This window comes from Nannobrachium achirus (assembly GCF_963921795.1).
Source record: "Nannobrachium achirus genome assembly, chromosome: 20".
In the NCBI taxonomy this organism is placed as follows: Eukaryota; Metazoa; Chordata; class Actinopteri; order Myctophiformes; family Myctophidae; genus Nannobrachium; species Nannobrachium achirus.
In genome coordinates, this window is record NC_137827.1 from 16,050,900 (window position 1) to 16,195,078 (window position 144,179).

Below are 144,179 nucleotides of genomic sequence, written 5' to 3' on the forward strand. Positions count from 1 at the left end.
CCAGCCCTCTAGAAGCATCGATATCCCATTGATCCAGTGTCATGTGTCCATAAGATATGAGAAATGGCGTACAATGAAAGTCAAGCTGCAGGAGAGTCTTGTCGTTATGTGTGTGTGACCCTTGACCCTCTGTATGTGGTGTAAAACACACGTGGGTCCGTGGCCAGAGGCCACAGCTATTTGGGAACCCCCAGTGGTGGGAAAATTACTGGCGAGGCGTGATGATTATATTATTATGTTATATTGCTTAGTAGTGAATACATTTGCTAGTTTGAGTGTGAGCCCTGAGATCTTGGATCTAACACAATGTTGTTTTTGACAGCAAATTTTGATTTAGTTTTAGTCATAGTCTTTTGAATGAAATATAATTTAGTTTTAGTCTAATTTTAGTCGACTAAATATCATACGTTTTAGGCGACTAAATCTACAGTTGATTTAGTCAAGTAAAATGTATTTTGGCAGGCCTTGATGGCATCGTAATGACTGATTTTACACTTGGTCGTGTGCTGAAAATAGCAGATCTACAAGCTCAGAACGCGTCGCAGTGCGACACGTTGTGAGCTTGTAGATCGGCTATTTTCAGCACGCAACACCTGAGAGCAACCAAAGATAAAATGACTCTCTTCTCCACTAGTCCCTCCCTAACGTTTTAGTCTACTTTTTATTTTAAAATTGTCAATATATTTAGTCTTAGTTTTAATCATCACAGCTTAGTTTTTATTTAGTTTTCGTCAGTGAAAAAAACGCAGTCGACAAACATTTTTTGTCATAGTTTTAGTCGACAAAATCAACTCTGGTCTGAGTCCTGAGCACTTGGATCTAACGCCAGTTTCAGAACATGACCCTGAGACACAGCTGCATGAGGGAGGAGAGGTAGAGAGTGCATAGATGCCACTGCCAGTCAGCGGCCCCTTTGTTTAATTGCTGTGGAGATAATGTTCTTGGTGTTAACTAGCTCTATAGAGAAGAATGTATTATTGTTTTTGCTTATCCAATTACGAACTGAGAGTCACAGGAGGGCAGGTCGGTCTTGTCTCGTCTGTCTTTGGTGTAGGATGTATGTATTTGTGTGTGACTGTTACAGCACTTTAAATAAATGTGTCCTATTATCTTTTAACATCGTATCGGAGTCAAGGTTGCTGTTCTTTTTAGAGTTTCAATTCCGCTATAGACTCTTAGACTAGAGTCCATAAATTATGTAGGATTCTTTACGGCAGTACTCGCATGTTTTACTTAAGTAAAAGGATCAATACTGCAATGTAGACATATTCTGTTACAAGTATAAATACAAATACAATACAAAAATGAAAAACCTGAGTAAAAGTACAAAAGTATTGGTATCAAAATATACTTCAATTATGTCCCATTTCACAAGTTCAAAATGTATAAAACTCATTTGAAAATAGCATCGCAACGCATTGTGAACTTGTAGATCAGCTATTGTAGATCGGCCGAAATGAACACAGGGCTGAAGTGTGCAATGTATGTTTTGTAATAATCTACCAAGTAATTAGTAACTAAAGTTTTCAAATAAATAGTGGAGTAAAAGTACATTATTTGGATCCAAGATGCTGTGGAGTAGAAGTAAAAGTATTGGACATTGGAAACACTCAAGTAAAGGACAAATACCTCAAAATTGTACTTTAACAGTACTTATGTAAATGTACTTAGTTCCTTTACACCACTGGTCAACAGTCGAAATCAGTAGAATAATCTCCCTCTCCTCCACCCTTAACAAGATTAAAATCGTTCCAGTTAATCGCGTTGGCCACAGAGGTCTCCTCACGTGGTAGAACATATCTGGATCTATGGAGTCTCCCACAGTTAGTTGGGGGGCTTCCCAGGGGTGTCACAAAGGGGGGGGGGGGGGGGGGGGGGGGAGTGGGACTAAGTTACTAGGGCCCATGGTGGAGGGTCCTTCATTATTTTATACTTTAGCTATTGAAAAATAGCAGATATACAAGCTCACAGCGCGGCACCGAGTGCCGCGCTGCGAGCTTGTAGATCTGCTATTTTTGAAAAGTCGTGAAAATGTGTGCAAATCTTCGAATATTATGTATTTTTAACACATTTGTAACTCAAATTTAGCTTCTGGGGGGGTCCCTGGAACAAAATATTTTGAGATGGGGATCCGTGGCCAAATACATATCATTTTGGGGGTCCTTCACATGAAAAAGTTTGAGCACCACTGACAAAGAAACATAGTTTTTCAAAAAAACCTTAGAAGGATTTGAAATATTCAAAGATTTGCACAATTTTCAAAATGTTTCAAAAATAGCAGATCTACAAGCTCGCAGCTTGTATCGTGAGCTTGTATATCTGCTATTTTTCAATAGTTAAAGCACAAAATAATGCATAAATAATGCGTTCCCAGTCTAAATGGGTTAAACCCCCTCCCCCTATGAAGAACATGCATGGGGGGCCCGGCCCGCAGTGAATCCTTGTAACCAAGGCCCAGAATTTGGTACGACACCCCTGGGGCTTCCTTCACGCGAGGAGAAGGATGACCGCGCGGCTGAAAGGGAACATTTTCAGGGTGAGAGGAGGTGTCGTGGGGGTCCCTGGGAACCTGTCCCCCGCGCCCCCACTCCGCCCAGGACAGCAGGACAGGCGAGGACAGACAGCTTTTGTAGCCCGGGTGATCTGTGAGAGCGACGCCATGGCAACTCTGATTCTCTGTCCCATCCTTCTCATGGGTTTTATTTCACCGGTTAGACTGCTTTATTGCCTCTAGGACGAAGAACTAACCCTGGTGCCCCCTATTCTGGCCATGTCACCATTATGGTCAAAGTTTGAATGTTTCAAACATTTCAAAGAAATTCCCTCAAAATCGGATAAAAAAAAAATAGCAGATCTACAAGCTTGGCGTGACAAATATACTATGTTATTTCGTTTAAAACTTCCAAAACATTTGAAAACTTCTAGATTTGCTATTTTCAGAATTTTGAAATACTGTATATGGCTATATAAGTAGTTAAGAGGGGTGGGCGATAGAAAGAAACTAAACATTTGCTGCCGTCTTTGATCCATCTCGGCCAGCTATGTGACATTTCCCAGGCTGCAGAATTCCTGGTGACAAGCTTGTCCTTGTGTGGTCTTTTGACAAAGTGCTTGACCACGTTTCCCCTACAGGTCAGGGGTTACTCGCCTCCCCTGCATGGTTAAATAAAGAGCCCAATAGATTTATGGTGACTTTCTCCCATGACCCCTTCGTCCAGTGGTCAGCGTGCCCTGGCTGCACCGTTCCCACAAGCAGGTTCCCAAATGAACACCATCAGCCAAGCGGCGCTTCCTTTCTCCTACAGGCAGCGTGCACAGGAAATTTGCCACTGATTGCTCCAGTGGTTTGCGAGATTAGCCTCAGAGAGAGAGACACACACACACAGACTCACAGACAGACAGACAGACAGACAGACAGACAGACAGACAGACAGACAGACAGACAGACCGACCCATCTTTCCTGAGTTGCCCCCCAGCAGGCCAGGCTATAAAAGCATTAATACCAGGTTCATTGACATACTGGCATGTGGTGGACATTTTAGTCAATATTAAATTTTTGCCACGGACATACAAAATGAGTGGCCAATCATATTACCAGAAACTCATCAAGATCTAGCTCTTTTATGTGTTTGTGCTGAATGACCAGGTCTGTAACTCTGAGAGTGTTCAAATAGAACCAAATGGACCCGTAACACGAGTTAAAGGAGTCCTTACACATTTGAGAACCACTATTACTAGTTGGACTCCTAATGTGCCATGGTGTCGTCGTAAAAAAAGTGTCATACATATTCTGAAGAAAACCAGGAGACTTAGTAATTGGGTCCTATGATCAAAGTAAGAAACTTTTAGTGGTGTGTAAAAAAGAAAATCTAAAATTGGCGGTCAAGACCAAGTCTTTGCCACAGACACATTTGTCCGTGTACAGACATATTGATGACCCTGATTAATACTGATATACTTTGTATCTTCTCCAGCTTTCTGGAACCATATCTATTCCATTTTGGCAATGGTTCCTGACTCGCTTTGGAAAGAAGACAGCCGTATACATTGGCATCACGGTAAGCAGTGCACAGATGCATTGGCACAAAACCACATCTTTAGAAGGTTGTGACGTTTGGACAGCATTGAGTTTAGTCGTGTGTTCATGTACTGCTTTCTCTCTCTCTCTCCACAGTGGGCGGTTCCTTTCATGATCCTGATCGTCTCCATTGAGAGCCATCTCATCATCTCGTACATGGTCTCAGTAGCAGCTGGAGTGAGTGTAGCGGCAGCTTTCCTCCTTCCTTGGTAAGCATTGAGTTGTCCTCAGAAGTTCCTTCACACATAACAGATGCTAACACTCATGCTACATGTGTATAAATAGACGTAGGGATGAACTTTGGCCATGCCCTGTGACCTTCCCCAATTCATCTTTCAAGTTTGATCCAAATCATTCAAACTGTCTGACTGAGTTATCACTTGTAAAACAGAGTCAAACAAACAAATAAACAGACTGTGTTTGTTCAGAGTATTCACCCACTCCACTGGGAGTGGATGTACTCAGTTTATTAGTGTTACTTTATACTGTGTTTGCCCTGGCAGGTCAATGCTTCCAGATGTGGTAGACGACTTCAAGGTGAAGAACCCAGACATCCACGGCCATGAAGCCATCTTCTACTCTTTCTACGTCTTCTTCACCAAGTTTGCCTCTGGAGTGTCGCTGGGCGTCTCCACCCTCAGTCTAGAGTGAGTTGACGTCCATGTTTGTAGTCCTACAGCCTCCCCCCCCCCCCCCCCCCTTTTTCAAAAGAAAAAGGGATATCCATATATGGGCATAAACGGGATTGATGTCATCAACTTGATTCAATGATTCAACTAAATTCACAGATGGATGAATTGCAACTGTCAGATGTGCAAATCGGTGTTATTAGGAATGATGTCAATGGTTTGTTTTGTGTGACGTCAGACCAGAGTCGACCTGAATAAGATGTGACGCAGTTTCTAAACGTCACATTTAGTCTGAGTACGACCGTGAGGAAGCCTTTGCAAGCAGTGTGTACTGTGAGAGTCAGAGAGTCAGCCACAACCACCTCTACCGTCAAATGAGGAGCAGTGGACAGCTGCCCTCATCTTCCTGTCGGGCAATCACCAGCTGTGTAACCGGCCAGCAACAAGGAGACACAGACCAACCGAGATCTTGCGAGGACTTCAATGCAGCCAGGAAAAGTAAAGAAACATTTGATGACGTACACAGAAAAGAAAACCTCTTCTGTGATAAGAGTTTCATTGAGGTATCGACACAGCATGTCCACACCAAGGAAAAACCTTTCCAGTGTAAACACTGTGACCAGGGTTTCAGTAGGTTAGCTCTCCTGAAGAGACATCACCCTGTCCACACTGGAGAAAAAACCCTTCATCTGCAAACAATGTGACAAGAGTTTCAGTAGGTTAAACACTCTGATGACACACCAGCGTGTCCACAATGGAGAAAAACCCTTTGTGTGTAAACACTGTGACAAGGGTTTCAGTGTGAAAGGTAGCCTGAAGACACATCAGCGTGTCCACACTGGAGAAAACCCCTTCATCTGTAAACAGTGTGGCAAAGGTTTCAGTGATTTAGGGAATCTGAAGAGGCATCAGCGTGTCCACACTGGAGAAAACCCCTTCATCTGTAAACAATGTGACAAGAGTTTCAGTAGGTTAGACAATCTGAAGACACACCAGCGTGTCCACACTGGAGATAACCCCTTCATCTGTAAACAGTGTGGCAAAGGTTTCAGTGATTTAGGGAATCTGAAGAGGCATCAGCGTGTCCACACTGGAGAAAACCCCTTCATCTGTAAACACTGTGACAAGAGTTTCAGTAGGCTAGACACTCTGATGACACATCAGCGTGTCCACAATGGAGAAAAACCCTTTGTGTGTAAACAGTGTGACAAGGGTTTCAGTGTGTTAGCATCTCTGATGAGGCACCAGCGTGTTCACACTGGAGAAAAACCCTTTGTGTGTAAACATTGTGACAAGGGTTTCAGTGTGTCAGGTAACCTGAAGACACATCAGCGTGTCCACACTGGAGAAAAACCCTTCATCTGTAAACAGTGTGACAAGAGTTTCAGTAGGTTAGATCTCCTGAAGAAACATCAGTGTGTCCATACTGAAGAAAAGAAATAGCAGATCTACAAGCTTGTGAAAATTTGTGTGGAGTCTGGTGCAACGCACAGGTCCTGGACCTGGTGAGAGAAGGAGTGGACCTGGTGAGACATAGGATGGGCCAGGCCAGGAGTCAACCCATAGAGCCTATTATTATTAATAATAAATAAAAAGGATAAAATAAAATAAAAAGTCCATATATGGCCATTCCCAGAAACAGAATCCCTTTTATGCCCATATATGGAGATCTCTGATGCCATCAACCCCCGGCCCTAACAGGTCCAAGAGCCTGCTTGGCCTTATGTTTAATTAACATACATTCAAGTCAAGTCAAGTTTATTATGTCCCAAACTGGGCAATTCGTATTACAGCAAATGATAAAAGCTCTCAAACCACAGTGAAACATACACGGAACACATGGACAGTAAGTAGACGGCCACCTATGTTGTCTGGGCCTGGACTTCTCTTAGATTTACACCCTTTAAAGCACCTGATCACATTCTGCTCATCAAAGCATGATGATGCATGAACCTTGGACAACCCCTGCCTAAGTTCAGAGTGTTGCTCTTTGAAATCTTGCATGTCAAATCTGGTGTAGAACTCATTAAACTCCTCTGCTAACTGCAGATCTGAGTGATAGCCACTAAGCTGTATGTTAGTCCTACCCTGTTCTTTAAGTACAACAATAGTTTTCATACTGCTCCAGGCAGAGCCCAGGTTATTCATTGTGAGTTGATTTTCTATTTTGGCTTTGTATCTCATTTTTTTTTTCGGCGGTTTTACTGAAAATGTTTGCTTTGTACAACTGTACATCATGCAAGTACAGTAACGGCAGGGGAAGTAGCTAAGAACGTAGGCAAAGATCTGAGCTATCTGCGTGCGAAAGTTGGAGTCTGTAGACCCAACCATGAACCAACCGTGAGACCTCTTTCATGAGGTCTCACAGACCTTGGCTTCAATTAGTAGTCAGGATTTACGCCCTACCTTCCTGAAAAACATCAATATTAATTCCATATATATGGATATATATTAATAAAGGATTAAATAATTAAAATGTCCACATATGGGCATTCCCATATGATGCCCTGTTAGGGTACCCCCTTATGCCCATATATGTATATGTCATCAATGATGTCATCAATTTTAAGCCAATATCTGTGAATAGCAATATATGTCAATCTAACCTATAGACTATACATTCATCTAACCAATATGCCCATATCTCCATATACATGGATCTCCATATATGGGTATCAGGGACCTCCATATATGGGTAACTGATCCGATACATCTTTTATTTACAATAAATGCGAGAAACCTCTGAGTATGTGTGCAGCGTACGTATCTCGAGAACCGTTCGTCCCACTGGCTTCAAATTCGGCACGCATGTTTAGGGTTGGGTATCGTCAGCGATACTTTTAATGGTATCGATCGCATGACATCGATACTATCGGTTCAGGTAAAAACGAACGATACCTTGTTTCGATACTCTTGAACACACCCCTGGCCGGTCACATCTGTAACAGTTGGGCTACTGAAAGTTTAATGACTGCTTTAGTAGGCTACACTCATTAGCCTACTGTGAAAATAGCCGACAATAGCCTATAATGTTTATTATTAAGATTATTCTCCAACGTCTATACTAAAACGGCTGAATAACTGGCTTATTAACCTATTGTGGTGTGTAAAATAGCCCATAGAAAAAGGCAAATAATAATTATAATAATAATAATAATAAATAAAAAGTATCGAAAATGGTATCGAAAAAGGTATCGTATCGATTCCCAGGTATCAAAAAAAGTATTGTATCGATTCAAAGGTGAACGATACCCATCCCTACGCATGTTCCCCACCGCAGCGCGGAGTGCAGTGCCCGGCCTTGACCCGGCCTTTCCGGAACCGGCGCGAAAGGTTCGGAATCTCCATATGCGGACTTGCATGACAGTACATATTAATAAAGAATAAAATAAAAGTCCACACATATAAGTCTATATGGGTATTCCCCAGAATCCCTTTTATGCCCATATATAGAGATCCCTGATGTCATCAATATTAATCCCATATCTAACAGGACTTCATATGGGAATGCCCATATATGGAGGCCGCATCGGCCACATACCACACTAAATGTGGCTGGTTCTACAAACAGGGATCTCCATATATGGGCATTCCCATATGAAGTCAGATGGCCAAGACATGGCAATTAGGGCGAGGTCGCTTGTCGCCCATAGGCGTCTTACTGGTAGTTGTCTGTGTAGGATCACGGTTTGAGATTAGTGTAGCCTAACATTTGCATTCCTTCCAGCACAGTAGTCATGTGCTCAACAATAACATAATCCTTCAACTCATAATTGAGCCGGTCTGGCTGTAACCAACCCTCTCCTCACATTTTTCCACAGCTTTGCCGGCTACGTGACCCGGGGCTGTTCCCAGCCAAAGGCAGTGACGTTAACCCTGAAGATGCTGGTTTCTCCTGTACCCGTCGTTCTCATAGCCATTGGGTTGTTAATATTCAAGACCTATCCAATAGACGAGGAGAGGAGGCAATGCAACCGCAAGCTGCTGCTGGAGAGGCTGTGAGTGACAAACACACTCTATTACTGTATGCGTGTGAGGACGGAAATTCTATAAAAGCAATTTTTACCTTTTATTTTGGGCCATTTTTGATCTCTCAAGAACAGATTTCAAGCAGATTTCCTTTTTTTGGCGATGGGTTCCCAGATTGGGTCATTTTTAAACCGTAACCCTAGAAAGCCTGATTTATATGTAGTTGTGCGCTGATCTGCTTAGTTCTGTGGCAACCTACAAACTCACAATGCCAGGTATTGTGAGCTTGTAGATCGGCTATTCTCAGCGTGCGACACCAATGCACCAAAAATAGCATATTAGCTAGTGTTATTCAGACATATTAACCCCATATTAACCCTAACACCAACTGTAATCTTCCCTAGTAGCCATGAGCCTAACTCTAGAAAACGTTTTTAACCATAAAACATTTATTATTATTATGATTATTGTCTGCACAATTCTATTATATCTGTGGGGCCATTAGGCCCTAAAAAGTATAGTAACTAATTACACACACACACACACACACACACACACACACACACACACACACACACACACTAGGGATGGGATAAAATATCGATTAATTTATGAATCATTATCTATTCTGCATAACACAACACAATCAACACTTGCATTTCAGATTTGCAAACAAAAGAATGTAGGTCGCAGGAACTTTAGAATAGAATATGTTCTTTTTTTTCACACTTTTAGAGCAAATCCATGGTCATAATTGCGACAGATAGATACTTAGATAGATAGATACTAGATACTTTTTCTTTTTACTTTGTGGACTGAAGTGACATCCATGCGGGTATTGGCAGGGTAGTCCCCAATGCCCAAAATCATCTCCGTTACACAGATCACTTAGGCTGGCACTGCCAGACTGATCACGTGGGATCACTCACAAGTTCCTCCACTTGTGAGTGATCCCACGTGATCAGTCCGGCAATGCCAGGCTACAGATCACTCAGGAACCATGGAGAGAATAGATGATCAGTAAGTTGCATTCACAAACTTAAAGAATATTAGGCCTACCACAGCTAAATATTTTAAATAAGGTGCCTTTTTTAATTATTATTATTATGTTCTGTTGGGACAAGCCAAATTCTTTGTGTTTGACTGTTGGCTGCCCCCCCCTGTCTCCAAACAGGGCCATTGAAGCTGATGATTCAGAGTCAGACTCCACAGAGCTGGGGAGTGTGGTGTAAGCCAGCGAAGCAGGGGAGATGGAGTCAGCCAAAAGGCCACCGCCGCTGTCTGGTTGTGTTTGCACAAACTGGACAGAGGGAAGCGACCACCTGGGACGCTGGACGGGACTTGTTGTGTGTTTTGGAATTAGTTGGACTAACAGAGCAGGAGACCACAGACCACACTGTGGCTGCCCTGGATGCTCACCGGCTACCTGGAATGCAACAGGCCTGTTCCCATTGGAACGCACAGGTCCACAGGGCCCTCTAGTGGACAGTTAATGCCATTTCACCCTCTGTGACCATTATAGCCTTCATCTGTGATTTGTGGTAGCTTACTGTATTTGTGTTAGCCTGTTTACAAGGCTGTATCTGAGATTGGAATGGGTTGTTACACTTTCCATTTAGATGGTGCTCAGACAGAAATGTACCAGTATGAGTCTTTTCTTCTTTTTCTTTTGCCAGGAACTTATTCCATCTATGTTGGAGATGTATGAAGCAGTGCTAAATTGATGTTAATATATATTGTTTAAGTAATAACTAAGTACTGTAAGTAGTTATTTATTATCACAGTAAAGGCATTACAATGACTACTTAAATATTTCTGGTGGGAAAGATTATTTAGAAAAGCAGTCATGAACTTTATCATCATTAGTTAGACATATTTGGTCAATTTGATTACTGCCTTCTAAACAAGTATTGTTTACCTTTGTAGAGCTAATGACAGATTGCATTTTGATTTTTGTTTATGCTACTGGGAAGGGTTTCAGTCTTTTTTTTTTTTAAGAAATGTGCTTTAAATCCTTCAAAATCTGTCTATCAAGGTAAGCAACTACAGTATTTGTGAATAACGCTCTGCCTTGAAACAAAGATGCAAACGTCAAACTCCTTTCCGCTAAAAGCAAAAACATCCCCTTCCCAAGGGAAGAGAAAGGATTTATTTAACTATTTATTGTGATCTATTAATCCAAGGGATTATTGTAAAAAGATAAATGAATAGGTCACTCTATATGAATATGGGGTGTTGATTTGTATAGATGGAGATACTGTATGTATGTATGTATGTATGTATGTATGCATGTATGTATGTATGTATGTATGTATGTACGTACAGTATGTATCGTATGTATGTATGTCAGTGTGTCTGTGTGCACATGTAAATAATCTGCAAATGAGTAATTGACACGTCCTGGGGAAATCTTGTGACATCTTCAGTGATGATGACATATCGAAAATCTGAGATCATGTGATCTGAGTTGAAAGGGCTACAGGCGAAATGTGACAATCTGTGTGATTTGTATTTAAACACAAGTCTTGTCCTTTCACCATGAGCAGATCCCAGACACATTTTGTACAACATAATATATTATCTTTAAATGCCTTGATTTAAATCTCAGTGCAGTCAGCTTTCGCGCAATCTTTTTAAATTATTATGATTATACTTAGGCTATACAGCATGTAAATAGCTATTATGTGCATAATGCTCACAAACTCATTTTTCATTATTAGGGCATTTACTTAAGGGCCACTGGATGTGCACTTAAACATGCTTTTCTATTGTTATATATTGTATATAATAAATGTTTTTTCTAAAGTTTGTCTGTTGATGTGATAATGTTATGGTTATGCAAAATGATGAGATGGAAAAGTTGATACACTGTTTACTGTAATTTGTGAATAAAATCGGAAACAGTATTACGTCAGCCGAATTCACTTCTATATTCTCACTTCACGACTTCACCCGTTTTCAACCTACGTTCATATACTTGGTCCTCACTAAAGCTAATGATAAATTAAATTAATTAAAAGTCATATATGTGTCTCAAAGGAGGGCTGTGGAGACTTCAGAAATCCGCAAAAACAGTGACGATCATTAGGCAATAAGCAGGGTTTTTTCTTCCAAGAAGAACAATGGCTTATTAGGCTATAGCATGCTAACTTTCCAGGAATAGAAGCCTGCAGTTTAAATCACAGAGTTATAATATACATATATCGGTTCAAATTAGCTTGGATTCTCCATCAGTGATGTCACTGGTAGGGTTTCTGAACTGTCCACAGACCACAGCCCTCCTCTGAGACACAGACAGAGTAGACAAAAATGGTGCCAAATTAATGAGCATAATTAGTGAGGACCGCTTACATGAAGGTGATATGAAAATGGGTGAAGTTGTCCTTTAAATTAATTTACAGTCTAAATTCTGGTGTATGTGTAAAATATGTCCAGAACAACTGAAACTGGTGTGTGACAACATGTGGACTATAGGTCAGAACAGGCCTAAACAAGGCAATATGTATTGTTATGACTTGAGCAGGGAAGTCTCTGGGTCAGAGCCCTGGAACACATTTTGTTATGTGATATAATACTGACTATGATCAGGGACGTGCTGGCCATTGGGAAAAGCGGGACAACTCGGGAACGGCCGGTTCATTCCCGGCCGGTCCAGGCCGGCCATTAGGAAAAAAATATGTCAGCCTTTGTTCCTTTTTGGGGGCTGGGCGGCCAACAAAGTAAATCGTCACTGTCGGGCAGAAACCTCGTATCTCCAAGTTTCAAATTTGTAAATCTTTTCGCAAAGCAAAGCCCTGCTTCATCATACAATGCCGTCGCACAAAAATAGTGAAAACAGTTTAAATCATTTTAAAAATGATAAATACAGTACAAAACAAACGGTTTTGGACATACAAGGTTTCCACCCGACAACGACGAAATATAACTCATGTAATTGGCCCACTGGCTTGTCACTTTGTCACAAATATTTGAGTAGCAGCAGCGCTATAGAGAGATATCTCTCTCTATAGCACGCAATGAGGGCCTCTCCAACTCTTTTTCCCGGGCTGAATCAGGGGCCCAGCATGTCCCTGACTATGATGATACTAACATGATACTGACCACAATACTGACACAAGTACAATGTTGTACTTATTTTGTTTAATGTCTTTTATCATGTTTTTATATTTAGGCCTATTGTAGTGAATCTTTTATGCACACCAGAAAGATTAGCTGTCGCAAAGCCATGTGGAATGGATCCATTTAATAAACAATAAACTGGTTAAATGGACTATCTGGAACCAACATTTTGTCACAACCCAGGGGATATTCCCAAACCTTTCCATATAGGCTAAAAGGACACCCTCTGCCTGTGGGCACAGCCCCTGTTTTCTGAGCAATTAAAAAAAAAACGTTTGAGAATTGATGCAAGATTGAAAGGGGTTAAACAGGCACAAGATTTGAAATTCAATGTTTTATAGGCTATAGCCTACTACTACATTATTATTATTTTCCTGTTTCATTTGCTCCTACATTTCCTCTACTTTGGCGCCCTCTGGTGGATTTCTGAGCGACCCACAATGCATAATGACACATTGCGATCAAATCATAAACTCGTCTAGAAACAGACAAAAATGCATTGTAGGAGGCCTGATCTTATATAATAAAAAAAAAAAGAAAAAAAGAAAAGAAAAGAAAACACTTCAAAATGGGTAAAAAGGAAAGAAAGAAAAGCAGTAAACATGTGGTTAGATGCCTGCCAATAACTGCCAACCTTAATTATCTCCACCTGTGATCACTGGACCCGTGGACCGCCCTACTCGTGGATTCACTGACAGAAGAACATGAAAACAATGAGTCGTGTGTACATTTTGTGGAGTGTTTACTCGGCGGTGTTACTCAGCATAGTTAAACTTGAACCACAAATGTATGAATCTACCTTGCGTCCATTTCGAGGGCAAAAGATCTTCAAACTGGACACAGGCACCTTGTCCAAACCAAGAAGCTCCATGAAGTCCTCATCATCTCAGCACATCCAGGAGATCCAACAACTACAACTACCCACTAGTAGACAATCATGTATTTGTTTTATTTTATTTTATTTTATTTTTCTTCAGTAAAAGTGGCAATACCACAATATAAAATATATAAGTATTGGCATCAAGATGTACTTACAGTAGGCTAACAAAATTTAAAGGAATGAACAGCTATAGACTTTGGCTTATGTCTGTGTGGAGCACTTTGTACACTTGTTTTTGAAAGTGCTATACAAATAAATAGTTTCATTATTAGTAACATGGCTTACTACTGTATTGTTTGGCAGTATAAATCTAAATGTGCAAATGTGACAAGTGACTGATTGATTGAAAACTATTAGAAGTTTGCATAAGAAAGGTACAGTTTCATGACAAGGTCAACTAAAAGGATAAACCCCAAAAAGCCTATGGCTTGTTTAAATAGAGGTCCCTTTCAAATCTTTTTTATTAAAGAACAGTATCACATTGAGGCAGGTACATACATAAACAGTGATGACACCTCAAGTCCCATTCCCATCACAATAATCATTGGTACAAAATAGTACAAGATCTGAGGCCATCACGGTACGTATAAGTTCAGTATAAAAATAAGAAAAACCCTGCCAAAAAAGGATAATAAAAGAAAACATTTTCTCCCTTCATATTCCCAATTTAGTGTTAAGCCAATTCCCCCATTCCCATGCTCTACGCTAGACCCATCCCTGCTAATCCCCACAGAAGTCATTGGGAGGGTGAAGACAACAACGGGTCTCCTCCGATACCCGATAAATAGAGGTCCCTTTAAAGACTAAACTGACTAAAGCTGTCAAATTGTAGTGGACTAAATACTAAGTAAAGTAAAAGTACCTCAGCACTTGAGTAAATGTACTTACCACAGTTAATACTTTCTCCCACTGCATCAACTCTGTCCAGACGTCCAGTCAGACCTCCCAGACGTGTCGGTGAGCTGCTCTGCGTCTGGCTTGGTGCTGCGGGTCAGAACATCCTTCTACGGCCGTGGAGCAAGTAAGGAAGACCTGACGTTAGGAGCCACCTGCAGGAGTAATGGAGTCCTCGGGCCCTATGGTGACCTGCTCTTCACTTATCCTCTGATGGAGTGCGATGGACAACGCGAGGTGAGCTTTTCTGTGGATGTTGTTGTTCGTAACATTTTGATGTCAAGGACTCCCAAATTGATATACTGGATTTGGCCGTGAACCCCCATTTGAAGAGATTGTGACAGGGATCCCCATAAGAGAAGACAAAAATAGCAGATCTGCAAGCTCACAATGCATCACAATCAACCTGTACACTGTACAGCAGTTCTGCCTATTTTTGAATAGAGGGTATGCGCGTGGCGTGACATCATCGTCATACCTGGAAGTTATGCGGGAAGCCGGGAACACCTACTGAATGGCAAAAAAATACTTTCTGGCCTTGACAGCCCATACATCCAAACAGAAAAGTCTTATCTGATTGCATTAAAGACGTTAAACTCACTTTGCTACTCTATTTGCCACTCAATTTGCCATTCACTTTATTCATGCGCATACCCTCTATAGCAAATGTGGGCTGTAAGTGATATTTCTTAGTTAAAATAAGTGTTAAATAGCGCTATATTCCCATAGCAATCTTTGCTATTCAAGGCCTCTCCATCTCATTAGTAAACAAAACAGAGCTCATACAGGATTCAGGATTTGTGAAATTGGAAGTGCTGAAACAATTAAAGGAGCAGACACAATTAGAACAGGAACACAAGCTTGGTATAACATACATAACGTCGTTGTCGGGTGGAAACCTTGTATCTCCAAGTTTCAAATATGTACGTTCTTTCGCAAAGTAAAGCCCAGCTTCATCACACAAGGCTGTTGCACAAAAGTAGTGAAATCAGCAGATCTACAAGCACACAACGCGTCGCACCTTGTAGATCGGCTCTTTTCACTATGGTTTAAATCATTTTTAAAATGAAAATGCAAAACTAACGGTTTTGGACATACAAGGTTTTCACCCGACAACGACGATATGTTTACTAAAGATTTAGTGAGATGGCGAGACTCCTATTACTGAACGCTAGCAATGATTATGATCAGAATGTACAGTACTAGAGCTATAACTTTTCTTTAATCCTATAGATGCGTCCAGGTTATATCGTCTATAAATTCGTGCTCCACTACGTGCCCTCTCCTCACCTTGACGTTGACATTGAATGCCGCTTTCAAAGGTCAGACTGGTTTATTACTACAGATTTGTTTTTATTTTTATTTTTATATATTTTATTGAATTCCATTTTCCCCCACTGTCCAGGTATCATCATGTGTACCAACTGGCTGTGCGCCCCACCTGGCATGCCCCTACTCTGCGTAAAACTCTGAAGGGGCGTCTTAACGACTTCCACATCCAGTTAATGGACGGTAAATATCTCTGTAATACGGAGCATGAGTCAACTGTCCTGTTTTAATGGGGACATTCATAGTTGTATCAATATTTATTTCTGGTCAGATTCATGGACGTATCCAGCCAGCTCGCAGGTCTACTATCTTGGAGAGCCTGTTAATATCCAGGTGTCTGCTTCATATCTACCCTCTGGAGGAGTGTTGTACATCAGGAGGTGTCACGCTGCCCTGTCCACTGGTTCTACACCATCCCAAAAGTACACCATCATTGACAATGTTGGGTAAGTGGATCATGGGAGAGTGTTTTTTGCAGGTCTTTCAGTCCGAGAGTATCAAAAAGGCAACTGGGTTAAGGCAGCGGAAGCTTGTGATTTGCTGCGCGGAGCTGCCGAAAGTGGGGGGGACGGAGTTACACCTGAACCTAACCTTAACCATAACCTCAGTAAAACTAACGCTGGTGAATGCTAACCTGGTGAAATGCTAACCTGCCGAACCTGGTGAATGTAAACCTGGTCGGACCAACAGGAGGTCGTCTCTACTTTAACCAAGGTGCTTTTTTGATAACACTCGGACTGAAAACACTCTCCTAGTGGGTCATACTGATTGATTGATTGATTAATTGATTTATTGAATACTTTATTAGACACAGGGACCCCAAGGTCATGAAATTCCTGGAAATATTTCTTTAATTAGAAAGTAAAAATCCAGTCCTGGAAAAGGTTTGGAATATCAATGGTCCTGGAATTTATCAAGGGTCCTGGAAAATTATTTGGCTATGCATTGTTTTTGGCAATTGATTTTGTTAATAGATATTTTCATTACATTTCATTACACGAAATAATTATGTAACATAAGCTGTTTTCGCCGAACGTTTAATGTTTACCGGATGTGACAAAAAGAACAGAGCTCACAACGTGCTGCAGCCTAATCCTATGGAATCCAAAGGTTTTCCCACGAAAATTGGAATGGAATCATACCATTCTATATTATATGCGTAGTTTTTGCTACACTCCCTGTCTTTAGGCATTGCACATAAAAGTAAGCGACTCATTATTGCATTGTATGATAGTTACAGTATATAGGCCTGGAAATTGGAATAAATATTCTGGAAAGGCTTTGGAAAAGTCTTGAAAATTCATTGGTTAAAGCATGTGGGGACCCTGTAAAACAGCACGGTGGTACAGCAAGAGGCTAAAAGATAACTCACTATTGACTATCACTTTCTCATCAGCTAAGGTCAGTATCATGATGTCTTCCACAGCTGTCTGTTGGAGAGCCAGAGAGACCCAGCAGTTTCTCAGTTCTTCTCCCCCAGGACAAATGATACCCTACGATTCTCCATCAGCGCCTTCCAGTTTACATCTGATCCAGGCTCCCAGGTAAGCGTGGAGAACAGGTTACTGGTGGTGACATCACTGGTTGAACTTGGAAGCGCTGTAGGGATGAAACATTAGTAAGATCCCAAAGGCAAGTGGCAGACACTAGTGGTCCTAATAGATGTTACGGTTCACTGTTGATAAATAAGTTCTCACTTGTTCTATAAGGTATGGGAAAAGCTCTAAACTAGTTTTAAGTGTCTTGATACTGAAAAAGTCTTCCTGTTCAAATACAGTATCAATATAATCTCTTTTCTTTTTTTAGGTCATCATTCACTGCAAACTATTTGTGACGTCAGGGGACCCGAGTCCTGCACGCAAGTCCTGCACCTACAGAGATAATGGGTACTGAATCACACTGTACTGTATTCCTCCTATCTGACCTTAATCACGGACTGTGTGGTGTTCTTTAAATAAGCATTCTGTGCTTCTGACTTTGTTAGGTGGAGTGCTCTGACCGGTGACGACTCCATATGTGAATGCTGCGACTCAAAATGTGTAACCTCTAAAACCCGGAGGGCCATGATAGGTCTGTCATCACGTTTCATGGCGTTTTTAATAGATGCTATACACACACAAATAAATGGTATAATGTTATATAACACCTTTGTCGAATGTTGCTAGAACCCATTAGAGGTGTTTAAACGAAGCCGAAGAACCAGTAGAGAACCTCTAAAGAACCATAACAGTATCTTTTGTGTGTTATATACTGTACCACTGATTTGAATGAATGTTTGTTGTCAGAGTAATTAACAAAAGCATTTACATTCCCCAGCTAATGTGATTCCTTCTCCTTAGGCTCTGCCAGCAGTGGACCGTTGCTTGTCTCAGACCAGCCGGCTTCACAAGAAGACGGCGTCACACCGTCCAGTTCCTCTCTGGTCAGCAGCAGTGTGGAGGACAGGGAGCTGGGAGAAGACGTTCTGGACTTTGAGATGAAAACCACACGAATCCAGGAGCTGCAGGCGAGTCCTGAGGACCTGTGGGGAGACGCTGACGTCGCAAAGGACGACAGCGATGGAGATGAGCCGAGCTCCGCAGACTTGGAAGAGGAGGAACTTTTGGCAACACAGATTGGTGATGGTGGGGCTCCACTTGAGCCTGTGTTAGACACACTGGGATTCACATCTTGGCTGATGGAGGAGAGGGGTGTGATGAAGGAGAAGGGTGTGTTGGAGGAAAGGGATGTGATGGAGGAGGATGTGATGGATGAGGAGGAAGAGAGGGAGGATGAGGACAGGGATGTGGTGGAGGAGGAGAAGGATGTTATTGAGGAGGAGAGGGGTGTGATGGAGAAGCAGAGGGATGTGATGGATTTAGAGTTCTTTAGAGGAGATGATTCTGGGCACTCAGAGTTGGATGGTTCAGGGCACATTACTTTAGAGGAGTCTTCAGAGGGGAGAGATGAATTGGGATCACAGGGGAAAAGATCGGAGATGAGCGAGGCACGGGTAGAGCAAGAAGAGGCCTTTGGCGAAAGGCGAACAGCCCATCTACAAAACGAACGAGAGCGAGACCCTCATGGAGAAGGGATATGGGAAACGATGACTTCAGCGGCGAAAGGCGACTCACAGCTGTCGGAGAAACAAGGCCTGAATATGAAACAGCCACTGGGAAATCAAAGTGCAGACGATCAAATGGAATTGTACACAGCGGGAAGTGAAGAGGCACAGAGGACTGAATGGGAGGAGGAAGAGGATCGGGTCTCAAGTGAAGGTCTAGTAGAAACTGGAGTGTTGAATGGAAAGCAAATGACTTGGCTTTTCACCTGGAGTTAGCATTTGATTCAATAAAAACCATGAACTGTGTGAAACACTGAACTGCACCCAGTGGTCTCATCTACTTTTATATACACTGATTTGATAAATGGAGAGACGTGCTTAAAGAAACCAGGCAAGCATGTGAATATTTTGAATCAAACAGTACACACACAGCCACGTAATACATTTAAAAGAAAATATATACAGGTATATGCCTATATATTGTCCCTTCTGAGTGAACTGAAGGATGGTTGCATGTCCTTGTATTTTGTTCCTCTAAATACAGGGTTGCAAATCAATGCTTATGTTGTATTTGTCTTATGAACACTAGGACACTAGCTGTAGAATGCAATTATACTGCCAAAGGTCAAGGAAACATACTGTGGTTATACGTAAAGAAAGTTTCCAACGTATTCTACCTAAATCTGCAGAGCTTGTGATTTGTCACTACTTAGAATTTGACCAAACTGTCAGATTGAGATTCAAACACAGTCCTGTGATGACGGCCATCGCTGCTTGCTTAAAGGTGATACACCATGAAAATTCACTTTTCCTATTTTAAACTAGCACCTTCTATCCTCACAAAGTCCCATTTCAGACCGTTGTGTCTTTCTCTGGTTTTGGGAAGGTGGAGGTTAAAAGCATCCCACGGGTTCTCAAAACAGGCTGTCCAGATTTGCTGCCGTTTTTGAAGGAAAAAAAAAAAACACTTTTTTTCAAAAAGATTTTTTTTGGGGGGGGGGGGTTCAGGCCAAAGGTGGTACTGCAGCTGAAAATGCTCTAAGAGCCATTCAAAAATGAGAGGCTCTCTATTCAGGAGTGGTAATTTAGCCTCAAACCTTTTTGGGACATAAACAATATGACATAAATACTTTTTAAATGCATGGTGTATCATCTTTAAATCATTGGTAGAAAACAGTCTGTCCTGCAGTGATTTGATTTTGAAATCTAGTGCCATCCAAATTGTGGGACATCTCAATATGTGGGACAACGGATACAAATGCCACAAAGTGGGACACCTGGTCACCCTGCCGCTCTCCTCATACAATAACCAAAGCACATCTTGTGTTCCTGTCAAGAAAGACCTGGCGTAGCTCTCCTGGCTATGGAGAGATCATCCAAAGTTTAGTAGTGAAAAGTAACTAGGTACGTTTCCTCAAGTATACAAATGTTAGGTCATTTTAGTGGAGTATTTCCATTTGTTACTCTTAATACTCTACTACTTCTGGCTAATATTGTATTTTAACTTCACTACAATCATTTTACACCTTTTGTTAGTTGCTTTGCAGTTTTAAAAGTGATAGGTATTAAATGGGCCAATTCATGATTTGAATGCCTTTCCTGTTTGGTATAAGTAGCATGGAAATGATGGAAATACTTAATTTGTACTTTTGCCAATTGCTACTAAGTAAATACAATATCTGAATGTCTTCTGAAGTTGAAATGAGAACCTTGTGGTGTGATAAGAGAATGAACACAAACATCAGGAAATAATAGACATTTTTTGATGTGGAAACCCCAATAAAAGTGGACATTGGTTTGTCCCATATAAAGCCAGGGGTGTGGTGCTACTCCCCCACTAATAAAAGTGGGGGAGCTCATCCCACTTGTTTCCCACTACACAGGGCCCTATTATGATCCAGGTCTTATGCCTTAACTCAGGGATCAGCAACCCAAAATTTTGAAAGAGCCATATTGGACCAAAAAAAAACCCAAACAAATCTGTCTGGAGCCACAAAAAAATATAAAAGCCTTATCGTCGTTGTCGGGTGGAAACCTATGTCCAAAACTTCGTTTTGTATTTATCATTTAAAAAATGAACTAAACTAGTGAAAACAGTCGATCTACAAGCACAAAACGCCTTGCGGTGCTTATAGATCTGCTGTTTTCACTACTTTTGTGCGTCAGTCTTGTATGATGAAGCAGGGCTTTACTTTGCGAAAAAAAAATACATTTTGAAACTTGGAGATACAAGGTTTCTGCCCGAAAGTGACGATAAAGAAAACGTTAAAACCAAAAAAATGTCCATTTTCCTAATTCTTTTAAAAAGGTCCAGGGAGCCACTAGCGCCAGGGAGCCACTAGGGTGGCGCTAAAGAGCCGCATGTGACTTTAGAGACACGGGTTGCTGACCCCCGCCTTAACTTCTTTGCCTTTTTTTACTATTTTTTTTTTTTTTTTTTATATATTTCAAATAGCTGATCTGCAAGTTCACAATGTGCAGATGTAGATCAGCATTTGAAGTATTTAAAAATGTTTTTCAAAATAGTGGAAAAAAAGGTAAAGAAGATAAGGCATAAGACCTGGATCATAATAGGGCCCAAGTGTGGCTCAAGAGGTACATCTAGGGATTATAAACTAAAGGTTTAGAGTTCAAACCTTCTAATTAACCTTTTCACTGTATGTCTAAATTCTGAAATGTGGGTCAAGTAATACATTCCCAGTTAAATATTCCATGCCTGTGTGGCTCAAGAGATAAAAACTGGTTTAACAAACCAAAGGTCCTAAGTTCAAACCTCAACCAAAAACAATTTCAACCAGGTTTAGAGTTCAAACCTTCTAAATGACGTTTTCACTGTATGTCTAAATTATGAAATTTGGGTCAAGTAATACATTCCCAGTAGTATATTCCATGCCTGTGTGGCTCAAGAGATAAAAACTGGTTTAACAAACCAAAGGTCCTAGGTTCAAACCTCAACCAAAAACAATTACAACAAGGTTTAGAGTCCAAACCTTCTAAATAACCTTTTCACTGTATGTCTAAATTCTGAAATGTGGGTCAACTAATACATTCCCAGTTGTAAATTCCATGCCTGTGTGGCTCAAGAGATAAAAACTGGTTTAACAAACCAAAGGTCCTAGGTTCAAACCTCAAACAAAAACAACTACAACAAAAATACCAAATCAAAACCACTCAAAGTACAATGCAACTAAAAATATCCATCAAACAACAAAAATACCAAATCAAAACCACTCAAAGTACAATACTACTAAAAATATCCATCAAATCAAACATGTGAGTTGGGAGATATAAAACCAGCATAAATGAAGTACCTCAATATAATCAAAAACTAATGTGGAAAAATAAAAATAAATAATAATAGCGGCTCGCGAAAATAAAAAGTAAACTATTTGCTTAATATGTAAATCAATTAAGCTCCTCCCCCTGGAGGTGGACCCCCTCCAGACTCCTCCCTCTCCTACCGGAGCTAGGAGAGAGCTGGGCTGATTCCGGCCTCCTCACCCTTAAAAACACCAAAAGTGAAGATTCACCTTGAGTAAGATTCAAACCACCAACCTCTGGCTTGTGAGACCTCTCCTTTACTCTTAGGCCACCAGGCCTTTCACACTAATAGAAATTTGGAGGTTATATTTAAAGTTAAAAGGAGAGGTGATAGGTCAAAAGATGAAAATCCACAGCAAACACCTCTACCCCTGACAGAATGACTGAATACTTGTCTTTAGAAAGAAACCAATGCAAAGACATTTTTCATCATTGTGACAATTTTATTCTGTTCATAAATGTTTATTTTGTTCACTATACAATCATTTGATAACTTTTCAATCATTGAAATTAAACTGAAGTTCAAAAGCACAGAAGAATATCCCATTTGGGAGTAACAAAAATGTGCTGCAAAATCATGTGGTTTTGTTAAAATGATTTGACATTTAAGAGTGCAGAACACAATATCATTGACTCATTTACATAAACTTTTATGTATTGTATATATTGGTTGAGCTTCAATAGGAAGATTTTTAACCTTTTTTAAGCCCTATATACTTTGTCGTAAAATGAATAATGAAAATAGCAGATCTACAATCTCAGCGCATTTTGATGTGACGTGTTGTGAAATTGTGATTTGCTATTTTTCTTACAGAACATTGTAATGAAGACATAACATTATAACGGGCCGTTTGGCATAATGGAAAACAAAATATCCCTCAGAACGGAACATAACATGAAAAATAACTTACAGTAAATATTTTAACACATAAATGGGTGTAACACCACCTTTGAGCGTACATAACAGAATTCCATAGTGCACGTCCATAATGATTGGATATATTAAATATAGGTACTCCATTATATTACAGTCAAGCCCCATTTGTCCCATTTGATTAGATGTACTAATGTATTGCATTGAGCCAGAACTGTACCCTAGTGGTACAATCATGTCACTAGATGGCGGTATAACCCCATATCTTATGACGGAACTCTATGACCAGCAACAAGCGCCATGAAGCTAAAGCTTAGAAGACCCTCTGGCAAAGGAAATATATTTACTCTTATTTATTCATTCTTACTATATTATTTATTCATTCTTACTATAATACACAGAGTACTTGAGAAATTTGAGACCCACACCGTAAACCATCAAACTGAAAGGATAGGAGCTTTCTTTGAAACGCAGAGCTCTTCAAAATACCAGCGGTGAAACATGAACGTCTTCCTTCCAACTCGCCTTTAATCTCACACATGCACTTTTCAACCTGCACTGATTTCAGTCTTTATATCGAGCCAGTTCCAGTTCTTCCTCACCACGTTCTTCTTCAGTCTTTCTGATCATGTTGACGATACCTGTCCTTCAACACTCCCATTTGGCTTCTCAGCACAACCTGGAGTTGGAGAGACAACAATGAGATTAGTCCATCATGGGAATGGAACGACAAATACTGGTTCTCAACATGGGGTTCGGGGACCACAAGGGGTCCAATTGACTACGACTGTTACTGTGACTGGCTCAGACAAGTCCCTAGAGCAGTGGTTCTCAACCTGTGGGTCGGGACCCCCAGGGGGGTCCCCAAATTATTAAGATTATTAAGATGATTAACTGTGCAACGTTGTTTTCTCACCTCAACAGTAAACAAATCAACATAAAGTTTAAGTGTATAGAGGGCATCTGCACATTTCTGAAGTGACAATTTAAGGACTTTTTAATACCTCTAAAATGACAAATTAAACATTGGCCAAATTGTCAAATATTAGAGGCAGAAATTGTGAAAATAGCCGATCTACATGCTCACAACGCGGACCGTGTTATGCAAAATGTAATGCCTCAACTCAGTGCTCGTCAGGATAGGGGGTCCCCGTTCAAATATGATTAGTTTGGGGGTCACTACCTGAAAAGGTTGAGAACCACTGCCCTAGTCTATAGGCCTATCATAGTATATCTGAATATGTATTATCTTTTTATATTGTCATTCTATTCTATATATTTTTTAAATATATTTTTCGTTATGTGTAGCACAATCTGCGGGACAAGTCTCAACAACATTTCGCTGGTTGTACCTTGCATAAGTCAGTGACAAATAAAACTTGTCTTGTACTGTAACTCTGACAATTGTGTGTGTAAATGGGGGGGTCCCAGAGATAAACTATTTTACCTGTATATCAAATGGGGGTCCATTGTCTAATGCTTAGTAAACGGGGGGTAATTGAAATTCAAAAGGTTGAGAACCACTGTATTAAACTAAATTGACTTTTGTTTGACTTGCCTGTTTAAACTTTCAACACACCAGAGCATCATGCATGCAGGCTTAAGGTATGAGAGATGTGCCTAAAGGGATAGTTTGTGTTTTCGACACAAGGCGGTATGATAGTTACTCAACAGCACAAGATTTCAACACCAGCCGAGTTCAGACACACGCATTCACCCAGGCACGCTCATCGTGCGTGAGACTGTTTATCCAGAAATGTTTGAAATTGTAGAGTTTATACGTGTTTTGGAATTACAGAGCATACAACTAGATATATGACACTTGGATTATACTGTGACTGTTGTTTATAAATAGATAATTTTAATATAGGCCTATAAACATAGTTAACGGAGTTAAATGTAGGGTATGTGATATTTTCTGGTTAAAAATGTTTTATGTTAAAAGTTTAAAGCTCTAAATCGTGATAGTAATCATTGCTAGACTATTTGCTCAGTAACAGGGGTCTCCCGATTTCTCAAGCCAAATGTTTTTAGGTGGGTTGCCGATCTATCGTCTTCCATTTCATAGTATTCCAGTTCAGTTGTTTCTGCTCATCACTTCCGATTTCACTTGTTTAATCTGTATCCTGTGCGAGTTCTCTGTCTAGATCGGATACAATTAGTATCCCAATCTGAAAATGTGTTTATTATAGAGCTGGAGAAACAGGGAGACCCCTGTTGTTACTGAACACACACTGTATAGCAATGATTACTATCAGAATATAGAACTATTTAATGCTGATTTTAACAAAAAGAAATATCACTTACTCTATCTTTAAACTTGAGTCCCTATTAATTTTCTCAGTTTTTTTGATTCTTCATTGACTACGAAAGGCATGCAAGGAAAAAAATATTCCTTTAACTATCCACAAAAGAGTGACACTCATATTCCTCTCACATTCCTCACACATTCCTCACAAAGTGAGTGGAACACCTATGTATCACACCTCAAACATGAATTGATGCCATCAATGTGTGGCATAAGTGGCATCAATGTGTAGTGATGAACTGGTGTTCTTTAACAAACAAAAATAGTAAAAAGAATATTGCCAGTCTGTGAGGAGAAAGAGCATCAGTAACATTAAATAATAATGTTGTATGCTGTTGTGGACTGTTGAAATGTTTTGTTGTGTCAAAACACCTCTAAACCTCTGGAACAAGCGGTCATATCTTCAAACACGTGATTGAACAAATATCTAATACCACCTTTTGTCAAAAAATCCCAACTCATCCCTTAAATGATGTATTGTCTCTTACCCTCTATGCTCTCTAGTTGTGTGTCCTGTCCCGCAGTCTTCACTTGCTCCGTCTCCTCGTTGCTTTCTGTGTCTTTGGCTTTTGCTTTGGGTTTCTTTGCCACAGGCGGAGGCACCTTGTTGACACCAGTCTTATGCGAGTCTGCTTCCTTGGCTGCCTTCGATACAGAGGAAAGCTCAGCGGCTAGGTTCTTCTGGAAGTTAGCTTGGGCCTCTGGTGACGAGGTGGTCTCAATGACCACCTTCTTGGTGCTCTTGGAGAAGATGAAGCTGGCAGTGCTGGAGGGAGACTTGTGGATGTCTCGTGGTGATTTAGGGGACTGTAGGCTGAGATGGGAGGACGGGCCACCTTTGGTTCTAGCAGCTGTCCTCAGGCGAATAGCCTCCTGTAGGTTCATGGAGGGAGAGGTGGCCATAGCTGGAGGGGACTTGTTTGTAGGGGAGGCTACAGTGGACGTGCAGGTGGGAGGGACTTCAGTGGGCTGGGGTTTGGCAGCAGCTGGCTGTGAGGGGGCCGCAGTGTGTGGTAAAATGGACGGGGGAGAGGCCATGATGAGCGACCTCCTGATGGGCTTCTGAGGAGCCTCTCCACTAGCAGACGGGGTTGGAACCCTGGGCTGCTGGACCCGCATGGTGACCTCAGGCTGGGCCTGGGTCTGTGCTGTGGGAGGCTCAGGACTGCTGTTGACCGAGGGTGTGACAACAGGAGCGGGGGCTTCTTCTGGGGCAGGAGGAGAGATCTGGCTGTGGGGTTGTTGCTCTTGGCTCCGGTTCTCCGGCTGGTCTTCAACGTTGGCTGTGGGCTGTTCAGGTAGGGCTGGAGGCGAGGGAATGTCCACAGGTGTCTCTATGGCAGGTTGTAGCTCCACTTGTGGTGAGGTTGGCAGTAAAGGTGGTGGAGGGAGCTCCTGAGCAGGTGACGAAAGGCCAGCATCAACAGTAGGAGGTGGAGGTGCAGGCAGGGCCTCTGAGGCAGGTGGTGGTGGTGGAATGGTCTGGGGTGCAGAAAGAATACTCTCAGGTGGAGGGGAAACCGTGTCAGTTTGAGGAGGAATCATTTCGGGGGTCTGATTAACCTCCTGGACTAAAGGAAGTGGTTCTGACTCAGATGGAGCGGGGGCTTCTTCTGGGGCAGGAGGAGAGATCTGGCTATGGGGTTGTTGCTCTTGGCTCCGGTTCTCCGGCTGGTCTTCAACGTTGGCTGTGGGCTGTTCAGGTAGGGCTGGAGGCGAGGGAATGTCCACAGGTGTCTCTATGGCACGTTGTAGCTCCACTTGTGGTGAGGTTGGCAGTGAAGGTGGTGGAGGGAGCTCCTGAGCAGGTGACGAAAGGCCAGCATCAACAGTAGGAGGTGGAGGTGCAGGCAGGGCCTCTGAGGCAGGTGGTGGTGGTGGAATGGTCTGGGGTGCAGAAAGAATACTCTCAGGTGGAGGGGAAACCGTGTCAGTTTGAGGAGGAATCATTTCGGGGGTCTGATTAACCTCCTGGACTAAAGGAAGTGGTTCTGACTCAGATGGAGCGGGGGCTTCTTCTGGGGCAGGAGGAGAGATCTGGCTATGGGGTTGTTGCTCTTGGCTCCGGTTCTCCGGCTGGTCTTCAACGTTGGCTGTGGGCTGTTCAGGTAGGGCTGGAGGCGAGGGAATGTCCACAGGTGTCTCTATGGCAGGTTGTAGCTCCACTTGTGGTGAGGTTGGCAGTGAAGGTGGTGGAGGGAGCTCCTGAGCAGGTGACGAAAGGCCAGCATCAACAGTAGGAGGTGGAGGTGCAGGCAGGGCCTCTGAGGCAGGTGGTGGTGGTGGAATGGTCTGGGGTGCAGAAAGAATACTCTCAGGTGGAGGGGAAACCGTGTCAGTTTGAGGAGGAATCATTTCGGGGGCCTGATTAACCTCCTGGACTAAAGGAAGTGGTTCTGACTCAGATGGAGAGATTACACTCTCTGAGGGTGGCGGAGGTGGATACCTTTTGGGCAGAGAGAGTTTGCTCTTTGGGGGTGGTGGAGGTGGATTACCTTTGGATGGAGAGCGTTTGCTCTCTGGCGGTGGTGGGGTACTTCGCCCCAGAGAAGCTGGAGGAGTAACGATCTTTGCAGGAGGAGAGGAGGAGAGGTTCTGAACGGGGGGATCAGGAGCCGAATAAGGCGGCGGAGGAGGAATGCTCTGGGGAGGAGGAGGGATCCCCTGGGATGCAGGTGGCACCGGCTGGTCCTGCTCACTGGGCTTTATTGATGGAAACTCTGTGGATTCTGCTGACGTAAGGGGAGTGGTCTGCTCTACAGGCACTTCCAAGTCCACCACAGCTAGCCCCTCCTCAGTTAATAACGGTGGCGGTGGGAGGGGGAAATCCATCTCATCAAGAGTGTCAGTAGCTGGTGTGATCGGTGGGGGAGGTGGCGGCCAAGAAGAGGTAGGTTCTAATGTTGGGGCGAGGGCAGCATCGTGAGCGGTGGCAGGTACGGCTTGTTTTGTGGGGGGCAGGGGTGGATGGTGTTCTGGAGGGGGGGACGGAGATGGAGAGACCCGCGATAATGTTATGACAGCTAATGTATCCATTTTAGTCTTTACCCCCATAACAGCAGGTTGAGTCTGTGTTTCCGTTTTTCTCGCTTCCTGCATTGACATCCCATTTACTTTCTCATCTTTCTCTGTCACTTTTCCATTTCCTTTCATCTCCACCGTCTTTAGCACTCGATTCAGTCTTTCACTGAGCTCTTTTTGTACCTCTGTGTTCAACCGATCACTTCCTTGAACTTTCCTCGTCTCTGACACATTGGGTGTCCCATTACTCGATCCCGCCGGAACAATCCGACTCGACTCCGGTTTACTTTCTGCCGTTAAGTTCTTCACAGACGCCTCTCTGGACACAGAAGGAGACTGCCTCTGCTGTCTTCTATCCTTGGGGTTCTTCCTCACAATCTCGTGTGTGTTATTTGGGGCGGGAGGTCCCAGCAGCAATTCGAAGGTGCGTTTGTTGTGGGCCCACACCTCTGGGGGAGGTGGGGGAGGCGCATGGATCTTGGGTGGGGGCGGGATATTGAAGAGCTCTCTCAGGGCCTTGACTGACGGGCTGGCAGTGGCCGCATTGGACGAGGGGTCGGGCTGAGGTTGGGGAGCCTCGGGGGGATTCGCGTTCTCAGGGGCTTTTGGCTGTGCGAGAGGGGCCTTGACCACAGGGGCGGACGACGATCCCGGGAATAAACTCTGAAGCTTGGCCAGGATGCCTTTCTTGTGCTTTGGGGAGGAGCCGTGTGTCTGCTTGGAGGACTTGGTGGGCGTGCCGCCTTGGCTGGAGTAGCCACTGGAGGGAGAGAGAGTTTTCTCCAGCCCGTTCACCTGAGGAGACTGCTGCTTCTCGGGTGAGGAAGTGTCTTCACCCACCGGTTTCTCAGTCTTTACCGCCTCTGGTGTTTGAGGCTGTGTTTTGGGGGTACTGAAAGACACAGAGCCCGTGGAATCATCCAGAGAGCTGGTGTCTGCAGTGTACCCGGGGCTATCTGCGGCCCTGGAGGACATGGGAGAGGGTCCAGCCTCCTTCATGTCTCCAGCCTCGGTTACCTCACCTTCCCCAGCAGATGCAGCGCTACTCTGAGGGGAGGAATCTGTCACAATCACTCTGGCCTCCGCCAGATCCCGCGACCGTCGTTTCATCTTGTTGTGAAGGGAGTAGGATCGGCTCGGAGGCGGCGGGGCTCTCTTGGACTTCATCACGGAGAGGCTGCGTACGAAGGAGCCATCCTTTTTAACCTCCTCTACTTTGTTCTTGGGCTTACCGTTGGAGGTGGCTCTAGAGGCCTGGCTGACAGAGGACTTAAGACTCACTTTGTCCTCCTTGGGAGAGCCATCCTTGGACGAACCCTCTGCGTCTCCCTCCTGCGATCTCCCATGATGTTGGCGGGCAGTGCTGTTGCTGGAGATGGTGGAGGAGTCGGACACCAGCGTCTCCGAGGACCCCGAGTGGCTCCACCCGGAGCTGTCAGAAAGATTGGGGGGTCTGTAGCGCGACGCAGAGGACAGCGTGGACGCTCTGCCAGAAGAAGCTCTGGAGGACGCGCGGGAAGATGCCGGGCTGGCTAAAAGCAGGCTGCTTTTACTGACGGTGCGGAGGCTGCTGCGGCTTCGCCCGCGGCTGATCATCACCATGTCAATGGAGGGCGGCAGCACGGCGTTGGGGATAATCTTGGACATGTAGGTGGCCTGGGGAGACATGGACATGACAGGGCTGGGTGGATGCTGGAGGCTGTTGGCAGTGGTCATCCAGGGAACAGCCAGAGAATGAGGCCTCGCCGAGGCTGACGGCTGGGGGCCGAATCGTTGCAGCAAAGCCAGGTCGTCCCTGTGACCGGCATGAGCGGAGCTCAACTTCTGAGTTTGATCGTCGCCGGGTGGCTGCAGGACTTCTGCCATGTGGGGGTCGACGGTGGCTCCCTCTCCAGGCTCCATGGCCTGGGGAGACCCATCATTGGACATGCTCTCAACCGTTTCACCGTTTTGGAGTTGTTCCTCATCCAGCGCTGGAGTGATGGTCCAGCCTATTCTGTCCAACCCTGATGGAATACAGAAGAGCAAAGTAGGGCTTATTGAAGGCAACCGATCAATCTTCTCCTGGCAACGTTTTGTTCTTACCCCATCTCCCCGAGTATGAAATACAGGCAGAATGGCCGACGTGAATATGATCAACATTTAAAAGACATAGCAAATTGATCAAAAAGACTGCCAAAAAGTTATTTTAACCCATTAGACCTAAGGCCAATTCTAAAAAATGCCTTCTAAAGCCTGACCTAGGTTCTATTTCATCCCTCCTGACCGCCAGAGGCGGTGCTTTAAGCACTGAATAATTCCCTTCGCGCATGCGCAATCGAGTATTTATATCAACAACGTCACAACGTGACCCCGGGATGAACCGGAAGAGGTTATATCTTCCATCGGTTACCACGGGTTAAGTCCCTTTTTTCTTCTCGCGCGCGCGAGTTTGGATGTTCTGTATTGAGCTCCGAGTGAGCTACAATATGCGTCATTATACGATGCATTATTATGCAACCTACCTCATTATGGAAGTCGCTAGTAGTTCCGTGGCCGTATCGGTCGGAGTAGCGAATGTTCGCCCTCCAGGAGCTGCGACTTATCTCCTCTTTGAGTGGAGTTTATTTCACGTGGACGCGAAAGCGCCCGATCTCTTTCTCCGGTGACCAGGGTGCTTCCCTCTCCGGACAGAAGGTAGGTTACTGTTGTAATGTTAGCGGTAATGTCCGCACTAAGATGACGTTCAAATTACATTTGAGTTTGTATAAGAAAATAACCTGCTCTGTTGGTAAAGGCTGCGATCCACGCTGCCTCCCCCCAATATGAGGATCTCTGGTTTGTTGTGACGGACCGTTAGCGCTCCGTTATACCATTATCAAGGATACAAATTATTACTACTTATCCTTTTTTTGCTAAAACACGCTGTTTATAGCGTTGTTTTCCTGTTTCACTCCCTAGTTAACTCATTTGCTGCCATTTAACAATACCTTCGTACTCCAATCCTGCCAAACTGTCTCCATAGACTTCCATGTAATTAGTGCACGGATCATGCACACCCATGCCTAGATAATGCACCACGTGTGTCCACATTGCTCACAGCTTTCAAACAAAAGAATCCGAATGGAAATCCGTTCAGGCATTCATGAGATAGCAGCCACTATGTTTTACACTGTTGTGAGCTTGGAGGTCTGCTACCTGAGTTGTATGGGGGTTGTATGGGGGTTAAACAAGCAATTCACCGTTTGTCAGCCTTCTGATTGGTCCCTGAGACTCCCTGACTGGCCAACCAGAAAAAAACATTCACTTTTTGCTATCGGGGGTGGAGTTTGTGCAGTGGAGAATATTGAATGTGGCTTTCAACAACTGTCCGCAGTGCGCGACACGGAGATCGGCCGGTACGGTGATAGCGACGGCAAGCGTCAAGCGATCTCGCTCATCATAACGAATAAGCTTCAACAAACTAGTTGACATGGACCTTATCAATAGTCTAAGAGTCACGATTGGGTACATATAATTTAAATGGGCAGAATTACGAAAAGCCAGCCTATTATGTGAGGAGAAACATTCTCTCTGTCCTCTTCCTAGTACCCAAGATGCAATGCGCTTCTCTTTCTATCTCTGATCCAGAGGATTAAACTAATTAAAACATTTATTTTTCGGGGGAAAACTACTGTTTTGCTATGTAATTACTGTACCCTTTTCTTCCCTTTTTATTAATATCACGTAGATGTGGTTTTTTTGGTACTTTATATAGCTGTAATGAGGCTATGAAGAAAAAAAAATTCCCATCCACTGCCACTATAAAAGAATCTGCAAAGAGGATTCTGTCCCACTGGGATTAAACTAATTAAAACATTTATTTTCGGGTAAACCTCCTGTTTTGCAATGTAACTACTGTACCTTTGTCTTCCCTTTTTATTAATATCACCTAGATGTTTTTCCTTTGGTACTTTATATAGCTGTAATGAGGCTATGAAAACATAAAAGAATCCCATTCACTGCCACTATAAAAACAATCTGCCCAGGGTCATATGTCCCAGCATAGTAACAGGGCAGAATGGGGCGGGATTTGCAAAGTGGTGGATTTCGCGATCGCTATCATGCCTACTAACGTTTTTGGTGTCCAAAAAAAAAAAAAAAAAAAAATGATTTTTTTTTTTTTTTTTTTTCCAAAATGGCGGCCATTCTCGGGTTCCTCGGGCGTGGCAGGGAGGGACATCCCAAAATTCTCGGGTTCCTCGGGCTTGGCAGGGTATGAGTTAAAGCTAGCTCTGGCAGAGAGGTAGCGAGGTCTAAGTGAAGTAGCAGGTTTGCTAAGCAGCTAGCTGATTGTAATTTGGCAGCAGCTGTGTTTTGTCAATTTCTCTGCTTGGTGGGCAACTTTACGTGCTGGCCATGGCGAACGATAGCCCTTACTGCATGACGGTCTAATATAATTTTCGGCATACGTTGTATAATAGCTTATGATTATGACAGCGTTCACGCTGGTTGAAGCTTTCGTTAGGAGCTATTCTGTATATAGCCTAACCTGTTCTTGCCGTTAATCAGCTTGTTCAGGGCAGGCAGCGGTACGCGCGCCTTCCCTCAGTAAAAGGGTCTGTATTGATGATTGATTGATCGTAGCTACCGATAGTCTGTAGCGCAAACGCTTTATGAACAGAAAGCAGCTATTGTAGCCTTTCTGTCTTGTGTATTGGCCTCTGTTGGTACAGGCAACGGTATGCGCTGCTTCCCTCCAGCAAGCGTCCTCTATTAGTGGAGCTACAAGTAGCTCAAACTCAACACCATTGTATATAGCTTGGCTGGGGTAGGCAGCATAGCGCTCTCCCCTCCCAGCATGAATGTGTAGCTTGTTATACTACTTCTAGCGTGTTGGAAGTAGTGTTTTTTTGTTCGCTAATCGACTAGCTTTTACTGGTTATAAGTAAGTTTAATAGTATTAGTTCTTTTTTGGTGAGTGTCAATAAAGCAGTGGAAATGTGAGTACTTTGTCCTCCACTGACTTAAAGTTTCGGATGCGTAACTTTTTGGAATATTTAATTCCTACTTGTGTATACTAGACTTCAGGTCTATCATTCCTCTGAGGAACCCCAATGCTGAAGCACAAACCTTTGTTGAAGGTTTTAGTCTAACTTATAGGCCGGTTGTTTATAATGTTAGCCTCTGCTGGTGGTACAGGTGGAGTACAAACACGTTCTGTAGTCCAGCTGAGGGCAGTATTCCAGTTAACGGTGGCGTTCGCGCTCTGGTTATCTGAAGTTCTCTCAATCCTGCTGTAATTAAGCATCTACTGCTGCAGGTAGCGTACGCGCTCCCTCCACAGCATACAGGTTCTACTGTTCAGTTAAGAGGACACCCTCGAAAACGAGTTGATGCAACTCAATGGGGTTATCCTCCAGTGAAATTTCAAATGATTAAAAATGAAATAAAATTTTAGAATGCACTTTGATAAATCTCAAGCAGTGCAACAGTAAGCTTTTTGAAGCATTAAGAAACAAAGTGACGCATGGCTACATGTATAGTAGCAGACTTTGATTTACGGCTACTAAAATCTGGTTGTTTATAAGTGAACTCTGCTGGTGGTGCAGGTAGCGTTCGCGCTCCTTCCCCTGCCATATGGGTTCTACAGTCTGGTTAACAGACTCCTACGGTCTAGCTAACGCTGACGTTCCAGCTAACAGTGACGTTCGCGTTCTGGTAAGCGGAGTAGTTGTCTATCCTGCTTAAATTATGGCCTTTGCTGGTACAGGCAGCGTTACACGCTCCCTCCCCCCAGCATATGGTCAATATTGTCTAGCAACCAGCGGCGTCCGCGCTCTGGGCTAGCTGGGACTGGTGTGTGTTGGCCGGTGCAGAGAATCCGGTGCCACCACAATGGAGAGCTCCCACTTTTGCACCTTGTGTGAGGCTCCTCTCCAGCCGGTTGCCAGGCATGACCTCTGCCCTGCGTACCAGGAAGAAAGGTCTGACTTCAACCATGATGGATTGGCTATTTTCTGAGTTGGCTTACATGAGGGCCATTGTCCGCCAACCTGTTTACCTTCGGAGGATGTCGAAGTGCCTACTCCTCCAATGCCAAAGCTGACTCCAGAGGACGATGTGATCTTCCTGGCAGCTTGAGCTACACACTTCCATGAATATAAGGAAGATGCGTAGGCCTTAGGGCCGAGCTCCCACTCCTCAGCTCAGAGCCATTGGCTGAGACATAGTACAGCTCCAGGCGCATTATCATTCACATAACCCTGGAATGCCAGCGCCTAGCCAGGCCAAGCACACTCATCAGGCAGACGCCACCCTCCACTGCCTTTTCTGTTCCTCATGCCTGTACCCCTGTCAGCCATGAATGGTGCAATAAGTGCTCGCCTGGGTTGCAGGCCAGCTATCAAGCCTGTCATCACTTTCCGCGTTGTGTTCCCCGAGGGGGCACTGTGGCAGGAGGTTAAGTTAAGGTGTTTGGGCAACTCCCTATAACACCCTATTAATATAATAATAATAATGGATTGCATTTTTATAGCGCTTTTCAAAGCGCTTACAATGTTCCATTCATACATTGGGAGGTGAAGCGGCGAACAGTCAACGCCAGCGTCCTCACTTCCCACATTCACACACCAATGGTGGCAACTGACAAGCTAACACCATTGGAGGCTTGCCCTCTCAACATCTTGCAAGGGCAATGTGGATGCTGACCCCATCACCTTCAGTGACGTGTCACCGGAGGCATTGAGTTTATTTCCATTAACTCGGATTGATGATGCCCATTCTAGTTCAAACTCATCCCAGAGTGTGGTTTTTACAGTCAAACCTGACTGAGGCACCTATGAGAACTCTGTAGTCTCCTAGTGGAGCTGGAAGTAGGAGTTGATTCAGCAGTGACTGAAGTACTGAAGCGAACCATGCAGGCTAGGTAGACCAGGCTGCAGCTGAGGCTACTGAGCCAGCTGTCAGATACCTTTCCCATCTGCAGCTCGGATACTGGGCGGCTTACGCTTTAGACGTGTTGGTGGTTGCCACCTCAAACGCTGTATATAAGCGTCAGTTCCGACACCGGCCCCCCACATCTGGCCGGCTCAAAAGAAGACAGTCATTGACCTGGCAGAAATCCTAACAGGAGCTATCCGCCCTCCTGAACAGGGGTGCCATTGAGGCTGTAGACCCTCTGTCAGACAATGAGGTTCTAAGCTTGCCTGGTTTGGCCAGACTATAGTAATGCAGCTAACTAACTGCTGTATAGTATTGCATCCCCACCTCGTTTTTAATATGGGTGGATTGTTTAGCTGTGCTAGGCTAGTTCTAATCGATATACTTCCTTGAGTCTGGGGGGACCCGTCACCCAACAGGTGTATTTAGGTCATGCCATCTCATGTCGACCACAGCAGATGATCTGAAAACTGATACCCACAGTTCCCGTTGCCTGTCAACACTGGCAGTTTCTGTGCTATGCCTATGAAGGTCACCACTGGAAGCTGAGGATGCTTCCTTTCGATTTCTCCCTCTCCCCGAGGGTATTCACAAGGTGTCTGGCAGCGGCGCCTGTGCCACTGCAGTCTCAGGGCACGAGGGTCCCGTCATACCTGGGCAACTGGCTGATCTGCGTACCATCCCAGAATCAGGTGTCCAAGTTGCAGCACGTCACCCGTCCTGCACGGCCCATCTAGGGCTCAGTAAATAAGGGAAGGAGTTGCCTAGAACCATCTCTGACCATAACATTGATTTGTAACATCGATAACACACGTGGCGTTAGATGCCACTACTACAACAGCCTGCACCAGGTGGTGCACTTGGCTCTACAGTGCCTTCTGCCGTGCCTGAGAGGCAAGCACATTCTCATGCGGTCACGCAACACCTTGACAGTGTATCAGGTAAATCAGTTTTGGACCAGGTCTGCACGGCTGCTGCAGGCATCCATGGACCTCATAACTTGGGCAGCCCCTGCCCGATTAGCCTAAGGGCAATTTATCTACCGGGTGAGTGGAATCACCTCAAAAGCCCCAAGTAGGTTTCCGCCCAAAGGGCGCCTTCCTTTGAAATGTGCACATGTCCAGGGGCACTGCACATGCATTCTGCTGCTTCCTCTGACACGACCAGCGCCTAAGTTCTTCAGGAGGGTCACACCACTACTGGTGGCTCCCTTCTGGCCAGGGAGGACTGTTTCCTCTGTTGCACAGACTGTCGCAGGGCGCCATAGCACCCCTGCGAAAGGAGAGGTCTCATCTCTCGACTAGCGGGTTGGGTCTGGCATCTCATTCCTCAACGCCTCCTACTGAACCACAGCAGGGCAGCGGTGCTGAACCAGTCAGGCATACTATCCTGAATGCTAGAGGGCCAGGGCCATCCACCAGGTTACAGAAGGATAACAGATGGAAGCTGTTTCCAACTGGTGTATGGGTCAGAGTGAAGACCCAGTGTGTTGCTCTGTGCCTACTTTATTCTGGAGTCTCGGCAGGCCCTCCTAGACTGGGGCCGCTCTCCGTCTACTCTAAAAGCGTTCGTAGCAGCAAGTACGTGTTGACATGCTAGAATTGACAATGTCACAGCCATAGTGGGGAACAACGGTCAGTTGTCCCTTTCACTGTAGGCTGCTCTCAGGTCTCATCCTTCAAGAGCCTTGATGACTACATCATGGGATCTTCCCATGGTACTGGACACCCATTGCTGGTCTCCCTCGACACAGGCAGTCTAGGTCGGTGTCATGTAAGACGGCATTCGTCCTGCCCAATGCTGCCCATTACTCAGGCAAACGTGTCGGCAAGCTACAAGCCCTGCCTGTCAGTGATTCTTGTCTGGGGTAGATCTCAGACGGATGATAGGTCACTCTGTGGCCAAACACAGCGCTCCTCCCTAGAGGTGCCCTCATAGTTGCACCCCAACCAGCCTGTAAGGCTAGCCCAGCTTAACCTCCTCTAGGAGAGTGCGTGGATAAGCTGGAACTGTCGTGCCCAGTGTGGGCCTAGAGAGCCTATGTTGGCCCTGCCGCATGCTTTCGGCAGTCAGAACGGCTCTTCCTTGGTTATAATAGCCCAAAGGAGGCGTTCTCTCCAGACAGCGCTTGCCCCATTTCATTGTGGGCGCCATTCAGCCACACTCGGGAGGCGAGTGGTCGTCCCCTGCCAACTGGTATAAGGTGCCACTCTACTGGTAGTGTCCCCACATCAGGGGCTACTTTGAGAGCAGTACCCCTGGCAGATATCTGTGCCACTGCCTCAGATGAGTCATCGGCACATTCTCCAGGTTCTATTGGGTGATTGTTGCCACTCCCCATCTATTGGGGGTGGTTCTCTTCCCAGAATCCTCCGGTTCTACTCTTTGAGGTTTGTAATCAGGATTCCTCGTGACTTTGCTGGTATAAGTCATTCAGTGCTTAAAGCACCGCCTCTGGCGGTCAGGAGGGATGAAATAGAACGAAAGTTACGTATGTAACTACGGTTCTATGAATCCCGAATGACCGCCAGAGCACTCTGTCACTCGGAATCCTCGCGTTCTCGCGAGAAGATTCTGTAGGGACTTAACCCGTGGTAACCGATGGAAGATATAACCTCTTCCGGTTCATCCCGGGGTCACGTTGTGACGTTGTTGATATAAATACTCGATTGCGCATGCGCGAAGGGAATTATTCAGTGCTTAAAGCACCGCCTCTGGCGGTCATTCGGGATTCATAGAACCGTAGTTACATACGTAACTTTCGTTTTATTTTATATTTATTAATTGCTATATATCAGTGGTAATCAATCTTTTTTTGGGTGCAGTACCCCCTTATATTGAATACTGATTTCTGAAGCCGAGTACCCCCCTGACTACAGCATTTTGCTTAGAAGAATTTACATCAAAAGTCCAGTTCCTATGCGAATATGTTCAAAATAAAACAGCATAATGGCAAATAAACATCGCTTTCTATTCAATAACAGCTGTACCAATCAAGGTATTGATGTAATTTAGTTTAACAATTTACAAATGAGCAGGTTCACACACAGTCTGTCAATATTTTATCATTGACCATAACACTAAATACATATTCCCATGTTCTAGTTTTTTCTCATATACCCCCTGCACTACCCCAGTGTACCCCCATTTGAGAAAACAATGCTATATACTGCACATAGTAACAAAAAAGTAAACACAAAAAGGGGTACCGTCCTTAATGGGTAACCAACCTATATGGCAGAGTACAGTATGTCAATACATCTGCAGTGGTTAGAGGTGGTCTCCCTACTCTTCCATTGAGAAATGTAGACACTGTTGTCGGGTAGGGCACTTTACTGGTTGACAAGGTCAATAAAGTTAATTAAAGCAGACGGCACATCTAAATTGGACTGAACACAAGATGAACCACCATCTATATTGTAGTTGCAATTCCCGGCAGAGGAGGATAAAACTCAGGGATTGTAGCTTTCCAGGATGTGCAACATACCCAGTTCTTTCTGGACATGCTGTGGGATTCCCATCACGGTTTTCCTGTGTCTCCTCCGGTTTCTGGTCTTCTCTGGTTTCTTCCCAGAGCTCAGTGGCCTGAATGTTGATGCTAAGTGCACAAAGACACACAAATGTACAAATGTTCCCGTTAGACAACAGATTTGCAGAACATCCTTTAACTGTAATATCCCTTTTAACCACTTTCAAACTGGAGTCCCTATTTTGAGCATGCGTGTCATTATAGGTGAAGGTTTTGAAAGATTTAAAAATATTAAATCATCTAGAATGTTCAAAAAGCTTCAAAAATAAGCTTCAAAACAATTGTTACGATATACTCTAAATCAGACTCACAATTTCGTCCATTACCTACAAGTATATCAAATGTCCCTTGTCAGTGTGTAACCGATTCTAGGGACTTTGTGGGTTCCTTTAGGGGGGTCTAAATTGACCCATACAAGTCTGTAACTCTGACAGTGTACAAATGGAACCAAATGGACCCTAACAGGTCCATTGGTTCCATTTGTACACTGTCAGAGTTAAGGGGAGACCTTGTTGTTGACGTCTTCCCACCACCACCTACCTTGTCTGGTGAGTCCAGAGCGAGAGGATCTGGAGGAGACGTTGGACGGTGTGGAGACGGTGGAGGAAGCATCAGGTATGGTGCTGTCTGTCAGAAATCCTCTGTCGTCGCTCTGCTGCACCGACACAGTCGACTGTCAGAAATTAAATGGAGGTGTAAGTGATTTATTTGTATTTACTGAAGTAGTTTTGTGTGTGTGTGTCTGTGGATTTACTATTCTGATAGTAATCATTGCTATGGGGCTTTTAAGCCGTGACATCATTTTGTAGGCAGAGGAGAATCTGCCCCCAGAGCATTTTCTGTCCCTCGCTATTTTCAACAGATCCGAGACAAAAATAACGACTAAAGTATAATTCTAACACTTTCCTTTCAACAACAAAGAGAAGAAAAATGTGTAAATAGTAAAAATAGTAAAAAGATTCACGGAAACTGGGGGCAGAAATGCTCCTCTGCCTACAAAATGATGTCATACTTAACAGCCCCTATGCTCTTTAGTAAACCGAAAATGCATGTTCAGGTTGGGATACAAATTTGTATCCAATCAGTAGAGAGAACCCCACAAAGATGATTTATCGGCTTAAAAGTTGTGTCCAGCTCCAATTCTATTCGCTCATTTTCGTTTCATCATTTCCAATTGAACTTTTTTATCCTGTATGAGTTCTCTCTGCTCGGAGGATAGGATAACATTGGTATTCCTGACCTGAAAATGTGTTTTCACCATTTGAATATAAATCCTATTTTAACAAAAGAAGAATATCTCTTTAACAGCCATTAAATCTATGAAATATAATCTATGGCTGATAAATAGAGGTGTAAAATTACTGTGTAAATACAGTTACGGTATGTGTGTTACTTACAATGCTGCTTTCATCATCTCTGTAATCCACCCCATTATTACTTTCTGAAAAGGAGAAATGTAAGATAAAGGTAGGTTGGTTAGGTTACATACAGTAAAGTTACTCATTTCAGTCACTTAAATTGTTCAGCGCACATACTGTAGGTCAGAGCAGGTTCTCGTTGGTTTCTTATTCTGTGTAGTCCTATAATAAATGTGCATCGGCAGCTACGAGTGTGCGGCTTTACTCTTTTTTCATAGTGTTTGTCCCGTTGGCCGGCACCTCACAAGGACTGGTGTGCTGTGCACTTTTTTGCTATTAGAGCAGGTTCTCAAACATGTTTGGCTCAGGGCACCCCTGTAAATAATATTTTCATCCATGGCACCCCTGAATTACATTGTTAGTTTAGAGCATCTTATGTTTATGTCATATTACGGTACATTAATATTTCCCCCTAAAATACAGAATGAGGAAAACTAGAGAGAATATAATGACCATTATGACAGATTGAAAATAACTTTATACTTGACGTTTAACCACTTGGAACCCCAGTATCCCTATTCTCTGGGGGGGAACATTCGTCAAAAATAGAAAATCGAAAAGCTCACAACGTATATGTGAGCTTGTAGATCGTCTATTTTTGGCAAAGAGATTTGAGGTAGATTGAAAAAGAATGCACCAAGTACAGTATAGGTATAGGGGGTCTAAGTGGCTAAACTGAAGTGAGGGCATGGCATTGGCACCCACTTTGAGAACCCTGCTGTTGGTTTCTAGTTTAAGTCTCTAGTTTGAGTCCATAATGCGCCTTTGAATTGAAAAAATAAAATAAAAATAGAAATTGAGTCAGCATTCTCGGCCTTGAGCCGAGCCAAACGTCCCGGCACAGTGTTTTCTGTGCGTTCCATACAAACACTAAGAGATCATCCCACCACTGCCCAGATTCTCAAGAATCGTGAGCCAAAGGTTGTCGCTGTGGATTCAATTCAAAATGTATTTGTACAGTCAGTCCTTAATCACTGTTTAGTCTCAAAGAGCTTCACTGGACCCACACAAAGAATCCCAGCAACACCCCCTGTCCTTAGAGCCTGGATTTCACAATGGATGTGGTGTTCCTCATGTGGTTCTGTCAGCAATATCCCTCACTGACAATGTGCAAGTTTCACCAGTGACAGACATATCTAACCACTAGACAAATATAACATCCCAACTTCCCCAGAATATGTGGAGACCGAGGGCATACACCATAGCAACCATTACGGTTCGAATCGACTGCGGTGCATCCGGCTTGACCGAGTGTCTATCTATACCAGGGGTTTTCAAACTTTTTTTGACTCAGGGCACCCCTGTAAATAACTTTTTCATCCACGGCACCCCTGAATTACACTGTTGATTTTTAGAATCTTACATCATATTGGAGAAATATCCATTTCCATCAGAACTGACTGAAACGTTATACCTGACGTTTAACCACTTGAACCCCAGCATGCCTATTCTGGGGGGAAGGTTCACCAAAAATAGCCGATCTACAAGCTCACAACGCGTCACAACGTGATGCGTTGTTGTAAGATCTGTAGATCTGCTATTTTTGGTGAAGAGTGTTGTCGTAGATAGAAAAAAGGACTCATCAAGTACAGTGCATATCAGGTCTGTTTTACTAACATAGTGAAGTGATATTGATGTAGTGATATTGATGAATTCCAAATATTATTAAATTATCTCGCGGCACCCCTTCACTGGCATCACGGCACCCCAGGGTGCCCCGTCACCCACTTTGAAAAGCCCTGATCTATACGAACACAATTGGCCAATGTTCGGGCGAGGGAATCTGGGCTGGCGCCGGGCAGGGTGATGTTAGTCGCTGGGCTAGCAGCTGCTACAGCAGGGGTGGGCAACTTTGATGATAGCGAGGGCCACTAAATTTCCACCTTCACTCCAGAGGGCCACAATGCATATTTCTATGTCCTACTTTGTCATTCTAGTATCTTATACAAAATAAGCAAAAATAGCAGATCTACAAGCTCAAAACGCATCGCGCTGCGATGCGTTTTGAGCTTGTAGATCGGCTATTTTTGCATCTTTTGAATTGGAATCCTGGATTTTTTATTTAAATTTTTTGTATTGGAATCCTGAAATGTAACATTTTGATTTAATTTCAAACGCATTTAGTTATATACTCATGTTAACTTCATGAACCTAAATACAAATACATTTGACAAAAAAACTACTAATATAATAATATACTAATATACACTGATGGAATTAAAGCAGATCACGTTTGGAATTGTAACAGCTGAAATCAATAATATATTAGTATTCCGGTATTAACCTGCGGGCCGCATTAAGTCAAGGTGAGGGCCGCATGTGGCCCCCGGGCCGCCAGTTGCCCATGCATGTGCTACAGGGTAGGGCGGCACCTGTAAGCAGGGGGTGTTGAACAGGAGGCGTAGGACGGAGGCGCCATGTCCTCGTGGTGGGGGCTCAGGTGAGCCAGTAGGGTGTACAACAGCAGTGGCAAAAACCACAGTCATGTTGAGGGAGGGTTAATTGGCAAAACAACCAAATAGGGAGAAAAAAGTGGAATAAATAATTGGCTACTCTAAGGCCCCATTTACACTGGCAGCCAAATCCAGCCTGAATCAGATCTGTGTCACATCCAGATTGGAATCTGATTTGTTCCATGTGACCATTTAAACCAATCGGATTCCAATCTGGATGTGGCACAGATCGGATTCAGGCTTGATTTGGCTGCCAGTGTAAATGGTCTAAATTTAGGGGAGAGAAACTCATTAACATTACTGCCCTCAAACTAGATGCCAGTGCAGGACTACAAAGATGGATATACGTTTCTCACCTTCCTGTCGTTGGAGCTTCAGACCCTCCAGGGCCTCATTGTGAAGGTCCTCCACGTATTTGGTCCTGTTGCCTTCGATGAACACGTTCTCCTGGAACAAGGCGGGGACGGTGGTCTGGTATTCATCGTGCTCCTTTTGGACACCTACGGTACAGTAGCAGAAGAAAGAGGGGATGAGCCTGGATCAGCTCAGAGCTCCGAGGTCCCCTGAGAGGGGAAATAAGGAGCCATATGGACAGTTCAAAGTGCATTTAGGGCTGAACCAGACATCTTCCAGACACTGAACACGGCCAAAGCCTATAAGTGGAAACAGGTGACGGCAGAAGTGCAAATGAAATGACATCCAGCTCCATTCACGCAAGATTAACTACTTAAAACCCTACATACTGTACTTCTTGACTGGGGTCCCCCAGAGGTCTATACTTGGTCCTCTGCTTTTTCCCCCCTGCTTCTTTTTTAAAACTCTAATCCAAATCGATTTGACCGAATATAGCCGATCTACTGTACAAGCCCACAACGTGGTGAATGTGTTGTGCCTTATAATGAATGTATTGTGACTTATAGGTCTGCTATATTTGCCTATTTTCTCAGAATATCGAGCTATTATGACATGCTGAGAATAGGGACGCTAGGGTTCATGTGGCTAAACACCAATTACTGTACTGATTTCCTGTGGAGATTATCACCTAAGAAATCCCTTATCAACAACATATGCTCTACTATTAGTGTTTACTCTAAGCAGTCATAAAATGTGATTGTAAAAAAAGACATGAATACTTAATAGCTGTCATAATGTTACAAAGACAATGTGTCGTCAAACAGGCAACTGTCCAGATAACCTGGGGCAACATTTTACGAGGCTACAAGAGTTATAGGCACTATCAAAGAAAACTGGAATAACCTCTCAGGGTTATATTTTAGCTTTATATGCCTCGTTCATTTTAGTAGCTTTGCAGAGGAAATATCATGGTCATTTTTAGGAAACATAAAACAGCAATGGGAAAGAGAAGGGAATACGGTTAGGTACAATACAGTCTTTTGCTGTTGGCAATGTTTCCAAGTTAAAGCGCTCTTGTAAAATAATTTGTTGCTAGAAAGTTCAACAAAATAGCTAACGAAAGCCAAAGTGTAAGTATTTGTTCTCGTTTATTCTTCACTGCTATGTCACCACTTTAAACCTGGCATCCTTATTTAGACAGACAGACAAACAGACAGATATTAAATTCTACTGTATATCGTCACTGTCGGGCAGAAACCTTGTATCTCCAAGTTTCACATTTGTATGTCTTTTCGTAAAGTAAAGACCTGCTTCATCATACAAGACTGTCGCACAAGACTAGTGAAAATAGCAGATCAACAAGCACACAAAACCTCACGGTGCGAGGCGTTGTGTGCCTGTAGATTGGCTATTCTCACTATAGAGGGTATGCGCGTGACATCATCATCATACCCATTTTTAAAATGATAAATACAAAACGAATGGTTTTGGACATACTGTACAAGGTTTCCACCCGACAACAACGATATATTGTATATGATGTAATTACATTTCTTTCAAGCTCACAGCGTGTTGTGAGCACTCAAAATCTTGCAAAGTATAAAATAGGTCTTAAGTAGTAAAAGTTATTGACACCCCAAAGCCCTGTACAATGCATTTGATGCCCTCACATACCCAGGACAGGATCAGTAGGTTAATAACTTTATGTAATGGTGACAGCTGCTCTCCATTTAGACACCTGCTCTACTCTACTGTACAGACTTGTCATGTCAGCAGAACCACCAAGCCATGCTGCATGGGTTTTAATCTTGACAGCCATGAGATAACAGTGATCCCTGCTATAGTTATACCACTGTCTCCTGTGTAACGGCATTAGACGCGGTCAGTTAAACTGTCATTAGATGACTAATTGTGGAATATCGGTGGTTAAAAATAGAAGTTTCCCATGAGCCCAGAGTCTATTTATACTCAAGAAGATACTATGTTTAGTATAATTCAGACATGTGCCTCTCTAACTCCATCAAGATTCTAGAAATTCCTTCAAAATCAGTAGGTCCTCGCAGTTTTTTGTTCCAAGGAACTAAAAACACTTTCCAGATTTTTCTAAAATGTTCAAAAATAGCAGGTGTACAAGCCTGTTTTCCTGGTTTTAATGGGTATCATGATAGTGTTCACACTAGTCTGACCAACTGTCACAGCCTTACCATACACATTATCAATGGTTTCTATTGGCCATGATGACACTAGACACTAAAAGCCAGTTCAGCCAGTTCATCACTTTTTAGAAGTGGCCACTCTTGAAAGGCCAGGAGTTCAAATCTTGACAAGCACAAAAATAAAAGTGAATTTAAAGAAAACAAACGCATGTTATCATTTCTCACTCACCTTTCCTCTTGAAGACTATCGGAATGCAATATAAGAAGTTATTATTGTTATTATTAATATTAAAGTCGTTAGTCAGAAGCACCACCATGATGGTTACTTTTCCACAGCGCTGCTCTTGTCCAGAATGGAAAAGTGAAGGAGAAAAACCATGTACAGCCAGATGTCTGTCAACAGGGCTGGATTAAAGTCCCATCAGCAAGAAAAAACATCCTCAGAGAATCCAGATGGGATCAATTCTGTTGTTTTTGGTGGTCAAAACAGATACGAAGAGAGGTCTAACCAGCCCTAGAGTCTAGACAATGACAGCTCACCAGTCACTAACTAATCCTTTGCGGCCTAAATCCTGCCGTCTCTCTCTATAACCACCACACCCCCCACCACCACCCCCACCCCCGCAGATAGTTTATCCAGTAGTGTTGCTATCTGCTTGTGGCCACGCTGATCCAGGATTGGCTGACCAGTGGTTATGATGATAATGACCATGGATGTCATTATGACACCAAGATCACTCATGTCAATTCATTCAAAAGAGCAGATATCAGGGGGATTTAAGTAACAGCTTGAACACTAAAGCCCTATTTTATACTTTGGCTATTTGAAAATAGCCACGGTACAAGCTCACAACATGGGGGGGAGGAATTGTACAAAAACAACCATTTTTCACTTTGACAAATCAAATCAAAAAATTTGGGAAATTTTTGCCTCTAATGACATGCTCAACATACTGTAGGGATGCCAGAGTTAATGTGGTTAAGAGGGAGTTTCATAAGATTCGAGTTAGGCCCTAAAGGACGATTTCACCACTTTCCAACCCATATTCATATAATTGGTCCTCACTAATAAAATAGCACAATTTCTTTCTACTCGGCCGGTGTCTCTTAGGAGGGCTGTGGGCAGTTCAGAAACCTATCTACCAGTGAGTGACATCTTCATTAGGCAGATTTCTTCTTTTCAGTGTCTATTAGCTTCCCTACAGTATCAGTGATGTTAATGGTAGACAGCAGGTTTCTGAACTGCCCACAGTTTATGGAGATTGTTGGATTTGTTTTTACTTTATTTTGTATGTTTACATTGTGACTTTTTTTTTTTATTACATGTATGATGTTCGAAAGAAAGTTTAACATTAATAAGAATTCCGGTAAACACACCCTCACTGCTACTGTAGTGACTGTGGTTCTTCACTAAAAGACATTCTGTAGTAAGAACAAATCAGATCACTTCTTTTCAAGGAGCCAGGTTTCATCTGTGATTCTTTCTCCACAAGGGGGAGTAGGTGAATTGAAATGTATTACTTCAGCAGCCTACTCCTGACAAAAGAAAGAAAGCAACAGCTACACTGCACATGGAAACAATATTCTTACCGGTTTGTTATAGTGACATGATCAATTTAATCTAACTGTACAATTAGAATTAACAGAACATCAGAAAGGGTTCTTTTCTCAAAAGCTCAGACGATTCTCAATACAGCACAAACTCTGCTATGGTTTCAGCTTACTTTTTAAACACAAAGTATCTCCACTCTGAGGCTCATATCTGTGACTTCTTACACTTCAACAGAATGCGGACGTTTTCACTACTTCTGATTAGGAAACCTACAACTTATCTGGGGCAGAGCAGAGGGCGGGGGTGGATGGGGGGGAATCTCTCCCTGGAGTTGAGTACAGACATGGCATGCTGGAACGTACAACATCTGAACAAATGGAAAACATTCCCATATACTCATGTTGATCCGACTGAATGACTCAACAAAAGCAGTCTGTAAAGGAAAATGATTCACACGTGTCTTCACTTGGCCATTTTCAGTAACCGGCCAAAAACAGGGATGTGGATCCTTTTCGATTGCATAAAACAGAAAGGGGAAGCGACGTGAAGTTATGCGCCTCAAACATAAAGCCAAGATCAAAACGACATTGATCTCGTTAGCAGCAGCAGGACACTGGACATAAACTCATGCATGTGATTGGGGAGAGGCCTGCGGTCAGGGATACAGAGACAGTGTTTGTTAACGAGGGTCACATATTATCACTGGCTTTGTGAGCCCATTGTAATTATGTCCATATTAATCTGGCAGATATTAAAAGGCACCATCTGTCACGGAGGGCCCCAGGGGAAGATGATGGTATTAAAAAGGGCTACTGGTGACTGTGACAGAATGCCAACTGATGTTTACATCAGGGATTATGATTATCGGATCACACATTTTAACAGAAAGTACTTTTGCTGGGTAGACTACCAGCTTCCAGTCATCCAGTGAAGACAACAATTTAGAAAAAGTCAGATTAGAGGGGGTATTAAGATTACATTTCATCACTATGAATAATAAGGGATTTAAAGAACATTTGAATTTAACAAACATCTGTCTTGTTTTAATATAAATTGTATTCTCTGTTGGCAACCAATCCACACAGTTCCATGTTCTGGGACCGACATGATCAGGGATTACTAGGTTTGTAAACAATGACAACCCGACAAACGGGTGGCTTTAAAGACAGTTTGTTGTGTGTCACACCTTTTGTTCAACAAATTGTACCATTGTTACTCCTTTCCTGGCAATTACAAGACTACACAATATTATACTTGTAATGCTAGCATTGTTTTATATCATATAAAATAGATTGTTGCCATTGACACGTCTGTTGTTTTGGGGATATGTGTCACTGTACATTTGCGCAACATACATGAACACACATTTTCCATTATTAATGGCACTTCCTCCCTGCCATTAACATTGCTTACTCACTTCTGGATTTCAGGATAACAGCCTTCTATAAACCTGTACATCCTACCCTGAATTATTACTAAGGTAACCGTCTATTCAACAGAGGCATATAATCAGGAAAGGAGTAATAGCCACTTTTAACTGAGCCAGAATTGATCTATCAGAATCAAGCAGTCAGTACAAGAGGCACACTGACAGGTTATTCAGGTACTGTGTAGACTGACACGTGCATTTAGCACAGACGAACTCTGTAAACGTTCATGTTTTAACTAGATGGGTCTTTTGATGGGGCTTACACAGACGAGCATAACCTGTACCCTCACTCTGTGTGTGTGTGTGTGTGTGTGTGTGTGTGTGTGTGTGTGTGTGTGTGTGTGTGTGTGTGTGTGTGTGTGTGTCCCTCTCTCTTACACACACCCCACACTGTCCCTGCCCCAACTTGCCCTCTCTCTCTCATTTTGCTTGCCAAATAGACAGCAATGCACGGATGTTCTCTGCAGCTCAGAGGGTGCCGTGTGTCTGCCAGGTGTTTAAGCTTCATTGCACAGCGCAAACCCAATTCAGCGCACTGAATCAGTGGGAAAGGGCTGGAAGCTCTGAGAGGCACATGTCTAACATGCACATGCCGCTGTGAGAAGGCACTAAAAGGACATGCGGGTGAAATTCATGGTAACAGATATACCTGCAGATCACGGTCACTATACCCGTCAAGATAAAACCATGCATATGTATGTGTAGATTGAGCACCCTCCCCCCTGCCCTCAATATTCCCATAAATCAGAGGACCACAATGGAAATAAGTCCTAAGATCCTTAGCTCAGCATTTATCCGTTAGGTGATAAGAAAGCGGCCTGCTCACTCCTCATGCAATATGAAGGAATGCATGAGCTCAGTTTGGGGCCCTCCCCAGGTTGGCAGAGGGAGAGAGCAGTGCCCAGGATTACAGCTTATAGGCAATTGGCACTGGGTGAAAAATGGGTTACAAATTCAAGGGATAAAAATGTAGAGGGGAAAAAAAAGGATTTATCCGTCACTTTACAGATGAAAAAGGGTCCTGAGGTTGAAAACTCTCTGTTCTAATTCACTGTATGGTAGGTATTGCATTAATCGCTGGATAGGTTTTGCCATTAGCGACAGTTCAAAATCCCCCTCCAACCTGGGCAGGAGGAGAATTTAAAACATTCAGACCTGCTAGGGCCTGTACGGTGTAGGCGCTACTCCGCTATAGGCTCATAACCTGACAGGCAGTGGTGTAAAGTAACTAAGTACATTTATGTATTTAAGTACTGTACTTAAGTGCAATTTTGAGGTATTTGTATTTTACTTGAGTATTTCCAATTTCCAATACTTTTACGTCTACTCCACTACATCTCGTATCCAAATATTGCACTTTTACTCCATTACAATTCTAGTTACTTTACAGATATATATTATAGTCTTATAAAACTAAGATGAACCACTGTAGCCCTATTTTATACCTATAGGCTTGAAAATAGCCGATCGACAAGCTCACAACGCGTCGCAATTGCAGATCTGCATTAGTAGGGCAAGGGTGAGTTTTCAAGACGCACACAAGGTTACATTTTCCGCAAACTGTAGATATAAAGAGTTGCTATCAAAATAGTCTGATACTGAAGCTACTGTACGAGGCTGACCTAGGCCAAAGCATTTCATAACTTGAGACCTACTTTAAACTTTGCCGTACGATAGTGTCACGTGAACATAGCTCATCTGCAGGCTCACAACGCATTGCAATGGAACATGTTGTCATCTTGTAGATGAGCTATTGTTTCTCAAATGGGTGTACGTGTACCCCTAGGGGTACGCAGGGGTACTGCAGGGGATACGTGAGAATGAACTAGAAAATGGGAATATGAATTTAGTGTTATGGTCAATGATAAAACATTGACAGACTGTGTGAACCTGCTCATTTGTAAATTGTTAAACCAAATTACATCAATACCTATATATAGAAAGCAATGTTTATTTGCCATAATGCTGTTTTATTTTGAACATATTGGCATGGGAACTGGACTTTTGATGTACATTTTTCTAAGCAAATGCTGTAGTCAATGGGGTACTACACGGCTTCCGAAATCAGTATAAGTGGGTACTGCTGCCAAAAAAGTTTGAGAAACTGAGCTACTGTATATTCGAGCTTGTAGCTTGCCTTTCAACCCAGAGTCAAAACCAACAAAGGGTCAAACTCTTTTTTCTGCTATACCACCAAAATGTGGAAAGCCTTACCGAAGGCCATAAAGGAGTGTGGATCACTAGCATCCTTTAAAATTGCCCTGAAAAACCACTTACATGCAGCAGCCGTCCGCAACTGGTAAAAAAAAAAAACTAACCTAGCCCAACCCTACCCTCCCCTGCCCCTTCTTTGTATATACTTACTTACTTACTGTTTAGACTTTTTTTCTTTGTTCTCTCATTTTTCTTTTCTTTATATATCTACTGCATAGTACTGTGTTCTATTCGTCTGTCATTCAATGTTATATGAGATACTTAAATGGTTTCCTGTGGAAATAAGCTTAGTCTTTTCATGGATCTCCTTTTAGTAGACCTTGTACCAGTGAACTGTACCGTCATGAAACTGTACCTTTTCCTATGCAAACTTCTAATAAAGTCTTCAATCAATCAATCAATAGATTGGCTATTTTCGATGTTTTTCAAAGCTTTCGAAATTGGAATAAAGACTGAACGCAAAGGTTGAAAGAGGTTAATAAACACAGAGACAAGTGGCACCGCCCGCGGCAGGTCTGTCACAATCAACAGCTTACAGGAATTAAAGTGACACGACTTTGAGGCCCCACTTCCTCCGTAACCTCCTGCAGTCTATCGCCTCTGGGCCCTGGCTGGCACGTTGTGTTGGTATGATGAAGACTTGTGTCTCTGTTACATACACGTACATTACGTACAGCATGGCCTTATCAGAACAGAGGACACTGGTCCTTGAACAGGCCTGGAACGAACAACATGAATCTACTGCACACGTCAGCAGCAGCTGGCAGTGGAACCACATTTGCCTTCGACGTCACCAAATTGCCGGGTCACTGCAGTCACCCACACCACAACAACAACAACCCTCAATGACGATGGCACCGTTCATTTCCACGGCATGCCAACGATCCACATGCAGCATCAACCACTATTCAAACAAGCTCAGAATGTAAGCCTTGCCGAGCCTGAAGGCCATAAGGGCAGGGCATGTTGTAAGCCCTGATGCCCATAGGGGCAGGAGCCTATCTCCTGTTTCTGTAGCGTGAGGCAGCTTGATGTACAAGTACACCCCTGAACATGACGCTAGTATGTTGCAGGGACTTACCCACAATCCAACCCTTGATGCTGAGTGCCAAGCAGAGAGGCACTGGGTCCCATTTTTCGGTGCCATGGCATTGGTCCGACATCTCTGATTGTTCCTACATCCCATTAGTCTGAATCTGGTGATGTTAACCTGGTGAAAAATACTATGCCTAAACCTAAACCCAAACCCTAACCTCAGTAAAACTATGCCGGCTAAACCTAACCCATAACCAAAGTAGGACTAATGAGATGTAGGACTAATGAGACGTACGACTAATGGGCAGCCCCTCCATTCAGAGTCTTTGGTATGACCTGGCCAGGGATCGAACCCAACAGGAAGTCGTCCCAGTCTCAGGGTGGACACTAACCACAAGGCCACTGAGCTGGTTAGCTGCCATGGAACACATTGTGAGCTTGGACATAATTTCTTTTTTTAACCCTTTTTTTCCTCTCCATTTAGTTATTATTCCAATTGAACCATCCCTACACATTTCTGTGTTGCTAGTGAAGCCTCCACATCCTACTCCTCCCGTTCTATACCCTTATATGTGCCGCCCCAGCCTGAAGGATTCGCCGGTTCAGCGAAAAAGATGGTCCTCCCCGCCCGGCTTCACCTCCACGAACCAATTGTGTTCGGATGGACGCTTGGCCAAGCTGGATGCACTGCGGCGGATTTCAACTCCTAGACTCTGCGGTGGTGGACAAGTACTTTACCCCTGTAGAGCCAGAGTATTTTTGAATAAAAAAAACAATATTTTTGAAAACTATGGCCTATGACTAAAATAGGAATCCCAGGGTGAAAGTGGATAATCCAAAAGAAAAGCCTTCATCAGCCATTGCGCTGATTGATGACTCACAGAATTTCCCAGCATACAATCAGTTCCTTTGTAGACTTGCCACTGTGTGTTTGCAATCATTCTCCTACCATGACAACAGCCAGCTAAAAACCGCTGTAATGCATCAGTATACCCTGACAATAAAATGATCCGTTGTCTCATTAATTATCACGGCTGCCATGCCGACGGCCATCGCACATGCCTTGGTAACACCGAGACGCATTTTACAGCGTTTACAAAAGGTTAAGACTAGAGTGATGAAATCTACACCGACAGAGAACACAAGCAGGACTAGAGGGCACTTAAGTAAATACTGTAGCCTACCTCTTCCACCTTTTGACTGACCTTAATATGATCTCCGATATTAGGGTGTGGCGTCAGTCATTTGAACCTATAGCATCTTGTGAACGTGTTTATTAACTGTATTAACTGTATTCATGTCAGCCCTGATTGATACCATCATCGTGTGTGTGTGTGTGTGTGTGTGTGTGTGTGTGTGTGTGTGTGTGTGTCTGTGTGTCTGTGTGTTAGCACTAGCAGGGTTGTTTTTAAGGGTTGATGTTACTTTCAGGCATTTCACACATGCAGTGACAAAAAGGTTGCAACCTCTTTCCCCCAGAGAACAACCACTTTTGCGTCCTGCCCAGGGATGGGAATCGAGAGCAGTATCCTGCTCAGGAATGGGAATGGAGGTATCCTGCTCAGGGATGGGGTCCTGGATGGGGACCCAAATAAGGCCCTGGATGGGGGTACATTTAGGCTGAAAGTAAATTTACCCCCATTGATTCTCACACAAATGCATTTGGGTCCCCATCCAAGGCCTTGTATTTGGGTCCCCCATCCAGAATCAATGGGTAAATGTCCTATAATACATTTTTTGTCTTATGAATGCGACAAATACAACAAAATATTATTGAAATAAAGTCTCCATAGTGAGTAATCAACAGAAAAAAAAAATACATTTTGGAAGTTAACTACTCCTTTAAAGCAGCACAACGTGTCACTCGCCGACAAGAACGGCTCCATAAGCTAGGATCTGTTTGTGTCGGCAATCGAAACCGTCGTTTGCCAACAGGGTGCACCGTCAGGTATGCAAGGACTCAAGGAGGACACGGCAGAGATGGGACAGGCCTGTTTGATCGTCATGACAGCATGTACAGGAAAGTGAAACACTATCAGTCCAACTATGAAACCTGTTCGCCTGCACTGTTCGCCTTGGTTATTGTGTGATCATCATCCCAGTTGCAATCGAGCTTATCCATTCTCTGTCCGGCCCAGACACACAACACACACACACACACACACACACACACACACACACACACACACACACACACACACACACACACACACACACACACACACACACACACACACACACACACACACACACACACACACACACACACAGGTATTATGAAACAACGTCTCAAACTGGCAGGGTATGGCACGGCATGCTTCGCTGATAGCATAGACAGGAAATCCAGATGATAAAGTGGATTTAGGCCTTGAAAAGTCACAGTGCCTATAAAGAGTTCAGCTGGAGTTGGGCTGAAGCAACTCTCAGACCAAATATACACTTCTTGGACTTTGCCCAGTCTGGAACAACCGATGCATTGTTGTCACGGAGAGCTTTTTCAAACAAGTAGGCCAAAGACATTGACAAATGGAGGTCCAACCCTGGCGTGCAACCAGATGTACGCAGAATGTACACATAGTATTATGCAGTGGTGTAAAGTAACGTGGTGTAAGTAAGTACATTTACTTAAGTAATGTACTTAAGTAAAGTCTTTGGGGTATTTGTACTTTACTTGAGCATTACCAAATGACAAAACTTTTACTTCTACTCCACTACATCTCGAATCCAAGTAATGTACTTTTACTCCACTATACATTTATTTGATAACTTTAGTTACTAGTTACTTTGCGGATATAAATTATAATATTATAAAACATACATGGTGTACTTTCACTTTTGGTACTTAAAGAACAATTTGATGCCAACACTTTCTCTTTCACTTTCTTTTTTTACTCAAGTACATTTTGAATTCCGGGCTCTTACTTGTGACTGAATATTTCCATATTGCAGTTTTACCTCCACCACTGGCACTGATATTATGTGTGCGTTCTGCATATCACACACACGCGCGCACGCACGCATGCATGCATGCACATTGCACACACAAATCACCTCCCATCTCCACTTCCCTCTGAGACATAGCTTTATGGAGCTCAGGAATGTGAGGAATCTCAGAGGACCAGGTGCCAGGTTAGACAGTGTAGCACTTTATCCTTCTCTGCCCTTCAACTTTCTCTCTGTTCCTCCACCAGCGTTCTGGTGCCCTTCGGGTAACCCACGGTCCAAACAACCCATAGAACAGGGGTCTTCAACGTTTTCAGGCCAAGGACCCCTTAGCTGAGAGAGAGATGAAGCAGGGACCCCCACTATTGTATACAATTGTGTTGCAGATTAAACATTTTCATAGATTTCTGAGACAGCTTAGACTTGTTTGACAACAATATCATCAGTGTAGGTTGTTGGTTTAATGTGTATTTTTAGACATTAAACGACTTGAACCGTCAATACTTAGTCTGCTTTTCTTTTCACTCTACACCAAACCTCTTTGCCAAGAATAGCAGATCTACAAGCTCACAATGCCTCCTCGGCTATTCTTGACTAATGTTCCACACAGAATAGGGATACTAGGTTTCAAGTGGTTATTGTAGAGAAAATAAAGCTCTTATCACACAAAGATTTGGAAGACCCCCTGTAGTAACTCTGAGGACCCCCTGTTGACCCCCTGTTGATTGACCACTTTCAACCTGCCGGGCATGTCATTAGATTAGACAGACAATATTCCAAACGTATCCAAAGCTGTCAAACGTTATCAAAAACAACAAACAGCACATCTACGAGCTCAAAACTGTGTCATGATGCCACACGCTGTGAGCTCATAGATCTGCTATTTCCGCTGTTCGTCGTATAATAAAATAGGACAGGATATGAGATGACTCTAGGCAGCATGTAGTAATATCAACTACAGTACACCTAGAGCACTCCAGGGAAATGCAAACAGGTACACAAACAACAATGCGCGCGCGCGCACGCACACACACACACACACACACACACACACACACACACACACACACACACACACACACACACACACACACACACACACACACACACACACACACACACACACACACACACACACACACACACACACACACACACACACACACGTAGGGCCACTTGCTGTACACATTTTCACACTATTGGAAGTGAAATAGCATGCAAAGACACATGCACATACCAGGGCCGGCCCGGGGCGTAAGCCAACTACTGTACTTTATGTGCCTGCTTGAGGACCCTAACAGACATTACATTTGAAAAAAAAAAAAAAAAGAAGATTTAGCTTGGGACACACACACACACACACACACACACACACACACACACAGTATGTTGGTGTCATGGTGTTATCTAGGAGGACGTGTCTATGCAGTAACAGTGGACCGGTGTGCACTAAAATCCTCTGTGTCCATTTACCTCTGGAACACATGGACCAATTTGGGTCAATATTTACTCTCTCAAGAGGTTAAACGAACATCGAGGATTTTGGTTCAGAAAGGTTCAGTAGGTCAGGGTTCAATCTCGTCCAGAGACCTGCCAGTGGTCAGACTTTATGGTCCAAACTTTACCAAAACATACCACACAAGTAACATTGCTCTGCGATGATTTATCCATTTGTAACTCACGGGGTGTCATGGGGCAATACAAATGTAGCCAAATGGACCCGTGATTCCTCACTAGAGTCAAATTAACACTGAGGATATAATCCAGTGGTTCTCAACCTTTTCAGGCCGCAACCCCCAAAATAATCATATTTGAACTGGGGACCCCCCAACCTGCACAAGCACTTGGAATTGTAGGAGTTGGCATTACATTTAGTTTGACTCTATCTACTCCATTGTGAAAATAGCCGATCTACATTTTCACAACGCCTCGCAAGCATGTAGGTGTTGTGAACATGTAGATCGGCTATTTTCACAATTTCTGCCTCTAATATTTTGACCAATGTTTGACCAGAGGTATTAAAAAGTCCTTAAATTGTCACTTTGGAAATGCGCAGATACCCTGTATACACTTATACTGTATGTTCACATTTAACTAAACATCTGGGGACCCCCCAAAATAATTTGGGGACCCCTTTGGGGGTCCCGAACCACAGGTTGAGAACCATTGATATAACCGACCGTGTATCTTAACAGCGAGTCAAGATAAAGTACATCCATGGAAGGAACAGTTAACATTACACACTGTCATCACTTAACAGGACAACAAATACTTTAGCAGATAAGGTTCTCTGACAGACTCCTGTATGTGATAATAACAGGCCTCTTTGTTCAGTATGTGATTGAAGACCAAAGCAAAGCATTAGCAGCACATGAATAGACACTCACACGTGCTTGGACACACACACACACACACACACACACACACACACACACACACACACACACACACACACACACACACACACACACACACACACACACACACACACACACACACACACACACACAGTAACACAGCGGTTTGATCGTCCATGGGTATCTGTGTAATCTCATTGAGAAGGAGGAGCAGTGTGAGAAGAAGTTTGGGTCAAGAGAGGACAGGGTCGTCACAGGGGGGGGGGGGGGGGGGGGGGGACTGAATTACTAGGGCCCAAGGTGGAGGGGGGGCCTTAATTATTTTATACTTTAGCTATTGAAAAATAGCAGCTCACAGCGCGGCACTCGGTGCGACACCCCTGTCATTTTTGAAAAGTTGTGAAAATGTGTGCAAATCTTTGTATATACAGTATAGTATATAAGTATTTTTTAAGCGAATAACTTTTGCTTTTCTGGGGGGTCCCTGGAACTAAATATTTTGAGATCGGGTCCTTTTTGGGGATCCTTCACATGAAAAAGTTTGAGGACCACTGACATAGAAACATAGGTTTTTCAAAAAACCTTAGAAGGATTTGAAATATTCAAAGACTTGCACAAACGTTCACGATTTTTCAAAAGTATCGGATCTACAAGCTCGCAGCGCAGCACTCGGTGCCGCACTGTGAGCTTGTATATCTGTTATTTTTCAATAGTTAAAGCACCCAGGGCCCAAAGGTTGGTGCGACACCCCTGAGAGAGGAACAAAACCCGTTGTTCTTCCTTGCTGTAGCAGCGCTCCTCTGGCATGGCCTAACAGGCGCGCTGCCAAGCGCTCTCCCATACCAGGCATGCGGCGGGCAATAGTGGCCCCTTGGCATCGACGCAAATCCCTATCAGGATAAGCTTGTTTGCCTCCATGGGACTGGAGTGGAGGTATTCTCTGTTCTATCTGAGGTTTTATAGTGCGACGATTCGTAAGGATCAAAGCTAGTTCAGGGGGCGGTCCCAAGGGAGCGCGCGCGCGGAGGGGGGTGGGTCACTAGGTCCTGCCCCCCCCCTTACCCATAGTTCTTAGGGAAGTCAGATGGTGGGACTCAGTCTTGTTGCATAGCACTGCTGCTGCAGTACACACACAAGTGCCACACTTGTTGCTTGCAGGTAGCTGTGCTGCTGCCCACCGCTTGGACAGGGTGGCTAACTTGGCTGAGTATTTCTGGCTGTTTCTGCTATTTTACTATCGCTCAATTCATGTTCTTAGCTGCCAAACTAAGAAGCTGTGTTCTTGGCCAGGTGTATGGGAAGTTTGAGATTGTTATTCTGGTAATCGCTGAATTCTAAACTGCTGTTTCAAGGTTCAGATTTCTTGCTATCGTTGCTGGTGCCTAGCTGATTTCTGTACTTTCAGTTGTTTGTTGCTAAAGCTATTTCAAAGGTGCTACAGGCTTGCTAAAGTTGCAAAGGTAAACTCAGTATCATAGAAGTTGGCTGTGGCTACGGGCTAAATGCTAACTTATTTCGTGCCCTGGTGGGCCTTTACTGGGCTACCATGAGTTAAAGTAATCTCAGTCGTTGGGTTTGTCGATAACAATGTCAGTACTTTGCAACGGCGCGGGCCGTATCGGCTAGCGCGGAACAACAGGTTTAATGTACAGTCAGCTAGGAGCTAGCTGGTGGCTATTGCTAGCCGGCTATTTCGGTAAGGATGCTGTTAGCTGGTAAATCAGTAGCAGGTAATGAATCACGCTAGGAGGATTCAGTTTGTAGGTTGCAGGTGTCTGTAAACGGCAGCGTTCACCTAGCTCCTGAGCTAGCCGAGTCACGTCAAGCGGTGATTTACGGCATGACGTTCGGCAGCAAATACTAAGCGCTGCGTGTGGGAAATGTAGTTCTCTATCATGCCAAGCCTCGGCGTCGTGCTAGTAGCAAGCTTCGCCCGCAGCGTGCTTAATCTAGTTAGTATGGGGCCTATATTGCTTCTGCCTCGCCTCGGGTTATGTGTATGTTTTCCTCTTTTTGCACTGTCTGGCCGTCTTAACAGCTGCTGCTTATGAGGTGCTAGTTGCTATAACATAGCAGCTAAATGGTTCTGTCGCTTCTTGGACCACAGTAGGGCTGCTGCCAGTTACCGTGGCGTAGAAGCCCTCGCGGGATGAATTATTAAATACAGTAATCGCCTCTCTTTGAGAAGCCTATAAAGGATGTCTGTCTGCATGGGCTCCTGAGAGGAGGAAACCAGCAAGCTCATAGGTGCCACAGTTTACGTGCAAACAATGTTTTGCTTCCGCTAACGCAGGTCGTGCCTGTCTGTCCTGACGTCACCAGTTGAACTCGCTAGTGCATGCAGGGAATCGTAGTCTTCTCTAAATGCTCGGTAGCTCCAGCTAAATATTCTCTTCAGTTTCAGCATCCATCAGCTGCAGCTCATCAGCTTTCTTCGCACCGCAAGCTTTAAGTTAGGGTTTGATAAGTTCTAAGTTGTCAGTTGTTCTGCTTATTAAATGCTAAGTAAAATAGGCAAATTGTTGCCGCTGCCGCAGTTGGATACTGTCATTTCTCCGTGGTTTCGTCTGAGGCTAGCTCTACCCTAGCCCTGAATACAGGACTCTCATATACATGAGAGTCCTGGTGCCGCCTCAACATGAGGAGTAGTGGGCAATCGAGCCCTTAACGGTTTGAGCTAGGAACGTCAGATTTCAAAAATAAACTGCTTACCCAAGCCAACTTTGCTAACGATTTGACGCCGCACAACGTTCATTACACGCCGCTCCCCGGTTGTTGAATAAAACGCATTTTTGTCCGAAATTATTTTGCTTAACATAGGACGTCCGCCTCTAGTGGACAGTCGCGTCATCGCATCATCTCCGTTCACTACAATGATCAACCGGAGATGACGCGACTGTCCACAAGAGGCGGACGTCCTATGTTAAGCAAAATAATTTCGGACAAAAATGCTTTTTATTCAACAATCCGGTAGCGGCGTGTAATGAACGCTGTGCGGCGTCAAATTGTTATCAAAGTTGGCTTAGGTAAGCACTTTATTTTTGAAATCTGACGTTCCTAGCTCAAACCGTTAAGGGCTCGATTGCCCACTACTCCTCATGTTGAGGCGGCACCAGGACTCTCATGTATATGAGAGTCCTGTATTCAGGGCTAGCTCTACCCAAGCTGCTAATGCTGCGGTAATTGCTGCTCATAAATTAAAACTGATGCTACCGCTTGTAGGATGCTGACACCATGCTTATCTGGGCAGTGCATGCTCAGCTCCCACGCGTCTGTTACTAAACTAGAAATGTGCAATTTGGGAAATTGCGAGTGTGCTGCTACACCATCAAGCTATCGGTACTGCTGTATGTTAAAGCTGCTACCAGTGTATCAGAAGTAAAAGGGATGGTTATAGTATTGGGTCACATAGCACACTGTATTTCTAGTAGTGTTTCCTTAGCCGCCGCACTTGGCTTCAGTGCTGGTTACAGCTCACGCTTAAGCTGCTACATGTCCGTTTGTAACATCATGTTCATATCCAGGATTTCTCCTTATCCGTTGTGCTGCTATCTTGGAGGCAAAAATGGTCACATTATGGTGCTAGTGGCTCTTGTTGCCGCTGCTACAGTCAGATACCACAATGTCTCCTATAGTTTCAGCTATTGTTAGCTCCACTCAACCTGCGGCTGCGTGCTAGCATAACTGCTAATAATTACAGCTAAGGCTGATGCTTGTAAAAATGCTGCATCATGTTTTCTTTCAGCTCATGCTAAAACTAATACTTGTTGGTTGCTAACATCTGTTTATTATTTCAGCTCCAGGCCGGAGTGGCTGCAGGCCCACATGTTCCACTAATCGTGTTTTACCCTATAGCTTCTTGCTGCGGCTGCTACATGTCTAACTGCTAACACAATTTCTATCCTTTCAGCTCGTGCTGGAGATGCTGCATAGCTGCTACCAGAGCAGTATAATCAGAGAGTGGTGTCACCGCGGGGTCAGAAACAGCGCTGGTCACGTGGTTCATTGTCACGTTACACCTCATAGACTTCAATGCATTTTGTAAACTTCCGGTTGGCCGTTTGTCACTATACGCCAATAGATGTGTGCGTAGACGACCTGGCCCCACGAAGTGAACGGGAGTGACGCAACTCTCCATTCTAGGGCTCTGGCTGCTACTACAGCAGGTCGCCATAGCAGCATGGCGCTGCAGCTGCTGAGGTTTTCTGCTAACATATTTATCATTACAGCTCCAGGCCGGAGCTGCGGCATGCCCCCTGCCACGGCATCAGGTTAGCACTGCAGCTTCATGATAAAGCTGCTTCATGTTCCACTACATCGCGTTTTTCTTTATAGCTCGGGCCACGGCTGCTACATGTTGCTGCTAACATCATGTTTGTCCTTTCAGCTTCTTGCCGGAGCCGCTGCATAGCGGCTGCTACAGCATGCCATCATTGCAGCGTCGCGCTGCAGCGGCTGAGTGTTTTCTGCTAACATGTTTCTCTTTATAGTTTCGTCCACTACTGCATAATTCCATGAGACCAGTCAGGAGTCGGTTAGCACTGGAGAGGGCATTGCTACTACAGCTTCCGCTACTTCTGCCGCTACCATGAGCTGCCAGCCTGCCAGCCTGCCCGCCCGCCCTCCCGCCCGCCTGCCTGCCCGCCTGCACGCGCCATATTCAGCAGACGGAAGTGGCCTACCGCCAGCCCGCCGCCTGCCTTCCCGCCCGCCTGCCTTCCCACCTGCCTGTCGGCCCTCCCGTCCGGCTGCCCGCCCGCCCGCTACAGCATCAGTTAATGCTATTACTGCTGCTACCATGAGCATGAACCAGCGCTGCGTCGTGCTGGAAGCCTGTGGTGCCGGCACATCTTCCGGAGGCGCTGTCAGGCTGCGACCGTCGTCGCCACCGCCAGGTCGCAAGGGAACATGGGAAGCTGCAGTTCCAGCACCAGCGGTGGGAACTCATTCCTCGCGCCAGCTGCAGCTTTCCCAGATGCCCTGAGGAGCCTCACTCTAGCAGGTAAATAGCAACGCATTTGCTTGTTCGATTCTGTGAGCGTTCAGCCGCTCTCTAAGCTTGCTAATAATAGGCAACCATAGTTACATAGCAGCGACTTACTTGTACTGAATGTTGGGCTTTAGCCGCTCTCTAGGCTTGCATAGCTTGCCTTTAAAGGTCAAGACGGGTATCTCGTGGAGATTCTCATATGTGCAGCAGCAGACTCTGCAGCAGAGCGCTCCGTGGGCTGCGAAAATTTCTCTGTGATCTTAAAAGTCAGCGACCTTAGGCGTGGTTTCATTGTTATGGTCAGCTAAAGCTAAGATTGTAATTTCTGCGGCAAGCACATGCGGTCACCAAGGCCAGGCTTAAGATGCGACTAGCACATGGCCTCTGAAGATTGCAGCTCGCAGTTTAAGCAGGGAAGGTACACCAGTGTCAGTCGCAGAACTAACTCTCCCTTCTGTCCTTTCATGTCCATGCTGAACACCGGGCTGTCTGCCCGACGTCCTCGTCACACGACCCCCGGAGAGAGCTGCCAGATTTGCGGCCCGCCCCTCTTCACTCTGCATTCTCTCCGGATCGGAGCAGCCACACCACCAGCACTTCTGGTGCCCTCAGCTAACTCAAGATCCTGCACGCCAAGCTATCAAGCACACACAACACAGGACTGACCGAAGCGTAATGGTTCCAAGCTGGAGTTGGACGCGTTTCAGTTAACGCTTCTGCTGCTGATGCTAATAGTGCTGCAGGCACTATTGGCAGGGTTGTTCCATAGGGTTTCATTTTGCTGCTTCTGCTGCGTTACTCGGGGCACGCGCCCCTGATAGGTTGCGTGTTTTATTTGCTGCTTCTGTTGCGTTACTCGGGGCATGCGCCCCTGATAGGTTGCGGGCCACGCATTGCATTGCGTGGCCCGTTGCTGCGCGCTCCAATATTTCTATCATGCAAAAGCTAGGTGGTTGCTGGGGTGTTAGTTAGGTAGGATGTGAAGCTGTATGGCGCTGTAGTTATATGAATTAAAGGTTTCATCGCTGCTTCTGGTTCTGCTGTCTATATATATATACGTCCATGTTGCTGCTCCCGCTTTTCTCTAGGGTGTTTTAGTATGGCTTCAGTCAGATTGCAGTATATCGTTATAGTCAGCAGTACCACCTTCCTCACCGTTGGTTCGGTCTGCCAGCTGCTAACATTCTTAATTATTAAATTGCTTTAGCAGTACTTATAGCGTTTTTGGCAAGCTGCCAATATCATTGCTTAGTATTTTGCCTTAGTAATATTCGCTCTGCCAGATGCTAATATGCTTAATTTTTTTTTTTTTTGCGTTAGCAGGAAAGGCAGTTCATAGTTTGCCCCGCAGTAATGATAACTTAATCGCTAGAGTCACAGCAGAGCTGCCTTCCTCGCAGTTGGCTAGCACTGGCATGGGATTCTGAGATTTTGGCGTGCTTTGGGGGTTTGTAGTTTTGGGGGGTATCGGGCCAGGGCTCGCTGTAATTAAGTTATGCCCTCGATGCTCATGGTAACATGAGGATCGTGGGTTCAGCGAGCCATGGCCCGAGGCAGAACCCCATGCCAAACCATGCTAACTTAGGCTATAGATTCTATGCTGTCTTATAGTAGAGCTAAGGTAGGCTGCCAATACTATGCGCTTAGATATAGGCTTAGATTCTATGCTGTCTCTATAGTAGGGTGCTCAATATGCCATGCTGTGTGATGCTTGCTTTCTGCTTCATTCTGGTCAATAAAGTATATCTTAACCCAAGTGATCGTCTCCTGAAATAGTGCGACGATTCGTAAGGATCAAAGCTAGTTCAGGGGGCGGTCCCAAGGGAGCGCGCGCGCGGAGGGGGGTGGGTCACTAGGTCCTGCCCCCCCCCTTACCCATAGTTCTTAGGGAAGTCAGATGGTGGGACTCAGTCTTGTTGCATAGCACTGCCCCGCCACCACCCCAGCGCCACCTTCAGGTTCTGCCTTAGATCCCCCTCGGGGGGTATCGGGCCAGGGCTCGCTGTAATTAAGTTATGCCCTCGATGCTCATGGTAACATGAGGATCGTGGGTTCAGCGAGCCATGGCCCGAGGCAGAACCCCATGCCAAACCATGCTAACTTAGGCTATAGATTCTATGCTGTCTTATAGTAGAGCTAAGGTAGGCTGCCAATACTATGCGCTTAGATATAGGCTTAGATTCTATGCTGTCTCTATAGTAGGGTGCTCAATATGCCATGCTGTGTGATGCTTGCTTTCTGCTTCATTCTGGTCAATAAAGTATATCTTAACCCAAGTGATCGTCTCCTGAACTGCACTTATGGAGCGTGTAGACATTTTGACTGTTGATGCTCGGTACACGCTGTCCACACAGTAACTACCGTTTGCCCTTTTCACTGGTGAGAGATAGGACATTATTTATTTATGTTCGGTCCATCCGAGTGAGTCAGTTCGCTCCCTACTCCCAACTAGGCCTTCATGTTTATACAGTATATACTGTATGCGTTTTTTATTAGTGACATAATGCACATACCAGTACCTCTATTTCTATCTGTAGTGGCCTACACCAGTGGTTCTCAAACATGGCTTAGGACACCCCTGTAGTATAAATAAACGTTTTCATCCAATTACATTGTTACTTTACAGCACCTTACATTTATATGCCAAATATGGAAATCTTTCCAATTAAGATACAGTTTATGTCACTGGTCAAGGAAAACTTGAGAGAGTATCAGTTTCCATTTTAGTACAGATCGAACATAAAACATAAAACATAAAATCCCAGCATTCCTATTCTGGGGAGAACATTCACCAAAAATAGCTGATCTCGAAGCTCACAATGCGCTGTGAGCTTGTAGATCTGTTATTTTTGGTGAAGAGACGTGGTGTACTCTAGGCTGGAAAAGATTGCGCAAAGTACAGTTCAACTCAGGTCTGTTTTAGTATAAGTGGTTAAACTGAAGGGATATTGATATTAAATTCCTAATATTATCAAAGTATTCTGAGGCACTTTGAGAGAAACCCTGGCCTACACTTAGCTCTGGTCCATAGCGTTAGTGGAGTTCTCCCTAACGCTATGTTCCTCTACCTCCGCTCCGGCTTGGCAAAAACCGAAAAACCTGGTTTTCTGGTCCGAAAATAACAAAAACAGTTTTGCTACACACCAAACCAAGGTATCAGTGAGGAGCTGAAAGCTTACTCTACTTAGTGGACGCAGTGGGCCCCCCATCAAGTACAGAATAAATAGTAACACTTAGTAAAAATTGGATAAGGATATAATATAAAAGACAGCATAAAGATGACTTAACATCTGGCCTGGCCCTCTGTGATGGTCAGTCCTCTTGGGCTGATCAGGTGCATAGTGTAGGCTAGCTCTGGTCCATAGCATTAGTGGAGTTCTCCCGCTTAAAATACATTTCTAGGGCGAAATAAAAAATATTCCACCGAATGGAGACACTCTTCCTGGGTGAAGACTGTTTTTATGAAACAGCGCTTCCAACGTCGCAGAGCTGAATAACACCCGACGAGACTAATGCTATGTTAATGCAGTCCTCACACCTGCGCGGCAGTAGTGAGTTGGCACTGTTTCCCGTGGAATATTTTTCATTTCGCCCTAGAAATGTATTTTAAGCGGGAGAACTCCACTAATGCTATGGACCAGAGCTAGCCTACACTATGCAACTGATCAGCCCAAGAGGACTGACCACCACAGAGGGCCAGGCCAGATGTTAAGTCGTCTTTATACTGTCTTTTATTATATTATATCCTTATCCAATTTTTACTAGTGTTACTATTTATTCTGTACTTGTTCTCTACAAAAAGAGACACACCCTTACCTGTGTCTCTTTTTCATTCTTACTGTGGTGTTGCTATGACAACATAAATTCCATCAGCATCAATATAAAAGGTCTGTCTTATCTATCTATCTAGATTTATACAGCCTGATGTAGAGTTTAGTTCCTCTGGTTATCCGACGTAGTGTCTGGGTTCTGCAAGGTTCTCGTCGGGTGCCAACAGTCTGCTTGGCACACAACAAGCTCGTCGCTGAGGGCTCCGTGGTTGCGTTTACGCCTGGCACATAAATCACACTTAATAGCACCATGCTTCCTGCCCCGTGGTGATATCAATAACCCACGGGCCTGTTCAGCACTCCCAATGAGCTATTCATTGGAAGTAGGCCTGTCACAATTATTACATAATCGTCAAATCGCAATTATTTGACACAATCGCAATTATTTTGTCATAATCGTCAATCGTTTCCATGTTGAAAAATGTCCATATATTTTCTAACATTTGAAAAAATTGTGGAAATAGCAGATCTACAAGCTCACAATGCGTCGCGATGCGATACATTGTGAGCGAAGGGTCAAGTGTGCCCCTTGAAACTGCTTGAAAGCCAGTATTGCATTTATCATTTTAAAAATGATTTAAAGGATATTCAAAGCACACAACGCCTCGCGGTGCGAGGCGTTGTGTGCTTGTAGATCTGCTGTTTTCACTACTGTTGTGCGAAAGCCTTGTATTATGATGAAGCAGGGCTTTACTTTGCAAAGAAACATACAAATTTGAAACTTGGAGATACAAGGTTTCTTCCCGACAGAAACGATATTTACACCCCCGTATTATGTTCGTGTGCCCATGGATTCTTGGGACATGAAAAGTGTGCCCATGCAGAAAAAAGTTTGAGAAAAACTGCTATATTGTATCGAAAATCGAACGGGATGGAATCGTGACCTTAGAATTGAAAGTTGAATCGAATCGTGGATTAGGCATATGGTGACAGCCCTTCTACTCGTTGTTTTCAGATGGGTTTAGTCTCACTATTCTGCCTCAGCAGAAGAACAAAGCAACCAGAAATGTGCCGTGTACCGGCGTCACAGCGTGCACTGATTTGAGTCCGTTTGCCGTGTATGGAGATCAAGGAGGAGAAGGGGGCGGTGACCTCTACGCTGACCTTGCCAGGGGAGAAATGCCTTATCTGTCTTCACTGTTTACCTTGCCTAACAAACGTCTCAGCAGCACACTGTTCACATAACCAAAAGAGGCACCGTACCTCTCGTCTGTACATACAAGTGACTCTCTATTACAGTGTGTGTGTGTGTGTGTGTGTGTGTGTGTGTGTGTGTGTGTGTGTGTGTGTGTGTGATGTATGATAGCTGATGTCTGTGTGAGATGATGCATTTCTAACTATGCGTATCCATCAAGTATGACTCCACCCATTTAAACAACTTTTAACCTGCTGTCTTTAAAGGTGAAACCTTTCAAAACACGTGTGCTCTCATCAGTGAGTCCCCTGTTCCATTCTACGGACCATTTGCTGTATATGCCATTCCCTACTCTCGCTCCCCACTACTACTGTCAAAATAAAGGCTTAATTTGGTCAAAAATAATACAATAATAATTCATATTATTTTTTATCTTTTATGTTTTTATTTTTGTCCTTAGGGCGTCTTAATGGTATTTTTGTCTAAGAATTAAAACATTTTCAAGAATAGTGATGCTACAGCTTGTGAGCTTGTAGATCTGCCATTTTCACTATTTGTCGCACACAGCGAAGTACATAGGGCTTAGGTATGTGTACTGTATATATTACATACTGTATATATTCATTATTACTCATGAGACCGAGGAGGATGTTGTGAGTGTGTGAGTGTAAACGTAGATGGAGCCCAGTGGAATTCCCCCAAAACACATTCACATGTGAACAAACTGCTGTGGCTTTCTTCTCGGAGCAGCAACAGGGAGGAGTGTGTGGACTCTGATGCCGGTCAAACACTTAGCCAAGTCTACAGTACATCCTCCAATACGTTTGAATTAAAAAATGCATAACTTTAAGCCACGTTTACGCTGCAGGCTAGCATCCACACATGCCCCTGTACAAGAAGACTCCACAAGTCATGCACTCCCTGACAAAATCCCAGCCCTTACCAAAATTGTCCTGTTGTGTTCTCGCATGGGGCGAATCGACGGGTCACGCTTACATAATTAATGTACAGTCAGGCTCTGAATCAAAACAAATGTGCTTGTCTGGTCGCTCAGTGTGTGTGTGTGCGTGTGTGTGCGTGTGCGTGCGCGTGCGCGTGTGCGTGTGTTTTCAGATCAGTCCTGTATATGAGCCAAGGGTGTGATTTCACATGTTGTTGTGAGAATATGTAAGCACAGTTTGTGTTCACAGCTTAGGTACACACAAAAAGTTATGTTACAGAGCACCCTGAGAAAACAGGGAGCTTGGTATTGTTCGACTTTGCACGCACACAGACGCGCACACAAGTTACACAGTAGTGACAGTACACACACACACACACACACACACACACACACACACACACACACACACACACACACACACACACACACACACACACACATCTGCAAGCTCCAACAAGATCTGTCTGGCACAACTCATAGGGGAGAAGAAGAGAAAAAGTCATGTGAGTGTGTGGATTAGGTCCTGTACGTTCAAACATCTGTGTGGGTGATATGGTATGAGTTTAAGTATAGGGTTGTGCGCGCGTTTGTGTATTTGCATAACCCCCCCGGCCCCCTCCAGCACATGTGTGGTGCCCACTGCCCTTCCCATGTGGATGGTAGTCTAGTCTCATCCTATGTGTGTAACCTGAACTGAAGACCAGCGCTGGTAGCAGTTAGGGATGGGACGATAGTCGTTATTATGGTTTATCGTGATGAAAAAACACTCACGATAATCGTATCGTGGAGATTTTAATTTATTGTGAAATCGTCTTCTGTCATGCACTGGGATCAATTCACCTTTTGGTGTTCCAGCATACAATAAGGTCAGACTAAAAAGGTCCTTTGTCCATCAGTCGACTCTAAGGCTTAATCAGGAGTTTGGCCAGGGGTGGGCTAGGTGGTGGACATTGCTCTTGTTTGTATTATTCTTATGTATGTAATAGTGTTTTTGTTCCTTTGTGTCAATTGTTTGTACTGTATATATGTTGACGCATACATGGCTGCTGTGTCGCAAGACAAATTTCAGTGTGAACTGACAATAAAGTACTATATCATATCATATCATATCATATCATTTTATTTGCCAAGCTGCATATCCGGTACGATTTTTAAACTCTCTATTGGTAAAACAGACCTGGAAATAACATACTTGATACTGTCTTTTTTTCACTCTCTATCAAATGTCTTTGCCAAAAAATAGCTGATCTACAAGCTCACAAAGATCTGCTATTTTTTTGCAAATGTTCTGCCCCAGGGTAATAGATGTTGGGGATATTTTGATTATCGCGATAATATTGTAAATCCAGGGTTCCCACACATTTTTACCAATTAATTTCCAAAACTTTTCCAAAACATTTACAGAATGTCGCTCCTATGCGCAATGCCCAAAGACAGGTAGTGTATGCCAGTGGTTCTTAACCTTTTCAGGCTGTGACCCCTGAAATAATCATATTTTAACTGGGGACCCGGCACCCTGACGAGCACTAAGAGTTGAGGAATTTTGTATAACACGTTTCTATTGTGAAAATAGCAGATCTACATGCTCACAGCATGTAGATTTTCACAATTCACGGCTATTTTCACAATTTCTGCCTCTAATATTTGACAATTTGGCCAATGTTTAATTTGTCATTTCAGAGGTATTAACAAAATCAATAACCAAAGACGATGCATAGCTATTTTTTCCAGGACCTTCCAGGGCCCTTGAGCAATTCCAAAACTTGTCCAGTACTGGAAAAATATTTTTCTAATTTCAAAATATTTCCAGGAATTTCATGACCGTGGGAACCCTGTAAATCGCAATTTCTTTGGTCACAATAATCGTGACATGACATGTTCATGTGGTCCCATCCCTACTGAAGACCAGCTCAGTGCTGGTAGCAGTTATTAGGATCACAGACAGAACCAGGGCAGACGGAGGGAGATTTCCTCATAGCAAACAATGGCTGCTGAAGGTCAGGGGTCAGCCTGTGAGTCAAAATCTGTTCAAACAGTCCTCCAGTGAACAAACTTACATTCATGCCTGGTAGCCAAGAGGCAGGATATTCACCGTGGTTTCAGCAGTGTACCGTGACTGGATTTGTGTTAGAAACGTTTCTTTAACCATTTATTACTCTGCTGCGCCCCTATTTTGGGCATGGTATTTCTAGCTGTAAGCTAAAATAGCAGATTTACAAGCTCACGTCGCAACGTGTAGATCATCTATCGTCTAGGTCAGTGTTTCTCAAATGGGGGTACGTGTACCTGTAGGGATATGTGGGGGTGCTGCAGGGGGTACAGGGGAAAATGGGAATGTGTATTTTACTGTTATGGGTAATGACAAAACATTGACAGTCTTTGTGTGAACCTTCTAATCTGAATTTGTAAAACTAAATTGCATCAATAACTTGACTAGTACAACTGTTATTGAATTGAGAAAGCAATGTTTATTTGCCATTATGCCGTTTTATTTTTGACATATTGGCATTGGAACTGGACTTTTGATGAGTTTTTGATAAGCAAAATGCTGTATTCAGGTGAAGGGGTACTTGGTTTCAGAAATCAGTATAAGGGGGTACGGCAACCAAGATATTGAACGTATAAAATGAGGATTAAGTGGTCAAATAAAATGTCAAAGATCCAGTGTAATGGTATGTAAACAACATCGGAAAAACAAGTTGTTTTAAAAGTTTGTATCTTCTCTATGACTTAAACCAAGTTATTGTTAGGCAATAAGTCAGCTGAATCAAGCCGTATAACTTGCAACATACAGTAACCATCAGGTAATGCACAAGCCTTTCTGGTGAAATCATCCATGTTGAAATAGGCTGCACCTACTGTAAGTGACATCATTTTCTTCTGTTTATACACAGGGAACAGTTGACATCCAGGAGTACATTACTTTCCATGATAGTTGGAAGTTTGTGTATATACAGTATTATAACGAGGCCCTCTCTTACAGCTGCAATCCATAACTTATTTGAATTTATAGTTTATACCATTTTATTTTAATCAAACTGTGTGGTAGATAGATATAACTTTATTGTTCAATAAGGATAGAGTTGTATTAACACTTATGTTGCAATGATTCTTTCTCTTCAATGTCCCGCGATGTCATGGTCTCCATAGACCTCCATGTAATTTATAGTGCACAGATCGTGCACGCCCATGCCTAGATGATGCACCACGTGTGTGCACACTGTTCACAGCTTTCAAACAAAAAAATCCGCTTGGAAATCCGTTCAGGCATTCATGATTTAGCAGCCATTATGTTTTCTTCAGATGTAAACAAACATGGCTGCCATGTTTGAAAGAATGGGTTGGTATGGGTGTTAAACATGCAATTTCGCGATCGCGATCATGCCTAATACATTTCTGGAGGTCCAAAAAAAAATGTTTGAAAAAAAAGAATTGAAAAAAAAAAAAAAAAATCTTCAAAAACGGCCCAAACTCGGGAAACTCGGGGTTGGCACAGGGGTGGTACCAATACAAACTCTGGAAACTCGGGGTTGGCACCAGATGTGTTAACATGCTAGAGTATGATAATACAATATAAATACACCATCTAAAGTCGTGGTCTCCCTACACTTCCATCGAGAAATTTAGACCCTGATGTCGGGTAGGACACTTACTAGTTGAGAAGTAACCCCGCCTGAACGAGCAGAATATTTCCCCATGGCCAAGGAAGGATTCGCTGTTGCTTGAGCGCTAGATGTTGTCGGGTGTTACAGATGCGAATGGCAATTGCCTCCCACCGTCAAGAGATATGAAACGTACTGACTGCAGTTTTAAATGAGAGTTGATGTGATGTTCATTGCAGTGGATCTTTGGCAACACATTTTGTCGACTTGCAGATCGGCACACAAAGGTTTCCATCCCGACAGAGACGATTTCATGAGATACCAAAAGAGCTGCTGCTGGCAAATAGGGATTGGGACGATATGAAAATGTCATATCACGATTATTGTAACCAAAGAAATCGCGATTTACGATATTATCGCGATAATCAAAATATCCCTAACATCCATTAGTCTGGAGCGGAACATTTGCCAAAAAATAGTCGATCTACAAATTTACAACGCCTTGCGTTGCGACGCGTTGTGAGCTTGTAGATCGGCTATTTTTTGGCAAAGAGATTTGTTAGAGAGTGAAAAAAGACGTATCAAGTACGTATATTATATTTACGTTTTACCAATAGAGGGTTTAAATGGTACCGGATATGCAGCTCGGCAAATAAAAGGGGAATTGATCCCAGGGCATGACGGAGGACGAGTTCACGATAAATTAAATCTCCACGCTACGATTATAGTGAGTGTTTTTTATCACGATAAACGATAATATCGCTTATCGTCCCATCCCTACTGACAATCACGGCAGCATTTTGCTTTGGGTCAAAATCTTCCCATCTAATCTGTAAAGATTGGTGGTCAAACTCACTGTATATATGCAGTACTAGAGGTTCGGGCTGCGTATACACAGCATGTACAGTGTGTTCTCTGAGGGGTCTCAACCACAGAACAATGGAGAAGCTGTAAACACCCATGAGAGACAGATTGGATCGTGTACAACACGGTACAGTAGAGGTTCACACACTTCCTCTCAGGTTTCCTGCCCAGGGTCTTACCGTGGCTGTTGCTCTGTGGGTGGGCCTGCTTGCCCGCCTGCTTTCCTGCCTTCTGCGTTCCTTTGTGCCCGGCGGGGGGCGGTGGCGCGTCCAGGGCCAGGTCCAGGCCTGGCCCCAGGCCCAGGCTCTGCCCGTTGGCGCCCGCGTCCTTTTTCTTCTTGCCCTTCAGCCAGCCGAACGCCCGGCCCAAGGACTTGCTGCGCTTCTTCTTGCGGCCCGCCTTGCTGAGCCTCTCCTGGGCGAAGACCTCCACCACGTCCTGGGGGATCAGGTCCCCCGTCCCCCCCAGGGAGTCCCGGTTTGACATGGCGCGTCAAAAGAGGACCTGCGCCCTTGAAGCAGAGAGAGAGGGAGGGAGGGAGGGAGGGAGGGGGAGAGAGAGATGGGGGTACAGATGGGGAAGCGAAAGAGGAGAATAATTGTGAAACAGAAATCCAAATATAAACGTTGCGTACACAGTCAAATAAAAAGAAAGAGAGAGAAAGAGATTTTTGAACAACTGGCCAACATAGGGACGCCAAGGTTAAAGTGGTTAAATTAGCACTCAAGGTATTTAATCACCACCATTAAAATAAATGCACTCAATGGAGGCTAATCACCACATGGACACTTTAATGTAGTTGTGGAGGAAAAAAGAAGAAGAAGAAAGAAACGCACAAGCTCCACCAAACTTTCAGTGTAACTATGGCAAAATCTTTGTTTTTCCAGACCTCTCTGTTCTGTTCACTCTGTACACTCTGTATGTGTATGTGTGTGTGTGTGTGTGTGTGTGTGTGTGTGTGTGTGTGTGTGTGTGTGTGTGTGTGTGTGCGTGAGCCCACACACCCAGCCTACACAAAACCCCCTCCAGCCTCTCCACCAAACTCCAGTGTTCTGCAGAGAACTGGCACAGTTCCCTTCATTCCACAACATGGAGTCATAATTCACAAAGCCCCACCCGGAGTTTCATACACTTTCACGCACACACACACAAACGCGCACACACACACACACACACACACACACACACACACACACACACACACACACACACACACACACACACACACACACACACACACACACACACACACACACACACACACAGAAAATAAACATACTGTACACACATGTACTGTACACCAAGACATTTTAACCATATGGCCTCCATTCCAAAAAATCGTTTCCCTTTCTTCATCTTGCAGTCATTGTCTTGCTTTTTCGCTCTCGTCTCAATGATCTCACTGCGTTCTCTCTCTCTCTCTCTCTCTCTCTCTCTGATTACTCCACCCAGCCGAACTCCCCTGCTCCCAGGCAGGTTTCCCAACCTCGCTGCTGGGGACACGGAGCTTACACAGCGCTCCTTCCAGCTGAGTGCTTTATGAGCTACGCTTATCTTCACATCACAAGCCAAGAAGAGGGAACGAGCCCTTCAGAGTTGAGAGGATGACGAGGTGAGGCCAGTAAACGGGCAGATGAGAGAGAGCTTGAACAAGAGAGAGAGAGAGGGGAGAGGCAGGGAGCGAGAGAGAGAGGGAGGGAGGGAGGGAGAGGGAGAGAGAATATCCCTCCCAATTGGTGCTCTGGTGGAGGATTCCCGACGTTCTGACGCGCACAAGTACGGGCAAACCTCTCTTCTAGTGCAGTGGTTCTCAACCTTTTCAGGCAGCGACCCCCAAAATAATCATCATATTTTAACTGGGGACCCACCCACCATGACGACTTCGAGCACTAAGAGTTGAGGCATTACATTTTGTATAACACGGTTCTATTGTGAAGATAGCTGATCTACATGCTCACAACGCCGGCGTTGTGAGCATGTAGATCAGCTATCTTCACAATATCTGCCTCTAATTTTGCCTCTATATGACAATTTGGCAAATGTTTAATTTATCATTTTAGAGGTATTAAAAAGTCCTTAAATTGTCACTTTAGAAATGTGCATAAACCCTCTATACACTTAAACCTTATATGTTAGTTTTCACATTAAGTTACTCATCTGGGGTCCCCCCCAAATAATGTGGGGACCCCCCTGGGGGTCCCAACCCACAGGTTGAGAACCATTCTGTTCTAGTGAACGCCTTGGCCCGAGGAACCCAACGAACGTGGCTTCCAGTAACGCAGAGTCCCCAGGAACAGATCCTCGCGGCACACCCCCAGCCGGTGCTTCCCCACGAGCCGAACCGCACCACAAAAACCCAAAGCCCCACGTCTCCTTCAGAATTACAGATCTCTCTAATGAGACTTTTCCCCCCATGGCTTCTCATTATCAGAGCTCGACTTAACATGAGGAGGGAACCGGGAGTTGACGGGGGAAGGATCTGGTTTGGATCTGTCACACAAGAGCATTTTATATAGGCAGATGTGCTCTTTCCTGAGCCAGAAGACCCTTGCGTGCACACACATACACACACACACACACACAGACACATCATACATACACACACACCATACATACACACATTTAAAGTACACACACACCCTGATCGTAAATCAGCTCTTTTATCAGTACCGATCTCTTGCTCGAAAATGACAGCGTCTCACCGCTGGAATCTGCAAGCTTTTAATGCAGGGGACATAGGGAATGTCATGCATAGCCAAAGACAGTGCCCGGCACCTCCATAACACACATGCAAGATGAGCCTGGAGCCTGGAGTTGAACTTGGGTTTTTTTGGCTTCACAAAGAAGCCCCTGTCAGGGCAGGGGTCACAGCCTGGTCTCCTGGGAGCAGACACGTGCACACATAGACATCAAAGGGGGCTTGAGCCCCTGCCCTTTTATCAGTCTGTAAAAAAGTGCCCTCTCTAGATCATGAATGCAGTTTTTACTATGGTGAAAGAAATGCAAATGTCCTCTTTCCATGCCATACCTGAAGGCAGCATTCAAGAGAATTGCCTTGTCCAATCTCTCCTAAACTTGAATACAGCAGTTTATCTGTGTAGAAATCTGTGCCGTTTTACGCCACATCTCCAGAATTCACTTGATTATGCTTAGTTCGGTGTGGTATCAAGCAGTGAAAATAGCCGACCTCCAAGCTCAAAACGCGTCCCAGCGCGACGCGTTGTGAGCTTGGAGGTCTGCTGTTTTCAATATTTCCACTAAAAGGCCATTTTAGAAATGTCAGCCCCTGCCTCTCTAACATTATCTGCCAGGGAGAAAGCTTTAAGTGCTTGAGGACTTCCCCGAAAGATCATTCGTGGGAGCTTTTCGAAAAGGCTTGTCGCAATAAACTCGACACGGCTCTGTCAAAATGCGTTCCTCACTGCGGTGCATCTGAAGAAAGTGACGCGTTGCTGTTAGAAGTGAAAGGCTATAGCCTGCCTCCAGACGGGTGGTCATCTGCCTACTGCAGGGGAAAAGCACCATCCCCTCTCATCTCCCAGAACTAAGCCCTGTGTTTCTCCACCCGAAAATTACAGTCATTTGTGCATGAGTAAGAAGATCCGGGCATCTGTATTGGCTGCGGCTGGCAATTTGCAGACGCCCTCCTTGGGAAGAGGAGGCTGCTGGTGTATTCGTTTATAGCCCAGGGATGGCTAGTTGGGAGTGAGCTAAGCTACCCCCCCCCCCCCCCCCAAATGGTTATTTCCACCAAAGCTGTGTAACAGTTCAGTGGTGTAAAGTAATTAGTACATTTACTCAAGTACTGTACTTAAGTTCACATTTTTGGTATTTCTTTTACTTTAGTGGAGTATTTCCAGTTTTCAGTACTTTTACTTTACTACATCTCGGGGCAAATATTGTACATTTATTTACTCCACTACAATTATTTGAAAACTTTAATTACTACTCTATGAAGATTTTGATTATTATTACAAAACATACATTAAGCACTTATGCCCTTCAGCCATTAACCACTTCAGCGATGCATTGTGAGCTTATAGATCTGTTATTTTCAAAAGACCTTTATACATTTTGAACTTGTGAAATGGGACATTCTGCACAATGATCGAATGGTCGAGTATATTCTGATGCCAATACTTTTACTCAAGTAGATTTTGAATACAGGACTTTTAGTTTTACTTGTATAACAAACAAAGTACTTCTACATTGTGGTATTGATACTTTTACTTGCTGCTGAGCAGGCACGTGCACACATAGACATCAAAGGGGGCTTGAGCCCCTGCCCTTTTATCTGTCTGAAAGTGCCCTCTCCAGACTATGAATGCAGTTTTTACTATGGTAAAATAAATGCAAATGCCCCCTATTTTCATGCCATACCTGAAGGCAGCATTCAAGAGAATTCCCTTGTCCAAACTCTCCTGAACCATGTCATATGCCACATCTCACTTGATTATGCTTAGTTCAGTGTGGTATCAAGCACAGAAAATAGCCGACCTCCAAGCTCACAAGGTGTCGCAGGGCGACGCGTTGTGAGCTTGGAGGTGTGCTATTTTCAATATTTCCACCAAAAGGCGCTTTTAGAAATTTCAGCCCCTGACTCTCTGACGTTCTCTGAACGTCCCTGCTTGCTGAGCTCCCTGGGACATCAGTGAGAGGACAGGAGGGCCACCCACCTGACTGCCGAGAGGTCCAGTCACAAGGAGGTGACTCACACGCCCCACATCGGCGTCATGGCTACGGACGGCAACCAGCAATTTCTGGTTTTGTAAACTGTTGATACGAATTTACCAGGGGTGACGCACACAATGGAGATTGTCCCTTTACAAATACATGCCGCTCCAAAACTGTCCTGCGCTTTGATCGTTGTTACGGTTTAACTCAAGTAAACATCAGAGCTCTTAGGCCAATTTGAGCAGTCCTGTTACTATAGTGACCTTCTCTCTCTCTCACACACACATATACAAGCCTCGCACACACAGACAAAATGCTTTCCAAACAACCTTAAAGCTCCCCAGCCTTTGACAAAATTACAGAGTTGCTTCATTGGCACAGTAATTACTTTATGCACAACCACACCTCTCAATTTGTGAATGTTGATACACAAACATTGTACGTGATGCAAAAGGAGGCTTTAGCGGGTGATCCCCCTGAGACCCCATTACAGATGGACACAGTCATTGAGCTTCGCTGAGACGAACACCTATCCTCGTGGCCAAGATCTATTGTACTGCGAAGAAGAAAAATAAACCTGTATGGCGTTACGGAGCCAGTGGATAAACCTTTCACAGGCACATTTATAGACACAAAAGTTCTGTTTATACATGCATGCCCCCCCCCCCCCCACACACACACACACACACAAGTCCCCACTGGCCTTCCACTGTGGTTTTCCAACCCAGCCCCAATCCTGCTGGAGCCGGCATGTGTTTTAACATGCTGTTTACTTATCCCTCACAAAAGACATGAGACTTTGACATTGGACTGGAGCTGGAGGTACCATTCTGTACAGCAAACCTCAATGCCATCGATAACTGCACTGACGACAACTGCACTGACGACAACAGTAGTGACTGTAAGCGTACACAGTACACACACACACACAGTGACAGGACTTATTCTGTGGCAGACGGTATAACCAGAGCAGACATTTTAGAGATCAGGTCCTTTTGACAGCTATATGTCATAGAGCTGGAGGGCATAAATTCCAGTGGAAATCTGGATCTCCAGTTTTTATACAGAGGGGGTTCGGCAGCAGCGTTAAAGCAACGCAAAACACAAACACCTGCCTCGCCTCGAGCAAAGCACAGTAGCACAGGTTACTGTACATATCAAACGAGTGCACAGAATGCTAGGATAATATACCTCAAATCCCCCCCTTTGTTCTGGGCTCTGCTGTACCTTTTGTTAATGTCCAGCTGTATTGTTGCAAGTAAGTCTGCCCTCGTCTGAAGGAGTTATTTGTCGGACCAGCAGTCAAGAGGAATTTGTAAACTAATCGATTAGTTGAATCAATCAACAAATCTGTGAAATTGTGCTTGCTGCATACAAATTGTGCAAAGACCAGCCTTTTCAGGCTGGTGAAGTTGAGAAGTGAACATTTAAATTTTAGACGATTTGGGCCTATACTTCAAACCACACCTGGGTCAAATAAATGCAGTAAATACTTCTCGCTTTTAAACAGTTTGGAATAGATGGGTGGTGTTTTCCCAAAATAGGACAATTCATATACAATGGCAGGACTATTATATTAGTTTTTAGTCGGGTTTAAGTGACTGTCAAATACTTTCATCCTTTGAGACAAATGCCAAATGCAAAAATCATAAAAAAGGTATTGGCAAATATTGTTTAGTTTAGCCTGAAGTCAGGGTTAAACTTCCCAACAACCCCATACTGAACTTTTGAACACAGAAGCCCTCTTTCAATCATACCCACGTTTCTCCCAAGAAACTCACACTATAACCTCTCCTTTCAGACCTAAAGACTATCTTATCTAGGAGGAAAAACAAATATGAACAATGTGAATGCCGTAATGGTTGGTAGGAAAGAAGAGGTTGGGACTCTAGGAACAGGAGCCATGGGTGCTATGACTCAGAGGAAGAAGTAGAACCATGGGATTAAATCAAATTTGCATTTAGCTCCAGTATGGAAGGATACGATTCTAAATGTAGCTTTTTTATAATGGGACAAAAATAGCTCCTAACAGCCAAACCAAAACACTATCTATAAATTCCCAGTTAAAAAGACTAGACTTTTAAATTTGAGTTTACAAGTCAAAATGCTGATGTTAACCAACAAACATGTTAAGAATCTCCCTATGACGTAATCATAGATGCAGCTGGAGGCATTAATAAAAGTGTGGGTGTGTTAGCATGGACAGCTCTTGTACAGTCTCCATGCCACTTGAACCCTTCATACTTATTTGAAGGCAGGTGCCCACAGGGGTCTGTACGGCACGCTAGTGATGCACAGGTCGAACCGTAACCCATGGATCCTGCAGGGTACCCGTGGGCCGGGTCAAATAGTGATGCGCAGGGTCAAGAAATGTTCACATTTTTGGTAGGGCGTGTCAGATTATTCATGAATACAGGCATCTGCTGGTAATTTTCTTCCCCAAGATTAGCGTCACTACTTGGCGCCCTCCTTTTTACCAGTAGCTCATACAGCGTGCAAATCCCGGTATGACCAAGTGCAGAGGGCCAGGCAAAACCGTAATCACTTAAACCCTGGCATCCGTATTCTGGGAAGAACCTTTGCAGAAAATAGCAAATCGACAAGCTCACAAGTGTCGTAACTTGTCGATCAACCTGTTTTCTGTGAAGACGTTTTAATGTAGAGCTAAAACAAAAAGGTCACTAGTATAGAGGCCTGAGGGACTTGTTGTTTGTACCTTGTTTCTCTTTATTTGATGAATCTCTCTACTCCATTGTTTCATACTGCAGTGCTGCTATGACAACTTAATTTACCTTGCAGAATCAATTAAGATCTGGATAGATCCACTACCTGAGGCTGCACCTTTATTTTCTCAGGTAAACACAGCAGAAGGTAACAGTATTAATTGTGCGGTGCATTTCGTTTAGGTGTGTCCAATCTGTCCATGTGCCAGCAGCATGGACAGCTCCTGTACAGTTAAAGGAGTAGTTCACCCCCCAAAATGACTTTTTTTTCTCCTATTGATTACTCATGCCATGGAGACTTCAGTTCAATAATTTTTTTTGTATGTGTCGCATTCCTAAGACAAAAAAAAACTATTATTGTAAATGTACCCCCATTGATTCCGGATGGGGACCCAAATGCATTTGGGTCCCCATCCGGAATCAATGGGGGTACATTTATTGTAATCAAATTATTGTCTTAGTAATGTGACAAAAAACTAAAAGTATTATTGAACTCAAGTCTCCATCCATGGCATGAGTAATCAATAGAAAAAAAGTCATTTTGGGGGTGAACTACTCCTTTAACTTCACGCCAACACAAAAAAGAAAAACAACCCAAATGAAACGACTGATGTCATCGGCTTCAGCTGTGTCCTATGGCATTGATACAAAATGTCTGCTGTGCACGAGGTCTCTGCAAGTTAGAAAATGACAACTTACCAACGTGTTTGTCAGAGCTGGCTTTACCGTACCTGTAGGCATCAATCAGGGCGTTGCCCGTCTTCCCTGGGCACTATTTAACAAAGGAGAGTACTGCTACTCACGAACATACTTAACAAGAAACCATGTCTGGACTAGAACCACAACACACACACACGCACGCACGCACGCACGCACAAGATGTGCGCTGTGCGTCAGAAGGTGAGTGAGGCCATCACAGGGAAAACTGGAATGACTCAATTCCATGTCTTTAGTGGAACTGTCAGTCTATGGAATGTGCCAAGATGTTAAAGGGGAAAACCACCCATTTTCAAAATTGAATTATGTCATTAATATACCTTAGAGGACTTGTGTGGAAATAAAAAAAAAGGTTCCCCCTCCTTCTGTGTTGCCTAGAACTGGAGGATTGATTTTGGGGTTTGTATTGTAAAGTACACCGGTGTGATGTCATCTCGGTGTACTTTACAATACAAACCCCAAAATCAATCCTCCAGTTCTAGGTAACACAGAAGGGGCGGAACTTTTTATTTATTTTATTTCCACACAACTCCTCTAAGGTATATTAATGACATAGTTCAATATTGAAAATGGGTGGTCTTCCCCTTTAAGGCAGTGATAACTTTTCAATACAGAAGGCTAGTAGTGCCTGACCTGTAACTTGTTACTGCACCTGGGAAACTATTTGAAGAGCCCACCCAACCCAAAACAAAGTGTCAGTCATCAGTGACTTTGCCCAAAACAAAGTGTCAGTCATCAGTGACTTTGAGCGTCATTTTAAAGACCATTACAAGAAGAAAAAGGAAAACGAGGATGTTGTTGCTTGCTCCAATCCAGATAGGATGTGAGCAGATAATAATAGTACGGGGATGTTTCAAATTAAGTCACGTATATTATTTTTTAATAAATCACAGGATATGAATGACGATACGATACACAAACAGCTTGGCGTGAAAAACAGAGCCATAAAGACAAGACTTTAAGGGGAGATCGTTGTACATGCCCAGGAGCTGGTTTCGTACCAACATGTCAGCATTATAAATATACAGTAGCGAAGTAGCTGGTCTGAAAGACAATCCCTTACTGACATTATGTGGTCCCTTTGTTTGCTGTTGGAAGGATCCAATTGCAGAAAAACACTGTGTGGATATAATGATAGAGATAAAAAATAAACGCTAACACTGTGTGTACGATAATGTCGACATGAATGAGCCAAAATGTCATGGAGCTAAACTCGAGACGAGGTCTGTCCAGCACACTCATGGAGACTAGTTTGTATGTACGTGTGTGTGTGTGTGTGTGTGTGTGTGTGTGCGTGTGTGCATGCATGTGTGTGTGTGTGTGTGCATGTGGTACCATGCAGGTCTGCGAGGAGAGATGGATTTACTCCTGTACCTGGCTTAAAGTCCTGCTCGCAATTTGGTGTTAGGGGAGTTTCTCACCTGAACTGAGTCAGTGGGTCCCTAGACATGAAAAATCACCGAGGTGCTCGTTCGCCGTAGTGCCACGAATGGCGCAATGGCCATATCAAATATGGCTGCCATTGGCTATGATGAAAATCCAACTTTTCTGTTTCTGGGTATATATGCACATGTAATACCTCTATTTGGACTAATTGGGGTGTGGGGAATTCATTTCTGACATTGTTTTGACCATTTTGGGTGATCTGGACCTCGAAAAGGTCATGGTCAAGGTCAATTTGCTATTCCGAAGACCGTGGCCATAACTTGGCCATTGTTAGGAGTAAAAACAGGTGCAATAGGTCTAAATCAACTAATTCCGACATGTATAATTCATTTCTGACATTTTTTTGACCATTAAGGATCATCTTGTCTTTGAAATATCAATGTCAATGCCATTTTTCAAAACCGAATTTGTTCATTACTTGCACTTTTATAGTATTTTTTCATAAGTTTGTTTTGTTTATTACAAAATACATAGTGGGAAATACATACAAGTAAACATCCCCATTTAACTTTAAAGGGGGGGGGGGAGTTAAATGGGTGTTTAAATGAGACCATTTACGAATAAAAGTGACAAATAAAATCACACAACAAAAATCACACAACAAAAGCACACACAAATTTAAATAACAATTTCTCTCAAAGTGCACCAGTATTGTGATTGTTGAGGAAAGACTAGAACCAATGGAACCAATGGATGGATGCAAGGAACACTTAGATACTCGACAGCTGACTTGCTGATGGAGTTTGGTGCATCACATTTTGCCATGGAACAATGGCAAATCCATCCTGTAAAAACATACTAACTTGGAAGCACGGTTCCTTGGCTGTTGCAAGCAGGTGGCAAGACATGCACTAGAAAGGTGCCGTGTTGGTCTCAGCAGTTGTACTTCTCTGCTACCAATGCTGTGTCTTGTTCTGTCAAGGTCTTTGCCTCTCAAAGGTTTGTTAGATATTGTAGCCAAGCCATAACTGCATGTTTAGTCCCCACCTGGCCCATGCACATGCAGTCATCTCCAGTCTCCAAGGCATATGTGCCTTGATAACTCTCGTGGCTAGTGGTGCTCCAAGATGAGAGACTGCTTGACGCTGTGGAAGCATGTGCCGCTGCACCCCTAGAGCCATACTGCTACCAGATCTACTTCATCCCCAGTGCTTGGAAGTATGCGGTGTAGTATAGCATTAATGCGAAGGAGACTATGACTCTCTGGGGTCCACTCATAATCCTGGGGTCCCATTATTCCGTCCATTAGGTTAGGGTTATGGATAGATTTAGTAATAATGGCCAGTTGACTCCACATGTACCACCAGCTTGGTGTCATCCTCCTCAATCTAGTTCAATCTTTGGGATCTCTTCACCACCAGCCCCTTAACAGAGTCGACAGACGCACCCATCCCTCAACAACTTTACAAATTCTGGGTGTCTGAGGAGAACACCAGCTGTCTGTTCGGAATATGGTGTCCAATCAAGCCTGTGTCAATGCTACCCACATTGTTGGGCGACAGTGGCTCAGTAGGTAGAACGGCTGCCTTGGAATCTGAAGGTTCCAGGGTCAATTCCCGGCTCCTCCTGGTTATGTATGGAAGGTTCCTTGAGCAAGACACTGAACCCCTAACTGCTCCTGATGAGCACCTTGCATGATTTCATGGTGTGAATGTATGTGTGAATGTGTGTGTTAATGGGTGAATGTGAAATACATAGTAAAGCGCTTTGGAGAAAAGCAATACTGTAAATGCAGTCCATTTACCATTGTCAGCTCTGTTGTCTCTGGTGATGATGACATAGGCGGCCCAGACATTTTGAATAGGATTGAGAAGGCTGACACATAGTGCATGACTGCATGTACTGACTCCATTATAACTAAGCCTATCCCTAAACCTTCACCTAATGGTCGGAATAATGGGATGTCGGAACTATGAGCGGACCCCAGAGAGTTGTTGTCTCCTTCGCATAACTGCTATACTACACCCCATATTTCCAAGCTGGGGATGAAGGAGATTTGGCAGCAGTATGGCACTGGTGAGAATCAGCACATGCTTCCACTGCATCAAGCAGTCTCTCATCCTTGAGTACCAATAGCTAAGACAGTGATCAAGGCACATACTGTAGGCCTATGCCTTGGAGACAGGAGATTACTACATGGGCCAGGTGAGGATTAAACATGCAGTTATGGCTTCTCACCAAGTACAATATCTAACAAAATGTGTAGAGGCAAAGACCTTGACAGAACAAGACTAAGCATTGCATTGGTAGCAGAGAAGTACAACTGCTGAGACCAACAAGGCACCTTTCTAGTGCATTTCTTGCCACCTGCTTGCAACAGCCAAGGAACCTGAGGAAAGAAGAGAACCAATGGAACATGGAACAGGGCATGTCCTGTTGTCCGTGCATTAAAAATGAGGACAAGTGGCTCTTGGTTTCACTTTTTCTGTAGCGCTCCTAGCAGCTTTGTGCTGTATGCAGACTATGGACTGCCAATACTATGGAGTGGAGGGAGCAAGGGGGGTCATTAGCAGTCCTTTTGTTATTAATTCTATTTTTATCCGGAGAAGTGACTTTTGTGTCCGGACAAGTTAATGGGAAATATACCTGTCCAAAGGCAATGTCAAGCTCTGATGGATGGGAGGAGCACTTTGACTTAAGTACACTCCTGCCATATCTGAAGCGTGACACTCGACGATATGACTGCCTTGCTGATAGAGTTCTGTGCATCATATTTTGCCATGGAACAATGACAAATCCATCCTGTAAAAACACATCATACCAACTTGCATAAACACAATCACAATATGGTGCACTTTGAGGGAAATTGTTATTTCATTTTGTGTGTGATTTTGTTGTGTGATTTTATTTGTCACTTTTATTCGTAAATGGTCTTATTTTCTCATTTAAACACCCATTTAAAACCCCACTTTAAAGTTAAAGGGGATGTTTACTTGTTGTGTTTCTCACTAGTATGTATTTTGTAATAAACAAAACAAACTTCTGAAAAAATACTATAAAAGTGCAAGTAATGAACAAAATCGTTTTTGAAAAATGGCATTGACATTGATATTTCAAAGGCAAGATGATCCTTAATGGTCAAAACAATGTCAGAAATGAATTATACATGTCAGAATTAGTTGATTTAGACCTATTACACCTGTTTTTACTCCTAACAATATGGCCACGGTCTTCAGAATAGCAAAATGACCTTGACCATGACCTTTTCGAGGTCCAGATCACCCAAAATGGTCAAAACAATGTCAGAAATGAATTCCCCACACCCCAATTAGTCCAAATAGAGGTATTACATGTGCATATATACCCAGAAACAGAAAAGTTGGATTTTCATCATAGCCGATGGCAGCCATATTTGATATGGCCATTGCGCCATTCGTGGCACTACGGCGAACGAGCACCTCAGTGATTTTTCATGTCTAGGGACCCACTGACTCAGTTCAGGTGAGAAACTCCCCTAACACCAAATTGCGAGCAGGACTTTAAGCCAGGTACTGGAGTAATTAGTGCATGTCATGTAATCATGCCTGTGAGCCTGATTTCATGCCGTTCATAGTCGATCTACAAGCTCACAGCGTGTCACAGAGCGTGTCACAGTGTGCGGGGTGCTTTGTGAGCTTGTAGGTCGGCTATTTTCAGTGCATGATGCTGTTGCACAACCTTATCGTCGTTGTCGGGTGGAAACTTTGTATGTCCAAAACCATTCATTTTGTATTTATCATTTAAAACTAAACTAGTGAAAACAGCTGATCTACAACGTTGTGTGCTTGTAGATCTGCTGTTTTCACTACTTTTGTGCAACGGCCTTGTATGATGAAGCAGGGCTTTACTTAAAGAAAAACATACAAATTTGAAACTTGGAGATACGAGGTTGCTGCCCAACAGTGACGTTATAAAACCAGGCTTTGGGGTCACTGTAACGTCTGTAAGCTTATACTCCATCCCACGACTGTGTGTCAATGTGATCTTCAAGCTAACCTGCTGGCTTGAAGATCTTTGTCGGCAAGCAACACTGTTGTACTGCGGAGTATACATCAGGCAGTAGCCATGCAGCAGCTTGTCTAGTGAGAACACGGGCCGCATTCCTGAAAGATTGATAATTACTGCATGAGGAACTCTTCTCTCCCAATCTTCACCAACACTCCCCCCCACCTCTTGTCCTCTCTCTATGTCTCTCTCACTCTCTCTCTAATAACAGCGGTTTAGGACAGTGGTTCTCAAACCTTTACATTTCAAGGCCCCCCTTTAACTCTGAGAATATACAAATGTATTGCATTTGTATACCGCATGACTATAAAAAAGAATATAGATGGTGTTAAGTCATTGGTTTCTATGCTGCGAAAATGACGCTTTTTTGTCCCTTGTACGGGTGCCGCCATCATTGTAAAAATCAACGTTCATTGGTAGAAATGGTACCATCTCGAAAGCTATTGGCTGCCAACGGTCACATGCAACCGCAGGGATACTTGGGAGAATGTGGTGTTGGGCTTGCCAAATAAACACCAGAAGAAGAACCATCACAAGCATAAGTGATCACAAGCCCCTCCTATAGCACACCCTGCTTTAACAACAAATATAACATGAATTGGACCATGTTTTCACAAAACGCATATCATGGTGATTGAAACGAGGCTTTAAACTAGCGACGCAGGAACCATACAGTACTTATGACAATGTTTATTAAGGTAAGAAAATCAAATGTAAAAGTTCTGTGTTGCTTCATTTAAAATCCTGACGCCTGCCCCACTGGTATACAGTCAAGAGTTACAGACTTGTAAGGGTCAATTTAGAACTCCCTCAAGGGACTCTGAGTAAAGAAATAATAGTAGGGGCGTGTGAGAGTCAATGTAAGATAACATTTTAATACGTGCTGCTAATGCACCGGTCAAGGTTATTGTTCATTGTGAATTTCAACAGAGAGTGACTAATGTGTTCCTTCTCCTGTCCAAATCCTTATTCGTTACTGAAGCCCAAAAGTGGTTCCTTGATTCATAATAATGATACTAGTAATGCATTTTGTATACCACCATTAGCTAATACATCTGTTGTTGTTGTTGCTTATTGAGAAGTATCAAATCTAGATGAGATCAGAGAGCCACGATGTGCTCTGTAAGCTGATTAGACCAATTAAAAAAAAAAGGCATTTAGGATAGTTCTGGGTATAACAATCTAAAATAAATTACTAAACGTTGAACAGCTAGCCTTACTTTACCTAAACTGAAAGCACCAGAGGAACAGACTCAACAGAGGGTCCCTGCATTATACAGACAGTGAAATGGTGGAACCAACCACCCTCTAAAAGCTGTTGAGATTCCAACATTGTTTGCTGTGCTTCTCCGGGGGGTTGCCAAGGGGTTCTAAGCAGGAGCCAAAGAACGTGATCCCGAATGGGTCAGTCAGAAGACAGGGGAAGCTTTTTTGGTAGCAAGTCACAGAGTAAAAGTGCGGAGGCAAACACAGCTGGACCGTGGGGTTTAAAAATACACACGCTGGCACCTCCGAGTCTCTTTTCTCCCCTAAAGTCAAAACAAAACCTCTGAGGCCTGCTAGAAATAACACACTTTGACTCAAACACTCACTTAACCCGATGCAGAGACATGGTCACAGTAGACTGGGTGGTAGACTGGGTCCTACGGTAAAACTTTATGTAGCCTACCGAAGAATCGTCCGTGCATAAAGCTCTACAATACTTAAATCGTACTGATATGAAACAAGAACATTCAAAAACAAAACATTTAAATGCAACATAACCACTTTCAAAGTCCTTATTGTGGGCGTAAACTTGATCTAGAAACTCACAATGCACCACATTGATCAGCTATTTTGTCTAGTGTTTAAAAATGGTTCCCGGCATTACAGAAGGAGAACCACAGACACCTGTTAAAAGTGTTCCCGTCTCTTATCATACTAGATATCAGATATGAGTCATATTAGTGCTGATAAAGGCACCACAGTAATTAGTTACTCATCAGCCAATCCTTGTGATTAAAGGCCCATTGTCTTTCACTCAGCACCAACAAGTTATTGCTCACTGCAAGGATGCACACTCATGCACACACACACACACACACACACACACACACACACACACACACACACACACACACACACACACACACACACACACACACACATCTTGCAAGTACCATCACTTTTCTCACAACTACCGTTTTTTTTCTCGCAACTACCATCACTGATCAATTATCCTCTTCAATAATCAATAATCACTTATCACTCCTCAGTCCCAACACTGATAGCAGGTCATCATTCAATATAAAGAGGGCATATTGCAGAATGGGGTCGGTGACCCGGTCAGGTTGGGAGAAGCATCAACCTATGCATTTTCTAATTCAAAGTTATGTTTTTTCCTGCTCTCAATGAGTCACTAGAATTGTCCTTTCTTAGGGCACGGTCACAGCACACTTTTATTCTACCTATGCTATGAGGGTGGATTCTGCCAATGCATTTCAATGGGAATTGAGCGTTTCTTTTTTTTTCTCTTCTCTCTTTTGACTTGAGTTCATGCAATATTTGTTGTCTTCATGTGGTACTACTGTACATTCAGCTTCTTTACTTATGGTGTTTCATAGCAGAAGTTTTCAAACTTGTCGTGCCTAAGGTAACCGAACGGGCAAGTCAAAATCTCAACGGACACCTATATTTACAGCGGAAATAGCTGAACTACAAGCTCACAAGGCAAACAAATACAATTTAAAATGTTTGCCTATACTGACTGATAAATGAGAGTGCACAGAGTACCTAATAATAGAATAATTCATAACTTGTTGTATGTGTGATTGTCACAGAATTCCAATGCACAAATGGAGTAATTGGAGTTGTCACAACAGTTGAGAACTGTTGTAATGTCAATGTACTGTATATTGTGTGTGTGTGTGTGTGTGTGTGTGTGTGTGTGTGTGTGTGTGTGTGTGTGTGTGTGTGTGTGTGTGTTTTTCCCCTCGATTTCTAGTCACCTGCTCACTCAGTCGATTAAGGTAATGAGCCTATGATGTCATTTTCTCTGTCTGTTCCTCACTAATGTGAAGTCACCACGATGAAGGCTGATGGGCCACACGTGCATTTTTACTGCTGTTAATGCACTCACTGGCTAGTGGCTATGCATTAACCATACACACAAAGGCTTTTTATTTTCCCAAATCTTGACTGCCTTGGATGCCATCATCCTTGCGTTCACTTCAGGCTACTCGGGATTGCCATCTGTGTATATCAGTGTTGTGTTGTTCAATCTGTTGTCTCTCCCTCAAGTCCCATCATTATCTCACTCCATCTCTTATCTCGTTCTGCTTCCATGGCTGTCTAGCCCCCATTCTCCCTATCTCCGTCTGTTTCCCCGTCTATGTCTTTCTCTCTCAATGCCAGGGCATAGATACTGTACCACTGGCGCTTACAATAACACACCTGTAATCTCCATGGGTAGTACAAGCCCTGGCATGGCAGCCTGGTGAAGAAGGAGGAAGGAATATTGTGACACACCCTTCCTAAACATAATGCTGCTTTCTTCACTGCAGCTAGCAGACAGTGAAGTACAGAGTACAGACAGGTCTGGTCCACTTGAAACCCCCTGGTAAGAAGCAACGGTCACTTAGTTCAGTGGTTCTCAACCTTTTCAGGCCGCGACCCCCAAAATAATCATATTTGAACTGGGGACCCCCCCCACCCTGACAAGCACAAAGAGTTGAGGCATTACATTTTGTATAACACGGTTCTATCTACATGCTATCTTCTATCTACACGATCTACATGCTCACATCGCCTTGCGTCTGCTATTTTCACAATTTCTGCCTCTGATATTTGACAATTTGGCCAATGTTTAATTTGTCATTTTAGAGGTATTAAAACGTCCTTAAATTGTCACTTTAGAAATGTGCAGATACCCTCTATACACTTAAACTTCATCTTGGTTTGTTTACTGTTGAGTGAGAAAACAATGTTGCACATTAGGTTAATTATCTGGGGAACCCCCAAAATAATCCACATGTTGAGAACCACTGACTTAGATAACACCTGGAACAACGGTCATTCCCAACTGACGTTGCAAGAGCTCAAATCATGTGGGCCACCTTGTCCAAGTTGTCCAACAAATGAAATGACACAATGACACATGTGAGACTGACAGAACCAAAGTCAATGAGCAGCAGCAACACACTGTAGTTGTGTTGAATCTCAAATTGATGTCCATTGATCAGAGCAATATGCTGCAATGTTTCAAGATAAGTATGGATTTGGAGCATGAGGGCTTCCAACCCAAAGTCCACCGAGAGGAGGTACATAGTCATAGACAAACAGTAGCAGAGAGACCCCATGCATGGGGAGGTCCTGAGACTGTGGGGTTATCTTCTGTCAAGTTAATAAACAAGCGCTGCCTCTTGATAAAGAGGATATGGTCAATGGACTGAACACCCACCCACCATTGACTGGATGAGACTGAACTGTCTGTCAATGAGTTCCATACTGTCAAGAAAAGTCCCACTAAGAGGTCATTGACTAGGGGAAGAAGAATCACAATAGTCTTCTTTGTCAAAGGCTTCATAGTTGAGGAAAAACACATTGGTTTTAAATTACCTCTGTTTTGATATCCCTCAAGGCCACAGCAAAGAAATGTCCCACACATATTTGTTCCCATGCGTGTCAATAATGAACTTGGACTTGTTCCTCCCATCTATTCGACTCCATTGGGTTAAATGTAAAAGTAGGCTACTCCATATAGTTCAGAAAATAACGTCATGTTCATATTTGTTATATAATAATGCAAAAACAACAATAAGAACGGAAATGATATTACATAATGACACTGACTGGTTTTAATCCTTCTGCACAGACTGGATTAATAAAGAAAGATTAGCCTACATCCTATAAACTAATTTGATTGAACAACAATTTGACTTATAAATCACAGCCTATCAAAATCTATAGCCTTTTCATAATCAGGAACGACATTCCTCCTCCTAAAACTTTAGACAACGACCAAAAACTACTTGATGATCCATAAAGCCTACCTTTGGATAAACGTTTCTAATCCCACCCGGGCGAAAGTCTTCCTATCCGCTCTCCATTTGGACGGGCTGCTGTTCTCCAAACTTTTACGCTGCGTGCTCTGCTCTCCAAACTTTATGTTCTCCGTCCCAGATGAAAGTTCAGGTAAAACATTTCCGCGAAGCTCCTCAGAAAAACGGGTTCTGTTGACTTTAATACCCTGTAATATCCGTCCGTATGAACGTTACGTCAACAAAACCAACTGTGTTTTGTCTGTCTGCCTGTCGGTGGCGGGTCAGTTGACTTGTGAACGCTCCCCGGTGCTGCTTGGTGGAGAATGAGGAAGGTTCGTCCCGTCCTGTCCCCACCTGTAACTCCAGTGCGCTCAGGTGAGGATGAGTGATGTTACTTTACCCCTACACGGCATTCAGCGATTTGCCTCCATCTAGTGGTGGAGGTCACTCACTGGTTTGGCTTGGGAATGAGGATGTTTTCTTACTTTTGATCACTTTAACACTCACTTTTAGTTTTACTACTGTCTGTAAGATGACACATGACCATAATGTGTTGTTCAGAGACATTGACGTCGATACTGGCCTAGATTCTCTCTGCAGTCTGCAAATTAAAATGTAGTCCATGTATGTAGACAGTAAACATTATCTCAAGTTTCCAGGGTTCAAGGTCACATTCCTAAGATTGACTTTCCATGACCAAATCCCCAAATTCCATGCTCAACTAAATCAGAGGCATGACAACTGAATGAGCTTTATTCAATGTAATATGTTTGTAGGCCTATTCTATAATACACATATTAGACAACTTTTTAAAATGCAATAGGCCTATGCCGACACAATATTTTTTCCCACTTATTCTACTTATTCTCTAAACTCTACAAGAAATATGTAAGCAATTTACCCCGAGTGAGAGGACATTATGCTCTGATAATGTCCTGTGTTAGGGGGTGATCGGACGAGGCGAAGCCGAGTCCGATAACCCCCTAACACAGGACATTATCAGAGCATAATGTCCGACCCCGAGTGGTAAATAGCTTTTCTACCACTCTTTCCCATATACATGAAAGAAAACACATAGTTGTAACTTGCAGAGTTCTTTAGTTTACAATCATTAATTGTTTCAGAATGCACATATACATCCGCCACAGCATATAGTCCCACAAGTTTGAATCAGACAACAGGACAAAAGGTGAATAAGTCAGCAGGGCACCGCAGGGAGTTGAACCCCGTCCCAGAGTAAACCAGGAGTACCTACTACCAGAGCCTTGTGCTGTTAAACACCATATAGCCCCACTCCCAGTGATTGCAAAAACAAAAAATACATCATAGCCTAGGCTACTTGTTGTCATGATGTTCATTCATATTTATGGTGACATTTCCTGAAAAGGTGCAGTTATTAAAGTAGTTGTCAGGGGTAAGACGTTTTGCTGCTGTTGGTGTGTGGGAGTCCATTGGCAGAGGGCGTTTTTGTGGGCCTGCAGCAACCTCAGCAGAAGATCCTGCACCAACCCCAGCAGAAGATCCTGCAGCAGAAGCTCCTGTTGCCAGGATTGTGCTCCAGTTCCTCCTCTCCTTCATGTTTGGACACCAGTAGGACTGTAGAGAGCTCTCATTCTTGTGCCCTGTCACTGAAGATTTTAAGATTTGCAATAGAAAAAGTTAGTTTCATTTAACAAAAAAGAAGAAAAAAATATGAAAATGTAAGTATATACCTGACATGATTTCTCTCGATTCAAGTCCTGCATCTGAAAGCTTTTGGATAGTTGTTGCTCTTAAGGAGTGGTTAGTGTACACTGTCGTTCCAGCCAATTTACAAATCCTAGGCAGCATTTCTCCAAGGTAGTGTACACCCAGGGGTCTCTTTGCATACCTAGGAACAATAAACCGTGAAAAATAAACATTTCTACCACTTTTTCGAGTCACGTGTTCAAATACTGGATTCTGATTGGCTAAATTCCGGAGGTTATGAGAGGACAACTGCCGCAAAGTTGTCACATTTTCCAAGATCACTCCGCACATCCGGGTACTTTGTTTCCTTACCGGGGATTTTGAACACCTTTCAAACCCAGTGCCACAACGACAACAACAATGAGTGACTTCACGATTAACTTTGATTTACTCGGTGGATTATCTATGGACGAGTGGTTGGATTCTTTACAAGATGAAGAGAAACCCAGTGCCAGTAAGAGACACTCGGATATATCCGAGAAGGAATTAGATGCGCTCGAGTTATGTCGTAGTGAGCCCGGTACCGTCAAACAAACTAACTGGAGTACGCGGTGTTTCCAGACCTGGTGCACACAGAAGAAAATTGTCACCGATTTGACAACCATCGGCAAAGAAGATTTAAATAAGATACTACGAGAATTCTACGCTACAGTCAGAAACGCTAAAGGTGATGAATATAGTGTCAGTAGTTACGCTGGTCTGCGAGCAGGAATGAATCGTTACATGAATGATCCCCCGTTGTCCCGAGGCTGGAGTATAATATCTGACAGTGAGTTCAGTAGCAGCAATTCTGTTTTTGTCGCTGTGATGAAGAAACTGCGTAAGGAAGGAAAAGATACCTCGACCCACCATCCATCCATAACAGAAGCAGACTTTAATAAAATCAAACAATCCAGTGCTCTGTCTCCTGCAACACCCAATGGATTGTTACATAAAGTGTGGTTCGATATACAGCTACATATGGGGCGACGCGCAAATGAGGTTTGTTTATTATTATTATTTGTATTATTACTTTACTACTGACTTGTGTATGCACCTTGTGGGACTGGCTCTAATCTCGTTGTTCACTGAACCTGTTCTGTGTAATAATGACAATAAAACTATCTATCTATCTATCTATCTATCTATCTAGGGAAACCGTGCGCTGAAACCAGAGTCATTCGTCATACGTAGAGATGAACAGGGTCTTAAGTATGCAACGCTGACGTTCAATGAAGAGACCAAGAATCACAAAGGTAAGGTAGTTATAACAGCCCCTGAACTGTAGTGTAGTGCAGAATAAGGCCACGCAGCATACTGAGATCACGTAGAGTTGTTTTATTTGCCCCACGGGACCACGTGAAAACTGTAAATGAATTCACATAACAAACACACATATTTTTAAACAAGAAATTATAAACATGAAATCTTTTTAACATCATCGTCCTTGTCTTTTTAAATGTCCGTTTTTAGTGTTCTTTTTAATGTCCATCAACCATAAAATGAGTGAATGAAATGTCCAGATCACAATGAACTTCAAGGTCACATAAACATAGAAATGAAATTAAAACAGTACAGACAAACAAACAGGTGGGTAACATACCGTGTTTTCTGCCAGAACACATTCAGGAGTGTTAGTTCTTCTTTTATTATTTTAAATTATTATAGAGAGACCCCCTCGCGGGACAGACTCCCTTCCTCTTCTGCAAACAGAGCAGTTCTGACAAACCCAGAGGCCGACAGGTGGAATAAGTAAGCACTGATTGAGTAAGCAGTGATTAGGGCACCTGGTCTGACCAGTGCACCTACAGATGGCACTATTTCACAGACAGTTACCCATAAAATAAACAACAATGAATAACACATCAGAACCTTATTCAAAAGGTAAATAAAAATACCAAAACCACAACAGCCTTACAGCGACCGTTACAGTAGTTACAACTGTGTTTTCTTTCGTGTATATGGTAGATGTGGTAGAACTATCTATCTATCTATCTATCTATCTATCAAAGATTACTCTGAGAAAAACAAAGAAAGGCTGCGTGGATTCATGTATGAAGAAGCCGGAAACCCACTGTGTCCAGTGGCTTCTCTGGAGAAATATCTTTCACTGTTGCCACCTGGAGCGCCTGCGTTCTACCTTCATCCAAAGAAGGATTATTCCAAGGGTCCATGGTAAGTTCATTGCCTTAATTTGTCTATGCTGTTTTGTATAAATAGTCCAGTTTTTCACTGCCCTCTAGTGGTTGCTGTATCAACGTCACTATGCGATTGCATTATGTGTAGACTACACTTCATTGACTCAAATGTTTATTTTTCACGGTTTATTGTTCCTAGGTATGCAAAGAGACCCCTGGGTGTACACTACCTTGGAGAAATGCTGCCTAGGATTTGTAAATTGGCTGGAACGACAGTGTACACTAACCACTCCTTAAGAGCAACAACTATCCAAAAGCTTTCAGATGCAGGACTTGAATCGAGAGAAATCATGTCAGGTATATACTTACATTTTCATATTTTTTTCTTCTTTTTTGTTAAATGAAACTAACTTTTTCTATTGCAAATCTTAAAATCTTCAGTGACAGGGCACAAGAATGAGAGCTCTCTACAGTCCTACTGGTGTCCAAACATGAAGGAGAGGAGGAACTGGAGCACAATCCTGGCAACAGGAGCTTCTGCTGCAGGATCTTCTGCTGGGGTTGGTGCAGGATCTTCTGCTGAGGTTGCTGCAGGCCCACAAAAACGCCCTCTGCCAATGGACTCCCACACACCAACAGCAGCAAAACGTCTTACCCCTGACAACTACTTTAATAACTGCACCTTTTCAGGAAATGTCACCATAAATATGAATGAACATCATGACAACAAGTAGCCTAGGCTATGATGTATTTTTTGTTTTTGCAATCACTGGGAGTGGGGCTATATGGTGTTTAACAGCACAAGGCTCTGGTAGTAGGTACTCCTGGTTTACTCTGGGACGGGGTTCAACTCCCTGCGGTGCCCTGCTGACTTATTCACCTTTTGTCCTGTTGTCTGATTCAAACTTGTGGGACTATATGCTGTGGCGGATGTATATGTGCATTCTGAAACAATTAATGATTGTAAACTAAAGAACTTTGCAAGTTACAACTATGTGTTTTCTTTCATGTATATGGGAAAAAGTGGTAGAAAAGCTATTTACCACTCGGGGTCGGACATTATGCTCTGATAATGTCCTGTGTTAGGGGGTGATCGGACTCGGCTTCGCCTCGTCCGATCACCCCCTAACACAGGACATTATCAGAGCATAATGTCCTCTCACTCGGGGTAAATTGCTTACATAGATAGATAGATAGTTCTACCACATCTACCATATACACGAAAGAAAACACAGTTGTAACTACTGTAACGGTCGCTGTAAGGCTGTTGTGGTTTTGGTATTTTTATTTACCTTTTGAATAAGGTTCTGATGTGTTATTCATTGTTGTTTATTTTATGGGTAACTGTCTGTGAAATAGTGCCATCTGTAGGTGCACTGGTCTGTGGGGTGCAGACCAGGTGCCCTAATCACTGCTTACTCAATCAGTGCTTACTTATTCCACCTGTCGGCCTCTGGGTTTGTCAGAACTGCTCTGTTTGCAGAAGAGGAAGGGAGTCTGTCCCGCGAGGGGGTCTCTCTATAATAATTTAAAATAATAAAAGAAGAACTAACACTCCTGAATGTGTTCTGGCAGAAGGCGAACACGGTATGTTACCCACCTGTTTGTTTGTCTGTACTGTTTTAATTTCATTTCTATGTTTATGTGACCTTGAAGTTCATTGTGATCTGGACATTTCATTCACTCATTTTATGGTTGATGGACATTAAAAAGAACACTAAAAACGGACATTTAAAAAGACAAGGACGATGATGTTAAAAAGATTTCATGTTTATAATTTCTTGTTTAAAAATATGTGTGTTTGTTATGTGAATTCATTTACAGTTTTCACGTGGTCCCGTGGGGCAAATAAAACAACTCTAGGTGATCTCAGTATGCTGCGTGGCCTTATTCTGCACTACACTACAGTTCAGGGGCTGTTATAACTACCTTACCTTTGTGATTCTTGGTCTCTTCATTGAACGTCAGCGTTGCATACTTAAGACCCTGTTCATCTCTACGTATGACGAATGACTCTGGTTTCAGCGCACGGTTTCCCTAGATAGATAGATAGATAGATAGTTTTATTGTCATTACACAGAACAGGTTCAGTGAACAACGAGATTAGAGCCAGTCCCACAAGGTGCATACACAAGTCAGTAGTAAAGTAATAATACAAATAATAATAATAAACAAACCTCATTTGCGCGTCGCCCCATATGTAGCTGTATATCGAACCACACTTTATGTAACAATCCATTGGGTGTTGCAGGAGACAGAGCACTGGATTGTTTGATTTTATTAAAGTCTGCTTCTGTTATGGATGGATGGTGGGTCGAGGTATCTTTTCCTTCCTTACGCAGTTTCTTCATCACAGCGACAAAAACAGAATTGCTGCTACTGAACTCACTGTCAGATATTATACTCCAGCCTCGGGACAACGGGGGATCATTCATGTAACGATTCATTCCTGCTCGCAGACCAGCGTAACTACTGACACTATATTCATCACCTTTAGCGTTTCTGACTGTAGCGTAGAATTCTCGTAGTATCTTATTTAAATCTTCTTTGCCGATGGTTGTCAAATCGGTGACAATTTTCTTCTGTGTGCACCAGGTCTGGAAACACCGCGTACTCCAGTTAGTTTGTTTGACGGTACCGGGCTCACTACGACATAACTCGAGCGCATCTAATTCCTTCTCGGATATATCCGAGTGTCTCTTACTGGCACTGGGTTTCTCTTCATCTTGTAAAGAATCCAACCACTCGTCCATAGATAATCCACCGAGTAAATCAAAGTTAATCGTGAAGTCACTCATTGTTGTTGTCGTTGTGGCACTGGGTTTGAAAGGTGTTCAAAATCCCCGGTAAGGAAACAAAGTACCCGGATGTGCGGAGTGATCTTGGAAAATGTGACAACTTTGCGGCAGTTGTCCTCTCATAACCTCCGGAATTTAGCCAATCAGAATCCAGTATTTGAACACGTGACTCGAAAAAGTGGTAGAATAGATGATATTCCATGCTGATGGGAAAAAAAATCCTTCTGATCCATGGCAACCCATATCTGATGTAAGAGTAAACAGGATGGGTTTAAGCTATTACTATAGTAAGACACCTCAGGGCGACAAGTGATGTGGACATCAGGGCAGTGGACATCAGGGATCTCCATATATGGGCATAAAAGGGATTGTTCCCCTGGCATCACAGGGATCTCCATATTTCCATATATGGGCATAAAAGGGATTCTGTTAGTGTGACATCACAGTGCAACCAGAGCGTGATGTCAGAGCGGCAAACCCATTCTGGCAGAGTGGTTCCCCTGACATCACAGTGACATCAGAGCATGATGACATCATGATGACACATTTTTATGGTCTATGGGTTTGCCCATAAAAAAGAATGTGTACACGTCTACACATCTACGGACAAGCTGTGACATTTCTCATGGTAATGTAAGCCGGCCAACTCTTACATTTAACCACCAGTGTTTTAACTGGGTCAAGTTCAATATCACGTTCAAGTATAACAATATTTTCATTCAATAAAAGATCTATATATCATTACTTTCTGAGTTGTACTTCATATCAGTTAATCATTACAGTGTTGCCGAACAACGCCAGTTGGGTTGAAACCAACGAAACCATAAAAGGTTCCTACCATAAGCACCCAGGTTCTTTTGTTATACGATGAGAGAGCAACCTTGGGGAGTGCAAACCCCAGAGAGAGAATGGAGACCAAACAGTGTTTCAGGGGGTGTACACAGGTACAGGTATTTATTGGTCCCTAATACAAGGGCATCTGCGCCAGTAGCTCTGGTCCATCGCTTTCACCTCCCGCATTGCTCCCGGTGAAGCTCTGACAGACCCGTCGGGAAACGCATGGACTCGAGATTGTCGGCCCGCCGAGCGCTCAATACTAGTGAAAATAAACAAAACCGTTTCACTACTCACCAAACCAAAGGTCGTTTTGCGCTGTTGAAAGTCTATTCTCCGCGGTGGTGAACCCCTCAGCACCCCACCTACTCTGTAAAATACATTATTTTTGTCATGAAATAAAGTGCATCCAACTCGACCGCCGCTTATTTCCGGGTTGTGAACCATTGTATCTGCGGTGGCCGCTAGGTGGCTCGAGGTGGGTGCGTTTTTTTTCTTGACAAAAATAATGTATTTTACAGAGTAGGTGGGGTGCTGAGGGGTTCACCACCGCGGAGAATAGACTTTCAACAGCGCAAAACGACCTTTGGTTTGGTGAGTAGTGAAACGGTTTTGTTTATTTTCACTAGTATTGAGCGCTCGGCGGGGCCGACAATCTCGAGTCCATGCGTTTCCCGACGGGTCTGTCAGAGCTTCACCGGGAGCAATGCGGGAGGTGAAAGCGATGGACCAGAGCTACTGCGCCAGGTACAAATACAAAAATAAAAAGAAATGAAATCCTAAAACTAAAAGGGGGGCCCCAACAATTATAAAATGCAATTAAGACAGAACTTTATTTAATATTAAAACTATACTAAAAACTACTGTCCCCAGTCAGGGGGGATCGTAAAAGCAGTATAATGGCGGTTAAACGCCGGGAATAATCTAACACAGTACAGCCACCAAAGTGGCGAGAGCAGCTAGGGCCAGAGCGTTATAATATAATTACTTAGTTACTAGTTCTTTATACTCAATCACTTAGCAGTGTGGGAGGCCATGGAACGGGCCGAACACAGCACGTTTCAATACAATTACTTGATTACTTTTCAGCGTCGTACTCAGCAGTGCGGGAGGCCATGAAGTGGGCCAATCACAGAGCTTTAGAGTACAAGTGCTCAGTCACTTTTATCAGATACTCAATGCACAAAACAATACCCAATCGTTTCCCAGTTCACTCGGTCACTCAGCGGTGCGGGAGGCCATGAAGTGGGCCAATCGCAGAGCTTTGGAGTACAATTACTTAGTCACGTTTATCAGATACTCAATGCACAAAACAATCCCCAATCGTTTCCCAGTTCACTCAGTCACTTAAAGCGTGTCTCCTATCTCAACAACGTGGATACCCAACGAAGAGAGAGCGGCACAAAGTGCTACGATACCACTACTCGAGTACTCCTCCTCGGTACCCGGTCACTACACAGTCCCAACAGTCAACCCCAGGGAACTCAGTCTCTCCAGTGAGAACGGAACGGGACAGCGGCCAATCGTCACACGTCTACTTCTTTGCACCCTGGAAATACAGGAGAAGACCGCCAGATAACTAGTCCCAACCACAGTAGTAGGCTACACAGGGAACAGCAGGCAGTCGTAGGCAGCGTGACATAAAGCGTTACTCACACACAAAGGCAAGCGCGATGCTTGCCTCCTGCGTTGATAGGATTCGTCACACTGCGATCTCCTCTCTCCACCGTCCGGCCAAGCTCTCCACCTCTCGTCTCTCGTCTGGAAGGGTGGCAGCCCGTCTCTCCGCGACTAGGTACTAATGACAAGGTTTTCAAGGTTCGTTATCAGTTTACTTCATTGTCCCCGTACTCGTTCCACTGAGTCCCCGCTCTTAGCTCTGGGTTTCTCCGCTCTGTCCCAACGTCCTCTCTGCTCTGCGTCTCCCCTTCAACTGAGCCCGCTTGTTCATTCATATACCCAGTGGCTCCGCCCAGCCACTTCTCGGTTGGACAGCGGTGACATCACCCCACCCCCATTGGCCCAGTCTCTTCTCCTTGTTATCCTATCAGGATCTCAATACACAATGTCCTGGGAATGCATTCAGTCATTACCATTCACTTAGAGTCTCTGCAACATATTCAGGTAGCATTCATAAACAAACATGACTAGGGGAAAGAGGAATATAAACATCCAACATAATTACAATACAGAAAATACGATGCGCATTCAAAATCAAAAGAACAAAATAATAGAATACAGCAAAACGTATTTAAGGAAGTAGAAATAAAAATGGAAAAATAATAATACCCTCTTTCACCCCATCACAGTAAACTGGGACTTTCTCACAATTATTGGCATGTTGTAATTTAAGTATGTTTCCTCTGTGAATGATGTGCTGAAAATATCTCCCCTCTTTCCTGAAATTCCTCCCAGTATGTAAGTCATGATTGTGCAGTCCTGCAGGAATCCCCACCAAACTGCAAGAATTGTGGTATACAGTAAAGAAATATGTTCAAATCAAACATATACACAATTACAACGATTGAATTAAATGTGCAGATTTTAATTACATTTTCAGTGTCACAGCATAAATGCATTAATAATTTAAATTTATACTGTTCAAATAGAACCTGTCCAGTTGGTCAGCCTGCAGCCCAGATGCTTTCTTAGATGCTCATAAAACAGGTCATAATATTGTCTAAATATATCTCAGTTCTCCCTAACACTGTCTCACAGACACGCGCTGGTCAAGTACACAGTAAGTGTACAATCCTCTGTTTGAATTCTCTGGGAGTGACCAAATGGACCTTTACTGATCCATTTAGTTAGATGTGTACACTCTCATAGTTACATTAACACTAGTATAGTGTATATCTGACATAGCCAGTGACCCTGTGTGGGGGGTAGGACCCTTCCAACAGAGCCAGCAGATAGTATTTCTTCCCCTCCTTCCTGTGTTATTAATAAACACAAATTGTGTCTCTGTTTTCCTGGAGACTGAAGCACAACAAAGTGGTCCTCCTGAGCTACAAACTGGTTCTATGCTGTCTCTACTTGTTCAGACTGTGATTTAACTTCTACAATCGCAGTGAGTAGTTATGTTACTTGTTATTGATAGGCCAAGTTGAGCCAAACTGCGTTGTCAAAGTTTGGCACATACTTCAGCTTGGATTGATGTCTTTGCTCAGTCATCTCACAGAAGTATCATCAGAACTGCAAAATAACTAGACAAAATGACAAATGTCCTTTGGTTTATTAGGTCTAGAATAGATAGTGTTTTCACATTTTCACTTAGTCTCTAGGCCTACTCTAAAATTGTCTCTTGGCAGGTGATGGACGCCTGCAAGCCCGTTATGGAGTCTCTGCAGGACAGGGATGGCATGGCGTTTACAGAGGACTCACAAGCTGAATTTAGAAATGTGGATGATCTCCTCAATCTGGACAACAACAGCACAGACTCTCGTTCAGGGACAACTGACCATGACAGCACATGTGGTGCCAGGTACCAGGGACAAAGTCACAACGAGAGTGAGACGATCCATCACCTGGAGGAGAGCTTTCCAGGTAACATCGTCGCTGTGAGTCCAGGGGACCAGAAAAACGCAGACAGCACGGGGCTGCTTTTCGACTGGTGCATCCGGCAGGTGTCTCGTTTGCAAACACAGAGGGATGAGTTGATAGGAGAAATGCGGCGGCTGCAGGAGCCCATGGTGCGCGCGGCGAAGCACCTGAGAGGGCAGCGGGAGGAGACACACAGGCTCCTCATGCTGGTACAGCTGGACTATGTCGCGGTGCACGAGGAGGTGCAGCAGGTGAAGAGGAAGCTGTTTTCCAATGCCAGAGACGGCATCCGCAGCCAGGTGACACTAGCAGCACAGGAGTACGAGGTGGCTCAATCCGTTGTCACACAAGTAAGACCCAAGGCTACCAGCATGCAATTCAATTCAATTCAATTCAATTCAATTCAATTCAAAGGAGCTTTATTGGCATGAGCATGCATGCATCTCTACTGCATGTCAGCTTGTCATGATGACAACATAGTGGAAGGAATGGGAAAACTGAACATGAATATTCTCTCGAAGATGAGTGTTTTCTCTCGAAGATGAGTGTTTTGCTCTGTTCAGCAATACCTACTGTGTGCTGGATGTTATTGTCCTTCCCTCCTGCAACCAACAGGAGCCTTCATCAACCTGTGTTTGATGTTTTTAAGTTCTCTACTTACTGTGTTATTCTACAAAGGAAAGGAAACCTTGCTTAGAATTCCTCTTTTGGGCAGATTCAACAAAGATCTTTAAACCTTTTCCACCAAAAAAAAAGGGGGGGGGGGCAGAAGATCATAAGTTCAGAAGGTGTCGCTATTTTAGTTTTTTGTTGTTTGATAAGTACAGTATACAGTATAGGGCGAGGTCAATACCTAATGAGGGTGTGTGTGTGTGCGTGTGTGTGTGTGTGTGTGTGCGCGCGTGCGTGTGTGTTATTGTTCAGGAGGAGCTCAAATGCCAAATCGAAAGTCTCACCCAGGAACTGTCACAGCTCCGCAAGGCCCACCGGAACCAGGTCAACGCCCTGAGTGACCGGGCCAGAGCGCCCGGCCGGCTGAGGACCACGAGCGACGTAAGCCACTGCCGCCGCGCCTCCCTCAGCCTGCAGCGACGGCTCTCTGGCAGCATGAGGGCGCTGGAGGGCTGGTACGAGCCCCGGGTCATGACCCTGCTGAAGAGGAAGCAGTTTGTGGAGGAGGCTCTGAGGAGCAGCCAGGAGCTGGGCCGAGACCTGAAGGTCCGTCTGGGGCCCCTGAGAGAGGAGAGCCAGAGGCTGGCGGTTCAGAAAGCCTCCCTGGAGCAGAGAATCTTCCTGATGGAAAGGGAGAGAGAGGAGAACACAACACAGTACAAGGTACAGAGGGAAGTAGGCCTCACAATGGCCTGTGAGATGTTAAATGTGCATGGTTCAACAAGTTGAGCTGGAGACATTTTAATAGCTTTTTAGTACAGGTTAGATTGAAATGTAAGATAATTTTCCTCAAATTAACATGAATGGAAAATGAGAGACAATTCAATTCAACTCTGAATTTATGTAAGACTGAATATAAGACTTAAACACACAATGTAACCACATTAAACCTGGTGTCCCTATTTTGGTCAAATGTCAAAACAAAATTCAAAAATGTTCAGATAGTTTAAAAAAAACAACTTCATTATAAAGAAAAGATATATAAATAATTTAAATGCAAAACATGTATCACATTACAACATATTGTGAACTTGTAGATCGTCTATTTATGCTATCTTTGAAAATGATAGCATACTTTTTTTGCCAACGTATAATGACATACCCAAAATAGAGATGGCATGTGGAAAGTGGTTAACATCATGTATTTAGGGCTTAACCACATTAGCCATGCTGCGATGTGACACGTTGCCAGCTATTTTTGAAATACGGCATAAGTGTTTAATTGGTTAACTGTGTGCAAAACCTAGAAGAAAAACAAAAAAAACACTATTCTAGTCATTGTGGGGACTTGTGTGTAGAGGCCATTACACTACAGTGTCAATACTGAAACATTGTGTACCACTGTAGGAGAATGTGGGAACCTTGGAGGAGACACTGAGGGAACTGAAAAATGAATTTCAAGTTCAGAGAGCATCAAAGAAACACTTAGAGGAACTGAAAGATGGTCTTTCAAGAGAGCTGGTCTTTCTCAGGTACAGTCTAATGTTGAGCAATATGCATATCTGTGGCATCTTAAAAAAAAGCAGGAAACAATTACATATATAATATTCAGGAGAATGGCTTCTTGTCTTCCAGGGGCTCTGATGTATCCAGTGTGACTACTGAACTGTAGAAGAGGATTTGTTTTCGAGACATGCTGAATATCTATCAAATATCTGTCAGACCAATACAATTCTAATCAAGTGGCTAAATATTAATGCACTACACAGGGGTTAAAGCAAAACCCAATATGTGATTTTATAAACATGGTGCATGCAGCACACACCAATATTTGGGGTGTTTCCCTGAAGTTCTGAACTGCCTTCACTGAATGTGTGTGCCAATCCATGCTTCATTTTATAGAAGTATCTTCTGAAGTTCTGTTGTATTCTATTGCTAGTCTGGCCAATTCAAATACTCATATCTTGAAATTATAACTGCTTTTTAGTTTGGAGATCACTTGGCTCGCGTTTTGACGCCTTTGTCATTCACGCCACGGCCATTGATGCTCCTCCCCCTTATTTATTTTTTGTGGATCTGCACTGATCTCAGGAATAGCCCCTATGGAATCCTCAAGACTGAAATCAGTCCCCCAGGACTGAGAACTTTAACCCCTGACTACATTATATACACAATGTGTTATTTTTTTACATGTATTTATTTAAACTTCTAAATCCAATGAAGGTATCTCTTTCAGTGGGGGACCTGGCCAAGACAAGCACAAATGAAAACAATTAGTTCCTGTTTACAGTAGAAAGACATATTTCCAACTGACAAGTAAACAATGTTTTGACATGACATCCTGAGCCCATATCTTTTCTTTCATTAAGTTTCTTTTTTTTTTTTAAGTTTAATTAAAAAACGTTTAATTTGACAAGTTAACCTGTGTCATATTCCATTATTTTCTAACAAGTTATAAACACTGTTAGGATGGGAGCAGACTATTCTTACAGTAAGTATATACAGTTTGAAGGAATACCATCATAAGCCTGCGGTTGGTCAGCAAAGGCTCTAATCTATCCTAGAGTGTACAGTATAAGTGATAAATGAAGGCTCTTTCTTTGAGCATAAGCATAAGCTGTGTTTACATACGCAAACACTGCATGAAGCATGCACATATAGGGCTAAGATTATTCCTGGCATCCTTACATACATTCTGAGATAATATATACTGTACTGTATGAGACAAACTAGGTCACAACATCACACTGATTCCTCAGTTGGTCTTAAAGTGCTAGCACACCAGACACTGTCAAGAGAAACAAAGCTGTTGTATGTAAAGTAAATATAATTTTATTATGAATACACTTACAAAGTACATAAAGAGTCAGACGCAGCATAGAAAGACAATGCAAAAGTACATACAGAACACCACTACACTACACAACTCAGGAGATTAATAGAATGGACATGATGCAATTAAAAAGTAAATCTATGTACATGTTGAAGGTTTTTAATCCACTGAAATTTGTATTGATAAACCTCACTGATCAAATTATACACAGAGCAAGAGGATCTGAATGGACACTTATTGCCAGTCTATCAGTACATCAAACAAAAGCAAAATAATAGACAGTATTAGACACGGTAATGGAGTACTAAAATCTGCTTCCCATAACAGTCATTTTATAAATATACTTACGTCTTATCATAATAACACAATGTGTTTTGATTCTCTACAAAAGCGGTTGTTGCAAAGAAATACTTTCTTTTTTAAAAGACACTACTGCTTGTGTGTCCAGTATTGGAATGGAAACAGATCCACTTTGAAGTTTGAACCAGAAAGAAAAATAATAAAGATGGCCTGAAAGGTTCCACAAATGGAACCTAATGGACCCTTGTGGGTTCATGTGGTTCCATTTGTACACTCTCTGGGTTATGTTAACACTGAGGACATTACAGTGTACTCATGCCTGGACTTCTGTATCCGCAGCGCCTTCTGGGTCCTCGTCATTGTAGATATTTTCAGCCTGAGGACGGTAAAATGTATTAATATGGTTTACTATTTTAAGACATTAATATTTCATAAATCTAACTAATACAATACAGTAGGTCAGGGGTCTTCAACAGGGGGTCCGGGACCCCTAGGGGATCCTCAGAGTTACTACAGGGGGTCCTTCAAATCTTTGTGTGATAAGAACTTTATTTTTTCTACACTAACCACCCTATTCTGTGAGGAACATTAGCCAAGAATAGCCGATCTACAAGCTCACAACGTCTCGCAGTGTGAGGGGTTGTGAGATTGTAGATCTGCTAATCTTGGCAAAGAGGTTTGGTGTAGAGTGAAAAGAAAAGCATACTAAGTTTGACGGTTCAAGTCGTTCAATGTCTAAAAATACACACTAAACCAACAACCTAAACTGATGATATTGCTGTCAAACGAGTCTAAGCTGTCTCAGAAATCTATGAAAATGTTTCATTTGAAACACAATTTAATACTATACGTAATGGGGGTTTCTGCTTTCTCTCTCAGCTAAGGGGTCCTTAGCATGAAAACGTTGAAGACCCCTGCAGTAGGTAATTGCTATTATTTGATTTTTGCGGTTTTCTGACTTTATTGGATAATACAGCTTAGAATTGCTCCGTAGTCGAACCTGCGACTCGCTGTCAGGCTGCATCCACATGATCGAATATACTGTGTGTGTGACAGCAAAACCAGCTCTCTTACCATCTGCCAGACTTGCATGATGTTGTCCTCCGACACAGAACAGATGACCCAGGGCTCGTTGGGGTTCCAGGAGAAGTCGGAGATCTTGGCAGTGTGTCCGCCATGGATGAACTAGAGGGTGTGACAGTCACAAAAGAATATCCTATAAAAATCATCCGAGAAAAGCTCCTCCCGTTCCACGTTTTTAACCATTTAGGCCTAGAATTATTGAAAGCTTTAACCCGTGAAAAATAGCAGATATACAAGCTCACAGCGTGGCACCGAGTGCCGCGCTGCGAGCTTGTAGATCTGCTATTTTTGAAAAAGTTGTGAAAATGTGTGCAAATCTTTGAATATATGTATTTTTAAAGCGAACGTTTGTAACTCAAATTTTGCTTCTGGGGGGTCCCTGGAACTAAATATTTTGAGATGGGGTTCCATGGCCAAATAAATATCAGTTTGGGGGTCCTTCACATGAATAAGTTTGAGAACCACTGACATAGTAGTCTCTCAAGAACAGACTAACTGAGAACCAGTTACGTGAAAAGGACCTTTTCTTTGACGATGGCGAGCCAGATTGCTGACATAGAAACATGGGTTTTTCAAAAAATCTTAGAAGGATTCAAAAGACACTTTAGAATCGGGTCAAAATTCTAATTTTCACAATTTTTCAAAAATAGCAGATCTACAAGCTCGCAGCGCGGCACTCGGTGCCGCGCTGTGAGCTTGTATATCTGCTATTTTTCAATAGTTAAAGCATAAAATAATGATACACAATAATGTGTACCTGTTCTAAATGGGTTAAGACAACCTGCTGTGCTGCGTTTCAAAGCTCCGGCACAAATTTTGTTTCTGACAACTCACCAGCAACTCAGGAGGTCCGTCCTCTGTATCCTCTGGCGACTGCTCCTCTCCGATTTTACTGAGGTCCCACACGTTGAGCCGCCTATCGGTGCCGCTGGACGCCAGGATGGTCTCGTTATGAGGAGACCACTGGACCTGAAGGGAAGAAAAGACAGGCTTTGGTTCAAAAGATCTGGGACGGCACAAAGTGCTCGAGACACAAACGCCATTACAATCTAAACAAGCTATCGAAAATTATAAAATAAAACCAGGAAAGGCAGGAGGTTTCCGGTTTCTTTTTTTCTTCTTCTCACCTGGAAGATCTCGTCTTTATGAGACTCGAATGAATGCAGCTTCAGTTTCAGGTTCCTCAGGTCCCAAAGAGCCACAGTCTAACAAAAAAGAGAGACAAAATAAAGATATAGAAACATCGACAATAATAAACAACAAGAAATACTGTTCGTACAAAACAGTGTGGGCTGACTGGGCTCGCATGGAACACCATGTATGGGCACAAAGATCTACCCTTTGGCTGCTCCTCATTGGCTAAGGGCGGCGGGCCCTGCCTTTGTACTGTCCTGCCTTTGTACTGTCTGTCATTTCTTTGAGGAGAATACACTTGACCTATAAAGTTTTGGTATAACATACTGGTCTCGCCTTTCAGTGAGCGCACAATGATAGACACGATATCATTAATTAGTCAGGAATATCAAATGCAGTGTTGTAGGACCAAAAACATCCATCTTCAGTTCCACTGTTCTGGCTAATTTTATTTGAATACCTTGTCAGCGGAGCCGGTGGCCAGTATGAATTCACTGTAAGGGTTGAAGGACAGACAGTTGACCTCGGCAGTGTGGGCGTCCACTGCATGGCTGGGTTTAGACATGTTGTTGGACCGTGTGTCCCAACTGCACACATAACAAACAAACAAACACACCTTTGTTGTCAGAAAAGAACAACGCCATCTCCCGTGAATCACTGTTGAAGCCGCTTCATTCTGCTATCAAAGAACTGTGTTCTTTTGATGTAACATTGTGAACTACTGGTGTATTCTTAGTGAACTATATATTTCTTAGTTGCTGTAGGTAGAGACTGCATTATCCCTGCAGAGCTTCCTTTTTTTTTTATCTACGTATTATTTTCTTCTTTGTTGTAAAAATAGCAATAGAAACAGATGCTGCTCACTCACATCATGAGTTTCATGTCGTCTGCCACGGATCCAAACAGGGACTCGTGCAGCAGATGCCAGGACACGTCCTCCACCACGGCTGTGTGACCTGTGAAGATGGTCTTGGCATCGACGATCTTCCCTTCCTTAGGCACGGTGCTGATGTCCCATAGACAGATAGTCTGTTAGAACATAGGGAAAGAGGGACACGCCGTTAGACCAGAGGGAAAGAGTGAGACAATATTAGGACAGAGGGAATAACTAATAACAATTATTTTACCCATTTAGACCTGTTGTAACCTATACGTTGTTATACCTTTCAAACCGGGGTCCACCTCTGTGTCTCTTTAGTTGTTGCAATACATATAGCAATATCATTTATTTTAAATTGTTTGTACAAGAATTTAAAGGTTTCCACAAAACTTATGTTAGGTTTTAGAAGGCAATTTTTGAATCGGCCTTGGGTCTAAATGGGTTAATAGAAAGTGGAACTTACGTGGTCATCAGAAGCACTGAGGAGGCAGCCACTCAGGTTTGGGTTCCAGGAGAGACCGTAACCCTCCTTCTGATGGCCTCTGAGACGCAGGTCTGGGGTGCACTCTCCAGAGGGGTCTGAAATACACAGACAAGAAACAGTTAAAAAAGTGCAGTTTGTGAGTTTATCTTCAGACAAACGGACACACACAGAACCTCTTATACGCGGCTAGGCTCTAGGCTTGAGCCAAGCCGCGAAAAATAAAAGGTGAATAGATATACTGTAATCCTACCTGGTTTGGAAGGGTGCTTGGTGTAATCGAATATCAGCACGTCGCTGGTGGGGGTCTTGGTGCCGATGATACAGGGGTTCTGTGGCATGTAGCGAGCTCTGTTCACTTCTCCCTCGTGGTTTATCTTGATCTCAATCTCTATTTTACCGCTCACCGAACCAAAGCCTCCGAACTCTGCAATAAAGAGCATTAGCGTTCACAAGTGTAGCCGTTTTCGCCTTTTGACGACCTTTCATTGTGTTATGCTGCTGGTAACATGACATACAGTAGCTAGAAAGCAGACCATGTGTCAGTGTACATTATATACAAACACACACCAATCTATATCTTAAGCGGGAAGCGGATGAGGCACATTGCATGACATTAAATTAATCACATAATTAACTACAGAAGTCCTCCCTCACCTCCTTTCTCGCTGTCGTAGTGCGAGGCATCAAACTGGGCGTCGTCGTTTGGAAGTTGGACACTGGCGATCACCAGGTGATTCTGCTCGTCAGATGTGTGTGTCCCAAGAACCAACCTGTGCACACTGTAATCCTTCCCCTCTGGTCTGCAGAGATGAAAAAAAGACACCACACACCAAAACAATAAATAAATGACTCCATCCATGGCCTTGTTCAGACAGATTCTCTGCAGATACAGTATTTCTGCCAAAATTCTACGTTTTTGACATCTTCATTGGCAGTGATGAACCACACATTTTAAGTATATAATAATGTAATGTAAATCTGCACGCAGCAGTCCCCAACATTATTAATTGTTTTGGTGTGTGAGCCACCGCCTGCCTATTCTCATGTAGCCAGACTTTCAGAGATCTCTGCCTACTGATACTGTTTGGTAGGTGGAGCTAGGCGGAGGTATCCAATCGTCTGGCTCTGAGAGACTACCGCCTGCCAGACCGCTAAAATAATAGTTTAAAGTTTATATTTACTTTAGTTCTTTTCCCCCATCTATATGTTTGATCACTTGAGCTCTATATACATCAGCTCAAATCTACAAGTTTGCAACACATTATGAGCTTATAGATTAGCTATTTTTAAAAACTTTAACAAAAACCTGGCATCGGTCGGTCAAGCTCTAACATGAATGCACTCTCACCTGGTGACATCAGGGAGCCACTGAGCAGTGAGGCTGGGCCACTCCAAAGCATGCGTCATAACCAGGTCATAGAGGAACGGGGTGTTCTTCTTCCAGATCTTGTACTCCTCGTTGATGACCCGCTCCTCCACAGCATCATCGAACGCCGCTGCAACAGGTAAACATCAGGTGAAGACAAAATGACATTGATAAGATAATGCTTGTATCAGTATGACATACGTACAGGAAGGGTTCCCAAACTTTTCAGCCCCCCCCCCCAAAATATTCATATTTGAACTGAGGACACCCCCCAACCCTGACAAACACGAGTTGTAGGCATTACCATTTACTCGGTTCCACAGATAAATACTGTATAGTGAGAATAGCTGAACTACAAGCTCACAAGAGCTTGTAGATGAGCTATTCACAATGTTTACCTCTTTAGTAAAGTGCAGATACCCTGTATGTGTATACACACTTGTATTGTGCTGTATGTTGGTTAGTTTACTGTTGAGTGACAAAAAGGTTTCACACTAATCATCTGGGGATCCCCCAAAATAATTAGGGACTGATGACATACAGTATCTAATCTGACACAAGTAAATTATATCTCACCCACTGGGTGGGTAGTTGTTGATAGAATACATACAGTATACTCATAGTATAAGTCCTGGTTGATTAACTGTACTTATACTCATTATTATCTATATATTACTGTACATAATACACACACTCGCACCCTTCACTCGTCTACCTCAGTATTTAAACACATCAGACACACATGACACTTTTTAAATATAAAAGTAAGTCCGCACACACAAACCTATGCACTCATAAATGTACAGTACATAAATGACATGTATATATAATCCTTGAACTTAATTATATGGGGACTTACAATAACATTGAGCTGATACTCAAAATAGTACAAAGGGAACCAAATGGACCCTTCTTAAAGCTAACGGGACCCCTCCTGTACTCTCTCTCGGAGTTGATTTAACAACACCGGTACAATGTAAACAATTAATAATAAAACGTAATTAACCGAGCTGGCTAACGGGCTAATGGTTAGCATTGCTTACTAACAATGAGACATGGTGCTGACTGGCGCGCCGGCGCCAAGCAGCGCGTCCCCGGTAGAGACCCGTAAATTCTCCTGATCGCCAAGCAGACTAAACTCAAATTTATTGAGGAAGAGAACAACACGTTACCTTCTTTATCAGCCATGTCGTTTTGTCTAAAACACCGCGCACTGTGTGTTTTACTGTTAGTTTTAGTTTCTTTTAAAACACAACCTTCTGAAGACAGCGAGCAGCCTTTACAATGGCGCCAACTCCGTGTAACCCAGACGACCAATCACTGATCGGCAAAATGAACCGGTAGTTGTCATTAAAAGGAACACCGCCCACCACGCCGGTCACTTGAAGGACTTCAGGTCCCACAATGCAACGCGGTTTAGACGAGCTGGAATGTACATGGTTGGTACGACTGAAACCGATAATAATAACATGTCCAATGAATAACTTCTAATTAACTGCAGTTGGACGGTAAAATCCTGTGACTCCTGTCCACATGCTCCTGTCACTGCTCCTTCTGCCTGTAATCTGCTCTGCCCCCTGTTGAGGTCACTGTTGTCCTTCAAATCCTGAATCTGTGTATCAAAGAGATTCTAGGCAAAAAGAGACGAAAACTCATTGATATTTGGAATCACCACTAGATGGCGCAAAGTTAGCGCTGCATCCATCTCCCGACCCCATATTACTGTCAGAAGCCCTTGCGGATGATTTGAGTAGCCCAGCGAGGGATACTTGGATGATTTCACCCAACACCCATCTTGAAGTGATGGCTCTGCTCTTTAATGAATCAATGCTTTCCCAAGCTGTCTTGATCACTCAACAAAGTGAAAATTAAATCACCATTGCCGTTACATATTATCATAGACTGCTAAACAGATACATTTGTCAGTTCTTTGTGGTCTATGATTTTATCTATTTGGTAATTATAAACCCATGGGTTTCAAGATTCGTTTTTTTCATGAATTAGCCTACTAACAACTGTAACTACTGAACTATTGTAAGACGCACGGTGACGAACATTCTGAATCTGAATTAATGTTTTTGTAACACATCACGATAGATAGGCTATGTATGTTATTGGACTATTAGCACTAGTCTAGGTGGATTCAAGCAATAACAAGAAGATGGGGATAGAAGCTATCACATTATGAAGAAGTCAATGAACAGTCACAGCAATGGAATGGCAAATAGTCATGACTCACAACACACGCTTTGAGTTTATTTTTTATTTATTTATTGTTTGAATACTTTATTAACATATTGCAAAGATAAGGCACATATTTATACAAAAGAATGCTGAAAGCATGACCCAGATAAGCCCTCAGTTTTCATTAAATTAAAGACCAGATATATGGATAGTTTTCATTAAATTAAGGACCAGATAGATAGATAGATAGATACCTTCCTTTATTATCCCAAGGGGGGAAATCAGTCGCCCAGATGCAGCACAGCAGTAGACTATAAGGATATTTACAAAGTTACAGAGAAGTATGAAAAGAATAAAAAAAGAACAAAGTACAGTAAAGAGCAAGGTACAACAAAGAATGTGAATGAAGAATAGGTCTATATACATACAAGGGTAAAAAAAAAAACTCAAATGCTCAACATGAAACAGCCAACTTGGGTAAAAAAAGACAAACCTTAAGCACAACTAGGCCTGGAATTTCATCATTTTAGGGTCAAGGCCAAACTCTATGGCAAGGCCACTTGGCCTTTGGTGTTGTCCATTTTTTGAGGGCACAAAGTCCAAATGCCAGGGCAGGAAGGCCAACAAATAAAACAAGATTTTAGTCCATTGAAATAATTTGTTGAATTTAAGGGTTAAGGATGATAACCTAATCTGCAGTGAAATAGGTCAATGATGGTATTTACAATCTGGTCCATGCTCAGCCCTGCACCAATCAAAGTCACTGGATTGGTTTAAGGATGGGGACTCTGGGGAGTTAACATTTAAGAATATCAACACAAGACACTGGTGTCTACATGACAAGAAAGAGACAGAGGAGAAAGTGGTACAGTCAGTTGGGGCATTAAGGCCACTGTGGCCTCAGGTCATGCCATTGGTTTGAGGGGCACAAGGCCAAACTGAGGGGCAACGTTGGCCATGGCCTTCATGGCCTCCATGAAATTCCTGCCCTGAGAACAACTATAATACAATGCAGAGCCCATAACAAAAGTGTCAATGCTAGTCACTCAGTGCTACAAGTATCTCACCACCATGTCAAACACAAGCAAAATACTCAATACTACTAACTAGGGCTGGGACTTTAACTGATTAATTGCGATTAATTAATTACAGAAAATTAACGCGATTAAAACATTTTAAACGGCACTTAGTTTTTGCACCACCGAACCTTCAGTTTCGGGCATACCGATCATAGCGATGCACCAACCAAGAAGAGACAACAAACGCAAAGGGAGAAGTAGCCGATCAGAGCGCTTTGCTTGGCCCAGTGGATGCGAAATTTAGATTAAAAAAACTCACTTGTTGATTCACTCGTACAAAACAAAATGTGTTTTACTTGAAAAAAATGCTTCTCGGGTCAAATATTAATAAGATTAAAATGCGATTAATTGCGATTAATTAATTACAAAGCCTGTAATTAATTCGCGATTTTTTTTTCCGCATCCCAGCCCTACTACTAACACAACCTAATAGTGCAGAGCCAAACAAACAAACAAAAAAGTGTCCAATGGTCAGTGCAAGAAAAAACTAACTAAAAAAAGAAAAACAAGAAAGGGTGACGCAGCAAGACGCACATGAGCACCCTCCCTGGAAAGGTCCTTAGAGGTCAGTACAACTGTAGTTCCAGTTAAATAAGGCTACCATCATCCTCGGTTAGGAAGGTAGTCCTTGTCAAGTGACCGTTGTGTGTCTCATTGTATAGCTTGAGAGCAGCAAGTACAAAATACTTTCCTAGTCTCTCGCATCTCCGTCCTGGGTATACGAAACGGTAATTTCCTCTCTTACTCCAACGTAACTGAAGATCTCAAGGTGGAGGGGGTGGGAGCAGTTCTTCAAGATGGAGTCCAGATTCCTAGCCATTCGCAAACCGTTCATATTCAAGTCATCACGATATTTAAAGATAAACAATGCAAAAAAAACAAAAACAAAAAAAAACATTTGAAAAAAAGATATATATGTACAGTAAACAGTTGGAGGTGGGGGGTGAGGGTGGGGCTTTGGTTGATATCACCCCCACAACGGAAGTTTGGCCAGTTCAACTCCCCAATATCTAAGAGACTAAACACTATGGGATGCTTGTGTAAAATGTACTGCTGCTACTGCCACAGGGATTCTAACATCATTATAGTGTAGATCACATTATTGGCATGGCATTTTATGACTCCTTCATGTTAATAGGTTTACTGTAAATGGGTGATAAATGTGTGTTAACTTCACACAGTAATTTAATGACATTTTCAATGATAAAATAACGTGCATTTATGACACTTGTTTCTTTAAGGCAGGGATCTTCAACGTTTTCAGGCCAAGGACCCCTTAGCTGAGAAAGAGATGAAGCAGGGACCCCCACAACCTGTTCATAGATTCCATTATAGTTTCATTGTTTGACAGCAAAATCATCAGTGTATTTTGGATTCATGTAAATTTGTGTTTTCAGATATTTAACCACTTGGAACCGTCAATACTTATAAAACTTGATCTTTCACTCGTACTTAGTCTGCTCTTTTTCCCCTCTTTACCAAAAATAGCTGATCTACAAGCTCATAGATCTGCTATTTTTGTCTAAAGTTCTCTGAATTATGGATGCTAGGGTTCAAGTGGTTCATATAAAAAAAAGGAGAAAAAAGGTTTCTATCATACAAAGATTTGGAGGACCCCCTGTAGTAACTCTGAGGACCCCCCCGTTGAAGACCCCTGCTTTAAGGGAATCATATTCATCAGTTAAAATCTTTGACATTGTAATGGTGGCCCTATTGCATTATCTGCCTCCAGGCAAAAGTAAATAATGCTTGCATATATTCTTCTTAAAAAATGATTGTATTTGCTGTAATATTAAGCTTAATTTATACTCCATTGTGAAATGGTTTTCTGTGCAAAAAGAAATTACAGGATGTCCCCCATCAGTGAATGTGAATGATAAACCTGAATCAGTGATCAGCATCACTGGTTCAATGATGACATCTACCTGGTGTGTGTTGTGTAGATGCTTTACCAATAGACTGTGAAATGACATAGATACTGCATGAAGCATCCATAGCGCAAAATTAATATAACGTTAGTTATGACAGAGCCCGCTCTTTTTCTTTCATAAAAAGTACAATTACAAGTAAAACAAAATAAAAAAACATTCAGTAGTTCAATATTTAAAACCTGGGGTTGCATTAGGCAGAGGCGGATCCGCGTCATAGGATGTATGTTTGCATCCTGTGTCTCCTCATGCCAGAAAGTGTTGGAACATCTCATCAGCCATCTTCTTCTTCCTCTTGCATGCAATCTACTGATGCTCTTCAGATTCACCGTCCAGAATCAGTTCCTTTTACAAATAATGATCACAACACAAGCTTAATTAGTTACTGTATGCATTTGATCTAAACATGACAGACATGGTTTTAATAAACAAGATAGACTAAGCCAGTGGTTCTCAAAGTTGGGTCTTGGGAAATACAAGGGTCCTTGAGGGGGTTGTAGGGGGTCCCCAGCAAAATTATTGTTAGTTAGGAACCAAATGATCCGAGTGTACAAATGGAGCCAAATGGGCTCCATTTGTACACTCTCTGAGTTATGGGGTTCTGTGACGTCAGATATCAAATTGGGGGTCTGTTGAATGTTTGAGAACCACTGGACTCAGCATATAGTGCTTCCTAACCACAGTTTAGTATTGTTTCAATGCAAAACTGTAAGCCGTTTTACAGAAGCCATTAATTAATGCCGCAATAAGCAAACTTCGCTCTTACCTCCAGTCAGAGTTCCCCTATCTCTCTGAGAGTCTTGTGTCTTCATTGACGCGGGCCAGGGTGTGTTTCTGCAGTGCTGGGACAGAGTAGTGTTTCCTGACGTGTTTCTCACAGTAGGAGGCTCCACACGTCACACAGGTCTTGACTGCTTGGCGTGTGTAGCTGGAGCAAATATCACAAGCTACATCTCTAGGTGTGAAGCCTGTCTGCTGGAGAACCTGCAGCAGCCCGGTCAACGCTACGTTAACACAGAGCTCAGGACGGACTGGGTAACTCTTCTCACACTGGCGGCACACATAGTCTCCTGTAGGACCTGGCTGGGACCAGTACTTATCGATGCAAGGCTTGCAGTAACTGTGTCCACAGGGAATGGAGACAGGATCCGTCAGGATGTCAGAACACTCACAGCATCTCAAATGGACTGTGTACAGTGGTTTGGAACTTAATTCACTGGGAGGGAGAGAAAGAGAGATGGGAGTGGCAGAGAGAGAAAGAGACACATTGTAAACCGTATAGCCTAAGTTGTGTTTCTGTGGCGCAGAAGCCCTTACCAGTTGCTATTGCCTTTTAGATTTTTGACAATACGACAAGGTTACAATGAATGTATAATGGCTTTAACATGTAATTATTATAATGATTTGAATGAGATTAATAATAATTTAAAGTCTTCACTCACATGAATTATGAGCTATAAATATGCAACAATATCACATACCGGCAATGGCATCCCCATTAAGTACACTGTTAATTATTACCAGGATCTCACAATACTTTACATTATTATTTCACAATATAATACTGTATTCTGAATATTACTGTGTAATCACACCATCCTCTGTGATAACACAACGAATGACTGTACTCTAAATTGTTATCAGGATTACACAACACTTTACAATATATCTCACAATAAAACATTGTGTTCAGAATGTTATTGTGATATCACAACAAATGACTTGAACCGCGCTGCATTGTGGGATATCATTTCAAATTTTCATCCATTGTGAGAGGGAGAAGCAGTGAACTGATGGTGAAGATGGAATTATGAAATTATGAAGTCAATTTCAATTCAAAGGAGCTTTCAGAAGTCTTGTGAAGTTCATAACAGTGCTCTGCTAAGGTAAGTCAGTTTTCTCTCCTCCACCTTATAGTTGTGCTATCAGTCTTGCTCCAGCAAATTGTGTGCAGCACTGCCGCCGAAAGTTTTTCATGTCTGTAATAACATTTTAAATGTGTGTTTCCCTCACACACCGTTATAAGTAACTAAATAACAGATATACAAGCTCACAGCGGCGGCACTCGGTGCCGCGCTGTGAGCTTGTAAGCCAAGCCGGTGTGTGTGTGGTTTGTGCCGCTCACAGGCTCACGTCCATGGGGCTTTAGTGTTATGTAAGTCGGCTACGCAATGTTCGCCCTGTCGGTTCAATACGACCGACGCGCGGGGAGCTCTCCCGCGACGCACGAGTTACGCGGGGGTCCATTGTGTGGTTTCTGTGTGGACACAGGCTCACGTCAGCGGGGCTTAGTGTCATATGTTGGCTGCTTACTAGCGGTAGGGAACGTTCGCCCCGCCGGTTCAATACAGCCGACGCGCGGGGAAGAATGCGGGTCCATTTGGTTCCTATCATTTAGCCGTGGACCACCTGGAACTCCATCAACCAGACGCGATAATGACCGGACACCACTTTGAGAACCACAGACAATCCTTGTGTCAGTTGTTGTATCCTTACGCGTTACGCCGGGTCCATTTGGTTCTCAACTATATCAATGATAATATTTGCACCACGGGGGAGGTTTTATGCTCCAGTGTGGCTAAAAGTTGCTGTTGTAAAAGCAGCCGATCCACAACACAAGCCAAGCGTCACGACACAGGAGTCTGTAGATCATTGGTTTTCAAAGTGGGGTCCGGGACCCCTCAGGAGTCCTTCAGGGAGTTCCAGGGGGTCCCTGGCTAAATGATAACAGGTCCATTTGTTCTATTTGTACATTCTGAGAGTTAAATTAACATATATCATCTCAGAGATAGAAATGCCATTAAATGGGTGTCCTGGGGGTCCTTGAAATTAAAATGGAATCACTACAGAGCCTTAAAAATCTTCTCTTATGGGGGTCCCTGGCGTGTATATCTTTTCAAATGGACGTCCACTGGCAGATAAGTGTTAAATTGGGGTTTGTTGACGTGAAAAAGTTTGAGAACCACTGGGTGACACCATCAGATTAATGATTGATTATTACCATACCTGACGTTGTGCTGTCCACTGTAGGAGCATAAATTCAATTTCTGTCAGAAATCCCATCATAAGTATAATGTCCTTAAATCCTTATGCATGGATTACATCTATATATTTAATTGCCTACATTAAAACTTTGTTTTGACTTTGATGGAATCTCCTCGCCCCTCCCCTTTCCTCCACATGTGAGACATTATGGTCATTAGGGTGACATAGGGTGATTTTTTGCCCCTTAATATCATAATGTAAGCATACCTAGAAAATAATGTAAGTCAGAAAATACTGGAATGTGTCTGAATAGAGATTTTATTTTTTATCTTCATCAAATAATATTAAAGTAAAATAAACTGAACATTTTGGAAAGATTTCATTTTTTTTTATGTACCAAACAGTACATGCCACAGAGTGATACGCCACTCTGTGGGCATAAATAAATTGTGTGTGTGTGTGTGTGTGTGTGTGTGTGTGTGTGTGTGTGTGTGTGTGTGTGTGTGTGTGTGTGTGTGTGTGTGTGTGTGTGTGTGTGTGTGTGGATTGTGGAATGCATTTAGCATTTCACCTCTTAACAATATCACACGATGGGTATCTCTGTTCAGGTGATACAATGAAACCTTGGGCCTGGAAGGATGCTGTCCATTGAAGAACAAGTGATGGGACCACATGATGTCTGCAGTATCCTGAGGATGGCACGTGCACTCTGGAGTTTATCCAAAGGTATTATACTTATAGGCTAATGAAAATTAATTATACTGAATTTAACATTGTTAATAGAATTTGGCATAGAATAATACAAAGTAGATCTAATGTGATTGACAAATTGATTGAGGTTCTAGATAAGGTTTTAGAGGTCCTGGAGAGAGTTTGGTGTCAGCTTGAGATCTCTTGGGCATGGTCATTGAGGTGGTTGTTGTCTTGTCTTATTTATTTTACAGGCGTGTGCCGCAGCCGCTGATGTGCAGAGGACAGAGAAATTACCAAGCACCCCCTGCTTGATTGTTCAAGGTACTGTTGATATCTGGATTTTATATTATAATCTACATGATCATAAGCTACTTTTCACATAAGCTGATCAGTGTCTTGATCTAGGACCCCCGAATTGACAAGCCAGTAGACCCCATTTGAAAAGCAATGCCAGGGACCCCCATAAGAGAAGATTAGGCTACAGACCCCCCATTTAATAGCATATCAATCTCTGAGACCCCAATCTACAGTATATTGTAAAATCTATGTTAATTTAATTCTGAGTGTACAAATGGGAACAAAATTGACATGTTAGGGTCCATTTGGTTCTGAGTTACATACCCAATAAGGGTCCATTTAGTTCCTAATTATCATTTAGCTGGGGACCCCCTAGAACTCCCTCAAGGACCCCTGGGGGTCCCCAGACGATTCATCAACCTGGTTGTAAAAATAGTGTAAGTAAAGTGACTAAATCTGGCTTATATTTCTGTCTTACCTTCAAAAACCCTTCAAAATCCCAGACAAAAAAACATTGCTGAATCTGACCCTAATTTGAGAATTGTCCTAAATGCCCGTTAAATCAAAATAAAGTGAGTTGTGTCACAGTTTGTGATGTTGCTGATCATTGAAATTCTACTCTTGTTCAATTAGCATTTCACCTCTACAATATCACATAATGGGTATCTCTGTTCAGGTGATTTAATGAAGTCTATGGCCTGGATGCTGTCCATTGAAGAACAAGTGGTGATGGGACAACACGATGGGATCATTATTGGATAGCTGTGGTTTTCGCGATCTACTACAACTTCAATCTGCTCCTGAGGATGGTGTGTGTACTCTGGATTGGAGGTATTGTAACACTGAAATTGTACTGAAACATTGTACTAGGGGGCACGGTGGCGCAGTGGTTAGTGCTTCGCCTCACAGCTAGAAGGTCCTGGGTTCGATTCCCGCCGGGGGACGCTGTGGGTGCTGGGGGCGTGTCTCTCCCTCCGCGTCATCAGCGCCCACACCCTAGGTGGGGTCGGTGATAGGGCCTTTCTGTGTGGAGTTTGCATGTTCTCCCCGTGTCTCCTAGGGTTGATACCCTCACAAAAACATGCAGTAATCCTGGTCTCAATAATGCCTCCCCCTGGCCAGCCGGGGCGCTTGATGGAGGGGAAAGGAACTGGTTGGAATAACGTGTTCCTTCCACGCGCTACGTCCATCCCGGGGAAATCCCCCCTGTCAGGTGAAAAGAAACAACTTGGACTACTCATGCATTGAAGGAAGCATGAGGTCAGTCCGTTGTCTCCCCAGGCACGGCAGAGGGAGAGCAGAGCCCAGGATTACATAGACAATTCGCACTGGGTGAAAATGGGTTGCAAAATTGTGGGATAAAAATTATATTTAAAAAAAGAATAAAAAAAAGAAACATTGTACTGGATTGCTTGCAACATTGATACTTGAATGTTACTTACTCTCAGTACTACTTTCTTTCTGTGGTGTGTAGGGCAGGGGTTTTCAAAGTGGGTAACGGGGCACCCTGGGGTGCTGCGACGGCAGTCCAGGGGTGCCGCGAGATCATTTGATAATATTTGGAATGTATTTATTTGGACAAATATTTAGTATCATTTAAGTACAGTTCTAACCAAAATGGCTATTATTGCAACGTTATCCTCTCAACATAATCACTTTTCACTAGTTTAGTACATTTTATGGATGATAAATACAAAACTAACGGTTTTGGACAAGGTTTCCACCCGACAACGATGATATGCTATAAATATAAGGTGCTGGGAGTGAAAATTATAATGTAGGGGTTCTTCGGATTAAAAAGATATTTATGGGGTACCCTGAGACAAAAAAGTTTGGGAACCCCTGGTGTAGGGTTTACTTAAGGGAAAGGGGAACTGCTGCATGTGCCTTGTATAAACGGTGCAATATATGTCTATGTGAAACTAAAAGTTGTTGTCTTGTCTTATTGTTTACAGGTGCTTCATGGGAGAGAGGCTCCAAATCGAAGAAGCGTGGCGGTATCAACCCACACGTGAGCACACTTTTGAGACAACTTGTGGACTTTGAATGGTCGATGGTATTCAGGACTCCAATATGAGACACACTCATACGCATTTGAAAGAACTTGTGGACTTTGAATGGTCGATGGTATTCAGGACTCGAATATGAGACACACTCATACGTGTTTCAGATGCCCTACTCTTGTTTGTCCAACTCCACCTGCCATTATTCTTATCTGGATATGTAAAATTGCCAATATTCTTTGCTGATGCCCTGTCACTTCATTCAGCAATGCTCGCCTCTTCTGTCTCGGCCTGCACGTTAGCAAGGTGCATACTGTAATCATTAGGTTGCTTTGTTTTTACCACTGCTGTGTTGCCTTATACCTTCAGGACTTATGTGACTGAGTGCAATGTTGAGGTGTACTTCACATACTTCGTGCCTGCTGAAGTGTGTTCATATAACACACAGGAGGGTTGCCAGAGAGAACCAGTCACCATTTCTTCCCAAGTTGTGAAGGCAACCTCCATTTGTGTTATATGGACACATCTCACCTCTGTTCCAACTGGCATGAGGGTGAGTAGATGAGTTATTTTGCAGTTAAAGGAACAGTTCACCCAAAAGGGAAAATGTTGTATCTACTCACCACCATGCTGATACAAAGTCAGGTGAAGTTTTTTAGTCCACAAAATCACTCCTAGTCAAGAGTTTCACAGGAAAACAGTGTTGCAGCCTCCTAAATAACTAAAGTCTATGACAACCAGTTTTCAAACTGGTTAAAAAAAAGTGCCTCCAGACACCAGACCAAACTCCAGGAGTGTTTGTAGACTTAACACTTCTAATGAGTAAAAGGCTTTGAGAGAGACTGGTGTGGTTCTTCTTTGTCCATTTGAAATGTTGCACTTTGTGTTGGAATTGTACAATAAAAAGTTTAAATGAATGAAGTTGTATTTTTTTGTTTGTTTTTGTTTTAGCATGTTTGTTGTATGTATGGTAAAATCACAGTTAAGACCCATTCCCACTGAGCCAGATAACAGATAAAGAAATCTCTTTCTTCAGATATGTTTCCATTCAAAGTGGATGATAGATAGTTAGATACAGATAAAAAAAATATCTGTCACAGATAAAAGAAATATCTGTGGCAGATATTTTTTATCTGTATCTACCATCCACTTTGAATGGAAAAATATCTGGAGAAAGAGCTCTTTTTTATCTGTTATCTGGCCCAGTGGGAATGGGCCTATAAATTCAAATTTACAATATTTTACAGTATTAGATACAATTTACTGTAAATTTACAGTAAATTACTGCCTACTGAGCTGCCTTACATTCACAGTAATAGTGTAAAAATACAGGCAACTACTGTAATATTACAGTAAATAACTGCAATACATACTGCTAAATCACAGTAAATTACTAACATTTCACAGCTGTGAAATTACAGTAATTTACTGCGCAATATTTACTGTGAAAATTACTGTGAAAGTAATGCAATTATTATCCAGTAATTTACTGTAAATTTACGGCGAATTATTTTACAGTGTAAGTATAAAACACTGTGGATTAATAAGTAATACAAAAAAAGAAAAAATAATTGATAAGTGTTTTTTTATAATCTCACCATGATAAGTGTATACAAGGGCCTTCTTTGAAATCCAAAGGCATACCCATGGATTTGTCACTCTCCATAGACAGACAGCTGGGTGCAGGGGACGCGCTGAAACAAAGCACACATTTACACTGGCAACCAAAACATTATCATCTACACCAGGGTGAAAGGCTGGGAGGCACACACTCTCAGTAGGCCAAGGAATAACCTCCATCCCAAATCCCTACTACTAATTCAGAGCGATTATTTTTCGATTATTCCGCGATAGAATCACATTTACACTGCTTCTAAAGACTCCACCTTTTGCACAAAAATCGCACATTTTTACCCGAATGTTCTTAGCTGCTTCTCCTGAAGCTATGGTATTTGCACGATGTACACTTTGTACAAAAGTAATGTGTAAGTTTACTGAGCATATCTTTCCCGGAAGTTCTCCTACGCAATTTTCGTCACGAAAGTATCAGGTTACAGTTTGCTTCAAGCCTCAAGCAGCGACGCAGCGAGACTGCCCCCCCCCCCCCCCCCCCCCCCGCCCCCTTCCTCCGAGAGAGAGGGAGAGGGAGAGGGAGGGAGACAGTGAGCTGGAATATAGGCTACCCCTCTCCCACTACTTACATTGCGCGTGGAATGGATCCAAGTACAACATTAACCTCTAAGCTGGATGTGTGAATCACCTAAAAACAGCGATGTTTGACGAGACACACGTGTGTTTGTGTAGTCCGTTAATAACAAGCATGGTACGTGCGATGCAGCGAGACTGCCCCCCCCCTTCCTCCGAGAGAGAGGGAGAGGGAGAGGGAGGGAGGGAGACAGTGAGCTGGAATATAGGCTACCCCTCTCCCACTATTTACATTGCGCGTGGAATGGATCCAAGTACAACATTAACCTCTATGCTGGATGTGTGAATCACCTAAAAACAGCGATGTTTGACGAGACACACGTGTGTTTGTGTAGTCCGTTAATAACAAGCATGGTACGTTGGTAGCGATACTTTTGTACTTTTACTTGAGACCTGAAGTTGGGAAGTGTTACCGAATATGTGTCGTGTTTCTATGCGAGTCTAGAACGTAACTCGACAAGTGTTATCCTTATGCATAGATTAAAAGCTGCCATTTCATTTGCCTTGATGTTGAAAGTGAACACGTAACGTGTGAAATCAGTGGTGGACATTTTAGACTGAAGTAAAAGTATCAATGAGCAGAGTGAGACCAGCACAACAGAACAGAGTAGCTCAAACGGGACCAATAGTTTGTCAATAGACAGTGTCCACTCTTGCTGTAGCCTCGCGTAACCCATGAGTCCCTGCATGGGCTATAGTGCGCACACATGACAGATTTGGTGAGAGGCTGATAGCCTATTCATTCACTTCACCTATATACCCAGACAGTACAGCGACATAACGCCGATACCTACTCAACCTCTGTAACAAAGGAGGTTTGCTCATTGGGATGATGCATTTGCGACGTCGCTTGCCACACGGCACGGATATTTTTAAATTTTCAACATGTTACACCCATAGAGTTATAATAAGTAGGTTACACCACGGACAACCGCTTTTCGCTTGCGTCGCGTGTGTGAGTGAGTGAATGAGTGAGTGTGCGTTCATGCCTCGGAGATAGAGCACAGATACAGACAGCGTCTATAAAGCTGCGTGAGTATGATGTTTTAAGCATTGTTTCCCAAGTACTGTGTGGGTCTCTCGACCCACGGGTGGCTCGCGAAATGGGACTGTGTGTGTGTGCCAATGTTGTGTATTGTAACTGCGTCTTCTATTGCAAACAGTGCTAAACTCTTCAATCAATCAATCAGTCTAGATACAACAACCTCGCAAATTTGCCTACAGCCCCCCCACCCCCACACCACTCAAAAGTCCTCAATTCAACATATAGGCTACGTCAGTAAAAGTACAAAAGTATTGACTGTCAGCCCAGACTACACTGGACACCTTACACAATTGTTCCTGTTTCCTGAGTTATTGGTGTCCGACCAAGTGTGCCTTTTTGTTCATGATAGATATTGACAATAAGGTATTGAAAACATTTTAATCTGAATTAAAACCTAAACCCTTATGTTGATCAAATATAGAGCAGTCCTGCCTGAGCGCCCCTAAACCCCTTATGTTGATCAAATATAGAGCAGTCCTGCCTGAGCGCCCCTAAACCCCTTATGTTGATCAAATATAGAGCAGTCGTGCCTGAGCGCCCACAGGGCGCGAAGCCTTTCTAGTAGTTTTAATTGTCTTCATGGTGGAGCTATAACAGGCTGCTTTACCTTTTGGCACATACCGGTAACTCTTGAATCATAGATCCTATAATAAAATAAATTTCTAGGCCCCTCAGAACAGGTCGTCCCACGTTTTGGTCTTGGCTGCTTTCAGTCAGTCAGCACTCAGCACCACTGTGTGTGTGTGTGTGTGTGTGTGTGTGTGTGTGTGTGTGTGTGTGTGTGTGTGTGTGTGGGGGGGGGGGGGGGGAATACGTTTATCTAGGCTATTTGGACATTTAGGTATGACAACATAACACACTTAAAGAGACCCCCATAGGGATTTTTGACTATGGGGGCCCAGACTTTATCTATGGGTGCCAAGCCCCCATTGGCCCAGGGAAGTGCTGGCCATTGGGAAAAGCGGGACAACTCCCGAACGGACGGTTCATTCCCGGCTGGTCCAGGCCGGCCATTAGGATTTTTTTTTAAATAAAATGTCTGCCTTTTTCCCGGGCTGAATCAGGGGCCCAGCATGTTCCTGCATTGGCCCCCCCTTAATTCAAATCCTGGACTTTTGTTTTGTAAGTAGTTCTTTTGTTTTTATTATTGTATTGTGTGGTTACAACGCCAGCTCAAGCCAGGGAGCAGCCCGCGCCGCCTCCCTTTTCAACTCCTAGACTTCTAACATCAGTATTTGCCTTAACTTATTCATGGTCTGTGTAGCTATAGAGTTCTAGAGTGTATTTTTGCTACTACTATGTTTTATTGTTAAGAAAAGAATACCCTGTAATTGTACTCACTATCACTTTGATGCTAATTATTGTAATAAATCCCATCTATTTTTGCAAACTGGTATCTGAGTGAATATGTCCTGACTCACTAGAGCCTGGGTCATGACAGCAAGAAATATAGCCGGGGAGCCACTGGGCCAAAATGATAGAGGACCTGTGATGTCATGACATACTCCAAATTTTTGTTTGTCCTATCAATTTGGTCAATAAGGTACACAGAATGAGAGGCCTGCTCTGCCGGAAATCCTGCGAAAAAAAGTTTCCCATTGACTTCACTATACTGGAAAAAAACACACCAAAAAAAGTAGCATGTGAGGGGTCAAACTAAGGGTTCTTCATGGTTCTGAATCCATTGCAAGCATTTGTTTTGCATGAAAAACATTCCTTGGGCTAGATTTCAGCCTCTCAAACCTGTAAAAAGTGATGAGTCATCACTTTTCACCGTTATTTTGGTCCGTTTTCTAGCCCAAGGAATGTTTTTCATGCAAAACAAATGTTTGCAATGGATTCAGAATCATCAAGAATCCCTAGTTTGACCCCTCACATGCTACTTAAAGCATATTTGTTTTGGTGTGTTTCTTTCCTTTATATTGAAGTCGATGGAGTGAATATACAAATGGCCATAACTTTTTTTCGCAGGATTTCCGGCAGAGCAGGCCTCTCATTCTGTGGACCTTGATGACCAAATTAATAGAAAAAACAAAAATTAAAAGTATGTCATGACATCACAGGTAACATCCTATTCTTTGAGCTTTTGGGCCTGTGGCTCCAATACCAAAAAATGTTATTGAACTCAAGTCTCCATGGCATGAGTAATCAATAGAAAAAAAAAGTCATTTTGGGGGTGAACTACCATTCTACTCGTGTGCCTCCATTTGTATTAACAAACAAACGATGCTGTGATTAATAGTATTCTTAATAAGTCTGGATATTTAATTATTGAACGTGTCAAAAACAGTTTCCCTGTGCCCAGCCGAGTGGCAAAATGTTCGTTGAAGATAGTCACTACAAACATTTTTGACCAAAACTCACACAAATCAATACAAATCATCTTGGGAGTCATATGGAACATGAATACTTCCAAAATATAAACTTAAAGGAGTAGTTCACCCCCAAAATTACTTTTCTCCTATTGATTACTCATACCATGGAGACTTGAGTTCAATAATATTTTTGGTTTTTTGTTGCATTCCTAAGACAGTAATTTGATTACAATAAATGTACCCCCATTGATTCCGGATGGGGGCCAAACGCATTCGGGTCCCCCTCCGGAATCAATAGATGCCTTAATGGTCCACGTCACATTCATATAAACCAGTATGCGCACGCCGGTCGGCACCAAATGAACCCCACCGTTCATAGGGTGCAATGGATGGCACTCGTGTTTAAAAATGCATTCCATCAAACTTTCAGATGCCGTTTTTCTCCCAGTGTGGAGGAAGAATGCTTAGGATTTTTACTGTAAATTCTCACTCTTGAAATATATAATCCTTAGTTTCTGTTGATTGTAAACAATAATAGCGATTCAAAACAGTTGTCCTTCAAACCCCACCTCTATTCACCGTCATCAGAACAGAGGGAGCGCTCCTCATGATCACCCACCCGATCCACTGGATCACCAGAGCGTCTACTGCTCGCCCAGCTGCAGTCCATGAAGCCTAATTATGCTCCGTCCTGCGACGGTGTCGCGCGCAGAGCCGCAGACCTCCAAGCTCAGAAGGGTTGCATTGGTGACGCGATGTGAGTTTGTATATCAGCTACTCTTGACGTGGAACACCGTTGCGCAATGAAGTATATATGTCTCGATAAGGGCGCACCCATGGGAGCACCTCACTAGCACACAAGAGGAGGTTGAATAACCAGTGCTCCCCAAAACAACAGGTTTGGGGATCTGTTGGGAATTGATTACATGATACAGTCAGCTGTGCATTCAGTCTCAATGTTTTTAAACAAATAATTGGTCTATAGGGATACATTTACAAAATAAGTTTCTTGTCTTAGGAGTGTGACAAATACAAAAAAATATTTTGGGGGTGAACTACTCCTCTTTAACCCTTTACCAGAAAAAGAAAAAAAGAAAAGCAAAGAAAATCCAATAATTATGACTTATTTGGGAACATGGGTTTTTCACCAAATTAGGTATGAATGAACTGAGTCATGTGACAATGACCATTAAACAGTAAGTAACTGTCTAGTTTCAACAACATTTAGTCTGTCCATTCTCACCATGATGGGTTTGGATACGGAACTTCTCCTTTAAAGTTAATAGGGGTACCAATGGACCAGTCACTTTGCAGAGACAAATAACTGACAGCAGGGGACAGCGCTCGGTCCTGCTCCATCCTGTGAATCACACAAAAGACAAATGCAACCATGTGATCCACCCAGCTCTAATACACTTTTGATCCATGGACCAATCACTCTTCCCACCCATTTTTAGACCCACTGTACAGGGGGTGCTGGGGAATCTGGACAACATCAAATAGGCCACACACACACACACACACACACACACACACACACACACACACACACACACACACACACACACAGAAAAACACTGGGTTAAAAACAACCCAATTTGGGTTGTTTCCCAACCCAACACTGGTTAAATATTGGACCGACCCATCGCTGGGTTAATTTAACCTAACATGTTGGGTTATTCATATAACCCAATGTGTTGGGTTATTTAAAATGTATTATATTTCCTCATTATTATATATTACTATTATGTTGGTGGTTCCTTTTTTAAATTGAAATTTCATCTGAACAACTGATAGTTGTCAATTTAATTAAATAATCACATTATCACAAAGCATATGGGCGAAGCGATTCAGCCTATGCTAATCTTCCCTGTTAAGTTACAATATTAACTAATTTATTGACATTACCAAAATGAGACAATACATGGAAGAATAGCATTGTCTCAGAGGCTAAACCTTCAAGAGTCCTCAAAGGTTCTGCATCTAATTTCACCTCTAGGGGGAGGGACTGGGAGCTCAACCCTAACCTAGCACCCTAGCACTTTAGCTTATGGTTGAAGCTCAAATACTGACAAATCAAATTCTGACATAATGTCAGTCAGCTTGCCTTGGCAGACACTTGGATATGACACTGTGTCATATCCACACAGTGTCATTGACACATTTAGCATTTTTTGCTCCTAAAAGCTTAAAATGCCACTGGAAATGTTTTACCCAGCATGCTTTGCATTGTTATGCAAAGCAATGGTGACCAACGTATTTACCCAACGTGTTGGGTAGTCCAAAATAACTCAACAAATTCTATGGAAATTACAACCCAACAGCTAATAACACCATACCCAACAGAAATAACTCAGCGAATTGGGTTATCAGAATACCCATTTGCATGAAAACAACCCAATTAAATAACCCAATAGGCTTAACCCAGCCAAAACAACCCATCATTTTTTAGTGTGCACACACACACACACACACACACACACACGTAGGCCTAATAAAGAAATGCAGACATTAAATCACTAAATTGCTAGGACTATAGGCCTATCAATTATATCCCAATTGTGATGCTATTTTGCCCACAAAATTGCTAAATTATGTGTGTCTGTGTTCCTGCCTGACTAGGCCTACAGGCTAAACTAGAAAAAAAAACACACATTATTTATTCAATAATAATTCTGAATATTTCGGTCCCACTCCCACCCGATAAAGAAAGTATCGCGAGGAACATTTACTAGCCCTGAAACATGACGGTCATTGATAATCTGTGTGTGCCAGCGGCTACGTCATTGTAGTCCTTAGCGGCCATTTCTCCAAGTCCAAGTAGTAACGGCTGCAGCCTGCGGGAAGGCGTCTGCGAGACCTGGGTCAAAACACAGGTGTTTGAATTGTTTGATTGCATAGAACTAATGCTTGTAAGGCTAATTCTAGGAATACAGGTAGAATTGTTATCCTTTTCCACCTGGTTAGTTTACCGTTACTCGGATGTTTAACGGATGTGAGCGGCTGTTTAAATGTTCATCAAGGTAGCGTGTGATTGTTGGAGCATCCCGGCCCGGCCGTGTGGTAACACTGCAGACCAGCGGAGTGGGGTTCGGGTGGGGGGGTCCTCCATAATTGCCGATACTGATGTCGTCGACATAGAAAAGCCGAATAGACCGATAGGCCTACTATACATCACCGGAGATCTATACTAGACAGAGTCATATCAATGTGATATCAGACAGTAGTACTGTAGGCATATCGTGCAGCATAGTACTGTATCAACATCATACAGTGTGCAGGATTGTTTACTACAGCGTAATGATCAGCGGAGTGCTGCTGTAGTGGTAACAGACAGTGTAGCTTACTGGAATGCTCAGTGTAGTATTGTCTACTACACTGTAATAAGGATCAGTGTAGTACTCAGTGTAATCAGTACTCAGTGTAATCAGTGTAGTACTGTAGTGCTAACAGACAGTCTATCATCTTACTGTAATGATAGTGTAGTATTTTCTACTACAGTGGTTCTCAACCTGTGGGCCAGGACGCCTAGGGGGGGTCCCCACATTATTTTGGAGGGGTCCAACAGATGATTAACTCGCAACGTGATGATTAACGTGCAACATTGTTTTCTCAACAGTAAACAAACAAAGTTTTAAGCGTATAGAGGGTATCTGCACATTTCTAAATTGACAATTTGAGGACTTTTTTAATACCTCTCAAATATTGGAGGCAGAAATTGTGAAAATAGACGATCTACATGCTCACAACGTAGATCACCTATTTTCATAATAGAACCGTGTTTATTTTGGGGGTCGCGGCCTGAAAAGGTTAAGCACCCCTAGTCTACTACACTGTAATAATGATCAGTGTAGTACTGTAACGGTAACCGACAATGTACGACCGCCTACAACACTGTAATGATCAGTGTAGTACTTTAGTGATATCATAGACGGTACTGATCAGTATAGTACTGTCTACTACAGTGTAATGATCAGTGTTGTATGTAGCGACATGCCGACATCATACACTGTAATGATACACAGTTAATTAATGGTCAGTGTAGTACTGTCTCTACCAGTGTCATTTTCAGTGTAGTTAGTACTGTCTACTATAGTGTAATGACCAGTGTAGTAGGCTACTGTCTACTTACTACAATGTAATGATCAATGTAGTACTGTCTCTTCTACAGTGTAATTTATAATCAGTGTAGTATTGTCAGATCAGTGTACTTACTGTCTCTACTACAGTGTTATAATCAGTAATACTACACTGATTATAACACTGTAGTAGAGACAGTATAGTACACTGATCATTACACTGTATAGACAATCATTATACATCAGTGTAGTATTGTCAGATCAGTGTAGTACTGTCTCTACTACAGTGATTATAACACTGTAGTAGAGACAGTAGTACACTGAGCATTACACTGTACTAGACAATCATTATAAATCAGTGCAGTATTGTCAGATCAGTGTAGTACTGTGGTGATTGGAGCCGCTCTGACAGCCTTTGTCTGTCTGCTGGCTGGTTGGATGGATGGATGGATTCGACCAGCTCCAACCACAATGGATGTATGACATTAGGTCGTTTCATATATCTGACTGACCTCGCGCTGCAAGCTGAATGACTGGAAGTCCATTAAGTAGCAGGCAGCTCCAGCAGGCAGCAGCACCAGTGACGGGGACACGGGGTCTATTCTCTCTCTCTCACTCACTCTCACAAACGCTCAACATTTAATCTACAAGCTCACATTATAGACGTGCCGCGGCCGCCTCATTTGCTGCATGCATATCATCACGAGTCACAACTCGTGGAAAACCTATCAACACGGAACATTAGCAGAGTTGTGTCTATGCTTTTCTTTTCTCTTTAAAACGGTCGGCGAGAAGCGACCAAAGCTCTCTCTCTCTCTCTGTGTGTGTGTGTGTGTGTGTGTGTGTGTGTGTGTGTGTGTGTGTGTGTGTGTGTGTGTGTGTGTGTGTGTGTGTGTGTGTGTGTGTGTGTGTCACGCGCGCGCCTGCCTGCCATCACTCAGACCCAGCTGCTGTCTGTATTCGCTATGAAACACTCAATACACGGCGTCCACAATCATTTGGAAGTCGGCGTGTCTCCCTCCCAGAAACGAACGCTGTTTCCTTGGATTCACAGCCCAGAATATGCACTTGAAGCCGGGCTGAATGAATGAGAAGACACCGCTAAGTACCGAAATTAAGTCGGGAGGTCACAACATTTAGGCAGCACCGTAGAGCCGACTAAAGTCGGTTGACGCCCCCCCGAACCGGGAATGGAAACGAAAGGTTTCGTACGAAACCATGGTTTTCTTAGTTTAGGAGAAATGCACTCCTCTTGGGTTATCGCGCCTCCTAGCGTGCGATACAGAGCTACACATATGCTCCCGAATGACAAAGTCGGAGGGTATGCCAGTCAAACCGCCCCGCCCCAACCGAGGGCATAAGGCGCGAGACTGGCATGTGTACTTCCTCTTAACAACACCGTTCCTCTGCACGCAAAATGCGCGCGAAGGGGCGTTTGAGGAGTGCATTTCTCCTAAACTAAGAAAACCATGGTTTCGTACGAAACCTTTCGTTTTCTGTCATTTACTCGAAATGCACTCCTCTTGGGTCACATAAACCCCCGGAAGCGCACACCCTCAAATTCCGCCCGCTCCGCCTGACAGGAGACCACACCCCCGGCGTGGCCCCTCCCCCACGGAGCCCCGAGCCCACCGGACTCGAGAGCGGAAGAAAGTAGAAAGACCCTGACAGACCGAAATCCGCCTCATGAACTAATAGGCCGACCAGGTCCGCCTCATAAAACCCTGACAGGCTGGAGCCCGCCTACTCACTAATAGGCCCACTAGCAGCCGTTTTATAAGGAAACAGGGTCCCCCCCTTTTACCGAGAGCAAAGGGACTTGGTCTCAGCTATAAAAAAGGGGGAAAAAAGTCTTTAACTAGAGGAGGCGGCAACACCCAGGACCGAATGCGCCAATGAAGATGGAGCCACGTCCAAATGGTAAAAAACCACAAAAGTCGACGGAGTCGACCAGTTAGCCGCCGAACAGATCTCTTGGATCGAGACACCCCTGGCTAGAGCCCAGGAGGTCGACATTCCCCTAGTGTCATGAGCCCTTAGGCCCTCAGGAACCGGGACTTTAGCACAAGTGTAGGCCATCTTTATGGCCTGCACAATCCACCTTGAAAGTGAAGCTTTAGCCACCGCTTTCCGTCTAGGACCACTTTTAAAAGTGACAAACAGTTGGTTTGACGCTCTAATAGCCCTCGTCTTCTCACAGTAAATCCTCAAGGATCTTACCGGGCAAAGACAATGTAGACGCCTATCCTCCTCCGAAGAAAACGGAGGAGGATGAAAAGCCACCAACTCGGTTGGCTCATGTATAATCACACGGTTCTTTGGGACAAACGCCAAATGGGGTTTTAGCAGAACCTTCTTGCCATCCTCACAGAATCTCATGCACACCGGGTCCACCGATAACGCATGTAGATCACTGACTCTCTTGGCTGTAGACAAGGCCAACAAAAGACTAGTCTTAAAACTCAAAAGCTTTAAGCTCGCCGCCTCCAGAGGCTCAAACGGTGGACGGCACAGCCCGTCCAACACCACACCCAAATCCCACGATGGGAAAAGGGACCTAGTAACCGGTTTAAGCTGGTGCACACCCGCTAAAAACCGAGCCACCAGACGGTGCCTACCCACCGTCTTACCCTCAAAGCCCACATGGCACGCTGACAGCGCCGCCAAGTAACCTTTAATGGTAGAAAAGGCAAGACCACTTTCTAGCTTTTCCTGAAGGAAATTCACAACAAGCTGGACCGGAGCCTCAAACGCCACCACCGGTGACGTACGCTCCGCACACCAGTCTTCAAAGATCCTCCACCTCTTATCATAAGCCGACCGCGTGGACGAAGCCCTAGCACTTTGAATAGTCTGAACCGCCCCTGGCGTCAGACCCAAAGCGCTCAAAGACTCCCCTTCACGGGCCAAACCTGAAGGTCTAGCTTCGCCGGGTCGGGATGGAAGATCTCCTGCCCTGCCTGCCGTAGCAGATCTCTGATTGGCGGCAGAGGCAGCGGGTTGTCGTAAAGGAGGGGAGATATCTCCGACCTCCACACGCCCCACCCCGGAGCCACCAACAATAGTTTGAGGCCGAACCGCCTGACCCTCTCCAAAGTCTGGGGGATCAGTTCCAACGGAGGAAACGCGTACAGCAGTTCCCTCGGCCAGTCGTGAGCCAGAGCATCCAGCCCCAGTGGGGCTGGCCCCGTCGCAGAGAAGAAAAGTGTACACTTCGCGTTCTCTGCTGACGCGAACAAGTCGACTTGAGGCTGACCGAACCTGCTCCAAATCTGTCTCACCACTCCCGGGTGGAGGGACCAATTCGCATAAAGGGGCTCCCCCCTGGACAGCAGATCTGCTCCGCTGTTCAGAAGCCCCGGAATGTGCGACGCCTTGATCGACGCCAAACGTGGTTCCCACCACAGCGTCAGATCCCGCGCCAGCTGATTGAGAGCCGGGGAGGAGAGGCCCCCCTGCTTGTTGATATAGCACATGGTCGTCGTGTTGTCTGTCCTGATCAACACGTGACACCCTTCCACGAAAGGCAAAAAATGTTTCAACGCCAGAAACACTGCCTTTAACTCCAGAAAATTGATGTGCCGCTTCTGTAGAGCGGAGTCCCAAACTCCCCTCACCGAACGGCCCTCGTGCGTTGCGCCCCAACCACTGAGGCTGGCGTCCGTTGTGATCACTTTCCGTGACACCACCACGCCCATACTGACCCCCTGGGACAGAAGAGTCACGTCCACCCACGGTCTCAGTGTGTACACACACCCTGGGGACACCTTGACCTTGCGGCGACCTTGTGTCGAGTGGATCTTGAGTGCCAACATCCACTTTTGAAAAGGCCTCATATACAGCCTGCCCAGCCTGAGTAGATGGATAGTTGAGGCCATCAGCCCTGACATAATCATGCAGCGCTTGTACGTGACCACTCTGCCCACGCGAAAAGATTTCGCGCAGGCCACGATCTTGACTAATCGCTCCTGTGAGAGTCGAGCCGTCATATTTATTGAGTCCAGCGAGATCCCCAAAAAGGTGGTCTGCTGAGCTGGTGTTAACATACTCTTTTTGAAGTTTATGTTGAACCCCAGAGAGGTTAACTGCGACATCACCACATTGGTGAGACGTGTCACCTCCTCTCTCGAACTTGCGCTTATTAACCAATCGTCCAGGTACGTCGCAAGTCTGATTCCCTGCTGCCGCAGGGGAGCTATAGCCGCTTGTGTCACTTTGACAAACACGCGGGGAGACAGAGAGAGGCCGAACGGGAGAACAGTGTATTCGTACACTTTCCCCTCGAAACCGAACCTCAGGAATTTTCTGTGTGGGGGGTAAATTCCCACATGCTGGTACGCGTCCTTCAAATCGAGGGACGTCCAATAATCGTTGATTCTGATCGAGCGCAATAGCGCTACGTTCGTCAACATTTTGAAACTGTATTTTACCAGAAAATTGTTGAGGGCTTTTAGGTCCAGAATGGGCCTCAGCCCCCCCCCTTTCTTTGGCACAACGAAATAATGAGAATAAAACCCCAGACCGAGCTGATCTGTGGAAACTTCCCTGATCGCTCCTTTCCCCAATAAAGAGTGAATCTCCTCTCTCAGAATCAAAGCGGCCTGCCCCTTTGCGTGCGTGAATATCACTCTGTCTGACAAGGGAGGCTGGGTTGAGAATTGTAGCCTGTATCCCTGCCTCACGGTGCGAAGCACCCAGGGACACGGCTTGCATGCTTTCCATTGAGTTAAATGCTTTGACAAAGGATTCTGAATGGGAGCTGACGTCAGACCTAACGGAATGTGATTGATAGGAATGCACGGTATGTGCACCCCCGGACACGACTCTGACGTCACCGGTAACGCGGAAGTCAAAGGGACTCGAGACTGAGACACGTGACTTACTACTGAGCGTGACACCGTCTTGCTGTGAAGCGAGGGCCTTACGTTTAATGCCTTTATCACCGGCGACAACACTTTGTTGCACGGTGGGACAGGAGGCAGAGGAGGAGTGTAAAAAGGAACGCATTCTTGTAAACACGTCCTGTCTAAAACCCTGTTTAATACTGCTGTCGCAGCTGGGGCTGGGATAGCTAAACAAGAAAGACCTCTCTGCAACCTTCTTACCTTGACTGGCGCTTTGGCGCCCTCTCGTGTCGGAAGGGAGGAACACTTGTTGTTCCGGCCCTTGAGTTGAGGCTGTGGAACAATTAAACCTTTTATATTGGAAATGCCCCTTAAGGGGGTTTCCTTGAAGGCTGTTTGTGTTTGTGATTGTGGTACTGGGCATGCATATTTTATATATGGATGTCCCCACTGGGGATTCTCCATTGTGTGTGCATTGTGAAAGAAGAGACCTTGTTTCGCAGACACATTCTTTACTTGGGAGAAAACATTTGGCACAGTAACAAAATTCACATTTACATTGGATTCCTCCACCCTGGGTGGCAGGATCAAAAGTGCACTGTGCTTGCGCGCTGGAGAGCCGTCCATGACCCTGTCTCCGTGCGCCGAGGGTGAGAAGGCCCTCTTTCTCAAAGTGTCATTTTCTCGACCCTCTCCCACGCCCCCTCACTGCTGCACTGTATGAAGGGCGAGCTGGTGGGCGCATCTCCTGGTGCTGGGAGCCCTGGTTGCTCTGACTTCTGTTCCTGCTCGTGCCCGAGGAGGAAGACGGAGCTCTAGGAGAACGATGGGGTTTCCCGCCCTGTCGGGGGGGTCCCTGATATCTCTCCCTATTACGGGAAGAGCGTCCTGAGTAGCCTGACTGTTCTTTCCCTTTATCAGGTTTACCCAAAACAGCATCCACCACTTCTTTTTGGGCTTTATTGGTGTCGGTGATGACACGGAGGAAGGGTAACGCTCCCTCGAAGAGACTGTTGGGGGCTGTGTCCAGGCCCCTCAGCTCCTCTCGCCTCTCGCTGGCCTTTGGTTCGTCGCCTTGGAAGGGGACTTTCTGCAGCCACCTGAACCTCTCCATGCTGACAGCGACGTCCATCCCTCTGCCAGCCCATTGGATGGCATGGACGTTGCTCACTATTGCCAGCTGTAGCATGGCATCCCATTCAGCATAGGCTTCAGGAGGGAGGCGGTCCTTGTTTTGGAGCAGCATCTCTGCCATGGCTCCATTCATCAGCCCCACCACGTTTAAACTTTTCACCGAGAGCCCTGCAGCCTTATAAACATTTTTTACCATGTTGGAGACCTTGTTCTCGTCCTTGTTCTTGAACTTGGGCACAGGCTCCTGAGTGAAGGGGCATTCCGTGGGTTTAAACTGGGCACAGAAGAACTGATTAGTGGCGACATCCACAGGGGGAAGGCCGCCCACGCCAAACTTGTCCTCATCCGCCAGTGAGGTTGACAGAGCCATCTTCCCGGGCTCTCTGTGTTCTTTCCATGTGGAATGGAGAGCTTCTTTGAGCCCCGGGGTAGCGGGTAGCTTCTGAGAGCGAGGGACTGGTGTCTGTACCTCTCTCTTGCCCGCAAACTTGATCTCCGTTGAGCTCGCAGGGCGAGGCTCCACTGGCATAGTGAGGCCCATCTTGGCCACCGCCAGCTCAACCACTGCCAGCAGGTCCAGTTCTTGTGGGGTGGATTCTGCTGTGGCGCCCACCTTCTCCTTATCCACCGCTGCCTTCTTGGCAGGGGCGATGGGGGGGGCTTGGGGTGAGGTGCGAGGGGTGCCGCCATGACGGGGGCTTAGCATCACAATGTCCTCACTTGTCTCCTCTTGAACCAAACCGTCCTCCTCCTCCTCCTCTTCATCTTCCTCCTCTTCTCCTTCCATGGCATCTTCCTCCTCCTCGGAGGTGCCAAACTCGTCCGAGCCACGAGGCACTTTACGTGGCACGTTCTGTTGGGACGTTAAGAGAGGGGGGAAAGAGGGGGGGGCGGTGACCGTTGGAGTCATCAGGAACGGGTTGGTGGGGTGAGGAGTCCCACTGGTGGCCGCCTCGGCGGCGACCGGAGACAATGGCCCCGCCTGGAGTGGTCCCTGGAGGCTAGCCTGCAGGGCGGCGGAGGCCTGGAGAGGCCCGGTGCTGGTCAAACCAGGACCGGGCGTGAAGGAGAAGCGCGGGGTAGAGCCGAACATGCCGGGTCCACCACTGTGCGCTGTGGTAGAAATAGTGTACATCGGAGCGAAGCTACTGCGGATAGGTTCGCAAACACTAGGAGCCGCCTGGACAAACCTTGCTGCGGTGCTGGAAACAGGCCCGCTTCTTTGTCCTGGCGTGGCGGGGATCTGAGCGCCGTGTTCCATCTGAGCTCCCCGAGCGACGTGGCTTTGTTTGGGCCTTGCAGCGTCCATGTTCATGACCACCAGCAGACGCTGGTGAAGAACGGCCGCGTCCATCGTCGCGCAGAACACGCAGCTGTTTGGGAAGTAGAAACCTTGCCAAGCGTGTTGTAGCTCCAGACAGCCCAGGCAGATGGAATGCGGGTCCTCAGCGGCGATGAAGCGGCTGCACTCCGGATCCCCGCAGCGTCGAGGGAGGGGTGGTGAAAACAGACCCTCGCTAGACATGACGACGGTAAGCTAAGCTAACCTAGGCTAGCCGCTTGTTATCGTTAGCAGCAAACAGCGAAGAACAAAACAGAGAAGAACAGACCAAGTTGAACGAAACCCGTGGGTGATGGTCCTACTCACCGCTAAGGCTAAAGTTGAATTCGAACTGATCTTAGACTGAGTAACTTGAAGAATTAATTATTTGTCGTAGAGTAACATGTGTAGACGTCCGTATCTCATGCGTGCAGAGGAACGGAAGAGGAAGTACACATGCCAGTCTCGCGCCTTATGCCCTCGGTTGGGGCGGGGCGGTTTGACTGGCATACCCTCCGACTTTGTCATTCGGGAGCATATGTGTAGCTCTGTATCGCACGCTAGGAGGCGCGATAACCCAAGAGGAGTGCATTTCGAGTAAATGACAGAAAACCCATATTTGGGTCTGGACACTGCCGAACCGAAATTAGTTAGGCTCCTTATAACGGTATGGATCGAAGCCTTGCTTAATTCGAAGCCTCCCTGTCTGTTCTCGCTCTCTCCCTCTCTCTCTCTCTCTCTCTCTCTCTCACACACACACACACACACACACACACACACACACACACACACACACACACACACACACACACACACACACACACACACACACACACACAGATAGATAGACCCTTCTCCTCCTCAGTGTGTGTTGCCATTTCATACATTACACACACACGAACATCTAGCCCCATATAGAACCTCACCCGTCGCTGCATACTGTTGTGCTCCGAGACGAGGTCCTATAAGGGTTTCCCCGTGGGGGGGGCGAACGCCCCAACGGTGCGGTAGAAAACACTCTTCCCGAAATTGTATCCACAAAGTAACGGTAGTTCCGAGCTCCCAGACTGTGAAAACCTAGCCAGGGTCAATAAAACATGAACCAGGGCACGAAACAACCCCTTAAAATCGCTAGTTTTGTCAGCCGGTAATGTTTACAAGCCTGGAAGTTGCAGCCGGAATGGTAGCATTAGCGGCCCCTCTGGTCGAATGTCTGTTCGAATGCAGCGACGGTTGGGGCTACGTTCGACCAGAGGGGCCGCTAATGCTACCATTCCGGCTGCAACTTCTAGGCTTGTAAACATTACCGGCTGACAAAACTAGCGATTTTAAGGGGTTGTTTCGTGCCCTGGTTCATGTTTTATTGACCCTGGCTAGGTTTTCACAGTCTGGGAGCTCGGAACTACCGTTACTTTGTGGATACAATTTCGGGAAGAGTGTTTTCTACCGCACCGTTGGGGCGTTCGCCCCCCCCACGTGGAAACCCTTATAGGACCTCGTCTCGGAGCACAACAGTATGCAGCGACGGGTGAGGTTCTATATGGGGCTAACGAACATCTAGCCTACTTGTACTCACACACACACTGATCTTCTAATAGACACAGTTAAATATCTCCAACGTTCTAATAATTGTCCACAACAGCACAACAACACGTTAATTAACGGCCAATGCGCGTGGGTTTTTAATACTCACATGAACGGAGACCAATGCAACGGTGGATCCTTCCACGGATCTGTAGGGTGAAATTATTTCACAACGCAGGAGGGCTTTTTGGTCTTTCTATCTTGGGAGGAAGGTCTGGGACCTTCACCACCGACGTAGCAGCAGCATTGAACGGCTTGTTGGAGGACCAGTACAGTGTTTTAGTGCATGGAGTGGAGCGGAAGTACCCAGAGGAGGGGCTTTCTACTCCCAGCCCAGGAAATCCCCGTCATGAAAAACCATAGAACGGAGGAGGGGCTGCCGAGAGACTGCAGTGACAAGCCGGCGGCCACGCGGGGCGACACAGAGTACTAGGCCTACTACTACTACTACAGTGTTTCTCAAACTTTCAAATTTCAAGGTCTTTACACTTATTACACTATTACACTATTACACTTATTAAGCTATTACACTATTACACTTATTGCGCTATTAGACTATTACACTTATTACACTTATTACACTTAGGCCTATTACACTATTACACTATTACACTATTACACTTATTCACTTATTGCACTATTACACTTATCGCGCTATTACACATTATTTGATAACACATTATTATTATTATTATTATCACATTATTATCAAAAACATACAGGAAGTGATTCTTAAGAAAGCTAAAAACATACTAATCGGTGCCATATAGACCACCCGACCAAAATGATTTCTGTGAGTTACTGGAGGAGAGCCTTGCACCGGTGGAAAATGTTGAAAAATACATTATTGGAGATTGGAACATAGACATGCTTCGTAAAGAAGCTCCTCTATTCAAAAAATTCAATAAGCTATGTAATCATCAGGGTTTCACTCAGCTCATCACCAAGCCAACTAGGGTTACAGATAACTCTCAAACCACCATAGATCTCATTGTAACCACAGACAAATCTAAAGTCTCCGCGAGTGGGACTATCGAATGTGGTGGCCTAAGCGACCATGATATCATTTACTGCACCCGTAAAATACATAAGTCCAAAGCTGACGGCCACAAAACAGTTGAAGCTAGAAACCTCAAAACCTACTCTAGCGAAGCCTTTAATCACAAACTGGAGAAATCTGACTGGTCCCCAGTACTAGCTAGCACTCAGGTCGATGAAGCCTGGCTGGGCTCCATCCATTTTCAACACTACCCTAGACAAAGTGGCTCCTTTGCGTAGGGTCAGGGTTAAAGCCCGCTCACAGCCATGGTGGAATTCGGAAATCTGTGAATCAATGAAACTCAGAGACAAAAAATACTCTGAGAAGCGCAAATATAATCACAAACTCAAAAAAGGCCCCAATAAACACCTTGAAGCCAAATTAGAAATAGTCAGTTTAGAGGCTAATAAACTGAGAAATCGGACAACCTCCTTAATCCTTTCTGCCAAAAAAAACTACTTGGATGAGAAAGTTGAGGAAAACATCCACAAACCACGAGATCTATGGAAGCTATTTAAAACCCAGCTAGGCTGTGGTGCTAAACTCAGATCCATAGCCAGCAACATATCCATCCAAACTCCCATAACCCTCCTCACTGACAGTCTTGATGTAGCCAAAAATCTCAACATCTAGGCTACTTCACCTCCATGGCCAAAAATCTGGTCAATAAACTGCTCCATCTGGGCTGTTTGGTGTTAGGCACATCTTGAAATTCTACAGGAACCTTGGGGTATGCAAAGACAATTTTAAACTTGCCACGGTGACAACTGATGAAGTGTTTAAAAAACTGCGCACCCTACCTCAATTCAAGGCCGCTGGCCATGACAAAATCGTCCCCAAATTTCTCATAGACTCAGCTGCCACCATTGCCCCAATCATTATCATTACCCATATTATTAATCTATCTATCAAGCAGGGTTATGTCCCCCAGGACTTCAAATTAGCTAAGGTAACCCCCCTGCACAAAAAAGGCAGTAAACTTGACCCTGGCAACTACAGGCCAATCTCAATCCTTAGTTCCATCTCTAAGGTAATGGAAAAAATTGTCTATGAACAGGTGGCTAAATATCTTGAAGAGAATAAACTGATCTACGAGTTCCAGTCTGGCTTCAGAGAGTCCCATTCCACAGATACATGCCTCATCTATTTGAATGATTACATCAAACGTGAAATTCACGATGGCAAATATTGCGGCATGGTCATGCTGGACCTCCAGAAGGCATTCGACACCGTCGATCATTCTATTCTGATTGAAAAACTCAAAGCTATTGGTCTTGATAGCACAGCAGTGAGATGGATGCACTCTTACTTGGTGGGGAGGGAACAGATGGTGGAAGTCAACGGAACCCTGCCCCCCCCCCCCCCTCCCAGTAAACTGTGGAGTACCTCAAGGGAGTATACTAGGACCACTGTTGTTCTTAATATACGTAAACGACATGTCATCTGCTTGTGACTGAAATCTGTTTCTGTTCGCGGACGACTCGGCTAGTCTCCTAGTCTCAGGCAGAGACATATCGCAGGTTGAAAAGGCCCTTAACTGTGAACTTAATAAGATCTGCACCTGGCTCAATGACAACAGACTATCAATTCACCAAGGCAAAACTGAATGTATCCTCTTTGGATCTAGTCAGAAACTTAGCCTAGTTGAGAACTTCACAATTAAAGTAGGTGACACTGTGATAGAAAGAAAAAACTACATCTGCTACCTGGGTTGCATCCTGGAGGCTAACCTATCCAGTGAAAAAATTACCACCAAGGTAATCAATAAAGTCAACCAACGAATTCGCTTCTTGCAAAGGGTTGCCCCGCTGATCAATATTAATCCCGAAAGACACTAGGAGGTGCTCTTATTGGGCCCCTCATTGATTACGGAGTCCTTGTCTGGTATCGCGACGCCCCAGCTGCCTTAAAGTTAAAGCTCCAAACAGCCCAAAACAAACTAATTAGCAACCCTAATTAGTAATTAGGGTTGTGCTTGGTCTCCCTCCTCAGACCCACCTTACCGATCATCACCACGAAAGCGTGGGATGGCTCAAAGTAGCTGACAGAGTACAGCATCTTGCAATGGGCCTGGTGTACAAGATACACTACACCTCCAAGATTCCCATGTACCTGACAAACTACTTCTTAAAGGTCAAGGATGTTCACAATCACAACACCAGAGGCAGCTCCACTAATCATCATCAACGTAGATTTAACACTAAACAAGGCTCTAACTCGTTCTCCTGCTACACAATCAACATGTGGAACGCCCTTCCACAAGCCCTAAAGGAGAGCAAATCCCTAGCCTCCTTCAAAATTGGTATGAAAAGTCACCTTCAGACAGCTGCTACCCGTGACTTGTAAATAGACTAAGCCCCCATGCTCCCCCCCCCCTTTTTCTCTTTTTTTGTTTTTGATGTTATGTTTTTGAAACTGATATTATCCTAGATAAAGTACTATGTTCTATCCGTCTGTCTTTCAATGTTATATGAGATACTTAAAGTGTGGTTCCTGTGGAAATAAGCCTCGGCTTTCTAGGATCTCCTTTTAGTTGACCTTGTACCAGTGATTTGTACTGTCATGAAACTGTACTTTTTTCTATTGCAAACTTCTAATAAATTCTTCAATCAATCAATCAATCAATCAAGAGTATAGGGGCGTCTCCACTGGCCGAACTGCGCCGTTATTTCCTAGAATGTCTCCAATGTTCGGTCGATTGACACTCAATCGACCGAACATTGGAGACATTCTAGGGCTGAGTGAGAACAATGTGTAAGAGTGCATGCCTGGTTGTGTATAAGTTATGTGCTGCACTGCAAAATATGCAGCGTAAATGTCCTTGCACACTGGCAGCATTTTTAAAATGATTTCAAACTGAACTCATGACTATCGATCCTTCTCGAAAAATTAGAATATTGTGTAAAAGTACATTTTCTTGAAACAGTCATATATTTCTTGAAACTTTCATATATTCTAGATACATTGGACATTCAGTGAATTATTCCAACCCTTTTT

General features: G+C 43.8%; 5 protein-coding genes across 6 annotated transcripts in view; 3 read left to right on the forward strand and 2 right to left on the reverse strand.

The window, feature by feature from the left end:
* fam167b (family with sequence similarity 167 member B) overlaps window positions 1-1,969 on the forward strand; it is a gene marked incomplete at its 5' end in the record, with an annotated part of 214,550 nt that extends 212,581 nt beyond the window's left edge. The window contains one exon of the mRNA XM_080751198.1: window positions 1,883-1,969. The remainder of the gene's footprint in view (window positions 1-1,882) is intronic.
* LOC308305951 (sodium-dependent lysophosphatidylcholine symporter 1-B-like) overlaps window positions 1-9,909 on the forward strand; it is a gene marked incomplete at both ends in the record, with an annotated part of 31,622 nt that extends 21,713 nt beyond the window's left edge. Inside the window, 5 exons of the mRNA XM_080750850.1 lie at window positions 3,976-4,059; window positions 4,176-4,288; window positions 4,583-4,726; window positions 8,530-8,706; window positions 9,852-9,909. Coding sequence (XP_080606976.1) covers window positions 3,976-4,059; window positions 4,176-4,288; window positions 4,583-4,726; window positions 8,530-8,706; window positions 9,852-9,909 — 576 coding nt within the window. The remainder of the gene's footprint in view (window positions 1-3,975; window positions 4,060-4,175; window positions 4,289-4,582; window positions 4,727-8,529; window positions 8,707-9,851) is intronic.
* Window positions 9,910-22,707: 12,798 nt separating this feature from the next.
* Window positions 22,708-91,038, reverse strand: LOC308306282 (uncharacterized protein). Of its 2 annotated transcripts, none has more exons than XM_080751185.1 (8): window positions 90,745-91,038; window positions 72,350-72,674; window positions 43,123-43,266; window positions 40,293-40,336; window positions 39,436-39,568; window positions 38,854-38,964; window positions 25,934-30,472; window positions 22,708-23,816 (listed from the first exon to the last, which is right to left on the reverse strand). In XM_080751185.1, exons 2-8 carry the CDS (start codon window positions 72,654-72,656, stop codon window positions 23,764-23,766), a joined length of 5,331 nt encoding a protein of 1,776 aa, XP_080607311.1. In that variant the 5' UTR covers window positions 72,657-72,674; window positions 90,745-91,038; the 3' UTR covers window positions 22,708-23,763. The 2 variants fall into 2 exon arrangements, with proteins under 2 accessions (XP_080607311.1, XP_080607312.1); XM_080751186.1 differs by having other exon boundaries at window positions 72,350-72,681.
* A 20-nt stretch (window positions 91,039-91,058) lies between these two features.
* Window positions 91,059-104,032, forward strand: sync (syncoilin, intermediate filament protein; the record flags this gene model as incomplete). The annotated part of the gene is made up of 6 exons (XM_080750851.1): window positions 91,059-91,110; window positions 92,194-92,325; window positions 95,022-95,140; window positions 101,524-102,105; window positions 102,680-103,090; window positions 104,021-104,032. 6 exons carry the CDS (start codon window positions 91,059-91,061, stop codon window positions 104,030-104,032), a joined length of 1,308 nt encoding a protein of 435 aa, XP_080606977.1.
* Window positions 104,033-105,176: 1,144 nt separating this feature from the next.
* Window positions 105,177-111,740, reverse strand: LOC308306288 (histone-binding protein RBBP4). The gene is made up of 11 exons (XM_080751194.1): window positions 111,620-111,740; window positions 110,430-110,577; window positions 109,736-109,881; window positions 109,332-109,505; window positions 109,061-109,176; window positions 108,586-108,746; window positions 108,178-108,304; window positions 107,711-107,788; window positions 107,418-107,552; window positions 106,575-106,685; window positions 105,177-105,876 (listed from the first exon to the last, which is right to left on the reverse strand). The coding sequence occupies exons 1-11, from the start codon at window positions 111,633-111,635 to the stop codon at window positions 105,814-105,816; spliced, it is 1,275 nt and encodes a 424-aa protein (XP_080607320.1). The 5' UTR covers window positions 111,636-111,740; the 3' UTR covers window positions 105,177-105,813.
* Between the last annotated feature and the right edge of the window lie 32,439 nt (window positions 111,741-144,179).

Bases quoted from the DNA above. Each gene is read 5' to 3' on its own strand.
- LOC308306282 (XM_080751185.1), bottom strand. From the start codon at position 72,656: ATGTCAAACCGGGACTCCCTGGGGGGGACGGGGGACCTGATCCCCCAG. The intron at 30,473-38,853 runs GTATGTTGCACA...GTATTCCATCAG, and splicing joins GCATGTCCAGAAAGAACTGG to GGTTGGACAGAATAGGCTGG. The intron at 23,817-25,933 runs GTAAGAGACAAT...CTCCAACTCCAG, and splicing joins ACAACTAGAGAGCATAGAGG to GTTGTGCTGAGAAGCCAAAT.
- LOC308306288 (XM_080751194.1), bottom strand. The intron at 108,305-108,585 runs GTGAGTGAGCAG...TTATGTGTGCAG, and splicing joins GACGACATGAAACTCATGAT to TTGGGACACACGGTCCAACA. The intron at 107,553-107,710 runs GTGAGAAGAAGA...TCTTCCCTTCAG, and splicing joins ATAAAGACGAGATCTTCCAG to GTCCAGTGGTCTCCTCATAA.